At 45.9% G+C, this 111064-nt stretch overlaps 3 protein-coding genes and 3 non-coding genes across 6 annotated transcripts; all 6 read right to left on the bottom strand.

Annotated features, from left to right (window-relative positions):
- Positions 1-5823: 5823 nt before the first annotated feature.
- Positions 5824-8207, bottom strand: BSX (brain specific homeobox). The gene is made up of 3 exons (XM_055728451.1): positions 7940-8207; positions 6773-6969; positions 5824-6085 (listed from the first exon to the last, which is right to left on the bottom strand). The coding sequence occupies exons 1-3, from the start codon at positions 8205-8207 to the stop codon at positions 5840-5842; spliced, it is 711 nt and encodes a 236-aa protein (XP_055584426.1). The 3' UTR covers positions 5824-5839.
- Positions 8208-33934: 25727 nt separating this feature from the next.
- Positions 33935-39232, bottom strand: HSPA8 (heat shock protein family A (Hsp70) member 8). The gene is made up of 9 exons (XM_055728537.1): positions 39089-39232; positions 38123-38332; positions 37384-37589; positions 37147-37299; positions 36488-37043; positions 35961-36163; positions 35426-35624; positions 34918-35150; positions 33935-34401 (listed from the first exon to the last, which is right to left on the bottom strand). Exons 2-9 carry the CDS (start codon positions 38325-38327, stop codon positions 34216-34218), a joined length of 1941 nt encoding a protein of 646 aa, XP_055584512.1. The 5' UTR covers positions 38328-38332; positions 39089-39232; the 3' UTR covers positions 33935-34215.
- On the bottom strand, positions 34727-34823 carry LOC114016137 (small nucleolar RNA SNORD14). The gene has a single exon (XR_003560442.1). It is a non-coding gene; the product is annotated as a small nucleolar RNA SNORD14 (small nucleolar RNA).
- Positions 35712-35808, bottom strand: LOC114016138 (small nucleolar RNA SNORD14). Its single transcript, XR_003560443.1, has one exon. It is a non-coding gene; the product is annotated as a small nucleolar RNA SNORD14 (small nucleolar RNA).
- Positions 36236-36326, bottom strand: LOC114016139 (small nucleolar RNA SNORD14). The gene has a single exon (XR_003560444.1). It is a non-coding gene; the product is annotated as a small nucleolar RNA SNORD14 (small nucleolar RNA).
- A 2989-nt stretch (positions 39233-42221) lies between the features above and the next one.
- CLMP (CXADR like membrane protein) lies at positions 42222-87406 on the bottom strand. Its single transcript, XM_055728621.1, has 7 exons — positions 86972-87406; positions 52121-52278; positions 51225-51426; positions 50255-50422; positions 49760-49882; positions 48031-48172; positions 42222-46639 (listed from the first exon to the last, which is right to left on the bottom strand). Exons 1-7 carry the CDS (start codon positions 86997-86999, stop codon positions 46345-46347), a joined length of 1116 nt encoding a protein of 371 aa, XP_055584596.1. The 5' UTR covers positions 87000-87406; the 3' UTR covers positions 42222-46344.
- Between the last annotated feature and the right edge of the window lie 23658 nt (positions 87407-111064).

Below are 111064 nucleotides of genomic sequence, written 5' to 3' on the forward strand. Positions count from 1 at the left end.
GGGGGGCAGCGTGGATAGATTTTTTTTATATATATATATATATATAAACACTAATCATGGTCATCTCACAAACCATTTGGATAGGGCTGTGGGGTGGGGTTTTTTTCTCTCCCAGAAAAAGACATCATTTGCACCATATGTGGAAAGAAAATCTTTTGATCTACCTCAATACTAATGCAAATTTTCCCTTCACCTAGCAGCTACAGTGGCACAAAAAGGGACCATACAAGTAAATGATGAACATCCATCTGCTTAAAAGCAAAGGCCAAAACTTAATGTCTTTCAAATTAGGAAGGCAAGGAATTTAAATAAGAAATAGGCCTTGGATTTTGCATTAAGCATTCAAGGAGAGATTGAGCTGGAGCAGAACATGCCTGCCAGAGTCCCGTGGCTCCAGCACAGCTATTGCACAGCACAGTGTTACTCACTGAGCACAAGCTGCCTTCCCAGGGGCAGAAATGTATTTGTGTACACCATCCAACAGAACTCAACGTTCACCTGGTGGGCCCTTCCTAGTGCCACCATTTCTTAATATTTTAGGTTCAGGGAGTGTAGAAGCTGAGACCACTACAGCGGTCAAAGACCCACAAGCAGTTCTACTTCGGAGCAATGCTGCTGCAGTAACATCGCTATCACGTTGCTTTCAAAGATAACTGGTCAGCTTTCCACCACCATCTGACAAAAGGTACGAGCAGCTGGCTCATAGGCTGCTGGCTGAGAGAAACATACTGTTTTATCAGTTAAAAGTGTTATGAAAGGCAGATCCTAAAAGCTGCGTTCCATCATTACATCCCTAAAGACAAACTGTCAAAGATGAACGTTGTAAACCAAGCTGGATTATGTTTAATTCCTGCAGTCCTTGAATACTTTGGACAGGCATGAACAAAGCTATGATGTCCAAACAGCCCACAAGCCAAGGATTTGATCGTTATCATCTCCTGTTAGGAATAAATTCTACAGTAAATTATAATAGCACAAAGAATATGCTTTATTATTATTTTGCACATTGCCCAAACCTGAGTGCCCTCTGCGTGAGAATAAGCAGGCATGTGGAGAATGGACCAATGCTGGTGACAGCCTGCGTGGTGTGAGAAAGAGCTGTAGATGCACAAAAGCCCAGCAACAGGTAAAGGCGGTGAATCTCCACTGGTGACAGCTGGCAAGGGTGAGTTAAAGCAGCCTGCCTTGCCGAAGAGCCTGCTTTGAACAGAAGTGATACTGAGCCAAAAACCTGGATCGAGCAGATGCTAAAGAAGCACCCAGCAGCTCAGCAAGAGCTTTGCATAATCGTGAGTGCAGAGTGGGCAGCTGCAGGTAATACCACAGAGCTAGCTTTCTGTGTGCCATAGGAGCACTTAAGCGCTTGTTCTAGCAGTCACAGCAAAGCCGATGAGATACACAACACTGGAGAGTATTGAGCCTTTACTTTAGGAAAGCAAGTGGAGTGGTCTCAGCAACAGCTGAACAAAGCAAGTCACAAAATTTGGTCAGCTTGCCTTTGCTCCTAGCATTTCAGAAACCTGTATCACAGAGTTACCTCATTATCAGTGAGTTAAAGCCAGCTTCTTCCTTGAAAGGCTCTCTCCACCCCAACAAGCAGAAGAGACACTGCAGTCCACTGTGGGATCACCCTCTCTTCTCTTAAGCATGCACTTCACATCCTCCTGCCTTTATCACCAGGTGCAACGTATTGCTACTGCTGCAGGAATACTGACTGTCAGCAGCTGTAGCCACCCCAAGGCACAAGTGTTTCATCTAAGCTTATTATGCTGCAGAAACAAAATAAATCCAAGACAAGAATAAGCCACTTTTAAAGCCGAGCAACACCATCCGACCAGGAGGTTGCAGTTAATTAAGGTGACGCTGTTTGTTACTGTGACCAGAAGGGAAGAAGAGCATAAGCCATCAGTTTAGGGGGCTACAACGCTTAGGAGTGAGCATCCTGTCCAGGTTCACCTACCCCTCCTCTGCTCCACAGCACCGCCCACACCTGCAGAATCTTCACTTTGGAAAACCAGTGGGGAAAATTGCACGAATTCCATCATCCAGCAGGGAGAAATGAGGAAGCTGTAGGAATAATTTTACACAGGGTGTGCAATACCTGGGTGACGTGCTGGACCTGGCTACAGGTTATTTACACCTTCACCAAGTGACAGCCCACGGTACTTGCAGGGCTGACACTTACATGTGTGTTTAACAGCAAGACTTTGCAAATGGTTGTAACTGCCTGTACAGCCTGCATATCTGATCTGCTTTTACACAGCTCTGCCCACAGAGGAAAAATGCCTAGGTTGGAACTCCTTTCCAATCCATAAAAATGAAAAATGTTAAGGGCAGTGGACAGGAAAATGCTCAAAATCAACACAGAAAGCAAAGGTTCATGGAAGGATTTTATAGGCCATTTTTTCATTTTCTCAATGAAAGCAACAATAAACATTAACCGCTTAGGTGTTCAAATAAATTAAGAGGAAACAATTTCATTTCAAGAAGCTCACAGGAGAATTTTCATGAAAATCAATACTTCGAAAAATGGGAAATCAACCAAGATTTCTCATTTCCAGCAATTATTTCCTGCCAGCCATTTCCATCCCAGTATTTCCCAAGCAAGCATGTAAATATTAAAAAAAAACCCAAAACACAACACACACACCCCACACACATACCCCACCCAAAGAGCCATCTCAAGCCTCTTGGGGAGAGCAGCAAAGGGAGAGCAGGAAAAAGCCAGCAGTTGTCCCTGAATAAGTCACGACCTGGGAATAAAAGCTCATTTCACTTTATTCTAAGAGAAAAAAAAAATTGAAATAAAACAAACAAAATGCCCCCACATCCCTTCCTTCTTCCCAGGACCCCCTCCGCTCTCCAAACACATGATACCCTCCTCCCAAAACCTTGCCCAGGCTGTCTGGTTTTAAATGCGATTGTAATTTTAAATGTGAGCCAAGGTGCCTAGACCTGCAGAGAGGTGATGATAGGCGAGTGTTTGTGGATTTTATTTTATTTTATTGATCAGCATAAATACGTTGTGAAGAAGAAAGTTCCTGCCGTGGCAGGGGAGACGCAGAAGAGACCTGAGTGTTATTTAATTCATATTCTGACCCTTCCTCACAGACCTGGCACGTCCTAAGTGTGATGATGCCTGGGGCAGAAAGGGGAGCGGGCTCTGTTGCCCCTCTGTGCCCCACAGAAACCCCGGCACCTCGCTGCTGGAAGTGTCCCAGCATTCCAGCCCTTCCCAGGGGACTGGGGTGAGGATCTCTGGGGGTGTCAGCTGCCCCCTTCACCTGCCGTCATCTGCAGCACAGCAGGTCCTGCGCTGCGCAGCATGTGCCCAGACATGCTCCCAGTACCGGGACGTGCCCCTGACCCTCAGGACCCTCCCTCAAGATCCACCATCAGACTAGAAATACCCCAGCCCACCGGCGTGCAAATGCTCCAGGCCCGGAGCTGAGTGCTGGCTTTTGGGGTGCTTTGTGCAGTGGGGACGTCTGCTCACCCTCCTCGATCGGGGTGGGGGGCAGAGCCGGGCAGTGCCCCCTGATGCCTCCACTCGATTGACCCCCACAGGACTCTTGCCAAAGAGCCGTGTAAACGCACGGTGGAGGGACAAATTACTTCTGCATGTCTGTGCCCAAAATCTGCCACTTGTGTGTCTTAATCTTCTACTTTTACTTTCCCCTGCCTTTTTTCTTTGTGTTCTCTCCAGCTCGGAGTATTTTTATACACCTTTGTCTTTAGTAATAATAAGAGAGAATGAACAATTCTTTGCACAGGTAAAAAGAATCACACACAAATGTAAAGAAAGAGGATTTTTAATATCCCTTTCCAGTCAGGTGCAATTTTTTTTTTTAGGTTTACATCTTTATACTTGCTCCTAATATTCTCTCCCACTAAACTAAAGGGATTTCTCATGTCTCCTCTGTACACTTTGCTGTTCAATCCCATTACCAAATGCAAGTCCACCCGAGTGACTGGTGGCCAGCGGCCGTGGCAGCAGCGTGCCAGTGGTCAGGCCAGCTCCAAGACGGGCATCCATCCTGCACCCGCTGCGGTGCACAGCACCCGGCCCCGCGAACAGCAGCAGTAAACAGCGTCGGAAAAAAATATTTATTGTTTATCACCGTAGAGCTTATTTTTTCCATCACTTGTAATAGCTCCTGACAATCCGTATGGAGCAAACCGAACGGAACACCTTGGGGGGGCTGGGGGGATGCGGCCGGTGGGATGGGATGGATGGGTTGGCTGGGGGAGGGGGGGATGCGGCCGGTGGGATGGGATGGATGGGTTGGCTGGGGGGGGATGCGGCCAGTGGGATGGGATGGATGGGTTTGACAGAAACTTTCCACACCCCCCTCCTGGGGCCGGACCAGTGCCGGGAGGGGGAAAGAGCCGCGGGCTGGCAGCAGCAGTGGCTGGGGGGGGGGGGGGGGCAGTGCAGTGTTCCCTCCCGCAACCCGTGTCTCTCTGCGCGTCCCCTCCAGCCGCACCCCGGGCCAGAAGACCCTCGGGGTAGCCCCCGAATTACCGTTTTCAGGGAGGCGGGTGGCATCTTAGCAAAATTTGTGGATGAAAATTACTGTTCCGGGAACGTTTATTAATAGCGTGTAAAAGACAACTAGCCATTTCCTGGACGGGTGGATGGGTATTGGGTATTTCCCACCCCCCGACGTGTGATCTTGATCATGTTAAATGTAAAAACCATCAAGGGAACCCCGCGAAAAGGAAGCGAACACACATTTCCATCAGCTATATTTTATATGTTAAACAGGGACACATTTTCCTCCTCACAAAACCGCAGGTCCCGTAATCCAAAATGCCCTGAAAGTGCTAACGCCATCAGACAACTAAATTAACTTCTCGTTAAAAAAAAACCAAACAAACCACACAAACAAAAAAAAAAAAAGCAAAAAAACCACCTTTTTTGAAATAACGAGACACCGACACGCCACCGCGTTGGTGCTGCACATCCAGCATCCGAGCGAGCGCAGCCTCTCCCGCAGGATTTAACCGAGGAAAGCCCCAGTGCTTCCCTGGAGATGCGGAGGTGCTCCCAGCCAGCAGCTCACAACAGGGAAAAAAGGGAAAAAAAATTAAAAATCTTAATTTACCTGGGAATTAACCGCGTTGCGCCGGCAGGAGGATGGGGCGAGGCGCGCACGGCCGGCTGCGCGCTGGCTGGGGCAGGGAGCGCAGCCCAGCGCTGCGGCTTTTGGCGAGGAAAAGGGGCCGGGGGACAATTCCGGGGGGGGGGCTGCCGGGCGGTGTCCTCCGAGCTGCAGCACATCGGTGCTGCTCCGAGCAGCCCCGGCAGGACCGAGCGGAGGGACCCCCCCATCCCTCCCCGCACCGGGAGTCGATACGCGGGGGTTTCTCTTACCTGTTGCTGGGGGAGGGGGGGAGGGGCGTTTCTACTATTTTTTGGGGGGTTTTGTTGTATTTTTTTGAGCTCCCGCGTGTGCTGGGAGCCCTGCCCGGGTTCCAGCCTACCCTGCCGCCCCGGGGGGGGCCGGCGAGCTCCAGGGAGCTCGGGAGGACCGGGCGATGCGTGCCCCCCCCGCCGCCCGTTGCTGTAAAGCCGGGGGAAGTTCGGGGAGCGGAGCCCGGGATTTCCAGGGGAAGGGGAAGCTGGAGGGATCCCGCCCTGTTCCCCTCTCCCGCACCTTCCCAGGCAAAGCTGGGGGCGACGCTGCCCTCGCCCCCGGGAGGGGGGTCCCCGCATCACCACCCCCTCCCTAAGGTGCGCCCCTGCCCTGCGGCGTCCCTGGCGCTGGGGGCGGGGGGGGGCACTGGCGGGGCCGGCGGGGGCGCAGCCCCCCAGAGGCGGGGGCGCCCGGTGTTCCTAGAGGCGGTGGGGCCCGGCGCAGAGGTCCCCCTCCTCCAGGATGTCCACCTCGTCCTCGGGGTCCTGCAGCAGGAAGGGGCCGGGGGGGCCCTTGCGGGGGTCGCCGCCGGCTGGCTCGGGCAGCTCGGGCTCGGGGGAGCTGTGCTCCCGGCCCTCCGCCCCGCCCGGCGCCTTGGGCTCCTCCTGCGTCTTCCGCAGCTGCTTTTTGTGCTTCATCCGCCGGTTCTGGAACCAGGTTTTCACCTGGGGACGAGGCGGCGGGGAGGGGGAGAAGGATGGGGGGGGGGGGGAAGAGGAGGAGAGAAAAGAAGAAGGAAAAAAGAGGAGAAAAAATAAAGGGAAAAAGAAAAATAAGAAAAAAAGGAGGAAATAAAAATAAAGGAAATAGAAAAAGAAAGATAAAAAAGAATGAAGGAAATAAAAACCAAAAAGGAAATAAAAAGGGGGGAAAGAAGGGGAAAAAAGAGAACGGAAAAAGAGAAGGGGAAAAAAGAGAAGGGAAAAAAGAAGGAGGAAAAAAGAAGGGGAAAAAAGAGAAGGGAAAAAAGAAGGAGGAAAAAAGAAGGGGAAAATAGAAGGGGAAAAAAGAAGGAGGGAAAAAGAAGGAGGGAAAAAGGAGAAAAAAGAAGCGAAAAAAAGGATATAAAAAGAAAGGGAAAAAAGAAGGAGAACAAGAAGGGGGAAAAAAGAAGGGGGAAAAAAGAAGGGGGAAAAAGAAGGGGGAAAAAGAAGGGGGAAAAAGGGAAAAAGGAGGGTAAAAAGGAGGGAGAAAAAGGAGGGGGGGGGGGGGGGGGGGAAAGGAGAAGGGGAAATAAAAGGGGAAAAGGAAAAGAATGGGAAAAACCCCGAGAACAAAAATGAGAAGGAGCCGGCGCAGACGCCGCGGGCGGTGCCGGTGCCGGTGCCGGTGCCGGTGCCGCCGCCCCGTACCTGTGTCTCGGAGAGGCTGAGGGCCGTGGCCAGCTCCACCCGCTCGGGCGTGGAGAGGTACCGCTGGATCTCAAAGCGCTTCTCCAGGCCGGAGAGCTGCGAGTCGGAGAAGACGGTGCGGGCCTTGCGGCGGCGGCAGTGCTTCCCGGGCAGCTCGGCGTGCGCCGCGGCCGGGAACAGGGCGGGCACCGGCACCCCTGCGGGGACACCGGCGGCGGGGCGGGGGTCGGGCGGCGGCCGGGGCAGCCGCGGGGGCCGCCATCCTCCGCCCGCCCCGCCGGGGCTGCAGCGGCTCGGGGCGGCCGCTCCCCCCCTGCCTTTTCGTTGTTGGTTTTTTTATTAGTGGGGTTATTTTATTTTTTTTCGTTTATTTCGTTTGTGAGGCCGTTTTATCCGTTTGGGTTTGGGGGTTTCGTTGTTTCGAAACGCGGGGCTTCGCCAAGCGCTTCGGCGGTGCCCGCCGCAACGGGGCAGGGGCAGCGCGGGCAGCTCCCGCAGCCTTTGCGGGGAGGGGGGATCGGCCCGGCGAGGAGGGGCCGGCAGGGAAACCCGCACCCTGCGGGCAATTAACCCGCAACGAAACGGACGAGGGAAAAACTCAAGGAGCCTTGGAAAAGGCTGGGAGGAGAGCGGGCGGGAGGAGCGCGGTGTTCTCCGGGTGTTCGGCGGCCGCGCCGGTGCGTGACTTGGGCTGCCCGGTGAGGAACTTTCTGGGGGGAGGGTGTCCTCCCAGGGCAAGGGCCGGGCCCGGGGGCCGGCAGAGCCCCGGGACCCCCTGCCAGCCCCGGGGAGGGGAACCGGGCCAGCCCCAGCAGCGGCAAAGCGAAGCCCGGTCGCCGTCTGAAGGGACAACGCAAGGAAAAAGGGATGTCACCGGCCCCAAAGGAAATGTCAATAAAATATCAATTAACGGAAAGGGGGGCAAGGCCCGAGATCCCGGGCAGCGTTGGGTGACAAGTAACGGGGCCGGGGGCCCGGGGGGCGGCGGGCGGCTCCTGCCCCGGGGGTCGCAGCCCCGCTCCCGCGGAGGGATGCGCAGAGCTGCCCCGCCGCCCCCCCCGGGGTCTCTGGCCGCTGGGCCGGGTCCCCCCGGGTCCCCCCCGGCGCCCCCGCGATGCCCGCCGGCCCCGAAGGGCGCAGCTGGCGCCCGCGCAGGGCTGCGCTTACCCGAGGCGGTGAGGAAGTAGGGGTGGTGGTGGTGATGCTCCGGCTTGTGCAGGGCAGGGTGCGGGTGGGGCGCCAGCAGGGTGGGGGTCGGCATCAGGGGGTACCCATAGTCCAAGAAGGGGACGCGGGAGGCCAAGGAGCCGGGGAAGTGCTCGGGGGGCACCTCCCGCAAGGGCTTGGGCTTGTGCAGCAGGATGTCCTCGATGAAGAAGGAGGTGGGCCGGGGCGCGGAGCCGGGGGGCACGGCCGAGGTGAAGTTCAGGTTCATGGCGCTTGTCCCCGCCCGGGGCAGCGGGGCAGGGGGCGACCGGGCTGCGCGCTGGCTGCCGCGGGGCTCGGCCGGCCGGCTGCACCGCCCGGGGCCCCAGGAGGAGAAATAAAAACGATAATAAAAAATAAATAGGAATTTACAAAACAAACAAAAATCCGGAGGAAAAATAAATCACAATAATAATGAAAACGCCATTCCCCCAGGCAGGAACACACGGGAAGAGCCGGGGGAGGCGAGGCGGGCGGCTTTGGGCTGCGCGGGGAGCTGCGCGCCTTTGAGGCGCGGTGGGCAGGGGGCTCCTCCGCGAGCCAATGGCGATCGGCCGGGCGGGGGGACGGGAGCGCCGGGCCACCCAAAGCGCCGGGGGGGGCGCGGGGGGGGCGCGGGGGGGGCGCGCAGCCGCTGCGGAGCCGCGCAGCCTCCGCCGCGCAACGCGGGCGCAGGGTCCCCGGCAGCGCGCAGACCCCGCCCGGCCCCGGCGCTGCCTGGGGGCCTTTTACCCGAACCTGCGCGCTCCCTCTTTTCTATTTTATTTTACTTTTTAAAGGCAAAAACTTGGGGGAATAAAATGAGCGGCGCGTCCCAACGTGTCCCACACTCCGCTCCTAACACGTCCCCTCGCACGCGGTGCCTTCCCGCTCAGGTTATCACCCCCTCGGGGTTTTGCTCCCATCCATCCCCCTCTCCGGCTGTACTAACACTTTTTTTTTTTCCCCAGTCTTTCCACTGTTTGCCTTTTTTTTTTTTTTTTTTTTACCCCCCCCTAATCTGTAACGTTCATTTCCCCGGAGTCAATTTGCTAAAATGAGGGTGATATACCACATCATAGCCGAGATAATTTCGGTTCGCATCTCAGAAAATTGCTCTAATTATTGATGTTAAACTCAGGGAAATTAAAAGAAGGCACTTCTCCTTCATCTCCTGATTTTAAGCTCTAATTTGTTGAAATCGAGTTGTCATCACAATTCCAATCACTACCGTTAATAGTAAAAGTGTTCTAATAGAGCCAGAACTCGCGCAACCCATGCTATTAGATAATTAAGAAAGATGTTAGAAAGGCAAGTGCTAATCCTTGGGCACATGGACAGCATTTCCATCTGATCCAGCAGGTAGGACAAATTAATTACCAGACTCAATTAGTCCTAAAAGTACAGTTCTCAGGGAAGTATAAGCCATGTCTTCCATATGGATGAGCTGGTAAATGGTAAATAGATGAGGAAAAAAAAAAAAACCTTTAAAAGAATAGAAATAGCAGTCGTCCGCTTTTAATGAAGCTGGAACTCGGAGCGCCCGAGTTTTCTGGCGGTGCTGCCTCTTCTCCGCCAGCGGTGACGGACACGGTCACGGCAGACACGGTCACGGTGGACACAGTCACACGTGGGCAAGGGCAGGGGGCAGCCACCTCCCCCCCCCCCCGCGGTGGGCAGAGCAGCAGAGCACCCACTCAGGCTTTTAAGAACAACCCATTATAACACCTGGTAGCTTTGAAAATACAGATGTGGCTCCAGCAGTTCCAGAGGGCCAAAACTGAGGCGGCCCAGAGCGCTCCTCTTGCACCTGGAAAACCCACCGGAGCATTTGTCTCTCCGTAACAGGCAGCGTGTGTTACAGCCACGCACATGCTTCGCTGCACACGTGTAGTGCCCACGTGTGGGCAGGCACCAGCGTCACGCACTGAAGTGACACACACAAATATATATATATATTTATATATATATGTCCACAGGGTTGCAGGTGCAGCGCTGCAGAGGCAGGGGCAGGGCTGGGGGAAAGGCTCACCCACCACAGAGCTGCCTTTCCTGCTGCTGCTGCCCAAACTCCCTCTTTTTCTCCAGGAAAAAATAATAAAAAAACCCAAATCTGTTGCAGCATCCCCTCCTGAAATGCCCGTTTCTGCATCCACCTGGGATTGTGGCCGGGGGTTTAAGAATACAACAGGCTAACAACTTTCTCTGAGGAGCAAATGAGTAAGCAAATGAATTAACAGTGATGAAACGTGTCTAATGCCCAACTTGTCAGCGGAGGGAGTGCAGCCAGGGGGGTGTGAGCCACTTGACTGGCCATTTCATCGGCTGAGATTGCTTCTCCAGGAGAACTGGGGCTTTACTCATCACTGGGGTGTACATATATATATGTACATATATATAATTATTTTTTTTAAAGCAGGTCTGACAGATCAGAGATGCGTTACTTCAGCCAAATGGGTCACAGCTTTAGGACTCGGCAAGGTGCTTGCCTGCCGGCCACATCGAGGGGCTGCTTTTCAGCGTCTCTCTTTATTCGGTGTACAGCTGGGGAGGGGGCGATGGGGCCGCTCTCGGAGCCACCTTGCTGCCCCACACCGGGCAGCGGCACGTCAGGCACCGCAGCCCCTCGTGGGTGCCAATTCGAAGGCAAGAAGCAGAGGTGATAACCCCCTGCCTGGGAAGTCCCCTGAAGGGAAGGTAACCCCCAGGACAGGGGGGATCTCTGCACTGCATTCCTCACACCCAGGGCTTTTTCAATTTTAACATTTCAGGGCTTTTGGGGACAGGAAAGGGGTGCCGGGGTGTTTCCCACCATCGGCAGGGTGGCCTTTTTTGCCCTCTAACCTTTTTTTCCCCCTTTGGCCCTCTTCTGCAGGTCCCCACAGTGATGGGGACCCAGCAGTATGGCTCTCACCCCGGGACCCCTAAACACTCCCAGCCCTGGCTGGATCCTTGCCCGTCCCCGAGGACCAGCCCCCCATCCCAAATTAGCCCCCCTCCCTGGCTGGCCAGGTGTAAGCACACAGGCAGATGTTTCTATGCCTTTTTGCATACACACGTAATTCCATTTGCTGCCAAATCCATGGGTGAGACAGGTCTCCAGACAGACCCTCTGTGGTGTCCTCTCCATGGTGCAGGGTCCCCTTTGAGGTAGTCCCACAGCTTTTCCTCGGATTTGGCAGGAACTGCCCCAAACCTGGGCAGAAGCTGAGGTCTTGCTGGGCGGAGGGGCACATCTAAGAAAATGAGAGGGGCTGGGGTCAGCGCAAGGTAGGGAAAGCAGCAGGTTTGGCTGATTTACTCACTGTGTGCTTCCCTTCCCATGGGGGGGACCAGAACTGCCCCTTGATGCTGCTCTCTTGCATCCCCCCCAAATGCCGTGTGGGACTGTGTAATAGCTCAGCCTGGAACCCCAAATGGCTCAGACCTCCTCCAGAGGCACATGCCCGTGAACCCAGGTACCACAGAGTTTGCTTCTTAATTCTTCAATAAAATAAAATGATTTCTGCAGGCTCGAAGAGCTCTACAAACTTTGCCGGTGGCGATGCATGCATATCCCCCCATATATCTATAGGCACACACCCCCCTTCATCATTTAATAGCACACATAACACATGTGCTTGCACATAATACATATGTGCTTACACACAATACGTGTGTGCTTTGCTTACACAAACACCAGTTGTCATTACTTGCACGCTCCAGATCATTTGCAGGTATTACAGGGAAATTTTGCCTAGGAAAACAGAAATTTATTTGACTTAAAACCCAGGGCGTCATTTAAAAGGTCGGTGCGGCTACATCGATGTTAGTAGCTTTATTTCAGTGTGTTGCATTAGGGATAAATTTGGTGCGGTTTAAAAATACATGCACTTACCTTCCCGTGGCTCTTGAAGAGGTAAGGTAGCTTGGGAGCCCAGCCTTTTCATGCCTTTCAAGACAAATCCACTCAAAAAGGAAGGGTCAAATTAAAACCAGCCAGCCTTGATATGATCAAAATGGGAGCCTGGCTGCAGGAAAGAGGTCTGAAGAGCTCAGTTTGAGTAGGCACACGCCTAACGTAGAGAAAGGTCTTTTGAACACAAAGCATGGCTTAATGGAGAATGTTCCATGCATGATGCTTCAGGCAAAACTGCTCTGCACCCGGCAGGAGCGGGGTGCCTCTGCCCAGAGGCTCCCTGGGTGCTGGTGGAGAGGGAAAAAACAGCCCCCGCAGCCCCTGCCCCATCACCTCCCCTCTGCCTCTGCCTCCACCTGCAAAGGGATAGGTCTCCGAGGTCCCCATGGCCTGTCTCACCTGGCGCTGATGTTGTGCCCGTGACGAGAGATTTTATAAACTCAGTTTAAACAACACGACTTAACAGGGGTGGTGGGAAGCCCCTTCTAAATCCGCCCTAGAAGCTTTTACTGGCGTTTCAGTCTTGCCACAGGTAGCATTTTAATGTCGGCAAGCCTCTAGCGTGCCTTAACACCGGCTGAGTGCTGCATTTCTTTCACTTTTGGGAATGAATAACATCGTGCGACCAAATATTGAATTACCTAATATATGTTTTCAACTTCAGCAGGGTTCTCTGTACTCAGAGGAGGGCTGGCTGGGGGGGCTTTGGGCTCCACTGCTGCCCAAATCGAGCCCTGGCAGGCTGTCCCGGGGTGGATGGCGTGAACTACAGGGCGGAGAGAGGCTGGGAGGGGAAAGAAAATGTCAAAGAGCAGTTTGCCTCCTAGCCGGGGCCGATGGCAGCACCAGGAGAAGATCCAGCCAAGTCTGCCAAGGCTCCAAACTCTGCCACCCCTTGGCTTCTGCTGCCTGGAGAACACGTCGCCCCCAGCCCAGGGGCTGGCACTTCCCTGCGTTTGTAGCTGTGATGAGAAGACAGAGTGAGAAATAAAGTAACCCACCTGCTGGTTTTATTCCAGGACAAGAAATGCTCAGGTAGAAGCTGGGTCTGTGTTACCCTGACAGCATCCCTGAATCTACCCCCAGGCGTCGTGGTGATTTCAGGGCTACGACTCGGTGAGAAGCGCGGGGAGGGATGGAAGTGCTGATGCCAGGGCAGCCACGTTACAAAGTGACTGAGTCAGGAAAGCACTTCTAAGGCTTGTATCGCTACCATAACAGCAAGAATCTGGGATATAAAGCGTTATGGCATCAATGACAGGCAAAATAAAATCTGAAGAGTAAAAGCTTTGTCTGTAGCTTCCTTGCGCGGCCCCCAAACCCAACTGCCTGTGCACGGGCTCAGGGGTTTCACTCCTAAATCTATTTTATCTCTGTACTGAAAAGTTGCCTTGTTAGCTGATAATCCTGAGCATTTTTGAAGACAGCGTACGTACAGAAAGAGAATGAAAGTATTAACATTGACAGGTTTGGTCTAAACACTTTCCCTAAAATAGTGACTCTTATTAATTCAGACTTATGATCTTTTAAATTACCTAATATTTGTTTTCAACTTCAGCAGGGTTATCTGTACTATTCCTAAACACAGCGAGATTATTCCTTCTCTTTATTTATTTTTCTTTCTTCCTTTCCTTCTTTCTTTTTCTTTTTCTTTCTTTTCTTTCTTCCTTTCTTTTTCTTTCTTTCTTCCTTCCTTCATTTCTTTCTTTCTTTTTCTTTCTTCCTTTCTTTTCTTTTCTTTCTTTGTTTTTCTTTCTTTCCTTTGTTTTTCTTTCTTTTCTCTTTTCTTTTCTTTCTTTGTTTTTCTTTCTTTTCTTTTCTTTTCTTTTCTTTTCTTTTCTTTTCTTTTCTTTTCTTTTCTTTTCTTTTCTTTTCTTTTCTTTTCTTTTCTTTTCTTTTCCTTTTCTTTTCCTTTTCTTTTCTCTTTTCTTTCTTTCTTTTTCTTTCTTTCTTTCTTTCTTTCTTTTTTCCTTTCTTTCTTTCTTCCTTTCTTTCTTTTCTTTCTTTCTGGAATGAGTCAGGAATTGGGAGGGAGGCTTAGAAGTTTCCCTGGGACCTGCTTTCAATTACTTTTCATTCGGTTACATCTCAGTTCCTCCTCATCGTGTGAGCAACCCATGGGCATTGCTTACTCCCTCGAGGCGAAGGTGATTATTTCACCCAAGACCATCTGTACTTTGGGATCTCGGCTAATCCTTTGCTCTCAAAAAATCCATTCTTGCTGCCGTAGTCACTGCTTTGCTCTTGCCTTTAGCACATTAATGCTTATTCATTTTCTCTCGTTCCAGCTGTGTAGCAATCATTTGCACATTTTGCACATCTCAACATTTTGATTCACTTTTTTGTGCTAATGACTCAGGACCTCCCTGGTTTCCCTCATTTCGTGATGTATGAACCTTGTGCATCCTTGCTTTTAACCTGCGGGGCAGGATAATCCTCCTTTTCCCTTTCTTATCCATTGAACCTTTATTTTGCTCCTATTGTTTTCCTACTGTTCTTTGTGGTTTTCCTCAGATTACTTTTCATACTCCTTCTGGAGCTCCTGGTTCCTCATGCAAACCTCCTATGCCTTTTCTACTCAGAGGAATACTTTCAATATATAATAGCCAAGGCTGACCTCAGGCTGGTGTAAGCCAGGAGTAACTTCTGTGAAAACCAATGGAGCATACAAATCTAAACGATGCAAATATTTCTTTCTAAATGATTCTTTTCAATTCCACTCTTTACTTTCCAGCTTTAAAGTAGAAATGAAATTAAAAAGCACTCCAATGATGCACTCCAGGGTCAGAGGAAGCTTTTGCGGCCACGCAGTCCCACCTCCCGAATCGCAGGAGCCAGATTTCATCCCGTGACCCCTGTATCAAACTCAGAAGAAACATCCAACCTAGGCAGCCTGTGGAGGAAGAATCCAGTTTTCTCACTCTTTATGTTGGATACATCAGCAAGTGTACATAGGGAATACGTGTTGACAAATAGGGTGAATGAGCAGCTTTCCCTTCTCTCCAGATCTCTAGCAAGCCCCTCCGTCTTTGCGTACTTGTACTTTGAGTAGCTCTGTTGAAAATCTGTGAGTATTTACGAACTCTGCACTAAGCTTCGGTAAATATGATTCACCCTCTGGTTAGAAAGTCAATCTCTGTTAAAAAGCAGGTTTTACAAATTGCCTGGGACAAGCCTCGACATACTGGCAGTTTTTCCTCCTGGTTTAAATATACAAATTGTTGTATCAGCCCATGCTGAGAGAGAAGATGCCCATGAACGTCATGTCTTACCTACGTCTGTCACACTGCCACATGCTCAGCGATGGTCGCAAACCGGTGCTGCTTCAGCTGATCACTTTATTAAAAGAAAAGGAATCATTCTTGATTGAAAGATAATTAAACCTTTTTCTTTCATGTTGGCTCCAAACAGATTGCAAAACTCGTTGGACCTAGTTTACAAAAAAGATAACCTTTTGGATGATCAAAGGAAGAGATTGGTTCCATTACTTGCATTAGTCAGTTGTCTGTGCTGTGGCCTTCAGAATAAAGGCAGAAATGTACTTTAGAAAGATCTGAGTAACACACTTTACTCGAAACATTTTTGTATTATAGAGCTTCTTGACTGTTTCAGCTTACTCCGTATCCGTGCACTTTATTTTAAGCACTTCAGAAGTGGGTGACAGGGGAAAAAGATAGAATCTAGTCAGCATCTCACATATGCATCTTCAAATAATGCTTTAAAACTGGAAATTGCATTTTAAAATAGCATTTTTTCCATTTCCAAGGATGAGGTATTCAAATGGCGCCATGTTGTCATACAATATTGCCTGCTGTTACAACCACTTTCTCGCATTCGTCAACGTTATTTTTAAATGGAAATATTAAAACGCTCTAGGTCATCTGAAACAAGTAATGATGCAGGAAAATGCCTCATAATGAATTAGTAAGATAATATTTGCATGGTTCTCCCATGCTTCAAAAAATAAACAATTTATTTAGTCTGCAATATTTGATTCAGCCCAGCTATTCCTTGCTCTTTCTGATATTTTATTTTAATATGATTTCCTGCTAAAAAAAAAATTATATGAGCCTCGTACATCCCTCCCTAACTCTCCTTTTTCCCCATACTGCGGTAAGGTTTTAACAGAGCAGCCAATTTGTGTCAAATTAGTCTGGTGACCAGTGGTCTCAAACATGTACTTTCCCAAAATGTATCCGGAGTAGGTGGCTGGATGGGAGGCAGGGACACGGCTCCCAGAGCGCAGCCTGCCCGGCAGGGCTGGGTCGGTGACCCCCCCGCTCCCCCAGACCCCAGGCAAAGGCAGGTGCACCCACGCTGGCTCACGGGAGGATGCTGCGGGGGCTGCAACAGATTTAGCGGCAGGGGAGGGAAACCCAGCTGGCTGAAAAGCTGACCGGGGGGGTTTCACGTTGCGAGAAATGCGGGATGCCCTTCCAGCCATCGCCTCTGCCAAAACGTGGGCACCGAACCCGGCTGGAAGGCTGCCTCGCCGGGGACCGCGGGGGACAGCGACTGCACGGCCAGGGCCTATTCCAGCAACAGCACAGGCTATAGGAGCATCTTCAATAATTATTCATTAAAGTCTAGAGGGGCTTCTAGGGGGAATGGTCACTTTGTGACGAATGTCACCGACTGCGGGATCTGTTCTGCACCGTGTACGCACGCCAGAGGGCTTTGTGTACGGGCTGGGCACGTCCTGCAGAACAAAGACTTGCAGAAGTTTTCCAAGACTTCCCCAACTCGAAGAAAGAGCCTTACATGCAAAGTTCAGCATCTTTTTTCGAAGAGAAGTGTGATAGAAAACTGCACAGATGTAGAAACACGCTATGATTTCTTACCTATGGGACACACAGATTTGATGTATTTTTGGCCTTGCTTATATATTTTGGTCTTAGCTCCGCTCAGCTGGGATTTTTAATAATGAGTTATGTGGCTTCCTAGTTCATAAATACGTTACCTGCTTTTCAAAACTAATGTTAGAAATTATCCATGCAATGTAATCACCGGGCCCACCAACGCGAAGAAAGTGTTCATTCTCTGCCAGAATCTGCTCTTGTTTTCTTTTGACTTTGGGAGGATCAAGACTTGGCATTCAACAGCCTACCACAGTCGTTGCAAATTGCTTTGCCATTTGTTATTAAACATGGAAAATTAAACCTGGAAGTCCAACAGGGCAAGAGCCATAAGCCTGAATGGAGGAAAACAGCAGCAGTTATGGGGAACAACATATTATACAAAACATCCTCAAAGCTAAGGGTGTTTTAGATTATTACAGGCTTGTGCATCCTTCTAACATGGTCCCAAACATGAGCTGTGTGTGTGCACGCTCGTGTGGCTGCTTGTCCCTGCATTTCTGTCCAACTGAGATCAGTGCTTGAGTCTCAAAATAGGTACAAAAAGGAGATTTTTCCAGTTTGTATCCTCTGGCAAATGCAATTTCCCTCCCAACACACATTAAATTCATTTAGCCTAGTGCATTTTTAATAGACATTATTCATCTATTACCTTAATGAGCTTGTGGTGAAAGCATATTGCCTCCCAATTTTAACAAAAGCAGTCTAATATTGCTGCAGCTTTTTCCCCTTTTGCCTTCTAAGGCAGCAGCACGGCAGGGGGAAGAAAAAAGCTATAGAGACAGATAAGGTTTTTATTCTGTGTCACAACACTACATTAAGAATAAAACCTTCCACTTAAACACTTAAATGAAAACATCGAGAAACTAATTTACCATTTGTAACCACATGATTTAAGTAGGAGCAGCTTTAATTTTCTTCCCATTTTCCTCATATTCAATGTGAGCCCACATTAGATTTCACTGGCTCAAATCACAACACTTAAAGCCACTTTCATTTTCTTTTTGATTAAATAATTGAAATTCCTGTCACTGCCTGCACTTTACTAGCACACAAATTTTATGTGTAAAGATAAATACTCTTTCTTTCTCCCTTCCCTGGCTATAGGCTTTTCTTTTTTTTTTTTTTCTTCTTTTTTTTTTCCTCTTTCCAGTTTAATCTTAAAAGCAGGCAAGGTTTAGTTTATTGATAGTTCCATAAAATGGATCAGTACTCCATTCACCTATTTCGCAGAATTATACCGCTCCCATTAAGTGATTGTTTGGAGAAATTACGGAAAGCCATCTTCTCTAATTTAGCTGTTATCGTTGTAAGGTTATTGCTATCCAATCCTAAAAGGACGGGAAGCCTGGATCCTCGCGTGCTGCTCCCTCTCCCACATGCACATCCATTAATGTCCGAAGCCTTGATTTTTATTTAAGTATTTGTTTCAATTAGGGTAACAAGTTTGATTAATGCTCCCTAATAAGTTACTCTGACAAAATTCAAGACACTTTCCATTGCAGCTCGGTGAATGACCGGGTCAATACATGGCATCGATGGGCACTGCCTGTAATGAGCACCCGGCTTCAGCGCGGCTTCCAGCCCCGGGGAGAAACACCTGCGGGACTCCCCTACACTGGCCGCATCCAACGTGTCTTGCAGGGCTGTGGCAAAGCCCATTTCCATTTATTTTTCTCCTGTGGGATGGAATTAGCACCCTTTAACCACCCCCCCCAATGCACCCTGCCTCCCAGCGCGCGCCCTGCAGGGGCTGCGGAGCTCCTTGTCTTCACCCCAGCTGGTCTCGGGCCATGAGGGTGGACAGTTGTTACATCCCAGGGGACACGGAGGGTGGGGGTGCTCGAGCAAGGCAGTTTCACGAACCTGGGGCTTCGTTATTAATTCTGGCTTAGACTTTGGAGCAAGTGACCCTGCACGAGCTGCTTTGGTCGGGGTCCTCCGAAGGGTTTGAACTCTGATTAATAACATTTAGGTCTGCATACCTCGGTGTCTCTGTGCTTCAGTTCCTTATACATGCAGCGTATCTATCTATTTATCCCTTATCTATCATCTGTCTCTCTCTGTCTCACGAGTGCTCTGTACTTCTCAGCATCAGCTTCACGATTTAACTCAACACTTACTTCCAGTGGCTACTAACCGCAGATTTGGCACAGAAATTTGGTTTGTGTTGCCTAAAGACCCCAGCAAAAGACCTACAAAAGACATCTAAGTGAATTTAGAGACTCTGGAGCCCCTGTTACATCCCCTAATGGACAAAGGCTCATATAAAGCTTCGTACCCCTCCCACTTTGTGGGCGCATGGAAGCGAAGAGCTGGATCCACGCCGGACCCTGCTGTTTTAACCTGCTTTCCCGAGGCATCCAGCTTCCCTGACGAGGAGGTACCGCAGGGTCATGACAGCTGTGGGAGAGGAGCGGGGCTATTGGCACCGTGAGGGATGAGGGATATGGAAATAAATTGATAAGGAACCGGACTGCCATGAACAACCAGCTTCCAGAAGCAACACCCATTAAGTCTCCCAGCAAGAACCGTTTTGCCATCACATTTCTGGGAGTTCTTTCCTAATCTGACACTTTGATTTTTCCTGGGCGATGCTTACGAAGTGTAGAGGCCCTTACAGTGTTCTGAGGGGTCACGAGGCGCATGAAGATTTCTTCCCTTTCTGCAGCAGCACCGATTAGAAGGGCAGCAAGCGTTGCCTCTGCAGCGAGCTTTTCACCGGTGCAAAATAATACAGAGCGTGAGCAGACATGAAGCGGCAGCGGGTGACGTGGGTGTACCTGTGTCACCCTACCGAGTACAACACGAGCTCTCGGAGCCACAACCACCACCGAGCACGAGGGTGTGACTGCAGCGACGTTTATAAAAGCGGAGACACAAATGAGAGTGCGCATCTAAATCAAGCCCGATTTCCCAGTCTGGCAAATCAAGACTGGCAATGCTTAGGGTAATAAAACCCAAATAAAATTCTAGCCGTGCAAATAGCTTTGTGCTAATAGGGCTGGCAGCCAGCTCAAAGGCTGCCCTAGGCCAGGTCCCTGCTCCAAACGTGCCGTGCCCGTCCCCCCTGGGCAGGGATGGCTCTGACAGCCTGGCTGCTGCATTCCGCCCCCGTTCCTGCCCCATAACCGCCACCCTTTTCAGATGCTCTGTATCAACCAGGCCAACCCAACCAGCAGCTTCATCCCTCAGCACACAGCAACACCGTCCTCTTTGCTTAGAAGGAAAAGTCCGGATAATTTTACAGTTCCCACGGAACAGCAATACCTTCCTGCTGACCTCGTGCCCCCACCAAAGCAGTGACAACTTGGAATTTTGTAGAGTTCTTGGAGAAAAGGTTTGTGACCGTTAAGGTGTCCAGGTTTTCTCAGCTGAGACAGTGGGAGATGCTGCCCTGTGCTGCCAGCCTGGCCACGCTCGTGCATGATACACCGTCAGGAAAGGCGATAAAGGCGACTTCCATTGTCACAGACACAATTCCAGACAATTTAAAAGCCTTCCTGACAGTGTGGCATATGCATGTTCTAACAGGGGTTGAAAAAAAACCCCAAACCAGCCAAAACAAACTTCCAGAGGAAAATTTGCCACCAGCATTTGCAAGCAGGTTAGGTCCAGAAGTCAGGGACCTCTCTGTGAACGCAAGGTCAGCCACTGCTTTTGGTGCTGAAAGGAGGTCCGAGAACCAGAAGAAAAACATCTTTGTGATTGCCTCCCCCTTCCCCTCCAACTATTCACCCCAGAGGACATTGTTAACATATAATAACTGGGCATGTCAGAATCAATTAGGCAACTCATAATAAAGCAGATGCTGCTATTGTGAAGACAACGCAGTGCAAGTATGGGTCTAGGAAGGTCCTCAGCACCGTCCAGGCTAAGCAGATATGATGCTAATTGAATTCTTGCTGGCGATTTTTCACCCCTAAATGAACAAGAAAGAGAGGAATCTTAGAGTCTCATCTGTTTAGCTTGTGAACAGGAAAATGTTTTCAAGCCCGGTAAATGAGCAACCTAATCCGCAGGGACGCTAGCAAGGAGGGGTGTCTTCAAGAACAGCAACGCCCCAGACCCTTGATATGTTGAATATGAGTTGAATATGTTCCCACAACAGCAGCAAGGGTCAGGAGGTGGGTTATTTTATATAACCTTAAGGAAAGTGTGCATTTCTGCAGTTTTTCCTTGGCTGGAGATCCCACAAAAGGTGGCACAAGGGCTTCTCACGCTGCCCCTGCACACCATCCGCGCCACTTGCACCAAGGCACTGGCAGAGCCGTGAGGATGCTCTGACAGCACAGGTATTTCAAATATGGACAGAAAAAGGACTCAGTCCCTGGGCACCTGAATTAAAAACTGCTCCTCTCCGAGCCCCTTTACTGTGTTTAGCACCTAAAAATCTGCCTCTTCAAACCTGCCCGCACTCTCCCCCATTCCTGGGTAAGGCTACTGGGCAGCAAAGCTGGGGTGCAGCGGGACCCCAGGCTCTCCTCGACGGTGCTCAGCCTCCCCTGAGCCCAGAGAAGAGAAAGGAGCCCTTTCCCTGAGGGTTTAGATGCCAGTTTGCAAGTTAAGCCTCACTGAGCTGAAGGTGAGGATGCTCAGATAAGCTGGAGGTGAGGATGCTCAGATTTTATGTGGACTGAACCCTAAATTCCAGGGTTAAACCTGCTGGGTATGATTTTTTGGCTACCAGCCTTGCTTCTTATTACTACTGGCACAAAAGAAGTGATTTCTCCACCTCATAGTTATCAATGAGTAATTAAGTCTCTTCTAGTAACCCTATGCTAAGGAGGCCTTTTAAATTAAAATATTTTCCATTTGATTTTGTTAGCTGCTAACTGAAGATGGGGAAAAATAGGCTAATTACAGCTATCCTAATTAAGCTGCTACAATAAGCCATAATTACCCCTGTATTTATCACTTTTGTGCTGGACACTTGAACCTGTTGTGGTTTGTAATCGGCGTGTCTGCGTCGGGGCTGCGAGCTGGCGTCCTCCTGCCCTGCTCCAGCCAGAGCTGGGATGGGAAGTGTGGAAACAAACCCTCTGCCCGTGAAAGTGTAATTGGGGTCATTTATGAGGCTTTCTGGTTAGCTGCAAACCTAGGTCAGGGAGCTGGGCTGGGCTGTAGCACGCTAGGTGGATCGGAGCGTGTTTTATTAAAGAGGGATGTTGGCATTACTGGTGAGCAGCGCAAACGTGGCGGCTTTAGAGAGGTAGGAGCAGAGCCTGAGCTCAGATCAACGCCCGGGCACCCGGCTGAGCCGCTCGCAGAGCCTCAGCGAGCCCCTGCTGGCGTTCAGGGGTGAAAAAGCTCTCGTGCCTCAGTTTCCCCACCCATGGACAGGAGATAGGGCAGTGTTTCAGGGGACTGAGGCATCACCCACGCTGCTTCACCACCTCCACCGCCTGGCACCCCCCAGCCCACCGGGCAGCCGCAGCAAGGGTGAGCCCACGCTGCACCCACAGCGAGCTGCCCGAAAAAGCCCCCAAGGAAAGGAAGCCCACGGTGCTCACAGCTGCTCCGGGATGCCTCCACGCCTCCACACCTCCCTCCCCCTGCAGCAGCCACGGGCTCTCCTCGCTGCTGCCGCACCAGCAAGCGTTTGCCTTCATCCTTGGGGATGCGCAGGAAGGGTGGGCACACCCCAAGCGGAACCCATGCTCACCCCCAGCCTCAGAGGCAACAGAGGGAGTCAAGGGGTGTAACCGGACATGGGCACACATGGCAGAGCAGGGATAGTGCCAGTTTTTCCAACTTTTACCCTGGTTTTAATCTCCTCTTGCCATAAAGCACGGTGAGGCTGAGGGGAGCAGAGCTTGGGCACTGCTGCGCATCCCTGGCGCGGACAGCACGTCATTCCAGCTTCTGTTTTTTCTGCAACAAGGGAGTAATAAAAAGAAAACAAACGGTTCAGACCCACACACTAACCCAGAAAAATATTTGGGTGGAAAAGCCAGGTTCCAAACACCCCAGAAATGCTGGGGAAGGGCTGAAATCCAGCCAGGGCAAGCGGCACGCAATGCCAGCCCGTTTGTTTGGGTGGTTTTTTTTTTGGGGGGGGGGCTGTGGCTGTCCCTTACTGCCAGGCTGTTACATGTGGGGTGGGGGAAGATGCACAAGTCGCCAGCGCTCACGGTGCCGAATGGAAGCGCTTTCCTTCAGCCGAGCTCTAATGGAGACACAAATGGGTTTATGGGGAAAAAGCCTCCCCCGGCTGCGCCTTGCGGAGCTGGGGGCAGACACGTCTCCGTGGGAGCTGGGGGGGCCAGGTGCTGGCACCCACCGGGATGTGTGCTATGGGGTGGGCGTTGGGCACCCTAGGGATGAGAAACAGCAGCTTTGCATGCTCGGCTTCACAGCGGGAAAGCTGCCGGTTCAAAGCATCCCCGAGAAGCAGGACTTGTATTTGCTAAATCCAGACCGCGCCGATTGCAAGGGAGCAAAAGCCTTTTCCCTCTGATGCCCGAAGGACTCGCCAGCCCGGAGGAGCTGCTGGTTTTCTGGGGAAAAACCCAGTTCCCAGCAGCTATGTGGAGACATGCAGCACGGCTGATGGATACCCCCAGCTCATCCGCAGAAAGACCCTTCCCTGGTGCCTGTCTGCGAGAAACCTCAGGGCTCAAAGGATCCCGTGGCGTAAAACTGGAAAACAGGCTTTTTTCTGGCTAAAAAGTTGGCATTTCACAGGCCCAGAGAGCTGTGGTTACAGGTATGACTTGGTTTTTCAGGGCGCTGCCAAGGATTCAATCCAAGGGGAAAACTGCCTTTTCCCAGACTAAGGAACACCAAGGCTCCCTCCAAGGTGGGCTTTGGCTTCTGCGCCCTCCACTGCAGCCCTTCTCTCCCCCCCTCCATCACTTGCTTTTCCTCCCCGGGTGTCAGACAGCTCCAGTGGCCCTTCTGCCTCGTGTCAAGGGGTGGGCTTTGGGCTCCGGGTCCCCTCCTCGGAGCGCAGGGCAGGGGAGGTGACAGCCTGTAAAACCATCCCGGCACGAAACGCTTGTGGCTTTCTGGGTGGATCAGCTCTCCCCCGCCAGGCTCTGGGGGCTGAAAGCCACTGAGGGGACACGCAGGTACCCTGTGCGCTGCAAGAGCGATGCTGTTCTACCTGCCTCACCTTACCCAGCTGAAAAAAATACAGTGGCTGCAGCCCGTGTGTACAGCGAGACAGCAAATGTGTTCAAATAACAAATGGTTGTCTAATAAAAGTGCACTCGTCTCAATTAGATTGGGGGAGGGGGGCGTTCATCAGTCTTTCGAGGACAAAGTCCCAGTTAAGCCCCACAATCGCGCCGCAGAGACTCGGGCATGAACCAGTCAATGGTTATTAGTCGTGTCGAAGTTTAATGTCAAGCACCCCCCAAAAAAATAAAGAATGACAAGGGGTGTGATCTTTGCACCGAACACCACCGCCACGGTGGAAATACTCTGAGGAAGGAAAGAAGAAATTGTTAAATCATGTCATTTTACTGTTCTGCAAGAAAGGGCACCCAGCGCTGCCCACACTTACGAGGCCATTCAGAGCTGATTTATCGCTTCAGACCACAGAGACAAAATCAAGCCATTACAACCTTTTAAAAGCTTTCTTGCAACAAACTAAAAATATCCAGTGCTGACAGATGCAAGCTGTCAATAAGGAATTTAAGAACTCAGTATGAAGAGTGGAAAGAGTGCGAAGTCTTGATAAACATCTCAAATTGGGTCTTACTCAGTGGGAAACAAGTAGTTTATAGTGGTAATTGTAAAGGGCATTTTACATTGAATCAATTAAATGAAAATCTTTTAAACCCTTTTTAAAAAGAGACCTTTTTAAGTTAACAGGTGATTTTAATTGGAACCATGGGACTTGCATCACGGGAGGTGGGTTGGGTTTTTTTGTTGAGATTTTTTTTTTGGAAGCATTCAATATAGGGGAAAATCGATATACTTCCATCAGCATTTGAACTCCTAGAGTCTTGCAAGTTGAATGGTGAAACTAAGCAAGAATTACAGTTTGCTCTGGTTTTGCGAGGCTTTTTTCTAGCAATTAACTACATCTCCGTCATAACTCCATAACTGTGAAAGGTTCAGGAGAATTTATCAAGGCTGAGTTAGCTTCGGATAATTATTTCTAGCCAGAACCCGCTGCCATAACCTGCTACAAAACAGTATATATTTTTAGACATAATTTACCTTTAGAAAGGATGTCAAGCATCCCAGCTGACACAATCAAAAGCACGAATTGCATGGGAGTGGCATTTTACTCCTAAATTCCTTTCCTTCTTCACAACCATAAAGGATGCTCTGCAGAGTTACCAGCAGCAGGCGATGCCTGCGAGCCCGAGGGACCAACGCCACCAGCAAACCCCCTTCCCTCCAAAGCAAATGACAATTAGCAATGGCCTTTCAGAGCCGGCAAATTCCTTCGCTTTCCCTCGCTCTGTGCTCCATCAAACCCTCTGCCCTGCGAAGCTGCGAGGTGTGAGCCAGAAACACCAGCTACCCCCCGGGGAGGAGGCTCGGGAGGACGGATCGCTGACCACCGGGAGGGTCAGTGGTGGCGGGGAAGGCAGCAGCCACGTCACACAGCCCACCCGTGGGTACCTTCGCAGCCACTGCAACAAACGCTCACCCCCACGGTAAAAACAACTACATCTTCGGCGGTGCTGCCTTTTGCTGGCTTGAAACAACTGCCGCCCGTGAATCTCAACAGGTCCATTAGAGCAGGAGCAGAGGAGCCAGGGCTGGAGCTGGAGGCTGCTCCGTGGAGAAGCCGATGCGGTGCACAGACGGAAAACTCCTCCCGTAGCTGCGGAAAGCAGCTGGCAGAGAAAACTCTGGCCCTATAATGACCTTTGCTGGCCAGGCAGAGACCCAGGGCAGGAGGGGGGAGCGTGCATTTGCTGCCCAGCTTTGGGTGGAAGAAGAACATCCGAGAGGAACCGAGAAGTTCCCCAGGGGAACGCACAGAGGGAGAGAGCCAGGGCAGCCCAGCTTGCCCAGCAGCCCTGGCCACCTCCGCACAGCGGGCGTCAGCAGCTGCTGGGGTTTTACTGTGCTCTTTGCAAGAGCCTTCCTTAAAGCAGCCCTGGAGTAACATCCCCACGTTCCCTCGAACAAATAAAAACGTGCAAGTCTCTAAAAGAAGCGTGCAGGGCTGCTGGGGGGGGGGGGAAAAAGCCTGGAGAAATGGCCTGGCTGAATGCTGGGAGGAGTTCAAGGAGGCACAGCACCAGGGATGGGGCATCCCAGCATCTTCCCTGCGGTTCCAGCCTTCCCTCCCTCCCTGGATGGTGAAAATAATGTAGGATTAAGAAAAGAGAAGACGTTAGGCATTGCCCTGAGTTTGTTTACTTTACAGAAGTAAAGTTGGGGTCACAGGACAGAGGAAAGCCCCCCTCCTATCAAACCCGCCCTCACCTGCTGCCTGTCGGGGCGGCTCCGTGGCCCTCCTGCCCTCCCCTAACCCTGCAGCCACTCGCTGCTTTGCCCACATCGCATTCCCAGCCTGCCGGGCAACTCTGCGGCTCTGGAAAGCCAGAAAATTCCTTCCACGTCCCAGCAGAGCAGGTGGGGAAACTGAGGCACGGCCGGTGAATCACTGCACGACGGGGAGGAGGCAGCAACCCAGCCTCCGCATCCTGGGCATCGCGCCCGCCCTTCCTCCGCGGGATTGATGTGCTTCTGCCGTGCACTAAGTGATTAGCGGTGGCTTCGCCGAGTGTAAAGTTATGGAGCGAGAGATCCAATCACCGGCACAACTCCGGGTGTGCTGCCGGCCGATTGGAAAGGGTAAGTGTGCCGCATCTTTTTCCATGCCTGCAACAATCTAGACAAATAGGGCTTTTAAATTAAGCAGTGATTTGGAATATAAGTGAGTGCATTTAAGCTGCTAAGAGATGGAAAGATCCTAATGGCTGAAATATTTGTCATATCACAAATAAACTGGCTGTATCGGGAGCTACTAATATAACTAATTTTTACCAAATCCTTCACTGCTCTGTGATAGAAAATGAGGTCAGCACGGGTTGAGGCAACATAAAATGAGCAGCTGCCAGAAGGCAGCACAGAATACTGATAAAGGACTCTGCAGAAACTCTATTGCCTGGCCACAGTAAAAAGGAATCTGTTCAAATTAAGGTACAGCTTTTCCAGAGCATCCAGGGGTTTAATGAAAAGATGCCAATGAATACAGGCTTTCAGCGGAGCTGGAATACAAATGCATACCGAGATGCTTCCTCAAAGCCTCCCTACCCTCCTCGACCCGGGTTCATCCAGCTTTATCCACGTTGTAACCACGAGGTCTGTGTGACTTCTGGAAGCGCTGGGGTGGGAGAGGGCAGGAGTACGCCCCAGGGCCGCCGATGAGAGAGCCCCTGGGATTTCTGTCCTTCCTGTGGGGCTTTCCAGGCTCTGGAATTAAACCCTGGCTTAATCTGCCCCTCACAAGGAGGAAAAGTGAAATGAAGAGGAATTTGGAGCACTCGGCCCACTTTAATAGAAAGAATAATGCCAAAGCCCACCGAGACAGCGCCTGGCAGTGCTGGGAACAGCTCTTCCACCTCTAGAGGTTCAGGGGTCAAGCGCAGCCCCCCCAGACCACCTCGTTCCTGCCATGCCCCCAGGCAATCCTGCCACACCAGCACCCTGCCAGGGTAACACACCTGGGGAGGCAGGCGAACGCTCAGCGTCAGACGCAGCAGCAGGCTGTTTGCCTGCCGAGCTCCTAAGGCTGCCTCAAACACTTGGGACCAAGTGGGATGCAGTCAGACTGACTATACGAGTAAAACGTAATTGTTTTTATTCTCGAAAAACCCTCAAGAACCCTTCGGAAGGGGAGTTTCCTCCCTCCTCAACAGGCGTGAACAGCCTGCCTTCGCACAAAGGGAGGATTTTGGTCATAGTAAGGAGCCCTTTCCATCTCTAAACCCCAAATAACTGAAAAAAATCGAGTAACTCCACTGATCAAATGGGAAACTGAGGCACGAAATACCTTCCATAAGGGAAGAGGCGGAGTGTCTTCTCCACCACGGCAGCCTGGGAGTGACTCCACGCAGCAAAAGCAGCTCAGAGAGGGGACGGGGTGTGCAGCTGTTATTTGGGACGGTCGGTAATGCAGGGTCACTCGCACGTAACGCCGTGTCGCTGCGCCACGTGAGAGGCCAGCGGCACTGTGAGCGGCGACCCCGGGATCAATGGGCAGAGCTTCGGCAGGGAACAGCGACCACTCGGGAGCATCGGCCAATTTAAGAAAAATAAGATCGACATGGATTAGCAATAAAACTTCAAGCTCTCTACATTTCCTAAATGGAATGGTAGAAGGATTCATATTTGATAACCATTAAATGGTTTAATGAAATAATTATAACCCAGACTCCTGAGCCTGGCTACAATCGATAACTATGAGCTCTAAGCAACAGCATGATCCGAGTTCTGCCATTTTCACAGTGCTCCCCAGCAGGCAGAGCGTGCGACCATAAATGCGATTGACAGTAAAGTTGCATTAAAATATCCCCATCAAGGGCAATAATAGATTAAAGGCTACTGAGGCACTGCAGTTGGCTGGTCAATATGCTTTATCTTCTGCATCACCCCCAATTTTGCCACCTTCCCACATACTATTAGTGGGAGTCGATTTGCTGTCAATGACCAGCCCTGGCAAGAGATGCATTAATGCACGCTCACAAAAGCAGCGCGCATGGCATTATCGCTTCACTCACTTTCAAATTACAGCCTAATGCTGTCTCCAGGCAGCTTGTGACACGTTAACACTATGTGCGATTTGTTGGTATCGGGCTAAATATTTCATGTCTAAAGATTTCATCTGAGATTTGATGACAGAAATAAACTACCGCCCGGTGGGAAATCATTCCGAATAATAGAATTAGGCATTGTTGGAAAATCGACAGAAAAAGGATGATGATGCGGGGTGGTGGAAGAAGAGCAGGAAAAGCGTGAGGGGGGAAGGCAGGCTGATCAGAGGGCAACCGAATATCCACCGGTCTGCTAACTAAAGGCAGTGTTATTAATAAATCCGGTGACGGGGCAGAGATTACAAACCAGGTGATCGTCCGTACCTTGCTCCCAGATGCCAGGCTCAGGTGCTCTTGCTGCTTTTAAATGCCAAAGAATCCCCCCCCCCCGAGACGTGAAACACAGGCGGGTATGCCCACAGGTTTGCTTTATTTTTTGCCGGAGCTCATAAACCAGCCGGTGCCACGTACGCCCGCGCGTGCCTCCGCCACAGGCCGCGTTATCCCTCAGAGCCCGCGGAAAGAGCCGTGCAAACTGAAGGCGTGAAGTGAGCCGAGGCAGAGAGGGGTACGCAGAGCAGCGCAGCCCCCCCGCCGCAGGGCTCCCGGCTGACCCCCAGCAAGCGCAGGCAGGGCAGGAATTTGGGGCGCCCCCGAGCTCACCCACAGCCGCTGCTCTGCACGGGGACCGCGGGCGACGCGGCCCTTGGCCTTGCAGGAGCCCGGGGGTCACGCCTGGGCAGCCTGCCCTGCACCCCGAGCCGGGGGCAGCCCGGGCGGCCGTGCCAGCTCCTGGCACGCCGGGGACCCCGAGCCTGCGCCCCAGCCAGGCAACCCAAGGGGATCGGCAGCCCCGGCGTGGCCGCCCGGCTGCCAGCGAAAGCCTTTATTCAGTGCTGACTTGGGTGCACGGCTCAAAGGCAGCAAACCTATTAATCCTCGCCTTTTCAAGGCCCCAGGACCTCCGCATTGACTGCCTCCTCCAGCAAGCGCTCCCGTCTTTCAGCCTGAACAAAACAGCCACGGAGTCAATCGTGTGATGAAAAAACAGGCACTTGACCAGAGAGAGGAGACAAGTGCTGAGGCTCAGCAGCGAGCAGGCTGCGGCTCTCCGGGCTGAGCTGCGTTCTGCCTTCGCAGCAAGCTCCTCTGCAGTGGCGATTTCCAATCACAGCTTCCACGCGTGCCCTTTCCTTACCTCGCCGCCCACCGCCGAACAGCCGGCTCTCACTTTTCCTGAGCCGTTTTTATTCTTTTCTGGTTTGTGTGTGGATTGCTAAGGATTATTTGAAAGAGTTAACAGCACCTTTGCAGTTGTTGGGGGCTAGGGAGTTCCCTCTTCTCCAAGTAGGAGGAAAGTCAAGCACAGCTTGGTTAATCATCCTCAAGGTTACTGCAGATCACAAACCTGGGTTTACTTGCAAAACATGAGTGTTTAGCCCCAACAACCCGCTTTCAAAAACACTTTCTTCTTCAGGAAACTGTGAAAGCTTCTTCAAAGCTCCCTTTCCTTGCATTTTGCAGTACCCATAGGAAGTAAACCAGGTCTGACCCTCAGAGCACACACAGGTTCCCCTCCCTCAGTAGCAGAGCGCTTAACGTTTTGTAATAAAGCTGAACAAGGAACCCAAAGGTTTTTTCTTACCTTTGCTCCTGGACTCTCTGTGTAACACTCAGGCTGCGGTTTTCCAAGAAGCTGAATTCGGTGCCTGAACAGGGCTGACAGGGCTGCTTGAAAAATCAGCCTTACTCCAGCCCAGCTTTGGCTTCCCACCGGTTAGCAGGAATGAAGCTCTGCCCCAGCTGGGTCACCAGCTTCAGCGGGAATCTCCTTCAAGCCCAGGCTTCAGCTGCACACCTCTATCCCAGTTTTATAAAAAATATAAATGCGCTCTGTCTCTCTTTCACACACTAACACACAGAGAAATCTAGTAATACCCCAGGAGCTTTTACAGGGGCAAGCCAGTAACATACTCCATGTAACAGCCACAGCACTCTCTGCCTCTGAAGACAAACACCAAAACACTTTGAAAAGGAAAAAAGATTTAATTCACCTTGGTGAAGACACCCAGAAAGCAGTCAGCCACGTACAAGCAGACCTCAGAGCTTCGAAAACAAACCCTCCAGCTAATTCCTGCCTCGTGAGCAGGCTGTGCAGAGTGCGTGTGGTACCTGCGAGGGAACCATGGGCTCCTCCCCAGCAGAACCAAGTTCAGCCTCTTCGGGTGAAGGATCAAGTGAAAACCCTCCTTTAAGCCTACTTACTGAGACATTTTTCATGCTTTCCTCTAAGACAGGCAACACTGGCCACTGACAGATCTCAGTTTAAGATCTCAGTTTAAGTGGACTTTACTCCACCGAGTGCTCTTCAGTCTCTAAAGCACTGGAGAGGAGCTGCAGGCAGAGGCTGCCCCCAGACATCAGCATTCCCAAACCCCTGCACTTCAGTGTGAACCCATGCAGGAGAACTCTTCCCTCAGCACTTTAGTACCAAGCAGAGCCTTGGAAAAGGTCCTCTGCTCACCACGGAGGCTCCAGCAGGCAGCTGCAGTGCTAAATTCAAAATGAAGGGTCTTCCCTTCACCACGCTGCTGTTACCGGATTGATGCAACCTCACAGCGTCAGGAGAAGCCACCCGCACGGCACCCCCCGGGAGGTGAGACCCCAGCAGCTTCTGAGGCCACCTAAATACACCAGGAATTAACTTTGCCCTTTCCAGTAAGGCAGTAACCAAAGCAGGTGATCCGTATGGCCAGCTCTTTCACAGCCCTTAGAGCAAGGGAATGATGACAAGAAAGAAATCGTTGTACCACAGGGCACAGGAGCCCAGTGGCCCATGGTCAAGCCATTGCACTTGCTGCTTGGCTGCAACATTTGCTACTTGGGAAAGCCGGGAACCCGGCTGGAGAAGCTGCAGAGCCCTCCGGTCACGGTCGGAGGCAGCGTTCGCCCCTGCACGGACAGATCTTGCTCATCCATAAAGGAAATAAAGCTGAGTACCCTGCCACTTGGGAGGAAAGCAAGATCCTGAAAAGATGCACAAAATAAAGCTGCGTAGACGTTACCTGTGTTTGTTTCTTCACCTCTGTTCCTGCACCCGGAGCAGCAGCGTGACCGGCACACAGCAGAGGAAGGTGGGAGCGACGCCGGCACTTGCCCTGGGAGTGAGCCTGGCCAGGTACGGCGGTGGAGGGCCCCAGCTGCTGACCCAGCCTGCACCTAATTAAGAAGCACTTGGAACAGAAAAAGAAAAATCTAGAATTTAACGGTTTCTTATCAAAGAAAAAAGGAACAAAACTGAATTCAAGTTTTTAAAGAAAAGGAAAGCACCTGAATTCCAGAACTTCCTGAATTAGCTGTACATCAACCTAAAAGCAGTTCCCCTGTCCTGCACACAACTCTTCAGGCTTCTTTGTTGTCACGGATCTAAAAAACTCACAAATTTGACACCATTTTCATTCATTGACTTTGCTAACGCTGCCTGCGCCCTCCTGCAAACGCTGGTGTGACTGCGAACCACCCAGCAGCCCCTTCTCCCCAGCCCAGGCTCACCCGCACCATCCGGACCCTCTGCATGTGCCAGTTCATCGCTTACGCTGCGGGACCTCGTCCCTCAGCCCGACCAGACGGGTGGTTTTGAATCGCAGGGCTCTGGCAACCCCTGGGAACAGCCTCCTGTGAAAACGGCGCCGGTTTAAGCCACTGTTCCTGAAATACCACTGCCAAAAAACATTTTTGTGTAGCGTCCCCTCCGGCACCGCAGGCATCACACACTATTAGTGGGAGATGCTGCTACAGACAGAATTAAATGCCATAAATATTTGTGTTCGTGTGGGTAATTCAAAAGCTGGAGGTGAGGGCAACAGAACAAAACAAAAAATGAGATAACAATAAAATTCCTGTCTGCATTCTGTGGTCAGGTGCTGTCATCTGGTGGCCAAGCACCGGCAGCACCAAGCTGCCCCAGGGCATGCCCCCCCCCAGCCAAAACGCGTTCCATGCTGCAGTGCGACCCTGAGCCGACAGCACGGGGCTTTGGTTTTTCCTCCCCCTATTTTTAAGAAAGTGCAATTAACGTTTCAGTTATTCCCCAGTTAGTTTGGGGGGAATTTTCTCCAGTTACTTCCCAATTATTATTGGGAAATGATAATAGCCTCCTGGCAAGGGACATCGTGATCCGCAGACAATGTGGGGTGGCAAAGGGCCAGCCCTGCCCGGTGGGGGCTCAAACACCCCCCACCCCGCCCCGCAGGCAAAGGGAAGGGCAGCAGATGTCATTTTTCCCGGATTTTAGGCAGGTTTTGGTGCTGTCCTTCGCAGTATCTATCCCTCCTGACAAGCCGTGAGGCTGTGTGACAGGCAGGACCCGGGTGGGGGTCACTCACCGGCAGCGCTGGGCTCCTCGGGGTGCTCCTGTATCACTGATGCACGTCCTGCACCGAATGAAACCGAGCAAGGTCTTAAAAAGATGGGTCAGGATGAGTTGGGTACAATGCTCTGGGTGATGCTCTGTCTGTGCTGAGAAAGGAGTGTACTCTGAATAATTAGAAAAGGTTCCACTGATGAATTCAAAGGAATGTACTCTGAAAAATTAGAAAAGACAAAGTGGGCATCTGAAGGAGAAAAGGAGACCATGAGTCAGGAAATCGTTGAACAAAATGGAAAGGTTTACTCCACCTAGATCCCACCTATTATGAATAGAATGATTAGGTGTCAAAATCAAATGAGTATGTTATGTAAAGATGTTGTAACCTCTCATGGAAATGTATTAATTACCCAACTTTTCACTGCAAACTGGGGAGCTAGTTTGTCCAGTGCAAACTGGCTAGCTCCCCAGCGTTGTGAAATAAGTAACTCTGCTGCTTTAAGACAGAATTTGTCTGAGCAGTTACTCTGTGCCGTTTTAGCATCAATTTGGTGAGCCAGGGTGTGAATGTGGACCAGCTGGAGAGCAGCCCCATGGAAAGGGGCCGCGGGTGCTGTGCGGCAGCGTGCCCCACCAGCAGTGACAAGGACCACGCACCCTGTGGTCACCGCGTGCTGTGGGTGCCCACCCCAGAGGGAGGTGCTGAGCTCTTCCCCTGGCACCCAGAGCAGCTCCCAGAGCTGCACCAGGGGTTGCTGGACCCGCGCAAGCCCAGGGTGCTCAGCCACCAGCCCCTGCAGGCCAGGGAGCCAGGTGCCACCAACCTGTCCCTTTTCAGAGGCATTTGGCATTTCCACTGCCAGCCTGGGGTGGGCAGGCAGCTGGACTGGGACTGGCATCCTCAGTGAGTGGCAGGCTAAGGAACAGCTGTTTAGTGTGTTCATTTTTTTTTTTCCCCTTTCTTGATCCCCATGATCTCATTCTGGAAGTGAAGCTACAGTGACCCTTAAAGGTGATGTACCACCAACAGCCCTGCCCCCAGACAATAAACCTGGCCCTTGCCCCGTTACCAAACTGATTTTCCCCTTTTACTTCCTCCTTTACAAAAGACAACAAACATTGTGATGCCCATTAAATAGTTTTTATTTCTTAGGACAGATTTTGCATTCCCACTTGTTTACAGTACTGTAAAGTGCAACGGTATTCATCACCCCTCCTGTGCACATGTTCAAGTATTTAAAATGCCCAGAAATCTTTTTTTATTTTATTTTTACAGCAGCTCAGTTATGGAGTTTTAACCTGGCAAGATACACCCAGATGTGCCTACAGGTTTGGGTCCTTCAATCTAACCCCCAGCTGGGGGTCCTCCAATACTAACTGCTAGTGGAATGCATCTCCCAGGGCCTTTAGTCCACCTCCTCAATGGTTGGTCCAGAAGAGGCTCCACCAGATGGAGGTGCTCCACCACCAGGGAATCCGCCAGGCATCCCACCAGGCATCCCACCTGCGCTCTGGTACAGCTTGGTGATGATGGGGTTGCACACCTTCTCCAGCTCCTTCTGCTGGTGCTCAAACTCCTCCTTCTCAGCAGTCTGGAAGAGACAAGAGCTCAGTACCTGCTGCCCTCACTCACTGATACAGGCCTGAGGGGGCTCACCACCCCCCCGCGCTCATTTTTTAGCCCATCACCAGCCCTAAGGCAGACTTGCTCTGGACTGGATGCAGGAGTGGTGCTGCTTGGACTAGATCCAGCAAAACCAACCTGCCGATCTGGGACTGCCTCCCTGCCATCAATCCTAGAGCCAGTGTTACTCCTGGGGCAACAGGACCTCCGATCACACTAGGCAAGATCATACTTGCAAGCGAGCCAGCTTCAGACAAGAGGCACCGACAGTGCTGTCTGCTTGCAAACCATGGTCGCTCAGACATCCAAGGAAGGTACTTGGACCAACACAAGTCTTTCGACTTCTGGTGGAAACTACGAATGGCTTTGGAATCATTTTCATCACAGCAACCAGTAGTTAGTTCTCCTCCATCCTCCCAGGCTTACATCTAGTGTCTGAGCTACAAAGAATGAACACCCCAACCAAACACAGAACATGACGTACCTGGTTCTTGTCCAGCCAGTTGATGATTTCATTACACTTGTCCAGGATTTTCTGCTTATCTTCATCAGAGATCTTGCCCTGGAGCTTCTCATCTTCAACAGTAGCTTTCATATTAAATGCGTATGACTCCAGGGAGTTCTTGGAAGACACTTTATCACGCTGCTTCTCATCTTCTGCTTTGTACTTCTCTGCTTCCTGAACCATCCGCTCGATGTCCTCCTTGCTCAGACGGCCTGCAGAAGAGAACAGCAGTTCAGACAGCGTTTTCATTTCACTTGGGCAGGGAGGCAGCGAAGAGACTCGTAAGCTATTGGGTACCCTCATCTTAAGCCACTTCATGGGCCTCCTTAGGAACTCATGGATCCCTGTACTAAAAACAGGGCTCACGCCTGTCAATCAAGCTGCACATACATTACAGCCACGTTCCGATGACACTGTAAGGCAGCCTGACAAACCAAGTCCAAGCAACAAGCCACTCTCCCACCTACAGAACACAGCAGATCCTTACCCTTGTCATTTGTTATTGTGATCTTGTTCTCCTTGCCAGTGCTCTTATCCACAGCGGACACATTCAGGATGCCATTGGCATCAATATCGAAGGTTACTTCAATCTGAGGTACACCTCTGGGAGCAGGGGGAATACCGGTCAGCTCAAACTTGCCCAGCAAGTTGTTGTCCTTAGTCATAGCACGCTCTCCTTCATACACCTAAAAAAGAAGCCGTAAAGTCAAGTCATAAATTAAGTTTGACCACATGATTTAATCATTGCAGGGTATTATCCCAGAGTGACATGGTCGCTCAGACATCCAAGGAAGGTACTTGGACCAACACAAGTCTTTTGACTTCTGGTGGAAACTACGAATGGCTTTGGAATCATTTTCATCACAGCAACCAGGCAGCTACAAGCATCTCCTGCTAACTGCAAGAACAGGACACCTCTGGCCTAAGATTTTCTTCCAGTATCACCCGCTGCAAGTGCTGCCACGGCCTTGCAATTCCATGAGCACACTGACCATTCATTCACCCTGGTGCTGCTTTCCTACCTGTATCAGCACACCAGGCTGGTTGTCAGAGTAAGTTGTGAACGTCTGAGTCTGCTTGGTGGGGATGGTGGTATTCCGCTTGATCAGGACTGTCATGACACCTCCAGCAGTCTCAATACCGAGGGACAGAGGAGTCACATCCAAGAGCAGCAGATCCTGCACATTCTCAGACTTGTCTCCAGACAGAATAGCAGCCTGAACAGCTGGAGGAAGAGAAAAAGATCATTAAGAACCCTGCAACAGACACCCCACACAGGACAGCTAAAGCCCATGGCTCGCTCAGACATCCAAGGAAGTTTTTGGCCATCATTAGTAGACTTCTGGTGGAAACTACGAATGGCTTTGGAACCTGATTCATCATTGCAAGTCAAGTTAAGCTTCTTACTGCTTTGAAAAGCTTTACCGATTCAGGTGGAATACCCAGGGCCTACACCAACCACTACTGCTCCGACACTAGTTCGGATAGTACGGGGTTTGCCAACACCACCCAGCAGTTTCAGCATGGAGATGCCAGGTTTCATCATTACCTGCACCGTAAGCCACAGCTTCGTCTGGATTGATGCTCTTGTTCAGCTCTTTGCCATTGAAGAAATCCTGCAGCAGTTTCTGTATCTTTGGGATACGGGTTGACCCACCAACCAGCACGATGTCATGAATCTGCGATTTGTCGAGTTTGGCATCCCGCAGGGCCTTTTCCACAGGATCAAGGGTGCCACGGAACAGGTCAGCATTCAGCTCTTCAAAGCGAGCTCTGGTAATGGACGTGTAGAAGTCAATACCCTCATAGAGAGAATCAATTTCAATACTGGCCTGCGTGCTAGAAGACAGAGTACGCTTTGCACGCTCGCATGCAGTGCGGAGGCGACGAACTGCTCTCTTGTTCTCACTGATGTCTTTCTTGTGCTTGCGCTTGAACTCAGCAATGAAGTGGTTGACCATGCGGTTGTCAAAGTCTTCTCCACCCAAGTGAGTGTCACCTGCGGTGGATTTCACCTCAAAGATGCCATCTTCAATAGTCAGAATTGACACATCAAAGGTGCCACCTCCAAGGTCAAAGATAAGAACATTCCTCTCAGCACCAACCTGGAGGAACAGATCAATTTTTATAATGCCATACATTTTTTACTACCAGTTTGTCAGGTTTACTAGTTGGGACATCAGAGACAGCAGTCACTCCACAACATACCTTTTTGTCCAAGCCATAGGCTATTGCAGCAGCTGTCGGCTCATTGATAATTCGCAGCACGTTGAGCCCTGCAATGGTTCCAGCATCTTTTGTAGCCTGACGCTGAGAGTCATTGAAATAGGCTGGCACAGTCACCACAGCATTAGTAACAGTCTACAGAAATAAAAAGGCAAGAAAATCAGTTGTGTTACTCACACATACAAACTATTCATGTTTCACTTAAGTCCTATATCTCACCTTCCCAAGATATGCTTCTGCAATTTCCTTCATTTTGGTTAAAACCATAGAAGAAATTTCTTCTGGGTAGAAACTCTTTGTCTCGCCTTTGTACTCCACCTGCACCTTTGGTCTGCCAGCATCATTCACCACAGTGAAAGGCCAGTGCTTCATATCAGACTGGACAACAGAATCATCAAATCTACGGCCAATCAACCGTTTCGCATCTGGAAAAGAAGAGTTGGCCATATTAAGTATGTTCATTCACAGTAAAGAATGTGAAGCTCTTCCTAAAAAAGGCACAAACCCCTGCAACACTACACTGAACCTGGGATTATTACCTGCCTGTCAACACCCAGCTGCAGGCACTGCCAAGTTTCACCTTTTGGATATTCATTAACACATCAGCATGGCCTCACAACTACCACAGCAGCAGTACAGCTGCTGCGCCGTAAGCTACAGTGCAGTCTTGGAATTAAGACTGAAACACTTGGTCAAGGCCACTTAATACTAACTGCCAAGAGCCACCTGCAGCAGGACAGGTTTATAGCTGAAGGCACAGACTTTGCCTGAATATAATAAAGACTTAATTATCAATTAATACAGTTGTATTATTCAGAATAAAAAGAAACCCGAGTTTTCCTTTCCAAGGGGAAGCTTTAACAACGTTTTATCTGTCAGTAATTCTTGTGACCCGGACACATCTACCATCAAGACGCTAAGCTTCTGTGCATGAAGTATGCAAACCTTGAAGCCTTACCAAAAACTGTATTGGTTGGATTCATTGCAACTTGATTCTTTGCAGCATCGCCGATCAACCTCTCGGTATCTGTGAAGGCAACGTAGCTTGGCGTGGTCCGGTTGCCCTGGTCATTGGCAATGATTTCCACCTTCCCGTGCTGGAAGACGCCAACACAGGAATAGGTGGTGCCAAGATCAATTCCAACAGCTGGTCCCTTCGACATCTTGCCTGAAAAAAATGTTATAATATAAATTAAGCTGTGAAATTTATAACGGGAATGAAAACGTTTCCATCGCTCGGAGAGGCGGGGTTTTAGCGGTAACTGCCGGGTGGCGCAGCCCTCCCCACCCCCCCCGTGGTACCGCGCCGGGCCCAGCGCTCCTCCCCGCGCGTCACGTGCCCGCGGGCGGACATCTTGAGGGCTGGGGGATGGAGCCCGGCGTGGGCCGAGCCTGCCGGGCCATGTGGCCTGGCACAGCCCCAGTGCTGCTGCGACACCGGCTCCCCCCGCCCCGCCCCCATCCAGAGACACAGCGCCTCCCTCTCCTCCTCCCCCCCCCCCCAATGTGGCAGCCCCGCACACCCACCGCTTCACCCCCCCGCCCGCGGGACTACAAACCCCGGCATGCCCGGGGCGCGGCCCCGCCTCACACCGTCCTCGGGCGCTCCCCGCGGGAGATAACACGGGCGCCCAGTCTCCTCTAGCCCTCCTTCCCCCCACCCCACGGCTACCTTTAAAAGAACAAAAGGAAGAAAAACGTGAAAATCGCCTGTAAGTCCCATTTAGCAAGGAAACGAGCCACAGCGCACGAAGCTCTGCGGAACCGCCGCCACAGCGCACGGATGAAGAAAAAAGCCGCATCGCCGCAGCGAGCAAAGGCCCCCAGCCCCCCAGCCCGTTCTCCCGCCACCCAGGACCTCCCCCAGCGCACGGGCTCCTCAGGCGGCGCCCAGGCCGCCGCAAGGCCCCACAGGCCCCGTTACCTGAGCGGCGCGGCTGGGCCCGAACGCACAGAAAAGACGATCCGCGTAGGCTGCTCCTCAATGAGACTGGTCAGCGCCCGCCCCGCCGCCTTTATATACCGCCGCAGAACCTTCCAGAAGCGCCCGCCTCTTTTCTCCGCTCCAGCCAATCCGCTGCGGGCTCCGCCGCCCTTCCCGCCAATGGCCGTCCGCCGGAACCCGCACCCTCCGTGACGCACACAGGAAGGGGGCGTGGCGCCGGCCGGCCGGCATTCTCGAACCTTCATGCGCTTTCCCTCTCCCCCGCCCCAACCACCCACCGCTCTGCACCGGGCGGGGGCGGAGCTTCGCTTGCGCGGGAGCCAATGAGAGCCTCCAGCGGCCGCATGCCGGTGACGACACCACTGAGCGGGGGCTGAAGGAGCGGGCGGGGAGGGTGGGAGGGAACGGCAGCCAATCGCAATACGGCGCCCGGAGGCTCTTTGCATATTTCGCGCGCGAAGGGAAGGCGCCTTGGGGTGGGGCTGGCCAATCGGCTGGCGGGTGATTTGCATGGCGGGCGGCGGGAAGGGGCAGCGGGGCGGCGGCACAAGATGGAGGCGCTCGGGGCCCGGTGGCGGCGTGGGCCTGTGCGCGGCTCGGGGCTCCCCGGGCCGGCCCCGCTCCCCGGGCCGCTGTGCGTGCCTCTCGGCGCGGCTTCTGCCCCGGCCTGAACGCCCGGCCCCGCACGCTCCTAGCGGGCCGGCGGCAGCGTTGGCGGCTCCACGCAGTGGTGTCCGATTAAACGCAATTAACAGCCGAATTAACGGCAGGCGAATCAAATCCGGACGGCAAGGAGCGAGAGGTGCGGGGCGCCTGCCCTGGGAGATGACCTCTGCCCTGGCAGTAACGGCGGCATCCCTGGTGGCAGGCTGGCCTGGTAGATATCCCATCTTCCATGTTCCCAGCACCGTAAGCTTGTGCCGGCATCTTCCATGTTCCCAGCACCGTAACCTTGTCCCAGCACCTTCCATGTTCCCAGCACCATAACCTGACCTGGCACCCTCCATGTTTCATGGAACCAGCCAAATGTAACGCTGTCCCCCCCAACACCCTCGCTCCCACCCGGGCTGAGGGAACCGTGCTGTCTGTGGTGGCCCAGGGCATCACTGGTTTCTCCCCACAGCAGAGCCCACCCCCCACAGCACCTCCACTCTTACTTTTTAATCCATCCTAAATTTTTCTGGCCCGTAATCGGTGCTAACGTGCCAATCCAAGGGGCAAGTTAACACACCTATGTGTGCTGCTGCGTGCTCTCGGTGTGACAGACTTCAGTGGAAAGGAAGGAAGAGGCTGGGAATGGTGGAAAAGTCTGGCTGCTCCGTGTCCTTGGGGATGAGGCGAGCGGAGGGATGACGGGGGATGTTCAGCTGGTCTCAGCGCCTTAGGCTGAAAGCTGATCAGAGGTCATAAATCACGGAAGGTCAGGCTCTAGCAGGAGTGCTGGGGATTGCATCCAATGTTTACATGGCATAAAACGCTGACTGGAAAAGTCCGGGGGAGTTGCTGGGAGGAGGGCTACACACCCAGCTACCCTGGGCAAAGGCATGTCCAGCGTCAGGGGTAAGAACTGCATGCAAAAGCGTTTCTGGTGTTCTCTTAACATTGCCCGCAGGGCTGGGCTTAGAATCACTCCTGGTGACTGCTTACAAAGTCCCGTGCACGGGGGGCACTGAACAATGTCCCCTTACCCCGACTGACTGACCGTGTGTCCTCTGTGGCCTTGCTGCACACAAGCCTGCACCCCGAGACAGGTCGGGGTGTCTGTCTTTCACAGCAGTTTTCAGTGACCTTTCTTAGGGAACGTGACACAGTTGCCCCTGGTCAGCTGACAGCTGCTAACCCATTATCAGGCCACTAACGTGCAGATTCCCATGGCCACATGCCACCAGGCTCCTGTGGCGGGAATGTTGTCCCACGGGAAAGTCACTTGTGCCAAGCGACAGTTTGTGGCTCCTGTTCTTGCTGTGCCACACGCAGGGCTGGGACCTCAACCAGGATCTCTGGCTGACAACGGAAAGCACAGGATGGAGTTAGAACCTGGGTGTACGAGTGTAGAGACAGAAGGAGCAACAGCAAACGGAAAGGGGCTCCACGTCACAGAGCTCTCGCTGTTACTCTCCTGAGCCTTTAAAGATAAGGGTGGTCGATACGAATCATCACCCTGTATCTGACGGGTATGGCATGCAAAGCGCACTCCACCCTGTCCAGAGTACAGAGATGCTCCTGAGGCACGTGGTGCTAACTTGCACTGAACACATCACCTATCAAGTCTCGTAGGAGCAGTGCTGTTAGCAAGGGATTGTCTGCGCTTTTTTTTTTTTTTTTTGTATTTGGTTGGTTGTTTTTGTTTGTTTGTTGTTTGTTTTTTTTTTACTCATGAGCAGAATATCAGTAGGACCCAAGAACGGCACCACCTGCACCTTGAAATTAAACAGTGACATTTAGATGTGCAACCGTACTTTGCACAGCAGACTGATAGCAAGTGAAGGCAGCCTAAAACAGTGAGTCAGTGCAGGGAGGAGGGCAGTTTGGCAAATGATTCATTACATTAGAAATTAAGGGCTGTTAGCATGCTGGACAAAAGTAGCTGATGTACTGCATATCAGAAAAAATAAGGCTCAGCAGGCTGGACACTGACAAGTATTCTGTGTAGAGTTTTTTCAAATGATGACTTCCAACATCATCTTTTGAGGCCAATTTAGTACATTAGAGATGAAGGACTGTGTCTCCTTTAAGCATTTAAAACAGAATTGAGAAGACAGTGGAGATTACCAAAGCCGTACTTCCTTAATCACAACGGTGGCATTTGTTATTTATACACTTGCATCTGTACACCGCAGCTGAAGTTTGAAAATCACACATTTCCAAGGCAGTCCCTTCTCCTTCCCACCCTGTTCTCCCCCTTCAGTGTGTCAGCACAAACTGATCCAGGTTTAAAATAACCCAAGATTCCTGATACTGTACAAAAGTATGCAATTGCACAACTCCTCAAAATGTGCATCGCGTAATCAGGATTTTGGATGTCATCAGCTCAGGAGGGAGCCAGCAATAGCATTTCCTCATGAATCAGAGGCAGACAGAAAGGCATGCCTAGGAGACCACCGTGTTGTCACCGTATTTCAAATACAGTTTAATTATGTTGCAATTTTTTACTCCCAGATTTCAGAATCAAGAAGATTGCCGATGTTGGGAGACGTCTGTGCAAAACAGCCCCAGGGAAAGAAGGCTGAGCCACTGCGAGAGAAATCAACCACAGCCACAACTAGTTACCCTAAATTCCACCTGCAGTTCCCTGTTGGCTAGTTCAAAATATTTATCTGCTGAGATCTGAACTGGCTGAACATGGCTCATAGCTGTTCAAGGTTTCATTGTCGTCTCACACACAGTTCAGGAGATAAACTGAAACACGCGCCGGGTGGTTGAGAAGTAAGGTCACAGATGTGGGAGCGGGAGGGCAGTGCCACCGCGGGCTTGTATCTGTGCTGTGTCTGCGCTGGCACTATTTACCGTGTTAGCCTGAAGCATCTACATCCTAAGCCAAGAGATCTCCAGTGAAATAGCTGCATGGAAGTCAAAACACCATTTGCTTCGATACACCCAAGGTTTCACATATTTCATACCATGTCACATAATTCAGACTGCAAAAAAAGACCAGCTTCCCCACCCTTTCTAAGCAAATATGCATGTAGTCCTTGTTAGCTGAAAAATGTTATTTCTGACTCTCTGCTTTTTTCCTTGGATTCAGCCTGACAGCATGTAACACATCATACCACAGAAGATGGAGCATCAGTACAAGTTTAGTTGAGCTGTAGCACTTGAAGCTGCAGCACATTTATTTATAAAACAACCAACCAAACAAAAAAATTTACGAAATCAATGATTCAAAGGAATCAATAATAAATATTTGCTTTCCTCTGAGTTTTTCAGACACAGTACAAGTACACCAATTATAGCAGGTAGAAGAGATGTAAGCTTAGTTTAGCTGTCGAGAAACAAAAGCAAACTACATAACGTTGTATGCATTTAATCACACTAGTAATAACTGGTATATGACAGTAAATGCTTTAAGTACACTATTTTACAAAATAGAGTTTGGCTTATGGTTTATTTGCTTCTGTTGTGCAACTCCTAATAGTATCATCCGGAGCTCAGAAAAGTGTCCCTTTGAAAAAAGAATACCTTTGGAATTATCTTTTTCATATTTCCTTTGAGTAGTGAACTTTTCCCTTTGGGCTTCACGCTAGCGACTGAAGTGCTCAATTCACTTTGTGTTCACCTGTGAGATCACTGACGTGTGGACTGAAAAGCACCACCAAAAAGCATTTCTTAGTGATTTTAAATCACCGCAGTGCCCACATTTTCTACCCAGGGCCACACACACCTTTGCATCTTTGTTCCACGGCAGGAGATGGCCACGGTGCTTTTTCTGACACCGTTTGTATGCAGGGCAGCCTGTACCTGCCCAGACAGCAGGCGTATACACTGTCTGCTTCCCAACGGGGCTTGGAACAGCCAGGAATGAACTCACACACCAGGCTTCAGCAATTGCTTCCAAATTCTTTGCGCCAAGGTCCATAAACCTCATCCCATGCAATTAGGCAGCTCGTATGACAAGGAGTGACTTCTCTGCTCCGGGAGAGTGGAGACCAGGAGAAGGCTGCCACCGCTGCTTGTCCTGCAGCCTGTTCTCAGGGGCCTTCAGGAAAGAGCCTGCCAGGAGCAGGCTGGGCAGATTCTCCTAGCCAGCAGCAAGTGGCCTCTAGGCTGTCAACAGAGGATCCCAATTGTAGCTAATTACAAGTCTGGCCAGTGACTCAAAGCTAGCCTGCAGCATTTGGGACTCAGACTGTAACCAGCTCAACCGTTTGAATTGTTACCCTTATTTTGTGGTAATGAGCTTCTGCTTGCTAAGGCGGGTATTCTTTATGGGGAAAAGCACTCCTGTTTTCATACGCACAGAGTAAGTATCCTCAGACGCAACACATAACATTAAGCACAATAAGCAACCGTAGATGAAGCCACAAACTACTTCAGCAGTCCTGCTCCTGCTCTTCGGGACCTTCCTGGCTCTGGAGTACCTTGTAGGTGCTTTGGAGTGCCTAAGCCTTCAGCATCCAGGGAAAGAGCAACTGCAGAGGAGCCACAGACACTTAGAGCTGCTGCTTCCAAGCAGTGACAGCCACTGCCAAATCCACCAAAGCACAGCTGATCCAGGAACGTGCCTCTGGAACATCCAGGGAAACCGTGTAGGTAAAATGAGATGGTATCCAACACCACCAGCTGTCACGAAAGCAGAAGCTTATCAAACACCTAATACCAGATGTCTCCTTTGTTTAAATCTAGGACTCAGGACTGCCTTCCCTGCACAACAGATCAGTACTTGTCCTGCCAAGGGTGGCTGGGTTGACTCTGGGGTAGAGAGAGCAAGTGAAGTTTTGATACATGTGCTGAAAACGTGTGACTGCTCCTAGAAAGAGAAATTCTTGGATAACATAGGGCAAGTTTGAAAACTATTTCCCATATGGAAGTAGCCCAAGCAGGGCTTGGCTTTGGTCTGATTGTCTAAGACCTCAAGCAAAGAAGCTAGAATTTTGGGTCAGTCAGAAAAGGAGATTAATGACAGTCCTTGGAGTGAAAGAATTATAGATCTGTGGTTCTTCTGTGCTGATCCGTCTCCCATAGACCCATTCCACAAATTGGAGAAAGCCTTCCTTTCTTCAAATAATAATAAAAAAACCAAACCCACCTCTTTTTTTAATAGAAAATCATCAGTCCAAGAACACAGGAATCTAGAACCTACAAGCACCGTGTCTTGTGTGTAGTAGTGCCAAGTCCTTCAGAGGAAAACATAAATGACAGTTACACATCTGCCTCCCGAGGAAGCCTGTTCCTATCTCCCATCGTTTACTATCGGCCTTCAACTTGAAGTGTAAGACTTTATATTCCTTGGAAACATTTATTCTGGTTTATTTAATCACAGGAAATATTTTTATGATTCTTGCAATTTTCTAAGAGTCTTACTAAGGTTTAAGCCTTGACAATAGCATGTGGCCCAGCATTTAGTCTATAAATGGGACAACGCACACAAGTATTTTCTAATGGAAACAGCACCGTGCTTGCATACCTGTCCCTTTTTACCTTAGCGAGTATTTTCCTCGCTACATGCTCTGTCACTATCCTCCAGGCTTACCTGCAAGTCTGAAGGTCAGCTCAAGAAACTGTTCAGTCTTGGGAAGAGCTCTCCCTAAGGCCTCTACAGCATCCCTCACCCCAAAACTGGTGAATTCACAGCCTGGCAATAGCAAAGATGTCTTCAAATGCTTCATCCAGGCTTTTTGGTAGATTAGTGGCCCTCACTTTTTCAGGTACTGCCTTCATTCTGGATTTAGTGCCCAGTTCTCACCACACTAAGGCTCGTTTGCCACAGATGCCACTCCAGTGGAGTTACTGTGGCTTTGTGGTGCTGACCATAAAAGCAGAGTCAGGCTCCTGGCCACATCCTCCCCAGGTACCTCATTAAGTTTATTCTGGCAATTAAAGCACCTCTGTTTCCTTGACATAAACTGCTCTTTCTCTTTAGTACAGAGGTTAGTTCAGATACATGCCTTACTGCTGCACCTCTTGACCTTTTTGAGTGATCCTTTGATTTCCACTTTAGTTACAGCCTCCAAAAGTGTTTCACTAGAAGACTGAATGCAGAAAACATCAAGCATCTGTCCGTTCCCTTTGAGGTTGAACACCAGGCTACCCTCAGCAGAGAGTCTGCCTGAAGATCTTCAGATAGGACAATGCATCTTTGAGAGAGTTCTCCAAAACCACTACAAAGGACTCTTCCCTCCCCACAAAACCTCTCTGGAATATTATGCATCTTTATGTCTCCATTGATCCCTTTTAAAAATTCCTGAGGTTTGGCTTCATTTCATTTTTACAGCGCTTAGCTGTTGTAGTTTTGAAATTCTCAGTGTTCCGTTTCCAAAAAAATAATTTAAAAAGAAGGCTCCCTTTTCCCTCAAATGTGTCTTTCTTAAAAAAAAAAAAATAAAAATTCTGTATCAGAATGTCAGTGCTGGAAGATGTAAGAAAGAGCTGAGTGGGAGGGCTTCTTGTGGTGTGAATAATCACAAGTGATCAAAATTAAGCTGACCAGGAAGATAACTAATCTAACAACTCCTATGTGGCTGGTGGTATGTGACGTGTTTCTGGACAGCAGGAGTCTCCAGATGGCTGGGGAGCCGTCACACGGTCTGGAACGCTCGGCTCTGGGCAGGCACCATGACCAGCGTGGCTCCCATTTTCATCAGGTTAGTGTAGTCGACTTTCTTTGGCTCCATTTCTTTTCCTTCCATCTCCCTCTGGTTGTACTGGGGAGGGGTTAGGTGGGGAGTAGCTTCCGTTGACAAAGTCCGTTGGCTGCGAGAGGCACTGTTGGCTGTCGACCTGGTTGAGGAGGAACCTGAGCGTGAGCTCCTGGAACCAGACGAAGAGGAACTGGGCTTGACGAGATGGGCCTTGGGTGCCTCCGCATCTTCTCTGCAATAAACAGATGACAGGGCTTAAATATCACGAGAACAGAAACACTTACACGTTTTACCAGAGTGAGCTGCTGCTGCAATAAGCACTTGCTTATCAAAACTGCAAATTGCCAGGCTGTATTTGTCCAGCAGTTTGAGCAAGGTACACGGTTTTCTGAATTCTGCGCTATGTAACTTCGTGGATGGAGCTCCCTGTTGCTCTGCAGAGGTATTGGTCAAATGGGTTTGGAATATATGCGGCACACGATGGCTCTTTTTGTGTGGCTTGGAGGTCTGTGTGCCAAGTATCAGTGCAAACAGTTCAGATAGAACTGTGTGCTCAGAAATCCTTACTCACAGTGCTAAACAACCTAGACAGGACTAGCTGAAACCAGTTCCTCTAGTTAAAAAAAAAAAAAAAAAAAAAAAGTGAGTAGTGAAAGAAGCGCAAGAACCAGGCCCAGAGAGAGGGGAGGTAACAGTCATGCGTGAAAAGGTGATACAAGAGGCTGAAGCTCAAACTAAGAAGGCATGTAAGACTGGAAAGCAAGGAGAACAGGAAAAAGGGAGGAAATCAGCAGTGACTCCTTCTTGCTGGCAACCTGACCATCAGGCAGAGCAATCAGCTGCTGACTGGATTGTAGAGATGCTTAATGGTACATAGATATCTTACGAGGGCAGGCAGTTTTACAAATAGACATAAGGATGGAACAAGGCAAGGGGTTTCTTCGTGGGCAGAAGCCACCAAACATCATCCCTGGAAATATCTTTTTCCAGTGCTTTCCTTCCTGGGAAGTTTAGGCTCAACTGGCTAGAGACAGATCTCTGCTTAGAGGAGTTAGGTGGCAGACCTCACACACACATAACAGATGAGTTCAGAGAACCTGGGTCAGCGTCCTCGGTACGGCCCGCTCAGGGTGAGGCTTCTCAGCTCTGCACGCGGCAGCTCGGGGGATTTTTCACCCTGAGCTAAATCCAGAAGCACAGCTGTTCAGAACAGTCAAGAAAGACCCTGAGACCCTGTCTGCCTTGTAGCATTCTGAACAGAAACTGCAATTTAAAAGAAAAAAAACCCCAACCCCTCTCAGAACCACAGCGGACTGACGAGTGGGCTGAATTTAGTACTGGAGAGGATTATGCAAATGTTTTAGAATGTTGAAATTGCAGGTATGTGAGAAAATATTTTGTTAAGCTTTATGCTAATTTGTCAGGGCGGAGACATTCATCTATCTGATTTTCTGGAAAGTCTTCTTCACACTGTCAAGAAATTTGTCACTCTTATTTCAGGGAGACTTTAAAAGCTTTCTAGTACAACCTTTTAAGACACTTACACCTAGGTTACTTAGAACCACAGTGAAAAGACATGAAACTGAAAGAAGTGGGGGTGGGGGATTAAATAAAAGGCTTCACCTGATTTCATTTGGTGCCTCCTCTTCCTCATATCTCTTCTTTTCTTTCCTCCTTATTGTCAGCCTCACCACCAGGAGAAGGAGGGAGAGTCCCACTACCACACCACACACCGCTCCAGCGATCATGCCGATGTTCTGTGCGTCTGTCATCCAGAAAACAAATGCATTAGGCTGTAAACTCTCGCTAGGGTCATACGCTCAGATGTTAGTCCACACTACGACTTCCAGCACCGGGGATAAACCAGAACAGAATGTATTAGTCTACTTATTTGGGAGTGTCTCCACGCAGAAGTTGAACCAGTTTATCTTCAGGCTTTGTTTCTAAACCTGAGCTAACAGTGAGAAAAGTACTCACCTCTGGAAGGGTGGGATCGCTAGTGCTATGCCTTCAGCTATGGGTCAGAATTGAAACGAGGAACAAAAATCCTCTCTAAGAGCACTGAAGCACAGAAAGTAGAGACAGACAGGACAACCCACATGCAAAACAAAGCACCAAAGAGTTTCCTAGAGGCAGAAGAGTGTTTAAACTACAAATGTTTCCCCATGAGGATTTTTTTCCTCTACAACTCACCCAGAAATGATTATAATCCACTTGCAGAATGAATTATTCAATTGGGGGAAAAAAGTGACCTGAGGGGGATAGAGAGGAAGGAGGAAAGGAAGACCATACTGTGCAGATGCAAGGCATTTCTCATCCAAACTAACAAAGTTAATGAGATCCTAGTGTATATGTGCCCTTAATTGATATTTTGTGACAACGTCTTTTGATAAGAATGATTAGGTTGGGTTTGGCTGAAAGTTGTTTCCTTAAGACTCATCCCTGTGGAGGGTTTAGCAAACCAAAGTGAGGTTTTAAACCAATTCAGTTCAATTGGCATAAAACCTGCCTGGATGCTTTTACTTCAGATGCCTGAGGCAAATGGGTTTTCTTTGCTACATGACCATATTCCAAGTTAATTCAGGCCTGGCTGGGCAGAAAAATTCCAAAGCTGTGGGATCTCCAAGAAGATACTTATCTCTTTGCAGTCTTATCACAGCAGTTGCAGCTCCTGCTGATCTCCTTAGAGCTGCATATAAAAGCCTGAACTGTATTGGATTTGTCATCAATGCTGGTGCTACACCCCTCCCTTTGCTTGCATGCATATGCAAAGGGCGCAGGTATTTGGACATGCACACCCCCTTGATGGGATTAATCAGGTAGGATACTCATTTTAATCTCTGGTGTTCAGATCAGAATTTATTAAATCGGGATTAAAACCAAACTATGTCAAAAGCTGCTTTTTATTCTGCATGTCATGTCAAAGTTAGCCTTTCAGCTGCCTTTAGATAGCTTAACTGTCCCAAGTGCGACAAATATATAATTTGGAATTGGAATGATGGAACGTCCACATGGAGATTTTATACTTGAGCCTAATCTCATGCAATCACTCCAAAAGCTGGAGACTCTGGAATCTCTAACTCACTGGTTTTCCCCTCATATTTCATTAACCTTTCTCAAAATCAAATTTTTTAACAGACCAAAACATCTTAGCCCAAATGATGTGTTTGCCACTGCAGGTTATACAGAGGGCTGCTGTGCAAACCGAAAGCGCAATAAGTAAGAACTATTCCATGTGATTCAAGAGTGAAAGGGCAAAGGTTGGTACAGAGTTTGCCAGTTGAGACGGGACAGCTGTGGAGCAGCGTTGCGCATGCGCTGCTGCAAATATGAGTTACGTGCCAATACTTACGCTGCACTGTCACCTGGACAACACAACTTTCTTGTCCAGCCTCGTTGGTGGCAATGCATTGGTATAACCCTGTGCTCATCTGCGTAAGATTCTTCAGCAGGACTTGCCCAGGATTAGAAATGTCTGAAACAGGAAAAACACCACTGGGATTAATCTAAAGAAAAGGGTAAAAAACAGTATCAGTGGATAGGACACAGAAGCACAAATTGACCTTCCAGATCAAATCCGTTCGAGAACAATCAATGATGCCTCACAAAAGACCATTTGTCAGCCTTGAGCAAAACAATAAACAAACTCCTCATGCGTTTCCTTGTTCAGGGTGGAGCACACCACACTGACCAGCAGCACTAGTGAGAGGAACCGTTGTATCACTGCTATGGCGGCCACCGAGTGATCCCCACTTGAAAAGCTGGCACGTCACTGCACACGTGCACGTACACGTGGGCGGGCGGTTAACCGGCTTTGAGGGCTCGAAGGGGAAATGACCTGACTTACTGACTCTTGACGTAGGCGGGAGATGTTCAGCTCTCTCGTCCTCCTCGTTTATGCGCTGCCATCGGTAGGAGATGGGTGCAGTGCCAGAGGCAGAACGGCACTGCAGGGACAGTTCCTTTCCTTCCAACAGCTCCCCTTCTAGCCAGCATTTGGGCTTGGAAGGTTTTTCTAGAACAGAAGACAGTTCATGCAAATGCAGCAGCCTATTTGCTCAGCTTCCAAGAGCTGCCTTCTCTGGAATGCATTAAGGAATTACAGCAGTGATGTTTGTTAGGGGACTTTAGCTGCAACTGTGTGCAGCTTCATAGTCTAAGAAGCGGAGCTGGCTGGCTCAGACATAGAAATGACACATTAGAATACTCTGGGGCAGTTTGCCTCATGGATACTTGCATCAGTGGTGCTGTATCACTGTGTTCCTCTTCTAGGTATGATTTAGAGAACATCCTTCCCCTCCTCCTACCTCTCCAATTCTTCCTTCTCCCCACAGTACCTGGCGGGCCACAGCACTTCTTCCATGGCAGTACATGAGTACGTGAAAAAGCCAACCGACAGACTGAAATCAGGGCAGAGAAATGCTAACCCTGGTAGCTTTTTTGTCACCACTACCGAACTTCGATCAGTTTGGGGTTTTAGGACATGAACCCAGAGCCCTCAGCAGGAGATCTGGATGGGGTGATGGCCAGCTAAGCTAGAATATCAGTCTAGTTTGTGTGATGAAATTATAGATAATTTGGCAAGAACAGTTCATATGATTTTGCAAGTAACTACACTTACCACAAAACAGCACTTTAGGCTCTTCCTGTGTCCTGTCCTTTGCCAAAAAATGCAAAGGCAGATATGGAGATGAACAGTGAAACCTGATCATAAGATGTCTTTGTGTATTTATACCCTGCTGAAATAAATCTCTCTCCAGGAAATGAGTCTAGTGATACTTTTTTTTTTCTCTGGAAGAACAATAAAATGTCCTTACCTACAACCTTCAGGGTGATGCGAGCCCATTCGTACTGCCCAGCATTTTTAACTTTACATATGTACTTCCCCGCATCGCTGGACTGCAGGGATATGATTTGTAAGGATGCATCTCCAGCAAGGAAGTTGGATGTGAAGGAAACACGCCCTTTCTGTTCCTCGTTCAGGTCATCATAAACACGGCCTCCAGAGTAAGTGATCACCTGAGGAGCGGAGACAGTCGCTGATCAGCCGGTTGTAATTTTACTTTCACATGGAACCCCAAATCAAAGCATTTCCAGGAACTGCAGGCGAAGATCCTGCGTGACTACGTGACTTGCCAGGGGTCACACAGGAAGCCTGTGGCAGGGTGGAAGATTAAACCTGGATTTCCAATCTGAAACTGATTAATCAGCTGTATTTAGGCTAGAGATTTATAATGGGAGCATTTATACTAGTGTCAGAATAGATGTCAGCTTATGCCACAATATACAAAAGCAGTCTTAAATTTGGGCTGGTTTTGGGTAGCTAATTTAAGTTACTGCAGACCTGATTTTTGTAAGTACTAAACTGTTATATTTTTCCTGAAAACAAGGTTTCAAGAACCGGGCCTACAAAAGCCAAGATCATTTCTGAAAACCTGAAGGGCAATACTGAAGTTTCGTTGATGGTGACTGACTACATAAGAGTGTTAGTTAAAGAAAACTGTTCCAATACAGCATGTGTGACTATCAAATCATTTTCTTACGTTATAAATCTCGCTAAGTCAGTCAGCTGTGCTTTCTAAACGCTGCCTGCTTCATCAGAATAAGTTGCAAAGATCATCACAGAAGCCTTTTTAAAATCAATGGCTGCTGCTGATGTCAACATAGAAATAAGAAGATTTTCTCAGCAGACGCTACCCATGGCTGCACTTACCGCTTTTTGCACCGTTTCAGAAATGTGCAGCAGCCACTCAATATCCAGGCTGCCCTGCTCCAGGAGGCCCAGGCGGTGGTGACAGGGCAAAGTCACGTTTTCTTCAGCCACTCTCTTAAATTCAGTCTGAGCTTTGGACAGCCAAACAGAACAGGAAGCTGAAAGACAGATGCCGGTAGTCAGGGGCAGGATTAAGGACGCATCTCTGCACTGACAAGTGTTCCCAGCTTAGGTTTCTTCCTCATTTGCTTCACAGCAAAGAAAACCCAACAGTTTGGCTTCCTGGACAGATTGCAGCTGATGAAAGGGAACATCTATACATACACAGGCAGTTAGTTTCACACGAATACTTCAGCACGAAGAACAGATGGCTTCACACTCCAGAGCTGTCAATACTAAAGTCGCACCCACATCCTCTATGCACCCAACATTTCAGATAACCTCCTCGGTTTTGCCTTCACCTTTTATTACCTTAACTCATAAGCAGTATTTCCACCCAGAAGACCCCTCAGAGCTCGTTGTTTGATTCCTGTGTCAGCCTGACAAGGCTCGGAGTCTCTTCCCTAAAACTGGATGTTGTTCGTTATGTGCATCTCAGCACTGGAAATAAGAGACCAGCCCGGGAACCAGAGAATTAACCTTAAGAAAGGCATGGTACAAGTAGGCTGGTGAAGCGTCTTTGAATAGCAACAGAAAAAACCCCCCACCGAAACCTCAAAACACATAAATTGTAAAAAACTGTTAGGACTTGGGGAAAAAAAAAAAAAAAAAGAAAAAGAAAAAAAGATGACATTGTTAAACTGAACCACGAGAGGGAAGCAGAGCCTTTCAAATGTTAGGCAGTAAAATCCAAAACGCACGTTAACTAAATCCTTAAACCTGGACCAGGAGACAGTGTGCTGCAAAACCCCATGATGTTCAACCAGCACTGCCTTCATTAGTCACTGCGAAACTCAAATTTATTTCCGAGTTTTTGTATACTGCATCCCCATTAAAACTGGAGAAAAAAATATATAAGAGATCGATTCTTGGCTTTGTCCGTCTCCAACTTTTGGCAACACATGGATTCAGCCATGCTAAGTTCAAACCCAACTGATCCAGAAGATCAGAGGTATGGAAAATGTCAGGTATTTAGGTCAAGGTCCCCCCAGGTATGCTATGACACCAAATAAAAATTTTTCCAACCAAGTTTCCATGGGGATTTCTAGGGCAAAATTGCTATCTGCCTTTTGCATATAAATCATCAGAGCACAGTTAGGTTGTTCTTAAGTTTTGCTTACAAGAAAAAAGCCTAAAACCATTATTTTTTTCCTGTGAAATGAAGTGAGATGAAATATCTTACTTCTTGGACCAGTTATTGTGAAACTGATGAAAACTGGGAGAGTTGGCAGCACTAGGAAGTCACATGTGTGACTGAACACACAGTCCTCTGATGACATAGCAAGATTACTGGCAAGAGCATAAGAAGCTCTAGTTACATAGAGCTGAATTTGTTCCTGTATTTGCATTGAAACAGCGGATCTTTACCCTTTCCTTTACCTTTCAGTGAAAAAAAACCACAAAAAATTAAATCCAACATGACGCTTCCTCAGCTTTGTTCTGTTTCTTCAGGACTAACTCTGGTTTTGGACAGTTGATTCTGTCCCTGCTCCCATTCTCAGATCTGCCTGAGTTGTTGGCCTGACCGTCCCTCAGCTCCTGAGCTTCTGATATTTAATCAATACTTGCCAAGCACGTCTATAAAAGATCTTTTCCTACTGTATGCATGCACATACATAAAACAGAATGTTAAGACAGGCGGAGTGTTGCAAAGGATTAAGCTCTCCCCTACACAGATCTCTGCATGAATTGATGAGAGTGAAAGCTCCTTTTCAGCCACATTAGCTGCTTTCTTTAAAGGGAAAAGTAATCCAGTTTATCACTGGATTTGCTAGTCTCAAAGCTCCATCTGCCAAATACAATTATACATTCTGCCTAAGATGAACGCCTGCTCTCTCCTACAGCCCACATTGCTGCGGGCTGCCTTCATTAACATGCTGACACTCGCTAGATGACTGATCAATAAGTTTAATTTGAGCACTGCAGTAGTGAGCATTCACATAACATTTACAACATTTTCAACGTCCTAGGCCAACAGAGCACAGCGGTTTTGTGCACACCTCACAGGGTATTCTACATTTTAAAATGTAGTTGTACATTAAAAGCTTTGACATGGATTATAAATCACTTTTTGAGGGAGTATAACAAGCATCATTTTCATTCCTCTCTGGCTTGAGCAGACTGTTTATAGAAGAGCTCACACCTTGGTCTGGTTCTTGTGGCCCTCAGCAAACATGCTCTGGATTTGAGAAAGAGCCCTGTGCTTATAAACTCATCTAAACAGGAGTAAGATCAGGGAGACATCCAGTGAGCTAGTGACTGCCAATTTCTTAAACACCCTTCATTTTTTCAAAGGTACATGCAATCAGAGCTAATTTGAAGCTGATTCACCATCGAACTGATGACGAGATTGTCACATACGTTGCATACTTTTCCATGACATGTCTGTCTTATAAGAAAGACAACTTGTCCCTTTAGTCCTTATTAGTTCTTTAATAATGCCCACAAACTCACAAAGTAATCTAAGTTTTTCAGGTGTTCTAGACAAGAGCCTCACTTCATTTTCTTTCCAGTCATCCATAACTGTGCAAAGTCAAAAGGAAGCTGAAAACAGTTCATGGAAGTACCCAACATAGGGTGCCAGTTACGGAAATTAAAATTACCCACAAAAAAAATCCAGAGAGTGCTCAATGTGAAGAAACCTCAGATTTTTCAATAGTTTGGGTAGGGTCTCACTGCAGCAAGCAGTGACGAAATGGAAGTTCTCCTTTAGGTACATGCTGCAATGTACGGTATATGTGTCAGAAAGAAAAGGGAACCAGAAAACATATCCAGATTCCCTCTACTTTTAAGTTTTTTATTATGCAATAAAGAATAAATGCCCCCTGAAGTTTTTAGTTGCGTAGATGAGACCTAGCAAGAACAGGTCAAAGAAATGAGATTTTGCTCATAGTACTTTTACCATTTTTTTTTCCCCCTCACTCTGTGTAAGGTCCATTTCAATGAGTACTAAAGGTGAGTGCCTGCTCGGGGAGCACCCCTTGCTGCAACCGACACCCCCATGTGCTGGCCAGGACCTACCCGGGCTGGACTGCAAAGGCAGCTGGCTCCTGGCAAGCACTTTTGCTCTGCTGGATGGGTGCTCAGCAGGCTCCGCACCTTTCCCCCGAAGAGCCTGGCAGCCACACGAGGGCAGAGCCTGCTCAGAGTAACGCCGCCAGGGCTGGCAGTAGACAATAGGTGAAGACAATAGATTATTTTCCCAGAACTCAGATCCGAGTCTTGCTCAGTAATGCCACATATATGCAGGCTCCACAGTTCTTACCCCCCCAGAAAACCCTCTTCCCCACCCACATCCCGTGTGCAGCAAAAAGCAATTGGAAAATTGCTTCTTCCAGCTTTACTCAGGCCTTACTCAGTCCGTCCCATGACTTTAGAAAGGGGGTTGGTTTGTTTTTCTTGCGGAGCAGGAACCCTGAGCTTATTGCAACTGCAGCATTTTGAAAGCATTGGCCGTGGGCCTGAAAAGCAGCGCTGGGTGCAGTGCCAGACTGGGTGCCACTCCGCAGGCAAGGCAGTGATCTGCATGGGGGGGGGGGGGGGGGGGGGAAGGAGAACAGCGTCATGTTGAAATGTTTGCTCTATTGTTCAGAAGACAATAACTCACCCAACACCCCGCAGACAAGGGAGAAAGATTATTATCCTTCATCCCTCACCGAGGTTTTACATATCCAAGGAATACAGAGCAACAGGTATTTTAAACAAGACCAAAGGTAGCGCACCTAAACAGAGAGCACCCACACGGCACGAGCACAGATTTATTAGGGGAAGGGCACAAAGGGATTTTTAGCCCTCAATAACAGGCTGTTCTGCCTTGCGTGCATAGCAGACTTGAAAGAAAAAAAAAGTGTAGACAATATCCTGCATCTTTCTTATGCAAAGATGCCAGTCAAAGTATTTCCCAGAACTCCTTTCAACATTTTTAAAAGGACTACTGATTTTTAATGTGCATTAATTTCAGAAACGTCAGCCCTTTGAAATGGGTGTAGAGGAAAGGAGCCATCTCCTGTGCTACGCAGCAAGTGCTGAGCAAACTGGGACTGTGTATCTACAACTATCCAAACTGTGTTTTCATGTCTGAATCCTTAACACTATCTCAGACACTTTTATATATTTGCTGTTCTCAAGTTCAGTTTATTTTCAGTTTATTGGATAGTGCCTATCCAATAGCAAGCATATGTATATACACAAATGCACACATATACCACCAACATCAAATATACATAAACATACAAGCAGAATCAAAGTGAAAATAAATGTTTTGCTGACATTTTTATTTGTAGGCAAATGCATGTGCTAAAAGCTGAAGAGCTTCCAGATTTAAATCTTTCATTAGCTTCAGAAGGAGGTTTGAATTAGGGAGCAATGCTAAATATAGATTATACTTTTTAAAAAGTAATAGGTTGTGCTATATCACTTAACTGCTGGAATTAGGAGGAACAGCCTAGAAAAGATTCAGAAAATCGAGGTACAAGAAATCCATAATGCTTTGTAGGCTCAGCCCAAACCATACCCACACAAAGTTCATTTAAGATGTGAATACCTAAAACGGGTCTTGAAAATTTTCAGCTGCTCCTGGAACCTCTGAAGTTTATTCTCTAGCTATGCTTTTTATAATTTATTTTGGCTTTTTATCAGAGATTACATTTGCAACAGACTATTCCAAGACACTGATGTCCAAGGAGGAGTTGAAATACAACATGTAATTTTCCTGCAGCTCAAGACATCCTGTCCTAGCACAAAGGGGAAGCTACCCGGGAAGCGAGCGACTTAAACCTGCTGCTGAAGAAAGCTTTCTTCGGTACAACAAAAGCAGGAATTCCAACGGATTCTACACGCAGAGTTTATAGCACTGTCTGGACAATTTCCATTTCACCTGTGATAGGTGCTCTATCTGCTTTTGTTCATTAATATCAAAATGTTGCCTGGGTGAAAGTGTGACAGGAACAGTGAATAGCCACTGTTGTCAAGGCACATCACATCCTTTCCAAAAGAAGAACAGTCCCCTGCAGACAAGTTCTCAAGTGTAACCAATAATTTTGTAGTCTGATTTGGAGTCCTTCTTGGGATACTAAAAAGTATTTGTCACATCTGTGTGATTCCACTATCTGGAAGTAGGGTCCTTCTCAGAAGGAAGCTTTGGTCATGTAGTCCTCCAAGTAACACACACGTTCTTCTCAAAATCCAGGTAGGCTGTTGGAAAAAAAAAAATAAATCCCACATCTAGGTGCATCCGCTAGTCCCATGCTATTGCTGGTCTCAGCTAGAACTGCAGGCTGAACCCCATTTTAGTCTAAACGATCCAAATATGCAAAACCCTTGTACTTAAATTAGCCCAAAGAATATGCACAAAATTATTCAGGCTTATAGTGCTCCTCTAGATAAAAAAATCCTGCACATTTGACTCTCCTTCTTGGGGTAAAAACATTTACCCCACTCAAGAAAATATTTGAAAACATATACCTAAGTTAGCTATATGCAAGAATAATACGTTTGAGAGTTAAAAACCAAAAAGCTCAGGACAGCCTGCCATGTTGAAACTTTGAACCACTTCTTCATGCCAGGAATTTAAGACATTTCACATCTGTTTGAGGTTGATCTTCCTAGAGTCTTGTAGGAAATAATTTACTAAGCTTCTTTATGGAAAAAGAAAAGCCTCCCACCCACTCCATCCAGTGTCATTACAGTGGTAACGAGCAAAGCCTGAGCATTTTGCAATAAACAAATTAACAATTTTACATGCTTAAATAGGAGGCTAACAACTACTTTTATGGCCAAAGAATTACATCTTGAGTAAAACGTTAAGAGATGCTTAGAAGCTCAAATCAGTTAAGTGCTAAGGACACTACAGACACTAGTTCTACAGTTGAACATTTAGGAGACTGTAAGCCTTAAAATCAAGATTTCTTGATAAATGAAACATTTTTTCCTCCTCTATTACTGTTCAGTAATGACAAGACACATGTACATCAAGGCTTTTATCTCCCCTTTACCTCTTTTCCCCGGTTTCTGCTGTGGATAACCCAAGCTAGTAGATAGCTATGTTGGTTTATTCCAGAGCTGTAAGGAGAACCCACAAGGTCGACACCCCTGCTCCCCCTCAGCCCACACTAGCCCTAACAGTTAGTTACCCTGACAGCATTTCAGGCCAAAATAAATATAAAATGGTGTCTTCTTACAGACAGTTATTTCACATTCTCTGCACAAGGGAGGAGAAGCTGGGGGCGGCTGAAGTCTCCTAAGGATAATTAGCTCAGCCAAGGCTGTGCTCTGGGACATCTGCTTTCTGTATTCCTTGGCTGGCATAGACACAAAGGCCAAAGGTCACCTTCTCCCGAGAGCTCAAGTGCTCCAAGTGACCAGGACCTGGCCCCCAGTGCATGCTGCCTGCAGCCTGCTCCCCTCTGCCTCCCTTTGATTTCAGGAATTCGGTTGTGAAGCAAAAGCATCTCAAATAAGAAAAATGTGAGCTAACAGTCAGCTCCCACAGGAACAGGCTCGCTGTGTTGAAATAAAGAGGTCAGCCTATCCCCATCCATATCCACATAGCATTGCAGAGGTTCTCTGTAATTGGAACCACATGTGCTTGGGGCTGAGGTTTGAGAGGACTGTTAAAACAGAAAGCAACAGGGAAGAGTCCTGCATGTGGCTGAGTTTCCAAATGGTGACGTGAAGCGTTTGGAATTGAAACTGCAGCAGAGTTAGGAAGGCCCAAGGAGAACAGAAAAAGCAACGCTGCACAAAGCAAAACTTCTGATTTTTAGGGGTTTGCAACAACTGAGCAAGAGTGCAGAGGGGGCTAGAATTTGGCTGGTTATAATACAGGCTCCTACCAACAGAAATAACAGCCGTGGTAACACGGGCATTTAGCCACCAACCCTGCCCTGGGCAGGCTTGGGTGAGCCAGGGAAGCAATCTGGGGGATGGCTGTTACCAGCATAGTGGCGCTGTCTAAACACACTAGGTCTTCACATCCCCCCAGGTATGACTGAGATGATCTGGCCGGTGCGAGTCCAGGTCTCACAAATGGCCCCAGCAGCCAGGATGCCATGTTCCCCAGGAAAACCTCAGGGTTTCTCTAGTAGATTAAAACCAGGTGAAAGCCTGATCCTGCGGTACCCAGCGGCTCCATGCAGCCTAAGAATCTTACCTATACATTCCTAGAATCAAGAAGTAAAATTCTGTCCCTGAAAAAGCCAGTAGGAAGTTTGCCTTCAGCACCAACAAACATCATTGAATCTAAAGCCTGTAGAGACTTCGGAATATTGGAAAAACATTGAAGCTTTCCATTAGCTGAGGATCTTCACAGACAGCCAGCAGCTATGTATGTACTGCGGCTGTCCTTTTTCTCATTGCATTTTAAAATTAAGTGCAAGTAGGAGATTCTGGGTTTACATCCCTCGAGACTAGAAAACAAGGCACCAGAACTGCATCTTCCTATTTAATGGTTCACAGAGTGTTTGTACAGATGAACGTGTGAAGTCCCTTACTTAGCCTTTAGTCCAGGCAATTTTATCAGTAAAGTGGTCCAGGTGTCTTCTGTTTACAGTAACACAGCTCAGCTAAGCCTTTCAGTAATGCAGCTGGTGATTTCAAGCTGTGTGGACTAGATCTGTGCAGAGAGCTTGTCAGTACATATCAGATTCCTCGGGGGCTGAAGCACCTATGGCTGGCTGGTGTTCCCTTTCTCTGCAAGCATTGCTGGGCTGCTTTGTGTACCCTATAAAAGCTTTGTACTGAGGAAAACAAGAGACAAGACATTCCACCCCTAAACATCAGAGATTTCACTCCTTTTGCCTGGTTTCAAGTGAGGCTTGGAAGCATGAGAAGAAGGACTGTTTCAGTAATAATTTCTAGGGTGTCTTCTGCAAAGTATGCTTAGGCCCCAGTCTTCCAGCAAGCCTGTTGTTGCTGTCAGTTCGCAAACATAAAAATGAAGGCACACAGAAATGAAGTTATCTGCCCAAGGCAGACACCAAGCAGAATCCAGAATACAAACCAAAAGAGACAGCAACAAAAGTGTTTTCAAAATAGTATTTGTCCGTCAGATCTTTCTTCACCAATTTCTAAATCCAAACAGTAGGTTGCATCAGCTGAGGTAACTCTGAAAATCAGGGAGAGAAGAAACTTGAGAGACATTGATAAAGATTCTCAATAAAACCATTCTTGTACTGAGGATTCCCTCTTTTACTGCCCCTCACCTTAGCATCAAAGTGTAAGACGTTAACTAGAAAGCACTGAATTGATGGTGCTTTTCTGTTGCTTTTCATCACAGAAAATCAACTCGTTTTAAGCTTGCCAAAAAAGCTACCAAGAAACCCAGAAGGTGCTCACAAGTAAACTTCATGCCTTTCTGCATCTTTCTCTCCCAGAGTTTTTCAACAAGTTTGACATAGTTTTAAGGTACAGACTTCAGTCCCTGCTCAGCACATCCATGTTACCTCAATGAGATGTTCAGTTGCGTACTCATAATTGCACATAACACAGTATGACATCTCACTTATCCACTACAAGCACTACTAATATGATACAAAATGAATGCCTAATGTATTAGCACTCTGTCACTTTTCATATTCACTCAATCTTAAATCCTCAGCTACAGCCTACCCTAGGGCAGAAAATGAACAGCAGCAGCAGCTCCTCCCCATCACCCCCACAAGTCTTGTGGAAGAAATACATTAAACTCTGCAACACTTCTGGGATGAATATGTGGTGAAGTCTTCTGGTCTGAGCACAGGACCAGGAACAAAAGCAGCTTAACTCTAAAAGAATTATGGTTACAGATATGGTCTACCCAGCTGTCTGCAGCTCTGTTTCTCACCGATACTGTAGCCGTTAGGATCAATTACTTTGTATTTACTGAACTCATCAGAGGTTAGAAAATTGAAGAAACCTCATTGTCTTAATCCCCAACCTTGCAGTGGCTTCAGTATGAGCCAGAAGGAAATAAAAAAGGAAGATTCAGGTTCTCAGTTATCTTATCACCAAGATCCAACTCCCTCCCAGTGTCTTTCCTACAGTTTGGCGCAGCAGCGTACCAGCTGCAAGCAGACTCTAAGAACAGATACTTTTTTCCTCCTTGTTTTTTCCACTGTTACCAGGCATTATGACATCTGGACACGTACGCTAAGGTCTCAGACGAGCAGAGACAGAGCTCTGTAAATTCCACTTTCTGAATCAGAGCTACAAATTGAGCAAGTGGGGATTACCAAGGAATGCAAACCCCACTGTAAATGCTGGAGGAGACACCAAACTGCATTTTAGGAAACTGGCATCATGCAGACAACTCACTAAGTCTCCACACACAGAGCAGTAGTTCGCATTGTACCGAAGCAAGCATTTGGTGAGGCCCTGCGCTCAAAAAGATCCTGAGCTTCTTCCCAATAACATTTTAAAACCAAAGACTAGACTGAATACTATACTCGTGAGAACTCGCATTGACTTTAGGAGAGACAAGCATAATTTGGAAAACTTCTCCCTTCAGAGGGACAGCTTTCCAAAACGAAGCACAACAGCTATTTTAACTGACAGCAACACCGCACAGCTGCTGCAAGTGATTCTGAAGTTAAGGACTGAAAAGTCAGACACAGGAAATAAATGTTATTTAACATAGAATACCAAGTATGATAGATTTCTGCATATTTTTTTTTTTTTTTTCAATGAGTGTTGGAAGCACAGCTGAACCCAAGGCATTCTTGTGCGCCAACAGCAAAGTCAGAGGTGGATTCCATTACCCACAGGATTGCAGTGTGTGAGCTGAGGGCCAAATTCTGACTTCAGGATCCATTCCACTTGAGAACAGCCTACAGTCCTAAAAAGGACATGACTACACAATAGAGTTACATTAATCAAGTTGGTTAAGTGCAGCAACAAGGCCGCACCCTAAGAAATAACATAAAATAAAGAATAACTCAATATTTTTTTTTGCCTCTGTGAAAGCTTTGGAACATTTAAAAACGTGGAAAAGCATACTGTTTATTGGCTTTGCAACTGTCTACTTATTTACTTGTAAACCCATGGGTTTTTTAATCTTAATGTACATTTATCAAAGCCTTAATCTTACTTTAAAAGTTCAAAGCATGAATTAAGTCACTACGTAAGATGCTTGGAAAAAGCATAAGGGCTAAAACAGAAAGTAGATCCATTTCACTCACCTCAGAAATAGAAGCATGCTCAAAATACGGACCTACCGAATACAATTATAACTGGCTTTCAAACATGCAGGTGGAAAGACTATAACAAAGCTTCGGTACTACTTGAGCTAAATAAAACCTGCAAACTGTTGGGGGGGACAACAGGGAAGGGTACTATTCCAGAGTTAAACAGCTCAGAATCTGTTAGAGCTGACCCACACCAAACTACTTTGTTTCTAATGGTCCTATCAAACTGCCTCTGCAACAGGCGTGAGACTGGTAAGGAAGCAGATTTTCCTCTCTGCTCAGCATAGAGCTCCAATGCCAGCAGCTGAAATGCGTGTTACATATATTTTGCATGTTTGCAGATACCAAGGGCTCTGCAAAGCAACAAAATCTGCAAAAGCCTAGGGCCATTGCTAGGGGAAACCTTGAATGAGAACACGCAAGCATCATGCCTGCCAAATATTCCTGTGACCTTTGCTCAAAAGAGCAATCTAGTTCTCCTCTGGCACATGTCTCTTTCCTGAAGTGAGGGATGCCCCAAGACAGACTGGGAAGGGAGAGCACTTTGTAAAAACAGGCATTGGGTATCGGCCTTCTGAAAGCAAAAAAAAAAAACAACCAAACCCAAAAAAACCCCCAACAACCAAAAAACAAGCCCTGTCTGAGAGCGACAGTACATCACTGAGCTCTGGTGAGCAAGCACAATGTTTCCAGGATGCTGAACAGGAAGAGGGGTTTGGTGGGGGAGGAGGTAAAAGTGGGATTCAGGCAACAGTTGAACAAATTTGCTAACTGGATGTGAAAAGGTCAGGCATCTTATCAAGAAACATACTGTAAAGGTCAGGTGAAGTATACAGAAGTAAGCCTAGGAGGAACGGATAGCACACATGACCAGCTCCACCGCTGGGACTCTGAATTTCCACCCTCCTTTTCAATTTATCTAAGAGGTCTGACCAACTTCAAAGCATCACTGAACTCTTCCCATGTTCTTTTTCAGAGAGCTTCCTACTACAACTTGACCAACTGATTTCCTCAACATCAAGAAGTGCTTCTATCGACAGCCTTGACTCATCAAACAGGAGATGTTAAAGAAACCCTGTGAAGTGTTGAAGAAAAGCCTAGTCTGAGAAGAAAAAAAAGACTTTACTATGTTTTTCCTATCTTTTGAACAACTGTTTTGGATTTTGTTGTGATCAAATGTGCATCACCTTTCAGAGCCACTTTTAAAGCTGCTGTTGAGAATAACAGTATCTGTAGCTCCTACCATAAACTCCTGATATCTCCATTGTATCAGAACGGCTTTAGAACCACAGGATAGCAGAGATCAGAAGGGACCTCATGAGATAACTTAGTCCAATGTCCCGCTCCAAGCAGGCACTCAGTCCCTTCATCATATTTGTGGCCCTTAGCTGGGCTCACTCCAGTGTATCTGTCTCACACTGGGGATCCTAAAGCTGGGCACAGTACTTCACATAGGATCTCACCAGTGCTGGGTTGAGGTGAAGGATCACCTCCTTTGACCTGCTGCCGACACTTTTCCTAACGAAGCCCAGGATGCTGTTGGCCTTCTTTGCTACAAGGGCACATTGCTGGCTCGCATTCACCTTGTCCTGCGGAACCCCCGGTATTTTATCTGCCAAGGGGAAAGGACATAAGCTACAGGATACAAGGACTCCAGAGCTAGTGAAGGATACAGGCATTCCATGGAAAGAGAGAGCACTGCAGGTCTGTACAGTCTGACATGAAGTGATGGAGGAAAAATTTCTACCGAATGATTTTGGGAAGACTTGACAGTGGGGAGTTCTTAGGAAATTCATCCAAACTTCCTGGCAGGAAAGCTCAAGCTAGAAAAGGACCTCAAGCCCTGATGCAGAAGTAAGGTTTTCTGGACAAGCTGCAGCTTTTCTACACCTCACTTCTGTCCTTTTCAATTTATGTAAGAAAACCTGCATGCCTCAGGGATGCATATGTAAAGCTTACAGAGGGAACAGCAAAATGATAGAGGAAATCAGAGCCAGACTTCTCAGAGGTGCACAACAAGCAAATGAGAGACAATAGACAAGTTCTAAAAAGGAGGATTCTGGTTAGGTGTTAGGAAAACATTTCACTATGGGAAGAGTCAACCACCAGAACAGGGGCTCACAGATTGTGGCATCTGCATCCTTCCAGCTGTTAAACTGGACTGGTTGAAATCCCGAGGAGGCTGAGGTAAGCTGACCCTGCTTTGAACCAGAGACCTGCAGAAATCCCTTCCAATTTATACTGTTCTATGACAAGCTCGAAGTCCTACCACAGGTCAAGGAGAGACCCATGAGACTCGAGGCCTGTTCCATAAGCCTTACACCTTCCTGCTTCACTGCAGCTTCTAGATTGCCCAGAAAAAAAAAGCATACAATACTTCTGTCCCACTGCCTTGGCTCCAGGGAAGTTTCTAAGTGCCATAGCTTGGTTTCAGCCACCATGACACAAACTGTGTACACAGCTGCTCGATTGGGGTGGTGGGGTCTTGGATGATTAAGTCCATTGTAATGTCTGGCAACCATCTGTCAGCCACGTTTACAGCGTACCCCAGCTATCCTAGCGTGTGTGGTCTGTGGGGATAACTGAGCACATAATTTATTTGGTGAATTCAACCTCTTTTACTGCTGACAGTATCTGTGAGCAGGTCACAGCTGTCTCCAGTTTCGCTCCAGTACCAGCTTTTTTTTATTTTTCTCTCCACATGATGGAAAACAAGCTGTTGTAACTGATCAGATCCATCATTTGATATTATTTCTTGATTGCCTGAACTTGCAAGTAAATACACTATTTAACTATTTAACACCAGGTTTTCCCCAATATTTAATTAGGCACACTGAATTTTGTATTTCAAAGTGCCAGAAAAATAACTACATCATTCAGTGACCACAGAAAGCAGCACAAAGCAGCAAAGCAAAAAACGTGCCTAGGCAAAACCTTAGTATTTGCACAGCACTTCATGTTATCCAGCAATGCTCTGATTTGGGGAATCAAAGCAATAACTGGGGAGCTCAAACACTCCAGTTTGCTTCCTTCATCTTCATGCCCTATTGGTGATCCTGGGAATGCGTATAAACCCAGGTCTGCAGGGAGGTACCCTCTCTGCAAGAGCCGCAAAAGTGTTTTCCCACAAGCTGAAATTTTTATATTATTGCAATTCAGTATTCCAGTGGGTTAATTTTGTCATAAAAAATTCCCAATGTTCTTGAGCCAGAATTGCCACAAAAAATCCACCAAAATATTTGGCTAGTTTCTGCAGTACTCATGGGTTTTTGCTGGTTTGGCTTCTCTAGGAAAACCCGTTTTCTTTAGTAGGGGCTGACACAGCTTCTTCCCCCACTTTAAGGCGGCATTTTCAGTCAGAAGGAAGACTAGCTAAAAAACACCGTCTAACCTGATCACCCTGATCACTCTGGTCTTTCTCTACCTCCCCAAGCTGCTGTTCACCCTCATACCCTTCACTGAGGGCACGCACAGCTGCACGTCTTTAACACCTCTGCAAACCAGCCATGGAAAAAAAAAAATCTCAACTGTAACTTGTTTGTACACAAGGTACTTGTGTTACCTTGCACATCCAGAAATTTTGGATACTCAAGCTTACCTGTTACTCCTCTGGGACTTGCATATCACCAAAGAGAAACAGAAAAGCGCAAAGAAAAGGAAATATAGTATATTCGATAAAGTGTTAATTATTTACATTTTTTAAACCTTATGGACTTCATCCAGTAGCAGTCAATTAACCAGTTTCATATCATGTAAGCAAAAACATCCATAACATTACCTTCCCCTACTGGTACTCCACAGTGTGACCCATGCACATTGTATGATAAAAAAGACAAAATCGCAACCCTCTCACTGACCCTCCCCATGCCAAGACCACAATGTTCTTCTCACAGCCCCTTAGCAAACCCCCTAAGTATCACTGTTTTCAGTTTGCAAAGGAAAAAAGCAGATACTGAAAGCTCAGTTTGCCCATGGATAACTAAGGACACACTGACCAAGGTCAGAAGGAATCAGTGGCAGAGTTGGGAATAAGATCTACAATTCACAAGGTCAATCCAAATCAAACCGCCTGCAGAAAGCACAATTCTCAGCACCTCTCCTAACCACCAAGCTAAATTAACTTATGGCAGTCTTTTTACTTCTTATGAAAGTTATGTTGAATCTCCTGCAAGTTACCACTCAGTGCCAAGAAGAGGCCATGGAAAAAAAACCTATATGCCCACGGTGCCGACTTTCAAAGACTGGCACCCTATACAGACCACAGTGGGAAAGGGAAAAAAAAAAAAAATAATCCACAGCTCATGTTAGCTCATTGCTTCTACTTTCCAAATAGGACAGAAAGTGAAGCCAGCGCAGAGCTCAAGCTGCAAGGAGGTAGCTGGCTTCTTGCCCAATACATTGGTTCGTTTTGAGGCCCCTCCAGCTTCACATTGCTAAAAAAGGATGTTGGAAAGTGTTATACTGGAAACAAGAAACAGTGCGTATCTCTCTCGCTCCCTGCTCGGAGGGAACATCTCTAGGTAAGCTTCAGCTACCCAAAGGGAGAGGAGCAGGCTGCTCTGGTTTCACCTGACTCTTGCTTCACAAAGTACGCACAGGAATAGCGACCAGCCATCAGCCAGTACTAACACTCATCATATTCCTGGCTGCTGCTGAAGAACTTGGCCATAAGATACAGGTGTCAGGTCATACCGCACCCCCTCCAGCTCTTTGAGAAATTCCAGGTCCTGAAGAAAAACACTGTCAGTTTCTTTTTCACTTCGTGCTGGTACCACATGAGCAGAACTGGCAACTGACAGTGTTTCCTTCTGAACCTCCAGCAATTGTTACAAAACCTAAGTATTTTTCCATTATTACTAAAAATGGCAACAAAACCAATCCCTATCTGCCTCACAAAAGCCAGGTTTTCTTGCAAGACTTCTGCCTGGAACTGCCCTAGCACAGGGAGCAAACGCTCCAGAGCAACTCTATCTGCAGCTCTCCTGCAAACATCCCAGTGGTCCCCTTCATCTTCAGCCTCATGTTGCTGATTAAGAAACCAACGTCACCAGTGCTGTGATGATTTTGAGAATGACACTCATTCACCGGATGGAGACTAGAACAGCCATCTTACCCCAAACTGCTAAGCACCAAATTCCACAAAAATAGACTCTCCTTTCCAAACCAGCATCCCTTCCCCGTACAAGGTTTTGGGACCAGCGGGTGGGGAGGGCAGTTACGCAACTGCGGCAGGAACCGAGGGGGAAAATGAATGTCAAAACTTGCTAAAACATCAACCCGGGAGCCTCGTGAATTCAGTCTCTAACATCCATCAAATATGATTAATTTTAATGTCACAACATTTTAATGTCAATTGCTTTTAATGTCACTGCTTCTTATTTACTAGTGCAACCACATTTTAGAGCCGATAAGAGATTCCCCCAAAGAACTTTTAAGATCAAATAAATAAACAATCAAAAATAAATGCGACAAACACAAGCAGCATCCTGGTGCCTCCCTACTATTGTAAGGCTCTTGATGTGGTGAATCTGACTATTTCAAAGGCCAAGGCAGTCGAGAAAGAGCATCTGAGGCTTTCATGTTTAGGGCCAAATTACAACTTAGTAAAAATTTGCTTCTACTCTTCTTTTTCTGACTATGTAATTTGGCTAATTGAGGATGTCTGTTAGACATGGCAGCTTGATATTATTTACATTAGGCTAAGCCCTCAAACAAGGATATGTTTTGTTTAGATGCTGCATAGGAGTACAGAACAAAGACAGTCATGATTCTGGGTATCTTAAAATATGTGTATATTTTTATACAAACAGGCAAATTGAGACTGATGAGGAGGACTTGAGACTTAAAATCTTTAGGTTATCTAGTGGCTGGGGAAAAACTGGACAGCTGAATCTCTTTTGCAAAACAACAGGGATGTTAACCGCTCACATAATTTCAAACCCATTCAAATACTGCAAATTTTAAAGCCTGTACTTTGATTCAAATTCCCCTCGTTTTATATGCTCATTGGCAGAGACCGAGAAGCAGCAGATAGCTGGGAAAAGAAACAGCACAGAACATATACAAAAAGAGGAGCAATGAAAGAACATATGCTATATCTACATATGCATAGTACTTGCTTGTTGCCTGCTACTCTGGAAAGCAATTAAAGCACCCTCCTCTTAATGCAAGATTCTGGATATACAGCAGCTATTTGAAAGTCAATTGTTTTTAAAGACTTGATTCAGACTGAAAAAACTTGTGGGTATAAACAACAGGAAAAATTGACAAACTTCTGTTTGTGGAGCTTTTTTTTAAAAAAAGCTAGCTGGAGAGGTTAACAAAGCCTCAAACCCCATGGGGTTTCTCAAAAACAACAAAAGAAGCCTCATGCATATCTTTAGAAAAAATTATAAGACTGAGGATAAGTCAGGCATCTATTCTAATATGAAACTCAGATGGTTAAGAAAATACGTTTAAGCAGACAAACTAAAGAAAACATAGAAACAGGAAAGTAAGCCTGATACCTGCATGGTCTTTTTTAGAGTCTCAGAACTGACTTGGTCCACTCATCATTGATATACATTTGCCACCCCAATTTTGCACTTGCCGCCTTACTTAATGGTAATGCACTACACAGCTCTGCGAACTACTGCAGTTGTACTTCAGAATGCCTATTTTAAGCCCATAACAGTTCAATGGGACATTAAGTGCACAGTTCCATCAATGTTACCAAATTAAGTCTCAATCCATAATACAATCGTAAGAACGGAATGCAGCATTTAATAGATTTTCAAAGCCAGAAAAGGCAAGTGTTGATCATCCAGGTTTCCAGTGTAGAAACCACAGAACATCACCATGATGTCTGCACAGTTTGAGAGCTTGCAGTTCCATTAGCATCTCTTTCCAAGAAATAGCCCTACTTGCTCCACTAATAGACTGGTTCAGTGGCACATCAAACTCCCTGGTAAGTCCTTGAATCTTTGCTTCTATCCTGCATTTGTCAAGGTTCAACTTCTAGCTACTGGCTCTTAAAGACCCCTATATTCTAGATTACAGGGCCCTCTGAGAAATTATCCAATAATGACAACAGTGGCTGTCCTGATCTTGGGCTCCATCAAGGACAGGGAAGGTTTAGCATGAACCAGACCCAGCTGTCATTTGATGTTAGGATCCAGGGCTCATTCAGAACCCAGGGTGGGATTTACACAACTGTGTTTAATTCTCTCCCTCTTCACAGGGAATCAGTCACAGCACCCTACCCCTTGATCTGGATGAACTGTCTATCATGTCATCCTTGTGTCTGTGTTCACCCGGACACATTGGTGCTCAAAAAAACCCCAAAACATTTACTATGAAAGGTAAGCAGGTAAAACGTGAGAGGTGCCAAGAGATGCCAGACAGCACATTCTGACAGAGCTTTGTGTATATCTGGCAGCAAGCACAGCCCAGAGCCATCTCCTAGTCCTAAACAGTTCACATTCCTTCCTCAAGCTAAACCCTGCTGGGCTGCATTGTTTCCACAAACTGAAAAGCAGCCTTGTGCCTGGGGTTTACTGCAGGGACCTTTACCCTGACCCAGGCACAAGCTCCTAAACAAAACACCACATTCCAATTTACACATTTCTTCTGTCCTGAACCAGCCAGAGAAAAAGGGCATGGCTGTGAGGCTGCAGGGAGATCTGGAAAGCCAACTCTTCACAAAACCACCTGGGGCTATGGGAAACTCTCCACAAAGCCAAAGCTCAAACTCCAACAGGTTCTCTAGCCGATTTTTGTTTCAGTTCCTCTGTCAATCTGAGAAATGATCCAGCCTCTCTTCCCTACTACAGCAGACTCATCAGATTCACTGAAGTTCAGCAGTTCAGACCTGTACACTCAGCTAGTTTCCATGTCTTTTATTTATACTCAGATGCTGGCCACAAAACATTTTCCCCATAAAATCCCAGTAAGCTCACACTGAAACACACTTTGGGCAAATTTCCTGCATAGATCGGTGCCTTCTTTTGCACGGCAAGCTGGGTACGTGTCAAGGATGTGTATATGCTAAATATACAGTTTTCCTCTTTGCTCATAGTACTTCTGCCATGAACTTAAAATCCATTAAAGACAGACATGCAGTCACAGTGGGCTTGTAACAGAACGGTACACCCGCAGTACCAGCAAAACCAGGCGCATTGTCCCTTCTCACAACCCGAAAACAGCAAAAGCAATACTTGAGTCGGCAGTCCTTTAAACAGGCTTCCACCTTCCCCTTCTGGAGAGGTGTAGTCCCACCATTCCTGATACTGGCATCATTAAAAGAGATTCAAAGTACATAACTTCTGTTCAGGAAGACATTAGATATTTATAAGGCTCAATCACAAATTACATTAGGTTTATTTCTTCAAGTATATAACCACATAATTTTCCTTAATATTCAGCAGCAAGTTTCCCATATAAGCGTGTGATTCCACATACTGTCAGTTGTGTGCTTTCTTCCACCTCCATCTAATACTGGGCCATTTTGGAGTGAAGCTGTCATTTAGATAAACTGTTAGTCTCATCTGGGCCAGTAGCTCCTACCTCTGTATTTTCATGTTTGCTCTCAGGCCGGAGGAGTCTGACTCACTGGCTGAATCTATGTAAGAAGTAAAATACTTATGAGGATTATCGTAGAGTTTCCGAGGCATCTGTCAGAGTCTGATGCAATTGTGACAGCTCATAGAACTGAGTCAAGGGCATAAATAACTGTGGTAAACCTATGGGCCACAGTAGGAAGTATGGCTAGATAAGTACATTAGCCATTTGCTGACTATAAATATCAGGAAAAATCTAGCCGGGAAAGAATCCCTTTTTTACCGTGTTCCTGTATTCTTTCCCTCAAACCAGCTCCTATAATAGCTGTAAACAAGATAGCAGGCTAAGTGAGTATCCTATCCCTTTTCGTACCTCTTAACTCTGTAACACATGCTTATTAGATGCTGGCATTCTGTCCAGGACATGTTTTAATGTGCAAATCTTGCACTGACAATTAACATGCCTATTTGCTCTTTGGCTGCCATATCTGGAGTGACAAGAAATACTCACCCTTCGTTTCCCTGTTTCAAGCCTGAGTTTACCCTCTCAGCCTCCGCCTCCTGTTTTTCTTCAGCCCAGCAAGCTCAGCAAATGGAAAGGCTGCAACAGCTTCGTAACACTGAAAACAGTTTATTATGCTTGCCTAGTGGAGAAGGGAAAAGAAACCCAACGGCTCCATAGTGTAGATAACAGCAGTTCATCGGCCCCAGACCACACAAGTCTTTGCGTCTGGCCCTCATTAACATCTAGAAACAAACCCAGACAATCTGTCTGCCAGGCAACGGGTCTTACTTGACATTTATGCAGAATAAGCCAAGTAAGATGTGCCCAGATGCACAGTCCAATTGATCCTCAAAGATCATTTGGGGAGATTATAGGTACCAGCACGATTGAAGCAAGTGTAATGGTATTCTGAGTAAGATTTACAGTCTGGTTTGTGGTGAGGCCAATTCCCTTGATTAGCCAGCTGCTTCTGGCACCCTTCAGGATAGAAACTGCTGGGGGGGAGGGGGGAGTGGTGCAAAGGGAGGGACATTGTCATGGGTTTGCTCAAAAATGTTTTATTCAGGCTGTTTATCCTCAAAAGAATGTTTTCCTTTTAGATTAAATTATCTGGATTCTGTTTATTCTAAACACAGGAGACAGGACTCAAGCATTTCCTCTTTTAGGAAGTATGGCTGAGTGTATTTCCTACAAAATTTATAAAGAATTGAAGTAAGGACTTGTATGGCTCCTGAAGATTTCAAACTCCTCTTCCCTAAATGCTGAAAGAGCTGACTGTCAGAGCACAGTTATATCCCACTGGCATAAAATACAAATGCAAACAGACAGCAGCTATAAGCTCTTTGGGAAGGGCAGGCTGATAAAAACCATAGTGAAACTATTTACCAATACTCTGCATTGTTTTGTCTGAAGACCATAAACCACAATAAATAATGAAACATTTCCCTTTTTACAGATGGGGAAACCAAGGCTCCAAAAGGACTTGTACAACCACCTACTGGGATTACAGTTGAGATGAGAAGCTAATGAACAACAGATCTGAACCTTACCAGTGAAAATTTTCATTCCAAAAGACTAGAGTCACCACCGGAACTGGAAGCAAAACCACAGATTCCTGTCTTCATCTCTCACAAACAATTCGGACTCTCGTGCTATAAAGATACTACCAAGTTTTATATGCCATTTTACAAGCATGGTCACCCTGTACTTTCTACAAGAAATCTCTACCTACACCAGAAGCACAAGGGAACTGTGCTCAGTCTTCCAGGAGACCAGAAAGCCAGGTAATGAACAAAGCTCCCCTGGCCATAAGGCCAGCTTGTCTCGATGGTCATAGCACAGCTCAGGACTGATGCAAGTCTAATGTTTCAGTATCTTTAATCTCTCACAGCTGCCTAAGACATTCTCCCTGGCATCTACTCTGAATGTTCATGTATTATGTACTACTTCTGGATTGGAAGGGGACACAGAGACTATATGAACAGTGACTGCTATTCAAAATGTCTGCAGAAATAACATTTATCTGCTACATCAAGTCTTCCCTATCTGCATAGCGTGAACATAACCGATGGTGCATGTTTATAAAGCACGCATAATCATTACCTGCTCAATCACTGCTGTTACAATGCATGGTTGGCAGTAGCTGCCCATTCTGTGGCTCCACCAGCTCCTTGTACTTAGGAGAATTCTTCATGTTTTGTTTTTAATTCTGCATCATATTCAGGCCCTAATTTATGCATATTGGCTCAGGATATTTTTCCTTTCTTTTACATTGTCAGTCTGCTTGCCACATCCTTGCTGAAGGGGATTCCTCACTAAGTCCTTCTCTTGGTAGGGCAGGATGGCCTCTTTTGCTTGAGGATTATAGGCTCTGACAGTGCTGACACAGAAAAATAAAACCCCAGAATGATTTAAAGCAATGAGCAGGGCTATTCCCTCAAGATCAGGAGTATATAGCTACTCCTGTCCTTTGCTCCTATAACTCAGACCCAGTCTAAACCTGGCTACTCATACACCTTATCCAGAGAGAGCGAGTCAGGGACCCTTTAACAGTCTCCACCCTATCATGCACCATTCACTTGCTGATAAGATTATCAGTCTTTAGAAACAAGTAGATCACATGCTGTGTCTCCCCTCCATGAATCAAAGCATTTACGGCCCAGTGTCACAACAGAAGTCATATTAACTGGGGCTGGGACATGAAGGCATAAAGGGATGAAGAGACTTGAGTATACTCAATAAAAGCCAAGAATGTCACAAATCTAAATCTAGGGCAATTAGATCATACTGCCAAGGCAGACCCATACTGAAAGGGTGCTAGAAGACATCTTTTCAAGAAGAGGGCATTGAGTGAGCTCAGTTCTGATCTACTCTACACAGATCTTCAGAAAAACATGATTTATTTGCTTTAGTGGATTTTTTTCTCCATTCTGCTTATACAAGATCATCATAAAAAATGAAGAAGCATTTAAATCAGCAGCAAAGATGGAAAAGCAGTGCCAATTCCTCCCTGAACAAGCTCCTCCCTTGCAGGAACAGGAAATTAATTTCCCTTCCAAGGGCTAAAGATGTTCCTGTGCCAAACTCACTACACCAGGTGCTTTCAGTGTATAGAGCTTTTCCACCCCACTGCTATGACACTGCCAGAATCTGGAGATTTACAGCAAACATCCCAGACCCCATCAAAGGCTTATGAAGTCCAAAACCACAAGAGAAGATACGCATAGAGCGTTAGAAGAGCTTCAGCATACTCAAAGGATGTCTCGTTGCCTTGAAGGACGCCAGAAGTTGCCGTTTCTCTGGGTAGGTTAGGTTTTTCCACGCACAAGGTTGCAGAAAAGGAAATACTGAGAGGACAACCCTGAGGACAGGGACTAAGAGGAAAGCTATAGCCAGAAGCAAAGCGTGCTGCACACGGGGGTTTGCAGCACATGGTATGATGCTAAAGGCTGCAACTCTGCTTTGTGAGTAGGGAAGACAGGCAGGAGTGGCACAGGAAGGGGCAAGGCTCTCACACATGTCATATGCCATTGCAAAATGATAAGAAGTATTTGAATTCAAAGGATTCTCCTCAGGGAAGGGAGTCTTTGCCAAAGTAAAGGACATGCCTCCGCCCAGCACAGACTCCATTAAGTGACAGTTTTGAAGTATATGGAAAGTGCCCAGAATAGCTGTTTCAGCAGTAGTAAATCACTTACAGCAAGCAATTGTGGTTTTTACTGTTCACTTAACATATTTCTGAGCTAAGGTAGGGTGTACCATACACCAATATTACATTCTGTAAAACTAAGCATGCATGAATTATCAGTGCAAACAGAATGGAACAGGGAGCAGTGCACATCTTCAGTAGCCCTCAGAGAGCCACTAATAAGGGAGAAAAATGACAAAATGCCAATATTGTCTAAGGGGCTAGTTTTAAAAAAATATCTTCTACATGCATGAATAGTCAACTGCTCTCCCCATCTTTTTGGTTAAAAATGTTTCTAAGGAGAAGGTGAGAGGTAAATAAGAGAGAATTAATCTAAGCAACATTTTCCTTCCCTTTAAAAAAAAAATAGCGTACAAGTTGTTCTGGAAGCTGAGAAAACCAAGGGAAGAATATAGCGGAACAGTATTTATAATTTCCTATATTTAAACGTCTCCTTATGCAAAAGGACTGATGAAACTATGAAGGCATCTTTGACGATGCCCAAGCACCATACTTTCAGAAAGGTTTCTAAAGGATCTGTGTTCAAGGCCTAACAGATAAAGCTCTGCAATTAGTCCCGAGTACTGGGCAGAAACATCTGGTGCACAGCACCCAAGGTGTGGCACAAGTCTGCTCCATGCTATAGTAAATCTCTTCTGCTAGCCACGCCAGCATTAACTAAAAAGAAGCACAAGGAGCTCAGGCAAAGATAAGGAGAGACACTGTAAGAACTGAATCCAGAAATATTCCAGTTATTCAGAAGATATACAGTCTTGGTGACAAACTGTGGGGAGATTGTTACCACCTGAGGCCTTCAAACCACTCCTGGCTGACTTTCTGAAAGAGAGCTTTTACTCAAGTGATTGAAATGAATGCAAGTGTATGAACAATTAAATCCTCTGCCCTTCAATATACTCCAGCAATCTTCAACGCTGCCTGTGATTTCCTTCTACCTTTGAAGAGGGGCAGCGTTCTGTCTGCAACGCTGCACGAAAATCCCTGTCAGTGTGTGTACATCAGGATCTCAAAGCTTTCTCAGATATGCCTGTAAGATAGATTTCCATTACATTTTCTTCTGTGGCTTTAACATGCTAAAATCCAGAGATGCTGAGAAGTCCAATAATCCTAACTGCACACTACAGGGTTGCTCAGTAGTTAAGACCATTAGCAAAGTCTAACAACCTTGCTAGCAGATACTGCTTTGTGATCCAGCCAGAATAAGCTCAATGTACATAAGCCCACAATAAGCGAGCACCCTCAGCACCCTATCTGAATGGTTATTCAGATGTTTCATATGTCCAGGTATCTTGGGTTCCCAACTTTTCTTCCTTGTCACTACATGAATTTATGCTCTAGAATTACAACTGGTATCTGGCTGGTTTAGACAGCAAGCAGGAAGAAAACTAGTTTTAAGGCATTCTGCGTTGCTTTGCAAACTTTTAAGTCTACAGTGTTGTAGGGAACAACAAAGAAACAGTCCCTGCCTCAGAGCACTTACAACCCAGAAAATAATATCCTAAATAGTTCCATCTGGTGCAGTAAGACCCAGTTTGTTCCATTCACATTCTCGTTTTGGCTTTCCTCCTCTCTCTGGTGCTTTCACAGAAGAGGGGCAGGGGAAGATGCTCGCTGACAACTCGAGAGAGAAAGAAACACTGCAGAGCCTCCATTGCATTCAATGTCTTTTACTAATGGGTATGTATTCATTGCTATCCCACAATGGAAGCAACATGCCCAGGGCATTACTAAATAGGAAAAAGATGCAAGCTCAAGTAATTAGAGGGAAAAGTATTGCGCAATGCATGATCATTTAGTTCCGAAGCAAAAGCAGCTCAGAATTTTGAACTTCTCTTGTACCAGGTCATATCGGGTCTGAATTAACTAACAGCCACAGAATTGTCTCTTCTGTTTCCTCCAGGGGTAGCCTTGGGCTAAATGGAAGGAACTCTGACAAAGCCAGACAAGCTGGGATCCATTTGCCACACGGAGTGGCACTGATGGGAAGACTCTTCACCCATTAAACTAGTGCCTGACATGTCTTAACAGACTATCACTTTGGACTTCTGCAGCCCCATTTCTACAGTGATTTCAAAGCACTTTATAGCTCATGAGGTTACTACATCTGTGAGTGCTATTACACTTTGCAGAACAGCAGCTGGGGCACAAAGCAGATGAAACCAGCATTTTCAAAAGCACCCCCAAAAATTTGAATGCTTAAAGGACATCCAACAGCACACAGTTGGTGTGACAAAGCTCATGTATCCCTAGACTTGCATCTTCAGAAGTACTGACCCTTTATGACACTTGAAAGGGAGACACTCATAACTAACAGGCACTTAAAAATGGAGCCGGCATTACTAGATCACTGAGTCACCAGCCACACCAGGAAGGGAATCTAGACATCCTGAATGCTGCTTGGACCAGAAAGCACTTGCAATTGCTTAAAGTTTCCCTTTGGAAAAAAAATAAGGTTAAAAATCACAGCATTTGTCAAGACAAAAGCTTTGCTTTGTCTGGGTAAGATTCCCTTTGTCTCCAAGCAAGGGCTTGAAACAATGGAAATAAAGAGGGGGTTTGCCCACAGCACAGACCACATCAGAACAGACAAAGCTGTACTGTGGAAACATCCATCCAGATCAGATGGATTTGGTAGAACAGTTCCAGATGTGAAATGCTGGGACTCCTAGGGGATTAGCACCAAGCTCTCTGCAAATGCCACCTCAGTCACATTCTGTGATGGATGTCTGCAATGGATTTGACCTACTCCAGGCATTGAAACAGTAAATGCCACAAGAACAGAGCTGATTACCAGGAATAACTTGAAGGTTTCAGAACTAGGATAATGCCAAATTGCTCATTTGGAATTGAATTTCTGAACTTTGCCGATGAAACGTATGGGCTTGCTTTTTGCTCAGGTGGCAAAAAATACACAGAGTTCGTATGCTATAGCAGCATCAGTTCTACGAAAAGGCACACTATTCTTCCATCACAGGAAAACAGCTGAGGCTGGCACAGGCAGCTCTGTGACATCCAAGCCCAGGCAGACCAGAATAAACACTACTGCCGCTTGAGAAACAACAACAGGGGATTTATGGCAGTAACAGTAGTAAGTAATCACCAAAACTTCATTCAGCCAGCTCACCATTACATGTCAGGGTAGTAGAGGGTCAGGGATCCTCAGACATCCCATGAAGCTGCATGTTCATTTGATGCTGCTTTCAAAATTGCTCAGGTCCAGCACGGCAATGCCATTGTAAATTGACCCAAGTTCCTAAATATCTAGCTTCTAACATCAGACCAGGTCTGCTGCTCATCATCTATTAGTACAATGTAAAACAGACTCCCTAGTGTTTGCAGAGCCTTGATCTTAGCTGGGGCCTTTAAGGACTACTATAACACAAATAAAGCAAGTAGTTGCTAATAATAACCCCTACACCCAGCAGGCCCAGCTTCACTCACCGCCTAGTGCAGTATGACTAAGGAAATGAAAGGCTTCACTAAATGTGATTGAAAGCTGTGACACCATTTTAAGGCTGTTTCTACACTTGAGCAGTTTGAAGTAACGCTATTAGAGACATCTCAAAATTAGGTAGTGGTCCAGCTTCCATTGGCAATCACACGTTGTTTCATTTTTTGAAGGACACAACAGCTCATAAGACTACTGCTGGTTAAAACACACTGCACCAAATTCTGCACTTCATGTACAAAGAAGTCAGTCATGTCCCCCAGCACTCTCATTTCCCATTTTGAGCACACAAAGCTGTTAGCTTTCCACGAGCAGTACTTCTGCATGCTCATGTCTTACAAGACCCACAGAGCATTTAGCAGACGTTCACTGAAGCTGCATGTTGTTGCACTGAAATGAGTCCTAGTGCCAGTTAATGCCTGGGGAAAATGAAGCAATTTCCTTAATATTACTCAACAAGGCAGGATCCACAGCAGGATTCCCAGCATCCCGCCAGACACTGGCCTCAAGTCTCACTTCAGCAGATTTGCTCCGGAATTACCCTACCACAACAGCGCTCCAAATCTGGCTCTGTACCTTTTTCTGCAGAGGTTTGATAAATGGCCCTTTGTTCAGAAAAAAAAAAAAAAAAAAGCCCTGATGTTGGAGAACGTGGCTCCTTTTTCCTCTTGTCCCTGGAATTGTGATTGGAAATAATTGGAAGTGTCACTGGAAGTAATCAGAAGTGACAGTCCCTGGGCTATAAGGCTTTTGCTTCAAGTCTAACGATCCCCCCGCAAAACAAAACCTAAATTTAAACAATGAAGTCATAAAGTGATTTGCCTTCAAGGTTGAAAACCCTGCAATTTTTTTTTTTTTTTTTAAACAAAAAAAGAAGTTCCTGACACTGTTTAAATTCAATATTCAAGGCTTGCTGTGCTATATTAAAGACTTCCCCCTGCACACACAGAAACACCCCACCATTTCCTGGTACTCTGCAGCCCTACCCTACAGATAACATTTATCAAGCCTTTAAGAAACAAACAAACAAAAAAAAAATAGCCTAAGCAGTCTGAGGTGAGAGACTCAGCCAGCACACCTCTCAAATATTCCAAATACTGGAAAACTACCCAATTCCAACATTTTTGCTGAGGCACAAAGAGGGAAAGGAAACTGAGCCACGTTTTTTCCACAGTCCAGTTCTGGAAAGGCCTCTTTTACCAGCCCAGTTTGTACTAAATGCCATCCAGACACATAAAGACAGGCAGTTTCTGCTCAAAAGAACTTACGGCCTAAATAGCCAAAGAATAAAAGGCACAAGGCAGTGGAAAAAGAACTACAGGACCAACGTGACTTGCCAAGGCCTGGAATAGAGCAGGGAACTGCACCCAGATTCTCATCCCATGCATTGACCACTCCCTAACGCTTTCCTGAGCTGTTGCTTTTTGTTTTACCTTCACGTACTCCAGCAAAGCATCCCATCTCCCTCCACAAAACAGCCTTTGGGAGGCATTTCCACTGACAATATTACACTTGCTATGCCACTGCTCCTCGTTTAAAGATTATAAGGAGCAGTTCAATTTTTGAGTGAACGTTGGTGCACCTACTTTAAGACAGACATACAAATATTCCCCTTTATCAAAAGCCAGAGGGAAGGACGGGGATTCCCGCCTACCGTTTAGTGTAGCTGGCTTCCAGGTTCTGCTTTGCCAAGCGGCTCAGCACAATGGACACCTTAACTGCAAGAGATTACTCCACAGGTGTATATGCTAGCTACAAAAACTAGCTTTTTCTCTTTCATTTGCAGAACAAAGTAATTCAGAGACTAGTCACACACAGCCTAGAATTTCCTTTCTGCCAGGGCTCTCCTGGTAACACAGCAGTCAATCACACCACAAGCGGAGTTTCTCAGCATGTTGGTACCAAAAAGCCATTAATACTTTATCAAATAGCTTATTACAAAGTAAGGATAAGTCCCTCCAGATGGCAGCCGAAGGACCTCAGAGCTTGATAAATTGTAGCTGATGTATTCAGCTGTCTGTCAATGATGTGCCCCTCACTGCTTCTACCCACATTTGAGGATATATTAAGAGGAAAATGGCTTTAAGTTAAAGCTGGAAGGGTTCTAGGCATGTAACTGCTACCTTATCCTTAGGCTCTGTGCACCCACCTGTGACTCGCTTCCTCCTCTGTTATTAGATGGGCTTTACATACTTCTCTACCCAACATGGTCCTGCTAGACTGTTACCCAAAGCTTTATGTCAGTGTGGCACTCACAAAGCACGCTACAAAAGTAGCAGCGGTGCAGTGTTATGGTAGACCAAATGCAGTCTACTCATGGTCATCAGTTGCCTCTAACTGTGCACGCTCCATTTCAAAAGACTGTTTCCAGGAGAGCAGCCTCTCTTCTGCCAATGCATATTATAAGCACAACAGAATTTTCACTGACCTTTTCCTACCGAAGGCAATTAAACTGCAGGCATCAAGCTGAACTTCAACCTTTCTACCTAGTCAGTTGGGAACAAGTCACATACAGTAAGGCTTCATACTTATTTGCCAGCCACAAAAATGGATGTCAGCTACACAGGAGAAGATACAGGCTGAAAATATCCTGTAATGTATATTGATTCCTGTAGGATAGCCATTCTGACATCATGAATCTGGGTCTGGTCCATTAAGAGAAATGCTGAGTTACAACATTTGCTTTTTTAAACTGCCAAATGCTTTCCTAGATTAGATGAAGAAACAGATGAGGACAGGACTTGTTTCCTGACCTTCTATCACCTTCACCACCCTAGTACACACCTTACAGTTGCTCAGTCTTCTTTGCAACTTGTTGGAAAGAAAAGGTAGAGCTGCCTAATGAGTCACCTGAAGAAAACAGGGTACCAAAAAAGTGGCTTGAGAAAAGCCTAGCAATGGTGTTTTGCTGAGGCAGGGCAGTAGCCATCCTCCTCACATTGCCCAGTTGCTATTTCTAGTACCTAGTGAGCTTCTGGGAAAAAGGACCAGCTTTATTCTGGGGTGCTAACCCACTGCTAGAGCTCCCAGTCACTATTGCATACACTTTCTCTGTATTCTGCCCAGGAAAAAGCATGGTTTAGGCAAGGTCTGAACCTGGCAGAGGTGGGCTGTTATTCCGCTCAGCAACTCTGAAGCAGCAGACTGAAGGAAGGAGAGAGGCTAAGAGATGAACAAGATATCCTCCTCACTTCTATTGACTTTCCACCACTTCACACATTTTCCATTGTTGTGCTTCCTGCACATCCATTTCTGCATCCTCCGCTATCCTGTCATTTGAGTATCTATTCACAGACCTCAATGACCTGACTTCACCCTTGGGTTTTTGCTGGGCTACTTCTGTAAACTATTTCTAAAAACAGATGAAGAAACAAAACAGCTTGGGGGATGATGATGAAAAAACAACCAACCAAAACAAACAAAAAAACCCAAAAGACCCATTCATCTTTTAGACAGGACACCACCAAGTTCCCGCTGCACCCAAAGTAGCCTCTTTTGTAACACGTTAGTGCATGCAAGACATGCACAATATTGTGAGCACATAAGCCAAGCTTTCTCTGCAAGTGTGCAAAATACATTAGATACACAAACAACGGCTACTGCCTTGGCTAACACAGGGGACTGATTTGGCTAGAAGTCTAAGGTATAGTTTGACGAAGGCTGTGGGAACTATTTCAGGAAAGGCACAGAAAGCAGCTTGCAACACCCCACATCATTGGTACTAGATGTACGCTTGCAATTTAGTATGGTGTAGCAAGCACATTTACACACAAGATTTTTGAAACACACACAAGGCTTTTAAGAGTGACTGTTTACATTTCTTTTCAGGCAGTTCCTGAAAACTAAAATCCCAGACTGCAAACCTGCCTATAAAGCCCTATATTTGCCTTGAGGAAAACAGGGGCCTTTGTTACGATCCTGAGGATAAACATCAGGATATCTCCAAGCCAGTTGTGCAATGACATTTACGGGAAGCTTGTGCTGCTCTTACACAAAATGTCCTTCTGAAGTGGGCCAGAGTACCCTGCAGAAACAGACCACTAATTCTGCGTGGTGGAGACAAGGTCCAGGGTAGGCACAAAGGCAAAAGGACAGTTGTTTTCCATGGGAAATTCAGAAAAGTTGCCTTCCCCCCATCCCCAGCTCTATTTCTGTTAAATAAATTCATCTTCAGAATTTCAACTCTGCTTTGGCATGGTGCTTCTCCTCACTCCGGAAGGTTACCTTTTTTCTCTCCTTTTCTTGCTTGTGGTAAAAGGGAAAAACCAGAAAGGATAAAAATAACCCCCCAAATAAACATTTTTATTTCCTAGATGCTAAAATCTGAAGTACTTCATGCAAAGCAAAGCACTACTAAAGAAAAAAATAGGACATGCCTCATCAAGTGTCTTGACAGAAAGCATTTGATACAAACTACCCTGGCTTTAGAAGAATCTTAGTGTCTCACGAGGAGCGTTAACCCTGATATCCCACCAGATAGCACTCAATTATGTTTAACTCCTTTGAATTCCCCCCGGCGTGCCAAATGCACACACTGCTTTTCTTTGCTCCCGTTCCTTACATATTCCTAGAGCAGTGTTCTATTCAAGAGCTCTTTGCCCTGTCCTACAACTAAATTCACACTATTGTAACAGGCTGAACCTTGCGCACAGTTGATGTTTTGTTGACTGCTTTTGGAGTTTTCATGACAAACAAGTTGTCAGTTATCAATTCTAGGAAGCTGTCTTTGGGAAAATAGTCTTTTGAGCTAAATACAGCAGGAAGTTACCTGCATTCCTTCAGAATCCACCAACACAAAGAGAAGGTGAAATCCATACTAAAATCACATACAAAACCCCTTTTCACAGCTACAGAATTTTCTTTTTGTACTCCACTCCTGGAGCCAAGGCTGATTTTGTTAAGTGCTAAAAAAACATGGGGCAAACCCCTTGTTCCACCAAGCTTCTAAATACACCATGAAACAAATAGGGAAAGGCAAAAAAAAAAAAGAAACATCAGAGGAGTCATGGGAAAACTAGGAAATAGCAATCATATTATATACGGTTAGTAAACACAGAAATTTGGGAAATACCTGGAAAATCAACAGAGATATAAAATCCATTGGCTTAGTTTTCAGGTTGTTTAGAACAATCCCCTTTGCTTTTTACTAGTTCCAGGTAGAAGCATACCACTAAAATGTAAAACTTCCCAGTAACCTCACTGAGAGCAGGAGTGCTTTTTTATAAAAGCAAACCACAACGCTACAGCAGTTCTTGCCCTTGCTGGAGTGTAGCATTGCAAGGATTTAAGGAGAAGGATCTCAAGGAGATGCGATAGGGCACGCTGCAGGTTGCCTGCGCTCTTAAAGCGGGAGAGAAGGCCAGAGTCAGTATACTAGAGCACAGCCCCAGGCTGACCTACCACTGCTGAATGCTGCAGAGCCGCTTCCGTATCATCACAGATTTTCAAGCCAGAAGCCTGGTGAATACCTAGGCGAACGCATGCTGTCAGACCCGATTCCTCATGCCAACAGGCACTGGAAGGATCTGCACCATAACCTTTTTCCCAGTGCAGTGAGACAATCTGAGTGTCTTGGTGTTCAACACAGCCGCTGTATTCCCCTGGGACAGTGCTGTAAGAGAGCCCTTGACTTCAGAGCTTAGAGGGCAGAGCTCAGCTCCATCAGTACAGAAGGTACTTCTGCTGCTACAGTTGCACCCACTCTAGCCACATCATCCCAGTATAACATACTCATTGTCATACACTGAACACTTCTTTGTTAGACAATCGTAAGTCACATGCAGCGTGCACAATTGTGAGCAACGCCTAACACTAACAAAGGTTCGCTGCCAGTAGCAGGACGCCAGATAGCCGGATGACTGATCTGGCTTGGTGCATCTGCTGCTTTGGATCTTGAACCCATCAGTTTCCGAAGGGCAAAAGCACACACCTGCCAACAAGTGAAGAAAAAGCGCTCAATATCAGCATCAACACCAGGCATACAAGCAGTACCCATGTGAACATATTTGATTAAAAGAAAATTAACTTTTTACTTTGTTAGAAAGCTCATTAAAAATATTCAAAAGTGACTTGGAGGAAGTGAAAAAAGGCAAAGGAGGCTTACAGCACCTGAAAATTTAAACCAATTCAGTAAGACATTTAAATGAAAGCAGTTGCTATTTTTTTACTGGCTGAGAAATGCAACACGCTGTTATAAAGTTTTTACACTCAGAAGTGAAGAATCACAGATATTTCCCTTGGGATTTTCCATTTTGATTTTCAAGAGTGCTGTGTTTTACACAAGGAGTTTGAAACAATTTTAAAACAATTTGAGCTGTGGACTGAGAGCAGAATCAGATGTCAAACACACATGTAGGCACACACATTAGCATACATCACCTTCCACCCTTCACTCCTTCCTGCTTCATTTACCTAGGCTTTACTATAGAAGTAAGCATGGTGATGCTGTTGCTCACACTTAGGAAAGTCTTTCATCTTGTCTTGTTTTAAAAGTCTCCTTAATACTAATGAATTTTCATTTCCTGTCTCCTCACACAGCTGTTCACTTGCCCCAGAGAGGTAAACAGTGCAAGAGACGAGGTCTGTATATATTAGCCATGCTGTTAGTATGCCTGATAATGAAAACGCAAACCAGGCAGCCCTCCTTTCAAGTTTGCTTGGCTTCTCTAAACCCTTTTTTCCAGTCTTTCTTAATCAGCAAGAAAAACAAGCCATCATTGGCACTTCATAACTTTTTACTGCAGAAAATGAGCTGGACTTTCCCTAGCTAGCAAATCAGACTCCCCATCCTCTTTGTTGTCAGGACAATCTAGGAACAGGGAACCACAACACTTCCTTCCTTTTCCCTTCTAATATTGGTGCATGAAGCTAGATGCAGAGCAGAAAGTGCAAGTTATCTGATGACAAGACAGGTAAAGCAAGGGCAAGACAAGGGGCAGTTCAATGACTAACATGGTACCAGGGAACAAGACATTCCAGGTTTTGCTATGAGCTTTGGGAAGCCACTCGTCATCCAAGCATTGGCGAGGGGAGGACAACTACAGAGGCTGAGAAACTTGACTCATAGATGAGGGCAGGGACCATCTTTTGGTTTGTGTTTATGCATTACCAGCATAGTGGAGATGCCTAGATGCCAAACGCAAGAATAACGATGATAGAGCCCATTGTGCTTTATAGATAAAAGCAGCACTAGTCACGGGGAGGTAACTTGTCATTACATCACAGCTAAAAGCACCTTTTCTGTGGCAGCAGCTTACTGCTTCTGCTCCAAGCCTTCAACATGGAATGTTCAGCAGCAGAAAAGGGTTGGTGGATCAAAGACTGCAGCTCTCATTAGACTCCATCAGTGAGGTAAGCAGCCTACCCTTCTGTCTCCCAAGCTCCACAGAGCCACTTTCCTGACCATTTCCGCAGGGCTGACCCAGCCCAGACACTTCTGGCAGAAGCCTATCTGTTCTTCCTAACCTTGCTGTCTCATTTCCTGGAGTCTTCTTGAAACGCTGTCTCCACCATATTGAGACATAAATGGCCAGGGCAGATGTGCAGGGGTTCAAACTGCTGCCCGCACTCCCCTGCAGATTCTGCAGCATGTCCAAGCCCCCTGTCACATTCCTACAGATAAAACCTTTGCTAACATCAATCCTCAGAGAAAAAACCACCACCACCTTTTGTACAATTTATTCAGCAGCTCTACAAATGCTGCCTGTCTTTGATATCTAGGCATCTGGCTAGTCTGTACTCCACACCTGTGAGACTTAAGGAACTGGGCTGTCCCCTAAAACATTTCTTTATAGCTGTCCCCCCCCCCCCCAAAAAAAAAAAAGTCTGTTCTACCTGTGCCCAGCCACACCAGTTCACCACCTTGTGGGGCTCAACTCTTCCCAGGGAATCGAAGACCAAACCACTTTTTCCACACCTGTGCCACCCAGGTTCCTGGGGCACGGGAAGACACAGGAATCGCAGCTTTTGCCCGACCACAACAGATTTCAAAGCTGTCTGCCTGTCAGCACGATCTGGTGAGCCGAATGGAGACAGCAGCTCACTCACCACATTACAGTGCCTCTGGAGATGCAGAAGCCCAGGCTGCTTCCGAGCCAGTCTCACAAGCCCCCTCAAAGACCTCAGGGCTGCAAACTCTTTTCTCCATAGGCTATGGCTTTAACAAACAGCTCTCTTCAGCCCTTCTGCCCTCACTCTAATGTCTCCTTTCCCATTCTCCACTCCTCTCCTATCCAACAGTCTACCTCTACCTCTTTTCTTTCTCCTTTTTCAGCAGCCCTCTTTCTTCCCATTTCTTGCCTTCCCCCTTTATCTCCCTTCTCCCATCCTTCTCCCCCCCAGCTCCTCCCTCTTGCACTTCAACACATCTGTTTCTAATCTTAGGCATCAATTGGAAACAATACCCCCTTTTTATTTTAAAATCTCAATGTTAAATGCCCAAGCAAATCAAAACAGAGTTAAACAAATTTGACACTATGCCTGAAACAAAGACATTTTGTTCACCTTGTTTTGCTAAAGACATTCAAGCCCCTCACTAGTTCATTGCTTAAAAGCGCTGTCTTCTTTAAACAAGAAACATACATTCCAAAATAAGTCTGTTTAACCACCACTTCTAAAAAATGAATCCAGATATTAAAAGATCTCTGGCTATCAACCTGCTAATAAAGCAACAAGAAAAGCATCAGAACCCAGACGACACCGAAATTGGAGTTTTCCATAAAAGTTTTTTTCTTTACAAATCCCTTTCTCTAGCTCATCAGAAATGAATTTCAGTCATGCAGAGAGGGCGCGTGGAAGTTTAATTAAAAATGCTAAACAAAACCAAAGAGCCAACCTACCTAAAAAGAGAATTGAAAACGCAGACATTCCGTCTCCAAGCAAGAGGGACTTTTCCTCCCTTTTTCTTCCTTTCTCCCAGGAACAGCAGGCAGACCTGCACAGGATTCAAAGGAACGCCTCTGGAATGCACTGAGTGTAATTGCATCCATGTGCCAGAAAAATAACCAACTTCACTCTTTCTTCCCTTCTGCTATTCATCTCCTTGTCCATATTCCATCCAGATTCTGCAAGAGATTTTAGATCTCTGCAGCTGTAAGTTCAGGCCTTTGAGTTTCTGGAAAAGAAGACACAGGCAGTGCAGCAAGGAGTTCACATCTATGGCAGCATCGAACAATTTTGCTTGTCTGAAAAGGAGAGAAGCAGGGGAAAACACTGTGCTCAATGTTCACCACATGGCTGCCTCCCAGAAGAGCCCCTCCCTACCATCAGCTGGGATTAATAGTGAAGACCAGTCATGTGGGTGAGGTAGAGCTAATTTCTAGCAATACGATATATTTACCTTGGAAGGAGAAACAAGAGGATTTCTCTAGTGCCAAAACAGTTAAGTTTGGAGGCAGTAAAGATCCAGCATGGAAAAAAATCAGATTCGTCACTCAAGGGCTAGAGAGACTCTCGGAAAAAAGCACACATGCTCTTCAGAGTGATAAACACACTCACATGTGTACATTATTCTCTTTTGTAGCTAGTAAATTGCAGAATTAAAGCTTTTAGTATTACTGGAAAACTTACTCTGTTTGCTTCATAGCTTCCTCTGAATTTCTAGGGGAGAAAAAAATTCCTGAAAATGGATTTAATTTTGCATTTTATCTGTGCTTCACTGATGAGAGAAAAAGCCAAATCAAGCAGAAATTGGTTGTCCACATTTGGTGACTGTTACAGAATGCAACTCATAACTGACTCCCCAAAGGCCATTTTAAGGCAGCCCGAGACCTTTACAGTCCATTTTCCGCTTCACCCTAGTGCGGATAACAAGTTTTAAAAACCAGCTCAGATACTCCATTCCATTTCTTGCTATCACAGCAGTGGCAATAAGCCTCTCAGTTTCTGTAAGTAGTATCAAATGTGGAGAGGAGTAGAGCTCACATACAATGACTTTGACCATCTACTGAGCTCAACCAGCCAGAACAGAATTTTTTTATTCTTCAGTAAAACCTGTATAAATCTTGCTGCTCACAGCAAGGCCGAGGAAACAGTGCTGTTTTACGTGTGCGCATATACACAACTGTTCTGATCTACTGCGCTTCACACATACATGGTCATGCTTACACCTTTAAATCCATGTGCCCCAGGCTACATCTACTCTTCAGAAAAGCAAAGGACTTCCAGCCAGCCTACTTGGCTATTAACAGAAGAGTAACACTGGCTACCTGAAACTCTACAGTGGCTGTAAAACCCATTCAAGGAACTGAGTAAGCATTTGGGTGGCTATCCTGTGCTGATCTGGGTGTTGCCACAGCTATACAGATACCAGGACCCTAGCTTATTAGTTGGAATCTAAGACACATCTACATAAGCAGCAAGTGTATATTTTTTTAAAAAATAGACACATTCAAGTGCCCACCATGCACAGCAGACAGGTAAATTTGTTTGATTTACAATCTTGTGCAACTTGGGGCCAAAGGAAAGCTTTGGAAGACAGAAGAAAAATCCTTTCCCTTAGGAACACTCATGAAAGTATTTCTAAGACCCAAGATAAAGAGCAGTCCATATGCACGGCTGCCAGCCTGTGGCTTGAGACCTCTGACTTCAGTCTCAAGCTCTCATTAGCTCCCTGTGTAACCCCATCCACACATAGTTTCTCTGTCCCTCCCTTGTAAAATCAGGGATAGCATGCTCTCCCTCTTCAGGGATGAAAACAGATAGAGCAATCTTTATGAAGTCCAGAATGAGGGGCACTATACTCAGAAATACTATAGGAATTCAGTATCTTAGCTCTTCATTACGGTAGATTATTTTCAGGCATTTCCTGGAAGGCAAGAAACACAGCTATCCTGGACAAAAAACAAACCCTAAGCTCAGGTAGACCCCAGAGAGAAACAACGTGGGTAAAAATTCTCCTTCTGCATCCTGTTTCATTAAAGTTTCATTTGCCCCTCCCAGCCTCAGATGGAAACAAAAGCAGCATTTGGCTCCTCCTCTCCAAAACAGCTGTTCTCTCTGTAACAGTGAGAAAGTGTTTTAATCAGCATATTCAGCTAATACAGACTGGTGATGCAAAAGCAACCGTTATCAGGTCAATATAACAGTTCCTACAGGGCAGCTGTAGCTATCCCATCTATCCATTTCTTACGAGCTGATTCCTTCAGAACCTTTCCCCAGACACTTGACCGAACAGGCTGCTGGTTTTCAAACACTTGAGTGGATCTAAGAGACCACCATTGATTTTTAGTGCAGGACACAAATCAATGAAGAAAAGTGCATTTAATCCCTTCCCCCGCTCTCCAAAAGCCAAGCAGCCCTGAGCTTGTCTCTCTGCATTACAAGTCTGACAGAAGATGTCCCAAGCTACGCTGCAAGCACCCAGCATGCTGCTCCGCTTTAATACAATCAATTCATCAGGAACCAAGGCAGAGGGAAGTGTTGTCACCCTGCACTCACTGCTCAGCCTCCACTGAAACCCGGAGAGCTGGGATGCACACGGAGGAGGGGGATGTGGAGAATGGAAGAGGAGGTCATGCATGCAAAAATCTCTTCATCATCTTGGACGAGCTATTCCACAGCCTGTTCTCACGTTCAGGAAGCTCCTCAAGAAGTTGTGCTTTGGAGTTCGGTGGAGATTCTCCCTCTGGTGTCCATAGCTGTTGCGGCAAGGGCATCTAATAGCACCAGTGAGGGGCTAGTAAGGGCTGGTGTAAGTCCATAGGGACACTTGTTCCACCCGCACCAGCGCATCCTCTCAAGACCTTTGCCGACTGTGTTTGGGGAGCAGGTACTATCTCCAGCACATTGTTTTTCCAGAGGAGCCAAATTTTTCCAGGAGGCTTGTGAATGCTTTTATCTGTTACTGTACAATGCTAGCACAGCATGGGAGATGTGCATCACACACTTCTCAGCAGGGAGAACAATGAAAAAGAAATTGATGTTTGCTATCTGAAGCAATAAGAAAAAAGGTTTTCTAAAAAAGCTTTATGAAGTGAGTTAGGTTTTTGGGGTTCCTGTGCTGCTGTTGACAGGCCCTGCCCTTTAAGTCTGAGGTATGTTCAGATTAGAATACCTGTATACAAGCAGCTGTAGAGATCCTCATGGGTCAGACCACCTTTTTTGTGGTCTTCCCTGGTACTGTCTCAGTTTCAGCCCCTTTCACCTTTGCATGAGTAACCCTCTCCAGGAAAACATGCTCTCTAAAACCACACATCCCAAGAGCCTGCCCAGCAATCTTCATCTTGTTGCACCACAGCTAGTAGAAGCATGGGAGGATCCTTCCTCTAAACTCTACTAATTTTTTTTTTCTATGACGCTATTCCTTTCCCCTTGCTCTTCCTCCTCCAGGGAGACAGCTCCTTGCTAGGTAGCTGCCCCCCATCGCTGCAGAGCTGCACACCATCTTCTCAACACTAAATGGTACTACATACATTCTACCACCCAAAAAGTATCCAGAAGCCATATTTTCTTCCAAAACTGTTATTACATATCAGAAACACAGACTACGGCTATTCAGCTAGCCTCTCGTGTCGATTCTTTGTCGTCCTTTTTCTGAGCCTCCCAACACAACTTTATCTCACAGTTTATTTAAACAGTTTATTGATACAGCCCATAGAACAGAGTTCATCCACCAGCAAAACCAAAAGAGCACTTTGAACCTCTTGAGCAAAATGCTGTGTGCTGTTCAGCTTTTGGCTTCGCAACGACAAAAAGAACAAAAAATACTCTGAAAAATGAAGGGAAAATCACACAAGCCAGTCTCTGAACCAGAAAACTTAAAAGCAGACAACAAAGAATAATCGGGTAGAAAATAAAACCCTTCACACAGATTTCTTTTCACAATAAACGACTGGTAGAAAGGCTGCTTTTTACTGTATCAGGACTCAGATACGGACTTATAAACTAGTTGTTGTTTAAGAAGCTCTTATCTCTCAAGTAGGCTTTAATAATTGATCCTAAAAGCACTATTAGTCATTTAGTATTAGTAAAAAAGTCTCACTTCAACAAGCCTTAGCACTTGCAGTGTCAGTAAATATATCTCTGAGGAAAAAAGCAACCCCAAACAACCAAAACACTTCTTAAAAGCTCTAGCTAGTTTGAAGTGCCTCATTCCACACAGCTTATTACACCAGCAATTGTTTTTGCTTATTTTACAGGAAAATACCCTTACAACTTCTTCGCATGCCCTTACTTTCTCTGTAAGCCTGTAAATATACTTTACATTTATACTACAATAAACAAAAAGAGCCCCTCATACACAAAAAGAACTTTTTAAACCTTTGTTAACTTTCTGGTTTTGTTACAATAGCTAAGAACTGAGCACAAAATAAATTTCTTACATTGTAACATTGATTTTATACTAGAAGGCAGACCAGATTAAAACCTCCAAGGTTTCATTTTCATTAACACCAAAAGCTTGAAATACCTCTTACAAGACAAGGCTTTTGTTTTCAAGCAAAGCCCTAACAGAACTTTCCTGAAAAGGGAAACATCCCCTCAATTAAAACATTACCAATTAGCCTGGGAGAACATAGTAACACCTGTTCACCTTACCTTCAGAGTTCGGGCCCCTTCAAACAGGACAGGGAATAAAAAAACCCAAACAAACACTGCAAAAATCAAGAATGCTGGGTTTTATTCAGTTTCCTTTGAAAAATCTGCAAATGAAACACCATGCTTTAATTTCCCAGCTGCAAGACTGGAAAACTGGCAAGGAAAGCTTATCTATGAATCACAGGTGTAAAGCATGTGAGATTACACAGGGAGGGTCAGAACACAAGTGAAAGCAGCACAGGAGGTCAGTTGGTTTCTTAGATGGAGGAGTTATGGTAGAAAATAAATGGCTTGTAAATATGAAGGGGTTTACGTTTTATTGAATTTGTATTTTAACGTGTATGTGATGGATGACAGTAGCGAATGCCAGTTAGAAAAGCTGAGTAAGTTAGCTAAGAAGTATATACGTGAAAGTAATGGCTAAGAAAAAGAAAAGAAGAAAAGTTGTTTGTTGCTTTTACTATAAGGTAAGAAAAGCTATGGGTTCTTAATAATTTGGTATAAGTTTATTTTAAAGTAAATGTAACTTTTATGTCTTGGGGAATGGTTTGAGCATGTAAAATTAATTTGAAGTAAAATATAGGAAACTATGGAAAGAAAAATGTTGGAGAAAGATTGAGGTGAGCGAGACTTTATGTGTTGCTCTGCCTGAACCTTAGCTTGGAGATGCTCGGTACCTGTGATGTTTTTCTTCTAACTGCTTGTGACTTTTCAACATTAATAGTTTAGCTCTGATAGTTCTTTCTGTGTTGATGTTTATTTCTGTTGGAGAGGCTTTTGCACTGTTGAAGATCTTCATGAGGGAAGACAGATACACATTTATTACTAGATTCAATTCTTAATTCATTTTCCCAGTATGTAGTTTTTCTTTTGAAATAAGAAGAGCTTAGTAACTTGGCACACTTGAATTGATAGATATCCTTAAGTCTTCCTGCTAGCTCTGTCACTGACCTATTATGTGACATTCAGCACATTACCCCTTTTTACCCCTTTGCATTTTTTCTTTTCCCTTTTTCTTTTTTTTTTTTTTTTTCCCCTCCCCATACTCCTTTCACATAGTGCACAGTAGCTACTAGTATAGCAGCTAGTAATATGGAACCTGTGTCTTAGCTGAAGCCTTCAAATGTTGTGAAACAAAGGCTAGGAAGTCAGCTTGCAAAGCAGTTTCACAATATGAAACACTTAATTCTGGATATGAGTTGTTTTAGGAACAGATGAAACTGAACATAAAGCAGAGATTTGCTCAGATGCTTAGAAGCAAAAGAAAGCAATAATGTTATTTGCTATAATTGAACAGATAACATGTTAACGCTGAAGGACAGAATTTTTAAATAAATTTTAAAGAGCGGTTCTATAGTACTGACTAATAGTCTTTCAAAACTGCTTTCACCTGTGTTTTATACTGGAGTGTCTGTCTTCAAGTGCAATGGAGGTAAAAAGGCTCATCGTGAGCCCTGTCTTGAAATTCCTTTCCTTAAAGGACTCAATAAAGGTTAGGAGAGATGAAGTCTGACCTGCAGAAGAATTAGGGAGATGTTTCTTTACCCCAAGAACAAATGTTTAAGCCTTTTAAAATGAAACTGTTGAAGGTAAAAGGTGAACTATGCATGTTTCTGTTCTTGGCTTTAAAGAAAGATTTCAATACTTTCAATACAAATATTAGTGCTACTTTTGAAAAAAATTATGATATACTCTAGAAAAGCCATAATGTACTTCTTAACTGCTTTCAGGTAACTTCTCTTCAAGTAGTTCTGACTATTTAAACTCTTTTCTACTAATGAACAACTGGACTGAAGCTTATGTTCTTGACCACTTCCAGGATATAGTTTATATGGCACACTATTGTCAGTTACCTGTAAAAAATTAAGTCCTTTGGCTTGGTTAACAGAATGTAACACATTTTGGATAGCAAACAAATTTTTCTTCTTAATATTAGAAAAGATTATTTAGTACTGCTGACTTAGGAAAGAAGTGACTGAAAAAAATTAAGAAGGAAGCAATGCTGTATGAATTTTCCTGTAAATATGTTTATGAATGCTTAGCAGCAAACTTGATATGCAGGGCAATCTAGAAATCTGAGACTGAAACTGCAAGTCCCAAGCCAGTCTGGGTTTCTCGTACTTCTCAGTTACTCAGCCTTGGAGAAGGGGAGAGGAGGAAACAACAGGTCAACTCCACGTGGAATGGTGACTGTATGATTTCCACGTTCCTGCTATCTTCTGATCTTTTACAGCGGTCACTACTTTGTTAGCTGTAGTGTTTAACAACTGGGTAAGATCTTCTGGGACTCTAAAGAAAAGGAAAGATTTCTATCAAACCAGAGAAGGCAAAGAAACAGCTTGTGTCTTAGAAATTTTGCCCTGTCATCTATTAACCTTGTCATTAGGGAGCATGGCATGTATAAAACTGATCTGTTGACTACTATGCAATTCAACTTAGAAGTGGGTAAAAAGTTTTTGATGTGCAATGGCTGTTTACAGAGCCAATAGGAAACACATTTGAAACCCCCAGCCAACTGCTTAGTGGGTGTACTAACCCCACACGCTGTTACAGTGACCTAGCATGGGGTGGTGGGGAGTGGGAGGGAAGGCTGAAGTTAAAATGATTAGTGGAGACTTGTGGGCTCGTTCTTAAACGTTTTTTTCTAGGTCAGTGTTAAAAAATACTGTGAAGTGAAAATGACATGGGGTAATGTGGTTTTGAACGGCAGCCAGTCTGTTGCAGGCAGGGGCCAGGGAGAAACCTTCAGTCCCTGGAGCTCTGTTTCAGTCTCCACTTAACGGAGAGTTCGCTTGGAGCATGTGGAATAACTGAAGAGCCTATTTAGTCAAGCATAGCCAGTATGAACCATTAACTGGAATGTCATAGTGCACAGCTATGGAGATGACTGTGTGGCATTTGAGCACCTACGATCCTGGATTCTGTTCTGTTCTGCTCTGCCTCTTTTGCCTCCTCTCTGAGATACAACGAGCTTTTAAGTTGTGCCTCAGTCTACATCTCCATAAATACATTGGAAAAGGGCTTTTTGAGCTGCTTAGAACCTGTTTTTAAGCACTTTGATGTTGGAAGATCAAGGTTACCTGTTAGTAGTTTATAGATAGCTCGGTTAGATGGGATCTGTTTCTTCCTTGGCTTTGCAGTGGTTGCACTTGAGTTGCATTTCCTTGCATCGCAGTCTAACCTCAGTGGCTAGACTGACTAGATAATTTCATTAGGTATCCAGTGTTGCAAGAAACATTGACAAAGCCATTAGGACAAATTTGTTGTTTGCCACTGCCATGCTGAGCGTATAGTTCCTCACAGAGTCGATTTCGGGAACTTTGAACATGAATATGAATGCTGAAGCATGCTTGTTTCTAATGAAATTGCTCAATACCTAGTTTTAATGACTGTTCACGGCTGTTTTCATATCTTATTGGGTAAGACTAGCATATTTTCCTTTCTTGGCTGGCATGGCTTGAACACATTGTTGAAATACTTCGTTCATTGCTATTCAGCTATTTTATCAATCTTGTACAGCGTGCAACTGTACAGTTGCTGACAGGATCAAATGTGTGGACTGTGTTTTGAGGTGACCTAAAATTCAAGATGATTCATGTCTGTGTTTGCATGCTTTGCCTAAAGTATGAGTACCACCAGGTATTTTTTTTCTGCTTAGTCACATTAATCATTGATCGGATACTTAAAGTAGGTAGTTCCAGCTAGATCTGGGTACAAAACGGGAAAACAAAAAAAATCAGGAAAATACTTGTAAATGTGCTGTGTGTCTTGAGTGATTTCTCTGTCAGGATATTAAATTTCTTCAAACATTGACTGCAATTAACTACCAGGTGAGAAGTTTCACGTGTGTAACCCAACTCATTCTCAGTGTATGTGGTAGTAAATTCAAGCTGCTTATTTGTTTATCCATGTTTTCAATAGGAAGCAAAGGATGGTGAGCTATACTGGCCAGAAGAGAAAGAACTACAATACTAAATGCTACAATTCCAGGGTTATGATGGAATACGAATGCTACAATTTCTATACGTATGTTTGTCTGAATCCTGACTTAAAAGAAACCCTTGTAAAAAGCAGCCCTTGTGCAACCTATGTTTGTTGATACCTGTGGCTTAAGCGGAATGTATAGGATGGCCCACTAGGAGTGGTTTGAGGTCCAGATGCTGAAGAGATGTGAAACTTGAAATGTCCCTCTGAATCAAAAGGAATTTTGTTATTGAGGTAGAGATGACTTCCCATGTTAAATGAGTGCCAGCTTTTGGTCATGAAGCCTGAGGTCTGGACTTGCTGTCCCAGTGTTTCAATATTCTAATGCAAGTGTTATCATCAGACTGTGTGCCACAGTACCATAATTGGGCCAACTCGCTACTAGTTAGAAGCAGAAAATGTGTTGTCAGTGAATTTCTCAGACTGTTTTTATCTTGGTGTCTTGAACTTGATGTCTAATTCCCATTTACAGATGATTACGACTTAATCCAGTTTCCAGGACAGTTAAGTGATGCCTGCGTGACTCTGAAAGAATGTCTGGAGAGTCTGAACATAGGGTTTTTTGCCTTTCTATGTAGAATGTTCTCTTTGGGCTTGTTGCATCTGAGGCTACGTTGTGGGCGCTTTCTCTGTATGTCACTAAATTCTGTATGCAATCCTATGTACAAGGATCGCTTTATTTGATGACAGCCTTATTGCACCAGTTGCTAACGTAGTTGAAGTTGTGCAAGTTGCTGCTGTAGATTGTATTGCATCATGCTGCTTAACGCTACATGTAACTGTTAAATTTAATTAATGCAAACTGTCATTTAGTATACTGTTGCACTAATAAATAAAGCAAGGTAAAACTGTCAGGTAACCTGAGGCACTTCTCTTAAGTCTCAGGGATTTGATGAAATCTTAATGACTGTGTGCCCCAGGAAAGCTGATGGTTGTGATTTTTAGGATGTTGTGCACTTAATGCCTGAAAATGGGAGGCCTCCGGTCTGTTCAGAAAAGACTGTATCAATTATAAAATGCTGGCTTTTCAGTACGGACTCTTAAAGGGTTTGGGTTTGTGCCCTGTGTGTCCTTATGCTTCAGGAAAAGATTGAAGCTTGTGAACTCGCCTAGGTGCACCTACATGTGCAAACATGTTGTTGTACACTCATGCATATATGAGCTACATAATCCTCTCTGCTTTTGTTGCAGTTTGCTTGAGGCAAATGTCCTGTGAGGTTATGTTTAAATAATGCCATCCAAGATAATCATTTAATGTATATTACTAACTTAATGTGAGCTGTAAGGAGTGAAGGTTCCAAGACCTGTTCTTTCAGCTCCTATTAAAATGCCAGCATGGTCACTGAGGCTATGACACTGACTCTGTATGGCTAAAAGACACTCAGAAAGGTTTACTGCTCAGCTGCTAAACCTTTTCTGACAATCCCAGTTGCACCAATCAAAGCCATTTAAACCCAAAGGGCTCTTTTGAGAAGTGATAGGAAATCTTGAACACAGACAAGGGACACGGGCCATGGGAACCTATGCCGCCAATGTGGGCAATGTTCTTGGAAGTTCCTTTTACAGCTCTGCTTTTGTTACCAAGTCGTGACTGGGTGAAATCCACCCCTTACTTCAGAAGAGTTCAAGCAGCGAAATAAAAAAACCGCAGTGCATGCTGCAGGCTAATGCAGGGAATCCCTTGACTCCTTCCTCATGGTCCTGGGTTCACATCTGGTGGTCTGAGTGATAGTCAAATTGTTAGGGCATCAGTGGGCAGCCTGGAAGAGCTGGGACCATGCTTAATAGGAGTAATTTGATGCCTGCTCAGGCCAGTGCATTAGGGAGCAATTGCTTTCTGTACAAGCCAGCTGCCTCGCAGGAGGCAGTACCTCAGCAGAAGCTGTCTTTCTTGACCCCAGCCTTAGCTTTCTAAAGTGAAGCAAGGCTCCTGTCTCTTGTGACTTAACAAGAACATCTATTCTGACATCTTATCTGTTTCTCTTTTCATCTCCTCTGAGGTATTATAGCCTGGTTCCTGCTGGAATGTCTTGTATAGATGTTAAGATCCATGTGTTGGACTGACTTTGCTCAGGACTGAAGAAGTTCTGAAGGAGTCTTATTCTTTCTTTGCTTCTTAATGCGGGTCTGGTAAATTTTACTTAATAAGGTTACTGTTCTATTCACTTTCTTCCACCTACTGTGACTATTCTTGGGAGGTGGCATGGGTTTAAGTATTTGGAAAAGGCTTACCATGCATGTACTGTGCTGTGAATTAATCATGTTATTAAATGAGTAATCTTTCTCAGAGGTATTCCTAGCTAGTTGAAACTGAATTTCTGTTGATTGCATGGAGTTCTAGCTTAAGGACAGCACATAGACTAGATGTGTTTGCTCACGTTTCTTGACAGCCAAATTACAATATCCTAGCATCTCTAAGGAAACCAGTTTTCATGGTCCCAGTGGTAAGGAGAGAAGCAGAGGGATCTCCTTCCTGTGTGCACAGAAATATTCATGAAGATGTGGAGGCTGCTAGGCTGGAGTGAGAGTACTGTATCAATAAATAAAGAGCATCGGTATCTTATGACATTAGTGAGAAAAGAATGACATCTTTTCTGCTTTTATTTCCTTCTATTTTAGAAAATTCAGGTTATAATATTCAGGTCAAAATGACACTTCAAGCAAGTTTCTGAGGATTTGATTAATAAGAAAAGTACTTTGTGTTGCACTAAAGGAATCCATTAAGCTCAGTGAGGGATGAGCAGCTGTGTAAGGCTTCCCGAAGCCCTCTCTCCATGGACACCTCAGTGACTGAGATAGCTGGCTGGCAGGTCTGAATACCCTGACTTCAAGCTGGGGAGGTCCTGGAGGAATATCGGGAATGCAGGTTCCCCTATAAGCGTATGTAGGGAAGGAAGCAAGTGAGCTGGTGGATTTTTGGTATACTGGCAGGGATGGTAACTGGTAGCAGAATTTAATCCTGTTTTTCAGAAGTAATTAGTCCCCTATTAATTAAGAGATGAGCCCTGTCTAGCTACTTTGGTATTTGGTAAAATCTTGCTCTCATGTCACAGCTGTTATCTCTTACAAAGATAGAGGAATCCATTTTTAGACTATTCTGTAACTGAATTTCCTTCAAGAATTCCTTGCCCCATCCAGATTCCCCTGCTGAAGTGATCTGCAAATTGGCCATTTCTTTAAGATTTAGGCAGCCTACAGGCTATTGCTTGAGTGCTAATCTGAAATGTGTTACCTGAAAGGCAGTATTATTTTTATTTGGAATGCTCTGCTCTTCTTGCATGAAGAGCTGCACCGCTGTGGATTGGTGGTACCACTTTGCTGATTCTGTATTATGTAGTTCCCTTCTAAAGAGGAACACTGGTCTGTCAAGTTCTTCTATGCAGCACCTCCTGTGCTGGCTGGAGATTTTGATCTCTGAGAAGGAACTGGGAGGAATCCAAGTGTTTCAAGGCAATTCGCTTCTAATCCAAGTGTGTTTAATCCTGAAGCTGACCAGCATCCATACCAGTGTTGAATATGCCCAATAGTTTTCTGGCTCAAGTAAACTGCCCTAATTCTACATGTTTGCTTCTTCCTATTCGCAGCACAGAAATGTTCTGGAAGTGCTGATATCTAGCACAGGAGGAGGCTGTTCACTTAGTATAGATATAGCCTAGGCTAGGAAGAGCTAAAATGCACAGTCTTATAGGTTTTGGAACAAAACTGACTTTTTTCCAGCTGAGATTTTAAATCTCAAACTAAAGGGCATTTGAGGGGCTGCTAAATATCTGGGAAGCTGGAGGTTCCCGTGTTGCTAGCTCCTGGCATCTTTTTCTAGTCCCTGAAATGAGTTGGTTATTATTGTGAAAGAATAGCAAAGGAGACAGCCTACTCCATTCCTGCAGAGGAGGATCTCATCAGGATATCGTTAGAGTCCTAGCCTCACAAACAGAAGCTGAGGGGCAGCAATTCTGTCTGTGCGGATTGCATGCACCTCCCCTATAGAAGGTTGCTGAAAAGTGATGCTTAGCCTAAGCACACTGGCTGTTCTGGTACATCAGTGGAATGGTGAAAGGAGGGGCTTGGCAGACAAACTCCTGTTCTGAATGACTTTACCTGGAGGTAATCTTTTCCGCCAGACTGAGTTTGACATTAAAAATGGAAGAGGCTAGGGACGTTTTCCACCCAAAGCTCAATGGGAAGTGGCAGGTGTCAGATTTTTGCAAATTTCTTTGTCTGAACTCACAGGCTTCTGCTGACAAGGACTTGAAGGCTCCAACCTGGAAAAGCTCCAAAATAAATTTCTGCAAATAACTTAAAATACAAAATATTTTAAACAGGGGGAGGGAGAAGGACAGAGAGGTTAAAGGTAGAGGTGGAAAATCTTTAGCTTGGAGAAGCAGTATGGGGGAGAAATCTCATTTGTACACTGCTAGTAAGCTGAAGATGTTCACTTGCTTGCTGGTTTAGTCATTCAGAGTGCTGTGTCTTTGCCCAAATTATTGAACTCGGAACAGGATTTTTCTTCTCTTGTCATTCAAGTGCACATGGAGAAAACTGCTCACCAGTCGGGCACTTTGGCTAACCCCTCTTGGGTTACCACTTGCACCTTCTTTTTTTCTATTAGATTCAAATGTGTATCCTGTGTGTAAGCTAATTCTTAGTATCATGCTATTTAGTAGTCTTCCATCAGATGAGGAACTGATGCTACAAGAAAGTAGATCCCAAGTTTAGGTGACTATTTTCCTGCTCCTCACAGATACATGACGGATGTGTCTTGGGCAACACTTGCACCTTTTTGTCATGACAATAAATTTCACGGAATTAATCAACCCTGCAGACAGTGACTCGGATAAGATGCAGTCTTAGGACTTGAGGCATGCGACAAAGGTAATGTGCCTTAACCAGTTACCGTGTGCTTGTTGCATGGTTGTAGTTACTAATACTCTAAGGCCACTGATTGCAAGGCTATGCAGCTCAGTTTAGGTTGTGATGGGAGACAATCAGTATTCTAGGTGGGGATGCTTGGGAGCATCTGTGATGCACAATACAGTTGCTCACCACCTGCTGACTGATGCCCAGACAGTCCCTGTGCAGCATGAAACAGAGCGAGGTCTTAAAAAGATGGGTCAGGATGAGTTTGGTACAATGCTCTGGGTGATGCTCTGTCTGTGCTGAGAAAGGAGTGTACTCTGAATAATTAGAAAAGGTTCCACTGACGATTTCAAAGTAATGTACCACTGATGATATTGGAGTAAAGGAATGTACTCTGAAAAATTAGAAGAGGTAAGGTGGGCATCTGAAGGAGAAAAGGAGACCATGAGTCAGGAAATCGTTGAACAAAGAAAGTTGAAAGGTTTACTTCACCTAGATCCCACCTATTATGAATAGAATGATTAGATGTCGAAATCAAATGAATATGTATGTAAAGATGTTGTAACCTCTCATGAAAACTGTATAAATTGCCTGACTTTTCACTGAAAACTGGGGAGCTAGTTTGTCCAGTGCAAATTGGCTAGCTCCCCAGCGTTGCACAAAATAAATACCTTTGCTGCTTAAAGACAAAATTTGTCTCTGAGCAGTTACTCTGTGCCGTTTTGGCATCAAGCAATAGGCCCCATCTGGCCAGCTCCCCCCAGTTTATATACTCGGCATGATGTTCTACAGTATGGAATATCCCTTTGGCTAGTTTGGGTCATCTGTCCTGGCTCTGGTTCCTTGTGTTACTATTCCTCTAAGTTTAGTAATCTAAGATATCTAAGTTGGAGGTGGGGGAGGAAACCCCCCCCCTAGTTCTTTCCTGTTGGAGAAATATTTTTGGTTGCTTTTGTGATAAATGTTTTCAGTGAACTTTTAAACAAGTTGTCACAACGTGTTGCTGTGAAAATTAACAAGAGTCTCCATAAACAGGTTGAACAGTGATAGTAATGTGAGACATGCTGTTACTTGGGAAGTGGTCCAAACGTAAAATGTTTTTAATTAGCCACCCACCCAGCCTCAGCCCAAGAGGACAACTATTAGCTGACAAGGTAGTGAAAACCTTCAGGTGAGGAGTGTGTGCATGTGTCCTGGTGAGGATGATAATATTTATGAAACAGCAGCACTTTCATCATGTCATATCCTGTTCCACTATGGCAAGGTTACTTTCGAGTTTTGTCTTAGCTGTGGTTGTGGTCATGCACAAGAATATTATCCCTGCCCAGTGGAAGAAGAAATCTAAGGAACTGGACAGCTGTACTTGATCAGAGCAGAAGTCCAGAAATTGCAATGTTTTCTGTGTGATGCTGGTTGGTAGTAAAAGCTTAATGGATGAGTGTAAGAAGCAGGCAAGCCCAGTATGACCTTCTCCTTTACATCACCCTGATGTTTTATAAGGAGTGATTTGGAGATTCCTTGAGCCAGAGGCTGTAACTGCCTTTCAGTGTTGAAAAAATAAACTATTTTAACTCAACAGAGCTGGGGAAATTGGAAGCAGATAAAACCTACTGTTTTAATTTAGTCTGTTAATGAGTCAGCACTGTTTTGCACAAATATGTGGCTCAATGTTTTACCTAGCATCCCATGTCATTGCTTCTGTGAAATTTCAGAAAACATACCCGGTCTTAGGCTTTAATGTGAGTGACTGTATGCTTAGTTATGCTTATAACTATGCATTTAGATAAGATGGCCTATCACCATCTGCTTGTGTTACAGGATGAAGTATGCCTGTGCATTACTGCAACTGAATTCCTTGAAGTACCTCGTGTGTTTTTTGTACTTAATGCTGCATTATTACTGTGCTTAAACAATTTACATACTGTATGCAACAGCACACAGATTACCACATCTATGTTTCTATAGTAATAGAAAATTGGTCCTTCAACTTTAGTGTATTTACAGTTGAGCTTTGCATGTTCTTTCAGTATGTAGTTCTGAATTATTTATGACTGACCTCCAAAAAGCAAGGAAAAAAAGAAAACCCAGTTAATGGAAATGCTTTCAAAATGTAAATATCTTTCGTAAGTACATTGTGTGTCTGCTTGGAACTGAAGACAAAATATGTCTGGGAGATGATAAAGCAAAAAGCTCTTTGGAACATAAATTATAGGAACTTGTGCCCTGTTGTCTCTGAGCAGGGGAATGCTGGGTGGTCTGTCACTCAGGGAGGGGGAGAAGCACGTTCTGGCATTGTAAAACACGGAGATAGAGCTTTTCTCTGTACTGTTTCCCATTTTTCATAGTGAGAAGAAAAACAGTGAGATAATTCACTGAGTTAATTTTCTAGGAAAAGGGGACGCTTGATCATCGGTATTGCTATAGTTACCTGAAGAGGCATATTTCTGGTTTTGCTAACAGATGGAACAGGCCATGTTCTAACCCCTGCTGGACATTAGCAAAGAGTTCAAATAGAAGTGGCCTTGGCCTTTAAGACAAAAGACAAAATTTCCATCAGTTTCTGCCACCAACTATTCTGTCACGTAGTTAGTTATTTTGACTCTTAGCTTTTCCTGCACCACCACCTTTTGTTTGGCTGGAGGATTTTGATCACTTTACTGAATAACTAGAGTTACTAATCCTCTGGTTTTGCCTGACTTTCCGAAGGGGACTGGGAGTGAAGTGTTACTCTGGGTTCCATCCATAGTTACTTTGCTGAACTGGACAGAGAAAGCTGACGTGCTTGCCAGCATCTGCTAGGCACTGTAGTCTCTGGTGGGGGCCTGGCTTTGTTCTTCTGCTGAAACAACTATCTGTTGTGCCAGCAATAATGAATGTGACGGTATCTTCTGTTTATGCAGGTCACTCTTCCTTTCCCTGCTCTGTATTTTGTTCAGTCGCTTCTAGGCGAAGGCTTTGCTGATGTTGAAGCGCTGCCTGTGAGCTGGCCCTTACCGTGCCTCACTTAAACTGCAACTTCCATGAGCTCAAGTAGGAATGCTGAGTAGTTAAAGTTGGGGAGCACCAGCTGCATCGGTGTTTGTTATTGGTGCTATTTCCCACAGTGTATGTGAAATCAACTCAGTGTCAAGGACAGCAGGCTGTGTTAGTCCTTTTTGCAAGGAGCCCTTATTACTTCCCAGACTGTCTCATGACTGCTGAGAAAAATTGTTTCCCCCTTGGACTGTGCGGATGAGGGGAACTGAACAGTGAGGGGTGGAAAGGTTGATATGGAGGCAGCAGCAGACGTTCCTCATCTTTCAGAATCGGAGACTAGCTATAAAATGTAGACTCCTCTCTGCACTGTCAAGGTCAAGTGATCTGTTGCTTGTTCTGTTGACTGCTCTATCTTGAAAGTGGATGTTTAGTCAAAATTCTAGACTGACAGCTCTGCAGCCCTCAATTTATCCATTCTTCAGAAAAAATTGGCAGCAGATTTGACATGACCTTACTACAGCGGAATGATTGGATGTCCGAAGGGAAGAAAGGGGATTGAAGTGGTTATGTAATAGAGAAGGAAGACAGGGGATTAATTCGAATGCCTCATCCGCTGATCAAAAGCGTGATGTCCATGTTGTGATGTGCACCCCAAGAATTAGTTTCCATGATGTTTGAGTCTTTTGGGCCTGCATGCTTCTGACACTGCTATGTGGACCTTCTGGGAGCTGTCCCTTGACATCTGAATGCACAAGTTCTACACTCTATTGAGCATAACTAGAAGCCTGTTAAAAGGAAAAATATGTTTCAGGCAGATACGCGAGTTGTTACAGATAATGTTACAGATATTGTGGTTTTTTCAATGTCTAACCACAAAAAGGAAGGGAAAATGCTGCTCAATGAATAATTCACAGATCATGCTCTGTTAGGATTACTACCTCTAACTGGGCTAATGGCTATCAACATTCCTGGTTTTCTGTAGCTTCTGTGTTGGAATCTTGATTACTGGATGTTAATTTTTATAAGTTGTAGGGTCAGATGGAGGAAAGAATTGCAAGAGCAATGAGGATGCATTGTTGTAGCCAAACACCTCTGCCTTCAATTTCTAAAGGAGGTGGGTTGTTGTAGTGGAAGGTAAAAGAGCTGAAATTGCTTTCTCTTCCAGAACTTCATTGTTGAACAGATTGAACAGAACATTCAACAGATTGTTGAACAGAAACAGAATAGTGGCATAAATTTCATGTTGGCTAGTATTGCCTGAGAATATTGTTAGGTTCTGTTCCTTCTTTCAATTAGAATTCCCAGTTTTTACAAGTTAATCCTTTAAGGCCAGAGGGAGAGGTTGTTTCCCGTTTGGTTTTACTGTCCTATGTTTGCTCTGTTTGATATGAAAACAGAACTAGAAGCTGCTCTTATCCAGGTGTGTCTGTGTCTTGGTATTAGCTCACTTTTGCTGTGAGTGCACATCTAGGTGCCTGATGAGAAGGAATGATTAATTCCTGCATTTGGTGTTCACTTCCTGGCTCTACTACAGAAGTCATGGGCAATGTGGAGCTCTTTGCTTGATTTCTCACTACTTAGGTCACCTATTTTTGAAGGGAGGACTGTAATTTCATGCTTCTTACCCCATTAGTGTTTACAGAGCAGACAGTTCATAATGGTTACATAGGGTAGTCCCCTCCTGGAACAGTGTTTTGGTCTGTCCAGGGACTCTCTTCCACAGTACTCGGGGGGGGAAAAAGCTACTCTCAAACTGGAAAATGATGGGAAGGAGAAACGAGAACAATACACCGGAGGTGTTCATAGCCTGCCTTGCTTTCGGGGGGAGGACATGGATAAAGGAAGCCTTTCATGTGTGTTGTGGTTTTAGTGTTTGAATAATAGAAACTTGACTTGTGTGTGGGAAAATCTAAGTAAACTTGGGGCCTGTTGTTTGTCATTCCTCTGGCAGGAAGGCATATCTACCATCTTTCAGAGGGTTTCTGCAATTCATGCATGCACATGCACACCACATACAGTGGTATTAGTATTAGTCTGTAAATTTTTTCCTTCATCTGGTAAGATGTTTGTGACTGCTGGTAGTTTGGGAATGCAACCTATTCCTACTTTGTGTTTTGCACAGTGAAGCAGAAAATGTCACCTTGTTTCAGATTTTCTTCTGTCACATTGATTACACGATGATCTTGGAGAAGGACAGAATGATCTTTAGCAGCAGAAACCCATGATTCTTGCAGTTTTCATGCTCTGCAGGAAGCACTAGAAATTGTTCAGCCTGGCTATCAATATCCAATGGAGTTGGAAATAAAATTTCTTATTCCTGCAGTAAGTATAATTTTTTTAATTAGGGATACGGTTTTTTTCCTGTTTTGTGCCTTTAGTGTAGTATTGAAGAAATCATCGAAGTAGGTGCCACTTGCACCCTGTGCTCAGACAAACAAGGTAAAGACAAGGACTGATTTTAACAAACTTTGCTTTCAGCTTTGTATCACCTGAAAGGTTTTGAAGATGTGAGTTGATTCAAAGATGGTATCATCATGGCTAGACTGTTTTGGAGTTAAGACAGGCTAACATGGGATGGTCAGCCTGTGGATCTTCTAACGTAACTGGATGTGCTACTTCATTCTATAGCCTGCATCAAGAATGTAGGCTTCTAACTTTGATCCTTGCAGAGTGGTTTGTAGTGGGTACAATTTACCTGCAATATATAGTTTGTGGGTACTGGCATTGTTTTAGGAGCATTTGTTAAGCTGCTACAATGAGAAAGGAAAAAATGCTGTTATGTATTTGGCTAAGAAGTATACATATATCATTGAGCTAAATGGAAATGCAACATTTCTCAGTGCTTGCTGGCCACAGCATTTTAACAAAAAACCTGGGCATATTTATCACTTGAAGGTGGAATAGGAAAAATCTCAGGCTTGTAACTTGAAATAGAACAAGGGACATGGGGATTCAAGATAGTGGTCTATTCTAGTCATTAAATATTGAGGCATATGTCAAAACCAATGAAACTGATGAGAATGCTTCTGTTGATGTTATTGTTACAAAAATTAGGACTGGAGAGGAGATGCACAACAGGATGAAAGCTCTGGGGCATGACAGACACAGGTTTATTAAAGGTAGAGTCCAGACAGTAGCTGCAGTTGAAACTGAAAATTATACTGAAGTAAGCCTCTGTGTCTCATCCTGTCCCTCGTAGGGGGGTGGTTGAATATTATTTGAGTTACAGTAGCATTGAAGAGTCTCGCTCAGAGCTGGGCGTGTTGGTGGTAGGTGCCCTACAAATGCAGAGCAGATACTGTCTCTTTTTCTTTCTCGGTGTTGGGTTAAGGGGAAAATTTGCAATAAAAAGCCACTGTTTCATGAAAATGCATTTTCCAACTTAAGTAAAAGCTGGGGTTTTTTTTGTATTTGACTGTTGGTTAAAGGATTATGAAATAATGACTTTCTGGGCTGTTATTCTTTTAGTAACGATGCCACCTAGTGGGTTTGATCAGGAAGGGTGGTGGGCTGTGTGAAATGGTGGGGCTAATTGGACTGGGTGAGACTGGAAATGAGGGAGCAGAGCATGTTCCAAGTGCTCTGGAAAGACCGGTGATATTTGCCTTTACACATGATTCTAATGATTCCCCTTACCATTATACAGCCTTACTTGGCAACAATTTTCTTGTTAGCAATTGAGTAAGTGTGAAAAGTAGTTGTTTTCTGGTTACTGCCAGCTTCTTGCTGCTGTAGTAAGATAAGGCCTATTTGGTAGGTTTTAATTGGCAGTTTCAAAAGCAGCAGGTAGTAACTTTGAATTTCTGGACACCTCTATCAAAATACATATCAAAGAACCAGTGCCAACAATAACTTACTGGAAATTTTAGTAACTTGTACTTCATGAACACTGCTCTTTTAGTCAAGATTTCAAAGGGCTTAGCTCACAGGTTGGTAAATGTAGTTAAATCCCACATCCATCTGAGAGAGATGAAGCATGGAGAAGTAGCTTCTTGGAAGTTCTTGATGTTTCTAATAGGGCTGTCCCACAACCCTTTCACTTACCAATATCTGAGATGCCTTTGAAGAATGAGATCACTTGATTTTCTGTGCTGTCCTCAAGTTCTTAAAACTTTTGTGAAAAGAGTTGATATACCTTTCTTCGTGAAAACATTTGGCGTGTTTTCAAAGGCAAGGGTGGTAGAGAGAACTGGGACTCTTTGGCCTGCAGCATCAACAAAAATATTTGTTATTAGATGCTGTGATATTTTGTGACAGTGATGGACAGAAGAAACCAATTCTGTTAATAGCAGAGCACAGCGTTGTTACATGGATTTGTTCTACTTGTTTGCAGGAGGAAAAAGAATATTCCTTCCCAATATGACTAGGTCTCCTTAATTTTTTGTTAAGAAATAGAAGTTTTGGAAAATCCTCTAACTTTATAAAACGGTTGTCTGCTGTGTTAAAGCTAGACTCCCAAAGTTTCTCATACTGGCAGAAATCTTTACTGCTTGGGCCCAAGCCATGAGTCTCATGGTAGAGTTAATTTGTTCAGTGGCTTAAACCTGGTGTCTCATCCATGAAAGAAACAATGTGTGCTCTTTCTGTGATTTTCAAGGGGGAGTGATTAGAAAGGGGGGCTTAGCCAAGAGTCTTTGGCTAACAGAGCCACGTGAGTTTGAGCCATGTGCATCGCTAACCTGGTCATTCACGCCTAGCCCCAAACTGGAGTGGGCCATGTATCTCCAAATGTTTAGCTGCTGCGTAGTGGCTGGCACATGGCAACCTGTTATGCTGCAGCAACTGAGTTAACTCATCATCTACTCAAAGCCCCTTAGCATTGACATGCTCCAATACTGTGGTGATACTACAGGCAACACCTCATCTTTCCACCTCTGTTCCTTTAGTTTGTTAGGAATCCATCTGTGCCTTGCTAGGGATGAAACTTTGTGTCTTTGGTATGTGATATACAGTTTTTGTAAGCTGGATTTACATGGTTCTCCTGCAAAATGTCAGTAATAACCTGTAAATGTCTTTGCACTAACTATATACTTGCTGTAAAAGATAGCCAAAAGAGTTCAGCCTAAAAAATTTGTGTACACATACCGCTATTTTGATATTTTCTTTAGAATTCTGTATTTTGCATTGTCTCACTGTAGATCAAGCTGGTTCTGAAAGGGAAAATAGATGCTAAACCATTGCATTTTTAACTAAATGCTTGTACAACCTCTACAAAGAATCCCTTTAAATTTAAAGGGTTGGGAGGAAAAAATAGAAATGCCTGCTTATTAGTTCATGCTGCCACTGGAATCCTAGATTTCTCTGTCACAACAAACAAGTGAGTGTGTGAAATGAGCTCATGGGTTGCCTGCAAACCAGAAACATCCCTTCTGTTTCCATTTGATAACACGCATTCCTGGGGGAGACTGCCAACAGTTTTTACATGTTAGCAATGATTATCTTGATACACAAATAAGCTCTGCCTGACAAGGATTTAGGCCCATCAGAAAGCATACTTAGCATGGAAACTACAAATGCTACGGGGATGTGAGTGAACAAAGTAAAAGAAAACAGAGGAGGCTGGCTGGGAGGTGTTTGCTCTAGTTTAGAGCTGGAACCTCTGCTTGAGTGTACCTCTTCTCAGCATGGATTGGAAGCCACACTTCACTGCTTTGTGAAATGTTTCTCCTTTTGTTCTCAGCTTTCAATCATGAATGCTCTGGGAAGCATAGATCATATCAGTTTAGTAGATGAAAATACGAAAAATGAATTTCAGTAGTGCTTAGAGCCTGATTAAGTAGAGGACATCTAGTTTTTGCCTTATGCAGGTGTCTGCCTTTGGGATTTGCAGCTACATGAACATACAGCATTGATGCACTCTTTCAGAGCATCCCAGCCGCCTGCCAGCTCTGCACCCCTGTGCTGGGATGGAGTGCCACCAGAGCCCGAGGCCTGCCCTGTATCCCAGCAGATGGAGCCCTTGCTGAGACTTTCCATTCTCGGCTACTGCTGCATCTGCTAAACACTGCTAAGCAAAAAGTCCAGAACAGTTGCGAGGCAAGGGGTAGTGGGGTAAGGAGGAAAGAGCAATAGTCGAAGTTTTTCTTTGCATGAGCTGATCCAGAAAGATAAAGAAATTGCTACACAGGACAAGCAGAGATAAAAGAAAATGCCCTGGTAAACCCATTGCACTTGACAGTTTGAAAAAACAAGCAGTCTTGAGCAGACCCTAGTGCAAGAGGATGCGGTAGGTTGGATTGTGATCTAAGAACAGTTTATTAAGTGTACTCATGTCATACCTCATTAAAGCTTAAATATGTTTCTCCCCGGGCCTCCACAGAAACTTAATGCCTTTCCCTAGTGCTTTTATCTTTCTTTTCCTTGTACTTCAGTTACAAGCATGCTCTTTTGCTGCTTTCCGCAGTAGATTTTTTCTGTAGCGATGTTTGTCTGGCAATGGAAGTCAAACAAGGTTAGCCTAGGTCAACATTTGAACAAGGAGTTTTAAAAAAAACCATAAAGTCTGAGTAGAGATTACTTATGCTGGATTGCTTCCACATTACTTTGGTGGACAATGTACTCATGAGATGCATTTGTGGTGTGAAAGAGTGAGGTCCTGATGGCATATGCTTATTGGTATTAAATAGCATGTGGTACTTCTGTCTGAAGTTAATTTTGGCTTTATTTCAAAGCAGATAGTATCTTGTCACCTTGGTTATTCCATCAGAAGGAAATACTGCCTGATCACTCTTGTGGCCTGCGCTGATGGCTGCTTTCTGCTGCTGCTTAAGAGTTAGGCTTGATCTATATGCAAAATATGTCCTTTATTGCATGACAAATGCTCCAGGGAACAAACGTTATTTTGGTGCCAAACGTCAGGTTTTGCATTCTGAAGCAAATTACTGGGTCGTGTACACTGGCAAACCCAGGATGTCTGCAGGTATGTCTATTCATAGCATGGCTAGTTCCTCTACAAGCCCATTTTGGTGGACACTAACAGGAATATAGTAAAACAGATTGTCTAGAAAACAGATGGCTGCTTCAGCTGCTCACAGATGTCGCAGAAATGTCCTAGCAGCGTTCTTTGCAAATACCTGTGTATGCTTTCATCTGTAACTGGATGCTAACAAAATCCCCTAAAGGCAAAATGAGGAGCCAGGACTTGAGCAATTAACAAGATTTCATGCAATCATTTGCTTTTTGGGTGAAAGTCCTTTGTGTAAGTCTGGCTGGGAAGGCTACTATTTAGCATAAGAGGAGTACAGATTCAAGCTGGAAGGTGCTTATTAGGCAATGCTAATTAAGAGCTAGTCTGAATGTGTTGTGTGCTGCTGGTGAGGAAAGGACATTTTACTATGGAAAGGAAATTCATGCAAACAAATGTATGCGAATACAATCTCTGAATTGCTTAAGGAGGATTCAAGAGGCATGGTTTTTGTGCTCTAGGCTACATAATAAGTCATAAGAGGGCATATAAGAACCGTGGATTCTCCTGTATGGCAGAAGTACAGCTGAGGACCTAGAACAGGAACATCTAAAATGAGGAATGTGGTACAGAGTACACTGATGGTAGAGGCTGTAGGGGGGAAGAAAAGTGTGACCCT

This window comes from Falco cherrug, chromosome 17 (genome assembly GCF_023634085.1).
Source record: "Falco cherrug isolate bFalChe1 chromosome 17, bFalChe1.pri, whole genome shotgun sequence".
NCBI classification, from domain to species: Eukaryota; Metazoa; Chordata; class Aves; order Falconiformes; family Falconidae; genus Falco; species Falco cherrug.

Coding starts and splice junctions, on each gene's coding strand:
- CLMP (XM_055728621.1), bottom strand. CDS start 86,999: ATGTCTGCGTTTTCAATTCTCTTTTTAG. Junction 52,279..86,971: donor GTTTTCAATTCTCTTTTTAG/GTAGGTTGGCTC, acceptor TCTGTCTTTCAG/CTTCCTGTTCTGTTTGGCTG. Junction 50,423..51,224: donor CATCACCCTGAAGGTTGTAG/GTAAGGACATTT, acceptor CTTCTGTTCTAG/AAAAACCTTCCAAGCCCAAA.
- HSPA8 (XM_055728537.1), bottom strand. CDS start 38,327: ATGTCGAAGGGACCAGCTGTTGGAATTGATCTTGGCACCACCTATTCC. Junction 36,164..36,487: donor AGCTGTGGCTTACGGTGCAG/GTAATGATGAAA, acceptor CTCTTCCTCCAG/CTGTTCAGGCTGCTATTCTG. Junction 35,151..35,425: donor CACAATAACAAATGACAAGG/GTAAGGATCTGC, acceptor TCTCTTCTGCAG/GCCGTCTGAGCAAGGAGGAC.
- BSX (XM_055728451.1), bottom strand. CDS start 8,207: ATGAACCTGAACTTCACCTCGGCCGTGCCCCCCGGCTCCGCGCCCCGG. Junction 6,970..7,939: donor CTACTTCCTCACCGCCTCGG/GTAAGCGCAGCC, acceptor GTGTCCCCGCAG/GGGTGCCGGTGCCCGCCCTG. Junction 6,086..6,772: donor TCAGCCTCTCCGAGACACAG/GTACGGGGCGGC, acceptor CCTCGTCCCCAG/GTGAAAACCTGGTTCCAGAA.